Source organism: Paroedura picta, chromosome 5, assembly GCF_049243985.1.
Source record: "Paroedura picta isolate Pp20150507F chromosome 5, Ppicta_v3.0, whole genome shotgun sequence".
NCBI lineage: Eukaryota > Metazoa > Chordata > Lepidosauria > Squamata > Gekkonidae > Paroedura > Paroedura picta.
Genome location: NC_135373.1, coordinates 92169560 through 92313738, shown reverse-complemented (window position 1 = coordinate 92313738; position 144179 = coordinate 92169560). Strand labels below are relative to the sequence as shown.

General features: G+C 43.5%; 1 protein-coding gene and 2 long non-coding RNA genes across 3 annotated transcripts; 1 reads left to right on the top strand and 2 right to left on the bottom strand.

Moving 5' to 3' along the window:
- Positions 1-23527: 23527 nt before the first annotated feature.
- Positions 23528-105314, bottom strand: LOC143838144 (uncharacterized). The gene is made up of 3 exons (XR_013231245.1): positions 105168-105314; positions 25513-25655; positions 23528-23939 (listed from the first exon to the last, which is right to left on the bottom strand). It is a non-coding gene; the product is annotated as an uncharacterized LOC143838144 (long non-coding RNA).
- Positions 74568-102146, bottom strand: LOC143838818 (uncharacterized). The gene is made up of 4 exons (XM_077340728.1): positions 102138-102146; positions 92071-94627; positions 81054-81129; positions 74568-76109 (listed from the first exon to the last, which is right to left on the bottom strand). Exons 1-2 carry the CDS (start codon positions 102144-102146, stop codon positions 93743-93745), a joined length of 894 nt encoding a protein of 297 aa, XP_077196843.1. The 3' UTR covers positions 74568-76109; positions 81054-81129; positions 92071-93742.
- Positions 105315-120590: 15276 nt separating the features above from the next.
- Positions 120591-123444, top strand: LOC143839110 (uncharacterized). The gene is made up of 3 exons (XR_013231617.1): positions 120591-120627; positions 120748-120778; positions 123379-123444. It is a non-coding gene; the product is annotated as an uncharacterized LOC143839110 (long non-coding RNA).
- Positions 123445-144179: the final 20735 nt, after the last annotated feature.

The window sequence follows — 144179 nt, the reverse complement described above, 5'->3', positions numbered from 1 at the left end:
GCTCACCTCATGCAGAAGGCTCAGCATAATAAAATCACCCACTTTGCAAAGCAAAATAAAATGAATAAAGTTAAAATACATTGAAATTCCCCATTCTGTCTCTATTAAGAGCTCCAGGGAGCCAGCCCAAATAAGCGGATCTTATAATGCTTCCCAAAAGTGTTAGTGTTACGTGTAGGAGAGGCGAGACAGCTCTCTCTTCCTTCTCGAACAATGCAGTGGCTTTCTGTAGGCTAGTGTTCAGTCTCTTGTAAGCAGATAGAACTGAAGAGCTTATTTCATCAAATAGAAGATCTTCCTAATCTTTTAATACAGATGACTGTAAAACTGCATCAGGAAACCAGTACATCCCACCCTTGATGCAATGTGTTTGTCAAATCATTCACATCCTTTCATTTTATGTTTGTTTCCTTGTATTGTGCTACCACAGCCCATTGTCTTGACTCATTAACAGTTAGTACTGATAATGTTGTTATACCAGTGACCTTGTCTTTAACCGTGTTTTGTGCTTTTCTAGGAAGGTTAGGAATTCACCATGGCATTTAGTGAAGTGGAAAGTGTTCAGACCTGAAGGTGTTTTTTTTTTTTTACTTCATACTCCACCTGAAACAACATGGGTGAGTTGATAATTTGCTTTTCTTTCTCTGTCAAAGCATTTGAAATTCCAAGGTAATGTATAATTTGTAGGATACTGATTTTTTTTTTAATTGTGAAACCAAAATGGCATTGAGAGAAAGAAATAGCCTGTTAGCAAAGAGAACTCTACTGAGGAAACTGTTCTAACTGGGAAAACATGACAAGAAATGTCAGAAGCTCAAAACCATAGCTCAAGTCTCTACTTTGTAACTTAAGGGCTCAGCTTCAATCCCTGGAATCTCCATTCAAAGGATTTTGGATAGCAAGACCGAGATCAACCTTTTGTGCTAAACAGCTGCCCGTCAGACTAGACATTATAGAGTTGTATACATGTGGAGCCTGTTTCATTTAAACTTTTACGACAGTTTGATTTTTTTTTTATCCATTCAGACATTGTGGGAAATCATGACTGTTTAATGACGATTTGCTCAAGAAACTCTGTCTAGTCTATCTCATGATGGTAACAAAAATTTAATTAATGCATAAACTCCCACTTTCCCCCTGGCCTGTTCTCCTCCTAGAAGTGAAGCTGTCCTTCAGTGCCATCTTTGTTGGCTAAGTGGTTATGAAGGACAACTCCAGTCAACAAGTTGTGGCTTATGAATTCAGACAACAAATTGTAATTACAAGCACACACCCAAATCAGGACAGCAGACAAGGTTGTGGATTAAGCTGATGGTTTAGTAATAATTAAAGCTAAACTGCGGGTGCCCTAAATGGCTCCTCAGTGGGTGTGCCAGTGTTTGAGCAAACACACCCTGTCTTAAAACTTGCATTGGTAAAATTGTCATATCTTACTTTTCCTTGTTTGCACATTAAGGATATGCTGAGGGACATTGTTAACAGCATTCCCGTACACTAGTTGGCATGTGGGTTCTGATGCTGCTACCCAACCATGGGAGAAACTACAGCCAGTGCAAACTGCAAAGCCTAGTTTGATATTCTGGTTTAGTGTTAGTCAACAAATCTTGGTTTGCTGGACCATGTAGATATCATAAATCAACGGAAAATGATAAACCATGGTTTATCGCAGGGTCTGAGTTCATCCTAAGGCTTAATTGTAGATGACACATACATTTCTATAATATACTATGTGTTACAAGGTAGTTTAAAATGCTTTATTCTGAAGTTATGTTTTTCCTCTGCTTGTCCCTAAAGCAAACCATGAGGCCTTTCTTTGTGCAACAGCTATGTCCTGTGAATCCAGGAGGCTTGTGCATACTGGCCATTGTCCCCTCCTTTGTTCCAACAGCGACAGACTTTCTCTGTTGGGATAAGGATATATTTGATATATGCAAAAATCGTTCACAACTGTGTAAAACATGATTTGATTTTATTGCAACACAACAGGTCTTAGTAATTATTTCCACCCAGAAGTTAAAGCTAGGAGCAAAACCTATGCCAGATAGGCCTAAAAACCCCTCACTCTTTCTCCCAAGCATACATAACAGTCACTACTAGCCTGGACATGTATTGACAAGAGCTACATTTTAAATTTGACTGTTAATAACTGATGGACAAAAGCTACCTAAAAAGTAATTTAGTTGGTTCAATATAATTTCTTTCCATTATAATTTCAACCCCTTTACTATGCTAGTCCATTTCTACTTGTCCGGGAGGGAGATGTATGCAGATTAGCAAACATTTTTTTAGTACAATTGCTATTGGAGAAAAGTACAAGCAAAAGTTCATCAAGTTGTTTTGTTTTCTGCATTCATCAAAGAGCACTCGAAGGACATACCTGCGTGAAACTGTGTCTTCTGGAAATCTGTATACCTTTTATGCCAGGTAGAGTTTGTATGATCTGTCAACCCATCGTATCGATCTGCATCCTGGATATGTTCAAGACCTCATCTATTCTAATTTAATATTGAATGAATTTGCCTGAAGCATTTCTTGCCTTGAATCCTGTGCTGCGTGTTTAATACTTCAATACAAAGAAAGGACAATGAGGTCTACTGAAGTGTTTTCTTATCAGTTTCCCTCAATCCCAGCCTCTACTGAACCCGGTAGGGTTGTCAGTCCTTCCTGGATCTGGCTGTGGAAACTGGCCCTTCACCTGGAGCTACATAGATATGTTATGATCCTTTTTCTCTGCCTCTTTGACCTCTTGTCCAGAGGTTGGAATATTTGGCTCATTTTAGATGGTGTTCTATTATTGGGCACTGTATTAAATGCTTGATGTGGCTTTGATTGCTTGAATTTTCCAATCCACAAGGTTATATTATCCCTCTCAATGAATTTTGCTCCATCTGGATTTTCAGTATTTCTTCCAAGCTTGCTGAGATACCTCAGCACTTTGTTAGCAGATCCCTTATACCTGTTCAGTTAGGTTGCTGCCCAAACTGGGGGAAGTTCTTTTCAGGCAAAGTAGCAGCTCCTTTTGTTTAGGCTTTTTAGAACTGATTTGCACTGCACTGGAAAGTGGACCATATTTATACTGATGTTGTCTGGAGGTTTGTAACCCTAGTGACATGGTTCTAGGGTGACTCCATGGACACACAAAGTTCTGTTTGGCTTACCAAGCTATTTTCAAAACTGGTTGTCGAAGTCCTTGATCACCTGTCAAACTCCAGGAACTGAGAACAGTAAGAATTTGAAGTAAATATTTCATTTGATAATGGTGATTACTACAATCAGATAATTTCAGTATGGGGACACACCTTTTTGATACATGTAGCAAAATACATATTCTCTTCACTGATTCTGGTTTTAGGGCCATGTGAAAATGTGGTATGAAAGTATACTTGCCTGTGACCTTTAGCCAGTTTTATCTTCATTGCACCTTACCAAGTGTTTTTTATCCTTGTAGCTGAAAGCATGTCTGACTTTTCTTGTATTATCCTGTACCTTTGCCACAGCTCTTTGCAGAATTGCAGGAAACGACTATTGTTTTGAGGCTAATAGGGGCAAAGTTATGCATTTATTTTTAAAAGAAGCCTGATGATAGATGCTAGCAGCTTCTCTTTCCCTCTCTGAGGCTGGCTTCCAAATTCATTTGAGATAGAAATCTGGCTGTTAGGCTACAAGGTTTAATTTCAGCTACAGGTGTTCACTGCCTGAAGTAAATGCAAAACAGAGGGTGTTTCTGGAGTGCAACTGGGACCCATTAATGCTACAATGTGTATCATAATGAAGGCAGCAAGTTTTATCTGATTGAGAACTGGAAAGAAAAAAAATAAAAGAACAGGAACTAGAAACACAAAGCTTGTGTACAGTTAAATGCCTTTCAATTCACCTTGATGTATAAATGACGTAGTCATTTCTTAGAAGCTGGTAAACTTTCATGTTACAATTGTGTACATGGAAGTTCCACACATCATGTGGTAGTATTGAAACAGGAACAATGAATGACTCCTAAAAAAAGAAAAAAACAAAAACCAAATAAGCAAGCAAACAAACAAAACAGTCAGCTTTGGTTCTTATGTCATTTTCATAAATTTGAGATGGGTTGTTTTACTCCACCTGAAACAACTTGGTGAGCCAATAATTTGCTTTGCTGTCTCTGTTACAAACCATTTGGATTCCCAAGGGAATGTTTAGTTTTGTAGAAGGCTGATTTTGAAAAGTGGGGGAGATTGTTTGAAACTTGAATCAAAGCCAGACATCAGTTCAATGGTCATTCCCACTGGTTTCTCTTGGAAACAGAGATTTGAGTCTAATTTGTCTCCTCCCATCACCCAGTTTTGATAAAATTCTCATTCCTTAACCAAAGAAGCCACTTCCCCAAATTTCAGACAGAGGAAAGAGAGGGTCATTGCCAGATTTGATAAGTACAATGGAATCTGGTATAGACTAATGAGAATTGTAGCATAAATGGGATTTTTGTGGGCCCAGGGCTTAATAAGGAGAGAGTAACAAATTACAGAACACCAATTTTGGAATAAACTAGGCCACAGTTTTATTGATGACAGATGAAGAAGCTATGGCAAAGCATGGGAATAGATCCAAAAACCAAGCAATCCACCTGTTGCTTGATAACACACCTCACAGACCTCTTGCTTGAGGAAACTAGGATATAACAAATATATGTAGTATCACAGCAGTTGCTGAATGGCACCATGTCACTTGGGGTGAACTAATGCATAGCCCCTGAGCTGGGCATACTGTGTGGTCGCTCAAACCTCAAGACTCCATAAGGGAGTCCGCAACTGAGGTAGGTGGGCATGCAGGTCCATCTCCCCAAAAGGATCCACCCAGATGCACACAGCTGCCAAGCTATCACAATTAAAGCATATTTAAACTGCCTGCGGCGCCGTGGACTAAATAAAACAGTAAGGCCAGGCTCTGTCCAGGATAAAAACTCGGAGGAGCAAATCAGGAGCCGCAAAGCGGCTCCTGATTCGCACCTCCGAGTGGCACTCCAGGGCCAAGTGTCCAATTGGGAGGCGAGCTTCGCGTGCCTCCCTATTGGACACTTGGCCTGTCTCCCGAATGCCGCGCCTCCAACTGTGCAGTCCTTCCAAGCCGCCATCCTTGCCGGATGGCCGCCAGGGAGGAGGCTCGCCCCACACCGCTGGCCTCGGGGGAAACTGCTTCCCCTCCAGCCGCCGCCTGCACTAAACCTACGCCCTCTCCCACCAATCCGCCCATCCCATCCCTGCCCTTCCCACCCCCACCCAAACGCCCCTCGCACCCCGCCAGCGCTCGCCACCTTCCTACCCCCCCCACACTTCCCACTCACCAGTGTGCGGCTTCGCCGCCTCTCCGCCCACCTCCACATCGCCGCCGCGTCCACCACGCTTCCCCACCTGCCCATCGCCGCCAAGTGCACTTCCGGACCTCCTTGCACGCCGCCCTTGCAATGACGCCGCTGCGGCCTGGCCCACCGCTCCAAGACGGCCCTGGCCATACGCTTGCCGCCGCCCACGCGCTCCCCCGGCGATGCCCTGCAGACGCGGTCCCAGCGTGCTCAGAAGATGGCCCCCGACACAACAGCCCCCCCGTGCCCGCTGGGTGCTGCCGCCGCAAACTCCTGCCCTTGGCAGCCGCTCGGGAGCCGCCAGCGCCAGGTAGGCCACTTCCCCCCCATCTACCCCCCCCGACGATCAAGCCTCCTGGAGTCCCGAGGGCGGGGGGACCCGCACCACGTCGCCCGCGGCTATGCAGAACCCTTTGGAAGCCCCCCACCCAGCTAGCACCCATTTTATTTCATAGTAAAATGGACTTTAGATCTAGTACATATATAAAACCAAACAAAAAGAGGATGGGATGTTGAGGATCTGGAAAAAACTGCACTGCCAAACCACTAGGCAGCATGGCTTAAATTGGGCTGCATGAGTACTACATAATCCATATGTAGAGCCTAACAAAACATTTGCTGGACAAACAAACCCAGCCCCCCCCCCCCATTAGCCACTGTGGTTGCCTGAGGTTTCCGTTCTTGCCAACCATTCGGCTAAGACTGGGGAAAGCCTCCTCCAGACCTTGTGGCTGCAATCTGGTCATTTTAGGTGAGTCTTGGCTGCTTTACTGGAATTCTCAGTTGTGGTGTGGGAGTCAATCCACACAGAGAAGGTGGATACACCTCCCCCCCCCCACAACTTATTTCCCAGCATTCCAGTGTTTCTGCATTAATTTCCCAGCCCAGCTTTGGTAGTAGAAGTCAAGTAGGCTGGGGAGGGGGGTGGGTTGTTTTAAACACCACACTTAAGCTGTGCAACAGGCAGTTTCTCTCTCCTGAGCCATAATTTTGTCTATGAATAGAAAATCTTCTGCTTCCTTCACATAAGATGGTGTCTGTCTTTTCTCTCTGCAGTGGTGAGTGGGTGAATGCCCCAGGTAGGTTTGGACCACTACTCTTCCATGGGAGATGACTGGGTGACCTTAGACCTGCCACCCTCCCTGAACCTAGTGTACTTCACAGGGTTGCTGATGTGAAGATAAAATGGGGAGACTGACGGTATAAACTGCTTTGGATCTTCATTGGGGAGAAAAGTAGGATATAAATGTATGCATTAATAAATAAAATAAAATAAATGATGAAAAGTGAATGGGAATTCTTAAAAGCATAGATGCATCATTATCTAAAGAATGAAATATTCATCTGGACACCGCCTGCATGTTTTCAATAACAAGGGCTAAAAGCTTTCTTTCTTTTTACTTGTAAGTTTAGAGGTTTTATGCCTGTTGTCCAATCTTGTTGGATCTTACAGAAAATTTCTACCTGTGCCAATGTCTGCCAGTTGGCCAACTGCCAAACCTGGTACTCCAACCAGCTTCCGAAAATATTAGCCTGCATCATCTTTATGGTCATGAACCACCAACAGGAGTGAGGGGGGGATAGTGATTCTGAATTACTGGACTATGGATCAGAAACCGAATGGAACCAAGTAAAACATGAATAGTGGCTCTAGGCATTGTCATGCCAAGTATTTCAGCTACAGCAGCTTTAGAGAGGGGGTTTTGTGTGTGTTTTTAAATAGTGGGGTGAGGGGAGAGCTCCCTTTCTATTTTAGCTGAGCAAAAAAACCCAGTGGAAAGGCTGTTTTTCATGGTCTGCCTGTTTTGTTTTCACTCAAGGTCCTACCTCCCACCTTTGTCTCCTTCTGCCTTTTGGCAGTTTTGCTTATGGAAAACAATGGCTACGCATGATAACAGCAACTTGTGCCAAGGTCATGGTGCTGATCAGGATTAACTGTTTCAGCAATAAACAAAGCAGGGGGGCAGATAAGGGGTTTCAGCACCTGCCTGCCACTGCTCTGGGTATTTCTGGATTCCAGATGGCACCAAAAGAAAAAAGGAAATGATACAAGCTGAGGAATGTTGACCAGGCTGGATTGCTTCTATCCCACCACTCTGTTTGGAAATAGCTTCGCTGCCTAGCTTTCTTTCTCCCCTCCCTCTCCAGATAATGAAATGCAGCGGCAGCTGGCCGATGGCTGGGAAAGTGCAGACCTGACACTGAACTCTTCCCATTTGACTATTCAGCAGCACTGAGGCTATGTCAGTCTAAGGGAGAGGGCGAAAGAAAAGAGGCTGTGTGCCACGTAGCTTTGGGACAGGCAGGCTGCCGTGGGTGGGGCTTTCTTTCTGAATTCTATAGAGATGGGTTGGCAAAGGGAAAATGGGCCCTGGGACATATTCTCCTTTCACCTTCTGAGCACTTCGGGGCAAGCGAGGCAATAATTTTGAATAGGATGTGGTCTTTTTGGCAGGCTTGAAAATTATGCTTAACTGGGGGGGGGGGGGGAGTCCAGCCACCTGCATTTTCCTTGTTGGGAAGAAGGAGGCTTTACACGTCAGCTGAATATATACAGACCCAGCATGGCAGTTCCTGACTGGTGCAAATGTGCTCATGCTCACACTCTCCATCTGTTTTGTGTACACACTGCATGACAGAGATATAACAGTGACCCTAGTGGATATCCAGAGAGGTATTTGGGGACTGAAAAGATGACTTATTAACTGCTGCAGGAAAGTAAGCTTGCTGGAAGATAGTGAGAGTCTGACTGATACCTCTCATTTCTTTACTAAGTCCCATCTCCTGGCTAATGACACCCAGCTCTTCCTCCTGATGGATGACTGCCCTGACTCTCCCCCAGAATCCTTAGCCAGATGCTTGGAAGCAGTGACGAGGTGGCTCAAAAAGAGTCATCTGAAGCTCAGCCATGCAAAGATGGAGGTCCTGTGGTTGGATAGGAAGGGACCATGGGAGGAAGCACCCCTGACCACTCTGGACTGTGTGTAGCTTTTAGCGACTCAATCCACAAGGAACCTGGGCATGATCCTGGATGCTTCCCTTACAATGGAAGCCCAGGCCACAAAGGCTGGCATTTTACCACCTCCGCCAAGCCAAATTACTAGCGCTCTACCTGGACCCAGAGCATCTAGCCACAGTGATCCATGCGACGGTCACCTTTAGACTGGACTTCTGCAACTCGCTCTACGCAGGCCTACCCTTATCCTTGATCTGGAAACTACAGCTAGTGCAGAACATTGCGGCCAGGATTCTCACTAAGACATCATGGAGATCCCACATCCGGCCAGTACTCCAACAACTCGGCTGGCTCCCAGTTGAATTCTGGTGTTTGGGTTTCATACCCTGCTTTTCACTAGCCAAAGGAGTCTCAAAGTGACTTACAGTCACATTCCCTTCCTTTCCCTGTGAGGTAGGTAGGACTGAGAATTGTGACTTTGATGGACATCCCTAAGATACAGGTAATTCAGAACTCATTTTGGAGGGACAATGTCTCTCAGTGTGGGAAAGGGTGTAGAGATGCATCCATCATAGTGACTAACCCTAGGTCACCCAGATAGATTCATGTGAAAAAGGGGTATCAAACCCAGTCCTTCAGATCAGCTTCTGCTGCTCTTCACCACTAGACCAAGCTGGCCATCATTCAAAACAGTAATTTTATCTAAGAGAACTGATCTTTGACATAGGTATACCACTTGTAATATTTGAAGATCTCCAGGCCCTACCTGGAGGCTGGCAACCCTATATTCTATGGGTCCTAAATTTTGGACCAGATTATCACATCAGAAAACATATAGAATTGCTGAGCTTATTTTTACTAAGTGTATAGTTTACAATTACAATAATATGTAAAGAAAACTATTTTCATTAGACTGACTCATTAATGCTATTATTATTTGACTTTGGTTTTACATTGCTAGCGGTAGCAGTGACGGGACGTTTAAACCTTTAGGATTTCTTTAAGGCAATTTTATATAAAATGCCCTAAACACAAAAGGAATTGAAATATAACCTTTTCTGCAATGCATTAAATTCAGGTAATTTTCTTCTCTGTAATTTCAGGCTGTCTGCTCCCTGCTGGAAATGACACAGTTGCAAAGTACTAGCACATATTAAATAGTTTGTTTCCTGCCACAATAGTGAACTTTTAAAGAAGGACATAAATTGCATTTTTAGATGATTGTTCTTTAAAAGTGTACACTGACCATATTTGGTAGGCTTATTTGTGATTTAAAATTGAAGCATTTTCCTCCCCAGGCAAAAGACCCTGGGTTATTAAGAAAGGTTCTGAATTCTGTCTGTGCTGGCACATAGAACACAACTCTGTCAGATGACCTCACTGCCCGCCTTGCAGCAGATGGAGGGCAAGCCACACCTGATGGTTGAAGGAGGAGTTGGAAGTAGAAGCTCTTTCCACTGCTTGAACTTGGTGGATGGAGGCTGTAAATGGAAGGGGAGAGAAGGGGGCCAGGAGAGGGGTTGGGGCCATGGTGGCATACCTTGGGGGCAGGCTAGGAGGACTGGGAACTGCTGTCCCGCTGCTGAGCTGCAGAATAGATAAGGAGAGAAAGAAAGGCATTGGGGAACATCAAGAAAGAGAAAGGCAATGACCAATTATGCATGGCAGCAGCCATACTGGGCTGCTGCTGGGTCCTCATCCTGGGGTGGATTGCCGTGCCACTTCCTGCATATGCATGGGGGAAGAAGAAGAGTTGGTTCTTATATGCAGCTTTTCCCTACCCAAAGGAGGCTTACAGTCGCCTTCCCATTCCTCTCCCCACAACAGACACCCTGTGGGGTGGGTGAGGCTGAGAGAGTGCTGATATCACTGCCCGGTCAGAACAGTTTTATCAGTGCCGTGGCGAGCCCAAGGTCACCCAGCTGGTTGCATGTGGGGGAGCGCAGAATCGAACCTGGCATGCCAGTTTAGAAGTCTGCACTCCTAACCACTACACCAAACTGGCTCTCCACTCCTAACCACTACACCAAACTGGGAATCCCCTGGCATATGTGGACTGCCCTGGCGTAGTGCATGCGTGTGCATAATTCCAGAGCCAGTGCGCTACCCAGCGGTGGTAGTGGGGGGAGAGCAGGGGGCATGCCCCCCCCCACAATGGCAGGGAGCAGCATGCCACTCTCCCACCAAGGGGGGGGGAACACCCCAGCCAGCTCCGTGTCTCTGTGGGGCTGACAGAGGCATATAGTGTCCCTGCAGAGACTCTGTAGGTCAGGGGAGGAGCCAGGCCCAAAGGTCCAGCTTGTCTGATTATGCACACTTTTGGCCCCACCTAGCTGCTGATGGTGCCTGTGGCATCTCAAGGAACACGGAAGACTCTGCATTCCCTTACCACAGGCCATCCGAGGGCCTGAGTCGGGCCATGGCTGGGCGGCACCTGGGATGGCGGCGACATCAGGCATAATTGGGAATTAGCCACGCAGCCCTGTCACTACCAGCCCAGGCATTCTGCCCCGTGCATAATTGGTCAATGTGAGAGAAGGACAGGGTAGAAAGGGAAGAAACCAAAAGCAGAGGGAATGGGATGTCTGCTCCCCCAATTTCATTGTCGTTTCATGCATGTGTATATGTTTAGTTAGTTGTACAGTTGTTCCCTTATACTGATACAGACCATTGGTCCATTTAACCCAGTATTGTCTGTTCTGGCTGGCAGTAGTTCTCCATGGTCTTGAGAAGAAGACTTTTTGATATCAAAAAGTTTCATGGAACACACATTTGATTGACTGAAATATTTATACTCTATCTTCCATTTCCAAAAACGTATAATACAATGGTTAAAGCAGCGGTTCAAATGAACCTCAGCAGGTTATATGCCCTTCAGTTTTCTCCTTGTCACAAAAGGTTGGCAATGCAATGCCAGATTGCTCCTAAAGGTCTACACTTCCCATACCCTGATTGAGAAGATCCTGGCATGTTGCCACCTGCCGAACCCCGAAAGCAGTGAAACTCTCTCATGGTCAGGGCTTGTTTTGGAATGAGTGGCAGTGGCATGTGATGCATTTTCTCCCATAAACCAGTTGATCATTTTTAACTGGGCTCAGAAATAAATTGGGAACCACTAAAGGTGTAAAAGAATTGGTGCCCAATGTTCAAATTGACTAATGCTTCTCAACAATCAGATAAAGTTAAGATGAAGTTTTCAAAGGCAGCCCATTTCCAGGAAAGTTTCAGCTGAAGATATTAGCTTGTGAAAGTCACTACTTGCCACAATACCCCCAAGAAAGAACTTGTTCAGGAGCACTAAGATGCATAGTGGGTTCCAAAGGAAATGCATCCCAAATCTCTGGACAACCTCTTCTAGTGGTTTTCATGTAGCTGATTTAGGATTGAACCTTGTGGGAACAGTAACAGTTCCATAGGATCACTTTCTGGGACCCTTTCTTCAAAGAACTTCCATAGCATAGTACCTCCAAGTTAGTTAACAGAGATGCACTTCCTTGTCCCCTTGTTAATGAACACTGCTCACTGAAGTACCCATGCGAGTTTCATTGCCAAAACCACATTGGAATAAAGTGTCTCCAGCTAATCTGTACTATCCCCAAAAATCTACAGTTGTGAAGTTGCTACATGTTTTATCATCTTGCCCAAGTATGGAATATTCAAGCCAGGTATAATGTTGTTAAAATCAGGGGAGATTTTCACCAGGTGTGGTAACACTATTTATGCTTTAAAAGATATCATCTTCCACAGAAAGGCATTAATTATCTTTTCTATACCATTTTATCACTAATGCTCTTTAAGCTGTATGTAAATCTGCCTGGCTGAGATTATCAGGAGCTACAAAACAGGTTGTTATCAATAGGTTATCAGTGACAGGAAAAACATTCTGGATGAGATGGCTGACCTGGCACATAGCACTAAGACTTGGCTGGGACAGGAGGATTAACTTCTTGCAACAATTTCCCCCTTCCCTCTGATACTCAGTGATTTACCAACATAGGTCTGGTAGGCAGGGATATGATGCCATTGTGTGTTGGTAAAGACTCTGTCCCCCATCCAGTTCTGAAGATGTGTACCAAATGTTGGGATTGAGACAGAATTGAGATCCTGTTGGTATATCTCATCAACCCTGCTGCTTAGCAGATTCCCTCCCTGAGCTGATAGAAGTGGTCTTAGGGTAGTGTTGAGGATACCTAGGCTTATTTGTCCTGTATTGTCAGCTCATTGTTTGTTGTCATCCCTGAAAGCCATGCAACTGTCTCTGGTAATAAACTCGCCCTACACATTGTGCGGGTCACTTTTGCTCTGGTATATTCTTCTGGGTGGGATTAATATTATCTGAGGTTGGAGGAGTTGATGGTGGCTCCTTTGGCATGGATACTTCCCCAGTTGCTCAGGTTTAGTTTTACAGGGCACCAAGACATTGCAAGGATGGGGAATCTATTAAAATGGAGCCAGATGGATCCAAATGACTTTCTGATTGTTTGTGAGAATTTTCTTGTTGAGATTTTCTTGTTCATATGTTTCTTTCAATTCTTCCTTTTGGTGCTTCTTTCGATGCCCTAGTTGATCTCTGAAAAGAAGACCTGACCCAGGCATTTGACACAATTGATCCCAGGCATTAGAAGTTAGGTAGTCTCTTAGTTTTCTGATGGGTTGTGGGTGATGAAAAGATAACGGCATCCACTTCTAAAGAAGCCTGCTGTAGGCACAGGAGACCTCAATACCTGAAGGGTAGGTTTCAGAAAGTATTGCTAGGGGACTGCTGCTCAACCCCATTGACCTTTGGAGACCTGCAAGGTTCTATTTTGTCTCCTGTGTTGGTCAACATCCACACAAACCTCCTGAGTGATGTCCTCTGGAGATAGTTTTGGAGTGAGTGAGGGCTAATAAATGTCAACTGAATCCCAACAAGACAGAAGTGTTACTGGTAAGAGTAAGGACTGACCTGAATGGGATTGCATTCCCCTTGAATAAACAGATCTGTAATTTGGGGGCACTCTTATACTGCTGGATATAAAGGTAGCAGCTTTGGCCAGGAATGCCTCACACCAACTTCAACTGATTAATCAGTTGCAGCCTTTCCTGGAAAAGACAGAAAAGATCTGTCACTGCCCTGGGTACATGTAGGCAGGGCTGCCCTTGAAAACTGTTTGGAAACTTCTGCTGGTATGGAATATGTAAGCCTGGATGTTGACTGGAGTATGTTGTAGGAATCATATCACTCTGGTTTTAGCTGATCTACACCATTCTCAGTTTGTTTCTGGGCACAATTTAGGGTGCTGGAGTTGACTTTTAATGCTCTGTATGGTTTGAGGCCAACATATCTGGATGGCCTACCCCAAGCTGACCACTTCAGGCATCTTCTGAGGCCCTGCTTTAGGTGCTTCTACCTTCTGAGAATAGGTGGATGGAAACGATGAATAGGGGTTTCTTGGCTGTGTTATCTAAACTGTGGAATGTTCTCACCAGGAAGACTTGTCTTTCCAGTTTTGTTGCCATCTTTGCCCCTGATTAAGGATTCCCCCCCCCTTTCATTTGGCATTCCCTGAGTTATTTGTCTTTCTTTCCTAACATTTAAAGAAGAAGAGTTGGTTCTTATATGCTGTTTTTTTCTACCAGAAGGAGTCTCAAAGTGGCTTACAATTGCCTCCCCTGTCCTCTCCCCCCAACAGGCACTACAGCTGGCTGCATGTGGGTGAGTGGGAAATCAAACCTGGATTGCCAGATTAGAAATCCATACTCCTAACCACTACACTAATAGTTTTCTCATTATGCTCCCATATATCAGTTACATTCTTTGGGCAACCTTCTCCTAATAGTATCCTCATTTAGGGTGTTCAGTTTGACAACAGTCCAGTCGCAGGCATTCTTTGTGGTAGGTCCATTCTTTTGGAATGACTTACAGGAGTAGGTACAGAGGATCCCTCCGTGTGCCAAATTCTGTTCCAGAAGGCATTTGTTGGGGTACTTCAGCAGTATCACCATGGGTAAGTCTAGTGGTCTCATTCTGCTGCTGTGTTTTTTTCTGACATCTTGGGGTTTATTGGAGTCTTATTGTTTTATGGGATTTTATATTCATGTAAATTGCCACTAGCCAGTGTTTCCGGGAGTGGCGGTCTAAAAATTTGAAAATAAAATAAAAAAGATCATTTTTGCCATCTAAGACGGAGATACTGAACAGCAGATGGACAGTGCATCAATACAATCTCTAATCAGTACATTACTAGACACAAATACTTGAAATGTGGACTGTATGTCTGGTAAAGGAGATGGAAACATGTTACTTTGTTGCCCATTTAGCCTACTTCAAACATCAGTTCTAATGCAAACTCACCAGTCTTCAAAAGGCCTTCATTTCTTTCCAGGTTCCAAGCTTTAAATGTACACATAAAACTGCTGAATATGGCTATTCAATATATTCAGCTTAAGATCACCTCCTCATTTTCTGCCTCTGCTCTAAATGTAAGTGGTAACCATGTGATAGTTCTCATGGGGTTGTAAATAGTTGAGATCCCTGCCAAGGACAATGAACAGGACCTACAACATAATGAACATTAAGAGATTTTAATCATTATCTTGTGTGGGTGTAAAACTCGTCAGGAGTATTTTCAGCTGACTGCTTGTGGTAAACATTATATACTGCATGATGAGAACACAGAATTAAAAAGTATATGAGACAACAGGTATAACTTGTGGACATTTTTGCAGACCTCAAATACCATACATAGTGTGTGTGTTGCCCAGTGACAAATAGGGTCCAAAAAGCAGTCTTACTATAGTGCTTGGATAACCTTGCAGTCCCATTTGATTGGCTGTGATGTCTACAGAAACACTGCCTGCCAGAAAAATGTAATGCTGCCCAGGAAAACAGTCACCAGTGCTTAGTTGAGCTTTACAACATCAGGTTAATTTATCTTCTTTGATTTATGTACTATGCTCCTCCTTGATTTAATTAAAACTGCTTTCTGGGATGTGCAACACAAGAGCAGGAAAGTAAGTATATGGATTGCTTACATTCCATTTCATGTCCCAATCATGCTGAAAGAAAACAAACAGACAAATATGGAGCCTACAGTCAGCCATGAAGACGGCTGGGGGAAAAAAAGAGTGCTGAACACAAAATAGTGCTGGCACCTGACAACCTAGATCAGGTTTTCTCAATCAGGGTTTTGTGATGCCCAGGGGTTTCTTGATAGCCCTGGAAGAGTCTCCTGAATGGGTGGGAGTTAATTAATTTCATTATGTTTTTAAACTTGTTAAACTTTTATTGGGTATGACCATATATGATCATGTCAACCTGCCCCCACCCCCAATGGGCAATGATGGACTTGGAAGGGGTGGGAAGGGGAGAGGCCCCAGGTGGGCATGAACCCAACTATGCTTCCCAACCATATTCTGCAGGATTGTGCCACTTCTGGGGTTTCCCAAAGCTTGAAGATTTCAGGGGTTTCTCAATGGTAAAGGGGTTAAGAAAGGCTGGCCTTGATCAAAGAAATAATATTCTATGCCATATTCCTTATTTTCAGTTATAGAGTTTTGTCTCAGGGTCCTGGTACTAGAAATTATGGAAAGAAAATCTTTGAGGAAGTTGAACTAGAAGGCCTCAGAGCAGGATTGATAAACTGCTTGTAATCAATACTAAGTATTGTCAGTGAGGTTCATAATTATCCATACTTACTATGCTAAGTGGTTGTTCATTCATGACAGGTAAATCTATTTGACTGATAAGGATACTGAGCTTAGTGACCTTCACTAAGTTTCCATTGCCTAAGTTTGATTAGGTCATCTCAAAATTCCAAATATGCCAACAAAATGTTTGTAGGAAATTGATTTGAATCAGCTTTGTTGATGGGAGGAGAGAGAGCTTGTCTCTCCCCCAGCAAATTTTGGTGATTGACCCTCTTTCCCTTGCTGTTAAACTTCAAATAGAAAATCAGAATGCTCCTTTTTCCTTTTGAGTTCTAATAATAGTATATGCTGTTGTGATGGTTTTTATCATGGAAATGGAGTGGGAGGGGAAGAGTTATACAGAGTTATAGCCCCCATCTGCCATGGCCTGACACAGTTTGGATCTCCACACAGTTTCTGTTACCATGTTCCAAATATTGAAGTGATTAATTCACAGACGTCTTAGTGTCCTATTAGTTTTGACTGGGAGGTCTGTTCAAATGTTAATGTCCCAACTCATACCACAGCGACTCAGAGAACCGCTGAGTACGTATTGACCAATCAACCTCCTCAAAACCCTAAAAAGAATTCTACCTCAGTTTTTCGTGGGTGAGAGGGTGTACACATTGTGAACAAAAGCACACAAGAATGTTCAATCAAAAGGCTATCTGATGTGATCCAATGTCAGAACAACTTTATTAAAATAGTTCCCTGAGCAAAAAACAAAAACAAAACCCTCTTTGTATAAAATGTCTGATTCATAAAGTTTGTTTTCACAGGGAGGGAAAGAAAATGTTCTACTATTCTGGGCTGAGATCAAGGCCATACTTCCAACTACAGGAAAAAATAATAGAAATATTTATTCTAGTTAGCTGTAATCTGTGTTAAGTATTTGGAGGCCAAGTTCTACAACTGAATCAACATGTGCTAATCTTGTATGGATTTTATATCGTACATCCTAGCTACATTTCAGTCCAGTAGCACCTTAGAGACCTAGAAAAATTTAGGAGGTTTGAACTTTCAAGAGGCAAAGCTCGCTTCCTCCCTAACACAAATAGTTACAGTTTCCCTATAAACAGGCTCTATTAATGATTTGTGATCATTTCGTGAATTTATTTCCTACATGCCAGCAACTTGAGAGAGTGCATTGAATTTGCCCAGGAAAGTGGACAATGACAAGTTTTGTTGATGGCCGTTCTGAGAAATTTCACGTATGCCAAAAATATACATCAAGGTGGTCCATTCTAGAGGAGTTGCAGGAAAATGTCAACACACTGTGCATACGGTAGTTCAATATCATATCTTAGATAAACTTCAAAGGGAATACATATTTGCCAAACTACACTTATTTCAGCATTTAGCTTTTACCAATAAAGTTAAAAGAAGGGGTGTGGGGAAATATACTGGAGCTGAAAAATGCTTGATAGGTGACCAAATATGTGCACAGAAGTAATTTCTGTACTGGCTCCCCCTCCCCCCCAGTATTTTGTAGATCACAGTTGATGATCCTGCAGGGTAGTAGACTTCTGAATGGAATGATTTTAACTAGAGTCATCACAGGCTACAATCCTGACAATCCTGCTCAGTTGGTGGAATTGCCTACATCTTTGCCATAGTGTCTGCTGAGATATGCATGTTTTCAAGCTAATGATGATGTGGTCTTAGAAACACAATTCCTGCCATCTTCTAATATAGATGGGGTCTATGCTGGTTTTAGGTTATGTATGTAGTAGCAACAATCCCCAGTTCAGTTCTGCATATTGAACTGTATGATGCAGGCTGTTTTGTTTAATACTTCCCAACCCAGGGCTGGTAGCTCTCAGTTCTTCTGTGTATTCTTTTTAAACCTGATTTGTGAAAACAATGAATTATGGTTTAAAATTATGAAAAGATATAGAAAGGGATGTTATGGATTAAGTACAGAATAAGCTTTTGTAGTTCAAAATCTAGATGTCCTCTTGATTCCATGCTTTAGGGAGATTAACAAGCAGAATACCTGCAAGGATTTATGGGGAGTGTCTCATTTCCTCTACTCCACTATCTTCTCTTTTCATTTTCAGAAAGCTCCCATACTCTTTTCTCTGATCTTGCTTTCTTCCGACTTTTACACCTGCTGACCAACCTACCAACCTTTATTTGCCCCCATCTTCAGCTTTTCCTCCTTCCTGCCCCCTAGCAAAAACTCTGTGTGGTTCTAACCACCAGGCCAAGCCCACCACAGTCTGAATCCAGTTTCTCCCTCTCCACATTATTTCTTTTTGTCTTCCTTGCAATCCCACACATCCTCACCTTTCCTTATTTTCTTATCTCCTTCCAACCCCCAACCAACCAAAGTACTCTTTGTCTGCTCCCATCTACAGCTATATTTATTCTTTGTTTCATCTATACCTTGCCATTCTCCATAATGGGGACCCAAAGCAGCATTTTATCCTCACAACAAACCTGTGATGGAAGTTTGGGTGAGAGTGTGTGAGTGGTCCAAGGTCATTCAGTGAGCACCATAGCAGGTTTGGTACTTGAACCTGAGTCCCTAGAAACACTAATTACTACATCATGCTATCTTTTGAGGGTGGCTGCTATTGAACAGTAGCAAGCAGCCATACATGATTTACTAATACAAGTCATGTACTATCAAATTGCCCAGTGTTTTTTTTACTGATGGAAACCAAGGCATGAAAGCTAACAGTACTGTTCTGGTTGCCTAGCAACAGCCACTAAGGCAATTTGTTTCTTAAAGCTATAGGCATTGTTTCTATTTTTGGAGGGGGATTAATCACCCCATTTTTGCTTCAAGTTTTTTTCTTTGGAAACCTGGGCTTTCTTCTGGTATTATAATAGAAAGATCTGTCTTATGTCACCATATTTAAGTATGCACAAATGAGACCATGTTGAATGACAGAATTCTTAAAATTCACATTGTGTCCCTGATAGGATTGCCAGCTTTGTGTTGGGAAATTTCTGGCAATTTGGTGGAGGGACCTCAGCAGGATATACTTCTATAGAATGTATTTATTTATTTATATTTCATTTTTTTGTTTATATACCGCTATTCTCAGAAATTCCGCCTCATGGCGGTTTACAACATGTAAAATCGACAATAAAATCACCTCAATAAAATCCCCTAAAAAAATCAAAAAGATCTTATAAACCGCATACAAAAAATCCAAGATATACAGTGTAAACCAATCAACTCCTATCTAATAACATCCTTGGGGGTGAACAGAGGGGTTCCAAATCAATCAAATTCGCCTGTAGAGTAGCCCAGGAGGAATCTACCCTTCCTCCAGGGAATTGATCTCTGTCATTTGGAAAAAGCTGTAACTCAGATCTCTAGAATCTCTAGAACCTGCACGTTGGCAATCCTAGTGCCTAAACAGTTTGAGCTTTTTACCCAATGTTAAGAGGCTAGTCAATGCAGGGGTGAACATTTTTATCAATTTCAAATGAAAGCATCTCCATTCCTATCCATGGCTCCTCTATATATTTGTGAAACAGCCTGGGGGGGTGGAACGTGTCTGGCTGTCTGAGTTGGAATAGGGCCAATCAGGGTACAGCCAGCAAAGTCCTGCACCTGATTGACCCTGCAGCTCCTCCCCTCCATCCTTGGACTCTAGCCTCTTTGCTCTCAGATGCCTCAGTGTTTGGAGCCAGCAGCAGGTAAGGGGAGAGGGCTCTGGGCAAAGGGTCATGGTGGAGGATCTGCTAACGAGGGCTTCCCAGCTACTAGGCAGGGCCTGCTCACGAGGGCCTCTTGGCCTGCTAAGCAGGGCCTGCTCACAAGGGCCTCCAGGCCTGCTGACTGTCTGTTAACGAGCTCTGTCCCAGGCCTGCTAATGAGCTGGCAAGCCCCCGCCCACCCCACTTGATCTGGTGGCAAGCTGCTCTGGAGTCCTGGCAAGCTGGTGGCTTGATCTGGTGGCAAGCTGAATGGCCAGTGGGGGGCCCCTTTCAAGGCCCATTCTTAGGAACAGGCTTTGAAGCTAGTTATAAAATGAATATATAACATTCAATTGTAATTTTTCTTATATATAATGAATTTGCTTCTTTTCCTTCTAGTATTACTGGGTCCACAGCTATTTTGCCTGGAGAGGAGCCATTTCATCTTTCTCTGAAGCAATTGTAATTGGCTTCCCTAGAGCCATTTTCCATTGCAGGCCCCTGATAACTAAGATGGTTCTTCTTCTGTTTCCCCTTTATCGTTCCTTTTTATAGAGGCTTTTGTTGGCAAGTGGGAATTGTTGATTGTTGATATTAAACTGTAATACTCTTTTGCAAGAATTGTGTCTTTATGGTCCCTTTACATTCATTGCTTCAGTCATTGTAAAATGTTGTTATTGTTGTAACATTTAGAAAGAATGACTTATTTGCTTGTATGTCTTTTTCTTAGCCTTATGCTTTGAAATCTATCCTATGCTCTTAGGGAATGATTAATGTTTCTTTTTAATTGAAAATTCCCTCTCTCTGGCTTTTCTCATACTTCAGGCACGTGCTTGCCCTCTTTGGAAACTTGGTTGTATACTATAGCTAGCTGGTAATGGCTGCCTCTTATAATCTTCCACCAAATATGCTGGTTTTAGATCATGTTCTTTGGCTGTGGAAGAAAATTTGGGCGTAGGTAAGGAATATGAGAAAGACATTCTTTGTGTTACATTTATTTTTTCAGAATAAACCTTTTCATCCAAACTATATAATATGTCTATCAATTATCTGGGAAAAGCTTCCTAATGATGGTATTCTATCTTCAGAGCTGCATAGAATGTTATTTGTATTGAACCACATGGATTTCTCCACATACTGTAAAGGTCAAGTTTGACCTTTGTTCTCAGTTGAAAGGTTGGTGTTATTTTAGAAATTCTCTTTACCTATGATGATGCAATTATCATTTTATGTATAACTCAGCAGGTATTATAAGGGCATGGCAAATAATCAGAATGAGTATGGCTTAGGCATGTTCTTTCTAAATCATCCCCATATATTAAACTAACACTACAATCTCAGGCATACTTATCTGGAATTAAGTTAGACAGAATTCAATGACCAATACTACTGAGTAAGTGTGTCTAGGTTAGTAGCCAAGCAACCTGTGCCAATTCATATTTACATTAGTAAAAAATAGTGTTATTACCATCATTTATGTGGTCAGTTATACTGTAGGTTATAGACAACATTGTTATCAATTGTCAGCCCACTATTCTCCTTGTTTTGGTTCTGTTTTTCTAGGAACTAATTTCTGGTTCTTGAGTTTTAGTTTTCTTTCTTTAGGGGAGAATAGAAATGCAATCTCTGTGATGTATGCTACCATTTTAATGTTTTCAGGACAGCATTGTTGTTCAGGGGCTGAAAAACATAGTCCAGTTGTCAACCTCCAAACTACTTGTCATGAGTAGAAAATCTGATCACCCTCTCCACCTTGGTGCTAAGCAACGGTATTCCAGGGTCACCTATGGTAGGGTTATGGTTCCCCTCTTGCCATTTCCATATTGGATGATGTTTATGGGGGAGGGAGTTATGGATTTATACCACCATGTTCTTTATCTATGTGTTGTAAATTTTTATGTCCCTTTTAAATTTTAATGGGATTTTATTGGGGGTTTAATTAATTGTGGACGATTGTAGGCCACCACGAGCCGGTCTCGGGAGTGGCAGGAAATAAAAATTGAAATAATAATAATGAGTCCTCTGCCTTTTTTTCCCTTGAAACTGACACTGCTATACTTTTGTGAATTGGTGCCATTTCTATTACTACTACTATGTTCTGTTTTTGGTGTCATTATGTTATCATGCTAATCAACACAAATGAGAAAAAACTAAGATATACAACTGCCAGTTCAGTATACAGATTTATGGCCACGAGTGAAAAAAACCTGCTGCATGGATGAGGAAATCTAGGAAGTATTGATTTTAAACTCTTAATATGCACCAACATATGAGTCCTCCATTTTAATTCTGCATACAGTTAATGTCAGAATACTGACAACTTAGTTGTTAGGAATGGTCCCAGTGTGTAGTAGTAGTAGTAGTAGTAGTAGTAGTAGAAGACGAAGACGACGAGTTGGTTCTTATATGCCACTTTTCTCTACCTGAAGGAGGCTCAAAGTGGCTTACAACAGACACCCTGTGAGGTAGGTGAGGCTGAGAGAGCGCTGATATTACTGCTCAGTCAGAACAGTTTTATCAGTGCCATGGTGAGCCCAAGGTCACCCAGCTGGCTGCATGTGGGGGAGTGCAGAATCGAACCCGGCATGCCAGATTAGAAGTCCTCCTAACCACTACACAAAACTGGCCCTAGAGATAAATTCAATAATGTTAACTCAGGTTTATTCTCACATAAATGGATATAAGATTGGAGTCATATTCACATACAAATATATATGTTTGTTATTTAGAACATTTTTCTGTATCTGAAACCTTCCTTCCTAGACATGAATTCCCCTGTTGATAACATTTTTTGTTAAATGCTCATGTAATTCTCTGTGGCTTACGAGATCACTTTTCAGTTCAGCCTAAGGGAAAATCACTCTTGTTTTTTTTCTCGTGTATTGGTTTACTTAGCATAGCTCTCTCATCCTTACGTTGGCTAGTTATGTTACAGTTGTGAACACAACAAAGAACAGGCCTGACAAAGTAGTTTTCCATCCATGCTTTGAACATAATGACTGGAAACAAAAGGAAAGGCAATATGATTTCCTGTGTGGTTCCTGGCTGAAACTCAGCAGGATGCAGATACCTGTCCCTAGCATTTCCAGCTCAGAGTTAGGAAATAGCTGGAAAATTGGGAGGTGGATCCTTCATATTTCACTAAGGGGTAAGTGGGCGGAGAGTGGGCGGGGCCAGTATGGGTGAGAGGTCAATTGGAAGGCATGAAATGCCTTCCGATTGGCCCCTCACCAGGACAGAACAGCAGTTCTAGCCAATCAGGTAAGGCCACAATCTAGGCCCTCACCAGGACAGGCCAGATAGGCTTCTAGGCCCCCACCAGGACAGGCCAGATAGGCTTCTAGGCTCCCACTAGGACAGGCCAGAAAGTGACGGGAAGCGGCAGGACACCGTGAGTAAAGAAGGAGGCTTTCCCCTCGGACCTAGAAGCACACTTGGGGGCAATGCCGCCTCGATGTATCTGCTGGGCGGCCACGGCGGGGGGTGGGGTGGGGTGGGGTGGGGTGGGGTGGGGGTGGTTTCAAAGCCCGTTCTCATGAACGGGCTTTGAATCTAGTCAGAATATAATGTTATAGAATCCACCCTCCCATGAAGCCATTTTCTCCAGGGAGACTGATTTCTATTGCCTGGGGAGCAGCTGGTAACCCTATGTACCTTATGCATGGTCAGCTAGTTGTTTAGAAGTATATAGTTTCAAGACTGAATGTTGGGGGCATAAAATGTTCTTAGATGTTAGGTTCTGCTGGGGACAATGTCAAATTATTTCTACTATATATTGTTTTACCTTAGAAGGAAATGGATTGTATTTATGTATTTATTTATGTATTTATTTTGTACTTACTGTCCTCCCTTTCAACTCAGGATTAACAATGATAATGGTAAAGAAACAGTTCATGTTTGATCAGATATTTATTCAACTCGGAAAACAGTATATCCATTTCTAAAGAAAAATGCCATCTTCAAAGCTATCCTTCTGCTGGGCTTAATTTGTGCTTCACCAGTATGTGGGAAGGAACCCAAACTTTATCACTGGAATTCTGCTAACATTCATTTTCTGTTATGTAAGCTCAAGAGAATAGTAACACATTTTGCTACCAGCTGGAGGTGTGGAGTAATAATCTTGTGCTGATTTTCTCTGTGGAGAATGCTGAGGAACTCATTCTGTGTCAAAAGGAACTGCACTATCAGGTGCAGTTGAGCAACTGTTTTTGGGTTGCGACACTGCTGTGTCCCACTGCTTACCACAAATGTTGATATATAGATATATGCAAGTAAGAGTCAGTTCTGCTTTATAACGCCATCCAAACTGCCTGAAAAGACCTGTGTAAACAAGGGCAAAGAAACCGTTAGAGAGAGAAGAGCCACTAGTGTAGCTGTCCAGAAGCTGACCCTAACAATAAACAGCAATTCAGATGGTTGTACTCGGGATGGGCATTCAGATCTACCCAAGCCAAAAGTATACCTGAAACATACATTATCAGTATATTCGGGGTATATTTTGGCATCCCAGATGTATCCAGGGTTTATCAGAAAAACTGACAAAAATCCAAGCTATAGTAGGGAATGACAGTATCTAAAACTAGCAAGAGGCAGGAGCAGATTTCCCAGGCTGCTCAGCAATCTGTTGGGCTTCTGTGGTCCCTTTAAACTCTAAACAAAAATTGCAGAAGAGCCCCCACTGCCTTGGCTTGCAGGTGGCTGACTTTTCCTGCAACCCAGTTTGCAGGAGAAGTCAGCACAGGATCAGCCACAGCTGGGTCTGGCACTTCTTGCAGCTCAGTATAAAGCAAGCTGTAAGAGAAGGTAGCCCAGGATTGACTGTGCAGTCCATTCCCCACCGGCACAATTTATAGTGTGCTCCCTCCCCTCCTTTTTTCTTCTTGAATCTAAAAAAAAAGGGGTGGGTTAAAAAAAATACTGGTTTCAAATGCTACAGCAGTATTGGGATGTAGGATTTTTCAGGAAACCCTGTGTTTTTTCCTGCTTCAGTATACCCAAATAAGAAAAAAAACCCAGGGGCAGGGGATTGCATACCCCTAGTTTGTACAGGGAATAGTATCAAACAAAATACTAAACAATTAATCACCTTGGGGGCCTCTCTAGGTTGAAAGGCAGAATATAAATATTCCAAATATATACATGAATGTGAGGTCTGCATTTGACTTTATGTAATATGCTGTCCAGGCTGGAATTTATGCCAGAGGCAGCCTCCAGTTATTGCCAGTGGATCACTTTGGGTTTTTCCAATTCCAGCCATATTGCTTTCTGGTTGACTCAGATTGTCCTCAGTCCCCTACAGTCATGGAGGATAGACCCGTCAATGGTTGTTAGTCCTGATTGTGAAATGGAATGTCCGTGTTCAGAAAGAGACTATTACTGGAAACCTTACCCAGCCAAGATTCATAAGGGATTGATAAACTGATAGCTCTTTCTTGATCCCATGGATGGTGCTGCCTGACCTTTCTTAGTTGGTGATGGCACTTCTAAGTTGGTGGAGCAATCTGTCTAGTTAATTCTGAATACTGTATGAGATGCTATTGTACTAAAGTGGAGCTTTTGGCTTAATTTCACCTAACACCATCTGAAAGTGACAATAACAGGGGTAAGCTTTGATTTCTATAATTCTGCTTGCAGACCTTTCAGAGCAGGATCATGTGATTTTGGAGGGGTTGCCCATAGGACACATGTAAACTGCATGGTTTAGGGAGCAATGGGGGTGAGCAGGGTGGCAGGTGATACAGTTCAGTTTGCAATCCTTCTAATCTCTAGCCCATATGCAGCACTGGGAAGGGAGGATGCTCCCTTTAAACCCTCTATGGATATTGATGTAATACCATTTCTATTAAAATTAAGTTTCTGTTTTAGTGACCTTCTTCTGAAAGAGCAGTATTACCTGGCATGATTGACCAAGACATGGCTAGATGACTCTGACAATAGTATTTGGTCTCAGTGAGTCCCAGCATGGCATGTTGTCCTTCATCAAGCTTAGTCAGGGATGGCTAGAGTTGTTCTCCAAGAGTCTCCTTCCTCAGATGCCTGTGTAGAGTATTGCAGACATTGTGGGCCATTTCGCACAGAGCTCAAAGTTGCTATTTGGTTGCTGTTAGCGAAAGCGCTACTTCAACTAGCGAAATGTAACTAGCTGTGCCCGTAACGCACAGCTGCGGTTTTTGCGGAATTTAGCACTTTCACTTCTCGTCACTTTCGTAACCCACAGGCTTCCGGTTCTCCGTCTTTTCGCTACAAAGGAGGTCCCTTTTTAGCGCTTCTGGTCTCCCGTGCCCGTCAATCAAACTGCGGCCACACCTTTGACCTCGACCCTAAAGCCGGACTTGTCGGGGTCCCCTTTTTTTTAAAAAACCCAGGAAAACCCGTAGCAACGCGTTATCGTCATATCATTGGCGCCCTTGGAACGTGTTTTCTATTGTTTTCTATGAACCAGAGGTTGATGCATTGATATGTTTGAAAGGTTAATCCCCGCCCACAGTACACGCCCACAGGTTACCTGCTTATATGCACCTGGGCAGACACGCGGTCGGCCTCTCTTTGTTTGCGTAGCCTACTGCCCGCAGCACAGGTTAACGTTGAAATGGAGAGGATTATTGTTCAATTGTTGGCTCGGGTGATTGCCTTGGTCCAGCGTATCCGCACCAGTGTGCAGCATAGGAGGGCTGCTTCAGAGGAATACCGAGAACGTATTGCCAGAGCGATGACCAGCAGCACAAGACGTTCTCAACGGGAAACCATGGCGGCAAAGAGGCACTGGCAAGCTCTGGCAGAGGTCCGGTTCCCCCCCCGGTTCTGGGCGGACGAAAGATCCTCTGACTGGTGGGAAAATTTTGTGTGGGCTCGCTGGGATGATGACCACTGGATTGCCAACTTTAGAATGTCTAGGGGGACATTTTTTGAACTCGTGGAGGCTCTACGTGGACGCATGGAGAGGCAAGTCACTGGCATGCGGCGCCCCGTGCCAGTGGAAAAAAGGGTGGCGGTCGCATTGTGGTACTTGGCAACCCCTCAGTACTTCCGGACAGTAGCCCAGCAATTCGGACTCGGAGTCACTACGGTTGGCGATATCCTTAAGGAGTTCTGCCTCGCCATGGAGGCGGAATTGTTCAGCAAAGTCGTGTGCCTCGGAGACCGGCTTGGAGCGGTGAGTATCATTCGATCCCCTTTGCCCTTTAAATTTTTTTTCTTGTTTGACAGGTCAGCAACGAAGACGCGATACACCCCACGCTGACATGCCATGGCTTATATTCTTTTCTTTCCCTTATTCCAGAGTATGGACGGGTTTGCCAGGCTCGGATTCCCGCATTGTTTTGCGGCCGTCGATGGAAGCCACATCCCTATCCGTGCCCCCGGGGGAAGCATAAAGGAGTTCGGTAACAGGAAGGACTTTTGTTCTGTTCTCCTGCAAGGAACTGTGGACTTCTCCGGCCGGTTTATCGATGCCGAGGTGGGGTGGAGTGGCAGGAGGCATGATGCCCTTGTTTTCAGGGAATCCAACCTCAGGAAAGCCATGGACGAAGGGGTCTTTGTTCCAGGAAACCCCACCGCCACCATTGAGGGCGTGCGTGTGCCGCCGTTGGTGCTCGGGGACGGAGCCTACCCAATACGACGCTGGCTCATGACTCCCTACAAGCGGCCAAGGACAGACGTGCATAGCCACTACAACCTCACTCACTCCCGGGCAAGGAATGTAGTGGAGCGTGCCTTTGGACGTTTGAAGTCCCGGTTCCGTTGCCTGATGTCCCGACTACACGTGCATATAGACAATGTGACTCCGCTGATCATCGCGTGTGTCATTTTGCACAACATATGCGAGGACAAGGGACATAACATCCCCTTCCCTGTGGATGAACCTGATCCTGTTGTCCTTGAGGACACACAAGACATCCCTGAAGCAAGGAGAAGAAGAATCTATGCAGAGGGGTGCAAGGTTCGGGACGCCATAGCCACCCACATCTACAGAAACAGGAGGCGTGTTTAATTGTTTTTCCCACTCTCTTGTTGTTGAATAAAGTTTAGTGTTCTTTGTTTAACCTTGTCTTGTGCGGTTTGTGTACTTTGCCAGCAAAAAAACGGGGATTCTCTGGTCCAAAAGCACTTTGACAGCCCTAAACGCTAACTCCCACTGAAATTGACACACACAACACGGAAGCGCTGAGCGGGGAAAGTTCGGGGAGGCGGGTAGCCAGGAAGTATTGGCGACCCCTGTCAAACCGGAGGATCAATCCACTTATGTTCCAAGGAATAATTTTATTGGTGGGCAGCTTTGATACATTTAAAATAGGGGTGGTCGATCGGAGCAACGCACGTTCGTTCCCTAACCGTCATTCCGAAGATGCCGAAGCCACGGAAGGGCTCCTTCTGGCAGCGCGCCGAGGCTGAGGCACTTCTGGAGCTGGTGCTCCAATCGAAAAGTGTTGGCCGCCTTATGGCCAGCACCCACTGCCACACCAAGGGTGCTTACCTGGTGTTGGCATCAAAGCTGAGGGAGAGGGGCTATGTCCGGACCTGGGAGCAGGTCCGGACAAAATTTAAGCGAGTGAAGCTGGACTTCCTCAACAGTCTGGAGCAGTGGGGGGGGGGGGTCCCGCAGCCAAGCGGGAGGACGGTCTTTCACGACCAGATGGTTAAAATATGGGAGAAGGCTGGGAAGCCCCCCCTGGAAATGAGGAGGCATATGGGTAAGTATGCCCTCGTTGTTTTGCCCTTAAACATGCATGGCATGACTAGCTGCCTCTTTCCCCTACTGTCCCCAATGAAATTCGAAATAGTATTTATATGCTGTCAACCCCCTCTGACTTAGCCCGCCAGTACTGTGTGGAACCACTTTGGTTATGCGCTTTGACTCTAACTGTGGTGTGTCTACCAGCTGTGTTTCATCTCTGGTTTGTGTGCTTTTAATTATGATTTCTCTTTTTCTTTGCCCAGCCACACAATCACCATCCAAGATGGGAAAAGCACCTGAGCGTGAGGAGGAGGAAGAGGGGCCTTCCACCTCAGGACAGGCTGCAGGTGAGAGTTTTATGCCTGTGCGGGAGACCCATGTGTGTGTACCCCCATGGAGCCATATGGGAGCCTGCTGTGATGCTCCCATTTGAAGTGTTATTAAATTCTTTGTTTGATTTCTATAGCAGAAACTATGGAGGCAAGGCTGCGTGCCATGGAGGCAAGGGTGACTGCCTTAGAGGCCGAAGTGGCAGAGCTCAAAGGGGAGTTAGAGCAGCAAAGGCAGCAGAGGGAGGCGGAAGAACGTAGGTTATGTTCCCCACTGCCCAACTCTTCTCACACTGTGGCTAAGGCCACCAATAAGTGTATGCATGTAAACTACAAAAATAGGAAAATATGTGTGGCACTAATGTGTACTTTTTCTCCCTCCCCACACAGTTAAGAAGAAGGAGGACGAAGAGGTCTTCCAGCGCAAAGTTAGGGGGACCGTGGGACGGCTGTGCAGGAGAGTGAGGGCGCTGGAAGGGGCTGGGGAGGGGAGCGGTGGGACCTAAGTTTTTATTTCTTTTTGTGTTTTGGGGTGGGGGGTGTTGGGGGGTTTCCCAGTTACTTTGCCCATTTTTATATCCCTGTTAAATATTTGAATTTGTTAAAAAAAGTTGGCTTTCTTGGAGGGTGGGGGTGGTGGTGTGGGGGGGGTCCAAGTTAAATTCCCTTGTTTTTTTCCCCTGTTGAACTGTTTCTGAAAATAAAATTTTGTTGTAAATTTCCTGAAAAAGACTCCAGTGTGACTCCTTGCACTCGCACACCTTTCACCCCAAACTCCTAAAACACCTTTAACCTTTAAAACACCCTCCAACCTACAACCCACACAACGGTGCCAGAATAGGCACAATCACTAGAGAGGGTACACTGAGACAGAGTCAAAAACATAAACTTTATTGAACAGACAACAGCAAACACAGATAAACAGACAAAATGGCCCAAACTAGGAGGGGGAGAACTTGTCCGCGGGTTTCACGACTCTCTTCCCGAGAACAGTCCTCCTTCTAGTTTGTGTCGCGGCATTCTGAGAGGGGGTGGGTGGGGTGGGTGCTGGAGGTGGTGGGGGGGGTGGGGTGGGTGCTGGAGGTGGTGGGGGGGGGTGGGTTGGATGGGGGGGACGTTCACTATAATCTGAGGAGGGGGGGCCGCCTCCATAACCGCGACCGCCCTCTCCATCAGCCTCCTTATCATTCGAACTTCCTCCACGCTTTCGCGTAGCGAGTTGTTCGAATCTCTAAGGATGGCGCGGAATTTTTTGCCCTCCTGGGCCACGAGGGAGAGCATCGCCTGGTCTGCAGCAGCTGCACGCCTGGACTCCTCCTGGCAGTGCTCCAGGATCCTTTCTCCCACACTAGTGAGGACGGAGACGCGCCGCAGCCTGCCGCGTTCCCTGGCCAGCCTCTCCTCAGCCGGGAGAGCGCCCCTGGGTGGTGAGCCAGCTGGCTCTTCGTCTTCAGAAAGGACCTCTGTTGGCATAAAAAAGAGAAAAAGAACTGTTAGTAACAACGAGACAGTCAAAACCCACCCTGGTGCACATGGTGGCCTTTCTTGGTCACATATTGTTAAACCAAGACTCAGAACAATGCCAGGGGAGCACACGGTTATTGTTTGTTTGCCCATGGTGGCCTGTCTTGGTTACATGTTAAACCAAGACTCAGAACAATGCCAGGGGAGCACAAAAATGAAAAGGAAGCACACAGTTATTGCACACAGACATTGTCCTGCAGCCATGGCTCGAAAGGAACAGTTCATGCACGCTCACCATCTTGTATGTGTATCCGCCTGCGCAGGGCAGGAGGTCCAGCCACCCCACGCTCCTCCTCCTCCTGTGTCCCGGGTATGAAATCTGAAAAAAGGGAACAAAGAACATGATTAAGGACCAAAGTGTGGCAAAGCAAGCTTCAAACCCTAAAGCAGCAACGTTGAGGGACTATCTTCTGTCTCTTGGCAGTGCTGCTGCCCTGCACAAACAGAAAAGCACAAAGCAGTTAAACCCCCCCCCTTATTGCAACTGATACTTACCAACATTTGTGGACGCCCCAGAATCACTGTCCTCTGCTACTGCTGCAGGGGACTCTAGGACCACCGTCCCAGGCATCTGTGTCTCTGTGGACAAGAGCAGAAAATAGTGAAAAAGGAGCAAGCATACAACCTGAACCACACAGCAAGCTCCCAAAGAAGTGGCTAGAGCACTGCAGAAGGCCTATGGCTGAGGCATGCAACAAAACTGTTTGGGTTGTTGTTTAAACACAACCGTTTTAAAAAGCCACCCAAAGCAATCCACAAACATCCAAGCATAGCATGCGTTGCAACGAACACAAGGCATACAATGGTGAAAAAGGAGCAAGCACACAACCTGAACCACACATCAAGGTCCCAAAGTAGTGGCTAGAGCGCTGCAGAAGGCCTATGGCTGAGGCATGCTGCAAAACTGTTTGGGTAGTTGTTTAAACACAACCGTTTTAAAAAGCCACCCAAAGCAATCCACATCCTATCATATTATGCGTAGCAACGAACACACGAGAAAACGATCCCCAAACGTCAGAACACACATTTGCTCAATATAAAAACAATAAAATACAAAATAAAAAGAAAATTACTTACCGGAGGCAAGGGGCGTTTGGTCAGGAACCTCCTCCGGCTCCCCAGGAGCGATGGCCATCAGGTCCACCGTGACCAATTCCGCTGGTCGTTGCTGGACGGGGGGTGGAGGCCGAAAGCTGGACGAGGTTCCCTCGCCGGGATCCTCCTCAGCGGGTGGTTCCTCGACCGGGGCAGCCGGCTTCCGAACCACCTTAAGGCTCCTCCCGACGCGCTTCGGCCTGCCGGCTCCTTCCCCGTCTCCGTACAGCTGGCGCTGCTCCTCGAAGTAGGGGCAGGTAACCTTTTCGTTGCCGGAACCCTTATTATGGTTCACGGCACGCATGTACTCTGCCCTCATTGTTTTGGTCTTCGACCGGCATTCAAGGCCGGTCCTGTTGTGGCCCAGGGCACGCATCTTAATGGCCACTTGTTCGAAGACCTCCCTATTCCTGTGGGAGGACTGGAACGCGTCCTGGATTTTCTCCTCCGAGAAAATCCCGATCAGGTCCCTGATCTCCGCGTCCCTCCAAGTTGGGCCACGGCCGGTTGCAGGGACGGACGAGGCTTGAGAAGAGGATTCCATGTTGCTTTCGCTAGTAGCTGAGCAAAATGGTGGTGCGAGGTGCAGGGTGCAACGGATCATATACCTTCCCGCACACAAAGACAAAGGGACTAGCCGGCTCCTGATTGGTAGAGGGCAGTAGGGGACACGCGCATTGGCCACATCAGGTCACATGTCACGTTCAAAACTCCTCGCGCGGGAACAGGATCTGCTCCTAATGGCCAGATTAGCGCCTTTTGTTTGACTTCTCGCATGCGCTGATTCGTCCACACGCGGGAAGAGCAGTTTGAACATGCAGCGGGAGCCATTTTAGTGAGATGTCCGCCATTACAAAAACGCATGCCGGTGTAAAACCGAGAGCAATTGCAGTGGTACGCGACAGTTCCCCAATAATATTCACCAACCAAAGCATAAATCAATGACATGTAACTGGCGAACGTTCGTTGGCACGCTCAGCGGACAGTTTTTTAAAATGAACGGCGGACGGCGACTCCGCTTGCCGGAGGTCTAGCCGCCGATGGAAGGGGTTGTCCGCACCCAAGCACAACCACGCACCCGGAACCACACAAAGACCCACTACACATAAACCGCCCCTCATGCTAGAATCATTTCTATTGAACCCCTGTAAGCTAAACTGGAGACTGCGAGCGGCGAACGTTCGTTGGCACGCTCAGCTGAAAGTTTTTTTAAAATGAACGGCGGACGGCGACTCCGCTTGCCGGAGGTCTAGCCGCCGATGGAAGGGGTTGTCCGCACCCAAGCACAACCACGCACCCGGAACCACACAAAGACCCACTACACATAAACCGCCCCTCTTGAAATCACCTTGAATCATATCTATTGAACCCCAGTAATCTAAACAGGAGCCTGCGAGCGGCGAACGTTCGTTGGCACGCTCAGAGGAAAGTTTTTAAAAATGATCCCCGTACGTTGACTCCGCTAGTACTGGCCTACGGTAGACGGGGCTTTAAGCTATGGGGAAATGTTTGGAACGTGACGGTGTGTGCCACTGTGCTTTTGGAAAACTATTGTGGTGTCCGGGCAGAATTTAAGAAAGTGATCGTGCTTGAAAGCCAGTCGCTGTCTCGTTGCCTCGTAGATCCCCGCTCGCTCGGAGAAAAAAGATGGCGGACAGTTCGCCGGAAGTTAGGAGGAAAGGCTCGGGAGGAGGGACTTTGAAGAAACCGCAACAATGGTAACGCACAAGTCTGTGGCGCTACTGTTGCAGATTGGTTGCAGGAGTGTATCGCTATCCGGAGGGTGAATCCAGTTTTCTGGATTCCCCTAGAAGCGCTACAACGAAGCGCTTTTTGCGGGTCGGTTGCAGGACTGTTGCAGATTGTGTACGACGTCGTGGGTTATGGCAAATTTGTAGCGTTTCCAATTGGCAACCATCCTGCTACTTTGAAGCCGTGCGTAATGGCCCTGTTTGTTCCTGTACTTGACACCAGAAATCAGTTGTGTACCTTTTCATTTACCATCTACCCAATTTGCCCTTGACTATTGGCTCAAAGGGATTTTAATATTCATGCAGAGGCTGCTTTTCCAGAATCAGTCCAGGACTTCCTAGTCACCAGATTGTAATAAGTCCAATGCACAAAAAGGTCACACACTGGGTCTAATAACATTAACATAATAATAACGATAACATTAAGGAAAGGCGGAGACTGCAAAGAGCATCTGCTCAACTCATATTGAGGCCCAATGGGTTGGGCGGATTTGAAATAGTCATTGTAGAAGGGAGGCTTGGGGGCCAATGGGAAGCGGTGGTTTAGGTTGACCTCAATCAAATGCCTGGTGGTGGAGCTCCCTTTTGCAGGCCCTGCGGAACTGTTCAAATTGCGCAAGAGCCCTGATGTCCTCTGGGAACTCGTTCCCCCAGGTGGGGGCCAGGATGAAGAAAGCTCTGGCCCTGGTTGAGGTCAAGTGGGCTTCCTTGGGGCCAGGGACCACCAGGAGGTTGGAGGTGGTAAAGTGCAAGGCTCTTTGAGGGGTGTAGCTGGAGAGGCGATCTCTCAGATATACTGAAGGCAATTGGAAAGTACAGTTAGTGCAAATTATGGCAGCCTGTTTGTTATCTGGGGCTGGCTGGCGAGACCACATGACTCCCATTCAGAGGGTCCTTCACTGACAGCTGATTAGTTTCTTCAGGCCTAGGTTTTGGTGTTCACCTTTAGCCCTATAGGGCTCTGAAGCCTACATGCATGAAGAATTACTTTTCCCTTCACATTCCTATGAGAGTGTGCCCTGCCCCAGACAGCTTCCTTGGCATCAGTGGGGATTCAAACCTGGGACTCCCAGGGACTTGTCTGACCCTCTATGTCATGCTGGCTCTCGTACTGTTAGCAATGTCATTATTTCTGTTGGTTAAAGTAGAAATAACTAGGCAGTTTGGTTTTTAATCTGTGAAGGACAGGGCTATTGCAAAATAAGCAGCACAGCATGCGGCTAGTGCGGCTAGCAATGTGAAATATGGGGTTGGCAAAGAGATCTTTGCGATGAGAGTAGGGGATAACAGCACATGTTCCTCTTTTCATCTAAATATTGTGGTCCAAAAGCAAGATTGTAATCAGTTTATTCTGTAGTAGCTCTATTGCCTCTTTGCTTTCATAGCTCTTTAAGGCACTGATACCCCATAGATCTTCCCTGCCTATGTTGGGTATATATGAGAAAACTGCCTTTTCTCACTATTTAAGGCAGGGATTCCCAACCAGAGGTCCACAGGAGCTCTGGACAGGGTCCATGACCTTTCATTTCCTACCTTAATGGACATGGCCACAAGCTAGGAAACTTGCTACCTCCACCCGGAAGACTTGGTGGATAGGCCATGGGTGTAAAAATTCTCAGCTCTTCTCAGCTCTTGTCCTTCTTTCTGGCCTGCATGAGGCAGAGCCACCATAGTAGTAGCAAAGGCAGGGGGAAGGAATGAAATGAGGGTGAAGGGTGTGGGTGGGTACACCACTTCTGGGGGTCTGGCAGGGAGACATGGCAAGCTGATGTCACTTTCCAAGGTCCTTGAAGTCTGAAATTTTATTTCAGGGACTCCTCCATGGCCAAAATGTTAATAGGGATTGGTTTAAGGTGTCTCTGGAAGCCTTGCCAAAATCAGTCTCTGAAGGAAAATCTGCAAAACATCAGAGAGCAGGGTCTTTTTCTTTGCCCATGAACCCCTATCAATGTTCTACTTTGATGGATTTTAGGGAATGATGTAAACAATTTTTATTTAGAAAGATTTCTCAGAAGGATGGATGATGGGCTTCATAGGGGTTATTGCTTAAATGTCAGTGTTGTTACTGGGTGTTGTATTTTTTTATTCTTAAGTTGTGGTTTAATTGTAATGGATATATATTTCATGTTTTTTCATTATCTGTTACTTTGAATTTTATTAATACAAGTCAGGATATAAATATAAATGTTATATATAAAACAGGTTGGATTCAGGCTGCAATCTTGTATCAGTTTACTGGGGAGTAAACCACATTAACATCAATGGGATTTACTTCTGAGTAATTATCCTTAGCCATGAAACATAGTGACTAATTTGTTTTCCAGATTATGAAATAATGTCTCCATGAAAGGCTAATCAGAAACATGGTCTTTTATGTGAAAGACTGATGAAAATGTCTCTTCCTTGCAACAGCAGGGAGATTAAGCGTTCATATTAAATTTACATTTGAGGGGGGGCGAATAAAGGAATTGTGATCTCAGCGAAACAAGCTTGGTTGCTAGGAGTTTTATTGTCCAGTGAATGATTAAAAGCAGATTGTTCAGCATATGCAACACCTTTTCAGCAGCCCTCAATATCTGCTGTTATATTTATTTGTCATATTTATTTCTTCATTGCTTCTCATAAAAAATTACAACTTGTCCAATGTTCTAGTTTTGCTCTTCTATGTGTCATCCATTTGCCATCAGTCTCTATTTTGCCCCTCCTTTTGCCCCTGGAAGCAGGACCCCATCCTTTGGGCTACGTAAGCTTGACAAGAATAAGACCACTACTCAATCTCTTAGGCTTGGCAGAACAGAATACTGTGCTGGAATAACAGATGTTACAGTGGTGTAGCAAAACTCCTGTGGTAACAGAACACTAGGCTATTTTAACATTTATCTGGGTAGGATACCACCACCAGTGAAAGTGTTAAAATTGTGAGATGTTGTAGGAAGAACAGATTGTTAAGCATTCTATCCCTGTTCAAAGGTTGGTCACACATACATGTTGATGGTTTTGTGTGCAGTATTCTAAACATTTATTTATTTTTCAACGTATGCTGCTCTTATCATCAGTATCCATAAATTCAGATATGAACAACCCAGTGTGCTTATCCTGCTTTCAGTGTCTTCTTCAGTGATTGCCAGACAATATGAGAACAAAATATCCCAGGGTACATGAGGAGAAGCTGCCCCAGCGAAAAGCAGAGCTCTTGCCTAGGTGATTCGTATTACTGGCTCATATTCATGGTGAAATGTGATGTGATATTTTGTTCAGACATTGACTGATAATCACTGTAGAAGACACTGAAAGTGGGATAAGCACACCCGGGACCCTGTTCTGGTTTCTCATGTCTGGAATTTATGGATATTAATAAGTTGAAAATTAGAAATATATTCATTTAATAAGAAAAAAGATTTTATTACATTTGTGCCATTTTGATTTCCATTTGTACATTGTGGCAGAGGGAATTAGATGTGTTCTGTCTCTTCATCATGGCATTCCACTGTGGGCTTGATGGCATTTCACTCCACTGAGGTCCCTGTCTTCCCCAGGCTTCACCCCCAAATCTCCAGGAGTTTCCCAACCTGGAGATGGCAGCCCTCTCTGCCACCACCACCACACTACCAGTGGCCGGGGGGGGGACATGGCAACACTACTGTATGTTGACTTATGTTTTCTATGCAACCACCATGGATTGTAGTGGAGTTGGTGGATTAGATATTGGTGTTACCTCTTAATTCTACTGCTGATCTTGAGTATTTTACCCTACGGATGGGAGCGTTTTGCTGATGGGATTTATATTCTGCCCAGAATTTACAAAGAAGGGACATAATATCTATCCATCTATCCATCCATCCATCACCTCTCTATCAACCATCCATCTCTATCAACCATAGAAGGACTATTGGATGTGTCTGCCAGTAATCCAGGGGCCTATTGTCTGTGCAAAATAACTGCATATTTTTAAAATCTGAGCAGCTGGTAGTCCGTCAGTTACTAGTGTTTGTTTTTTTTCAGTCATGCGGATGTGGGGGCTGGTGATCAAGATGGTTCTGCTTTTCTATTTTTTAAGTACTGTTGTTATTTAACACATAGCTCAGCTATTTCACGTGTTCAGAGAAGACGTCCGTTGTTCCCTGAAGTAATTATCGCGGGGGGGGGGGGCAGGGGGCAGAACAGCTCTATTGACACTGACAGTCTTGGAAATATTACTTGGTACTTGTGTTCATATGTTTCCTTTTGAGAGGTTTTTTCAAAAAATGGCTATGTGAAAGCAATTATGTCTAGGATGTGCTGAATCTCAGTAGCACATTGAAGGCCGATTCTTAGTTCACCTGAATTTGGCAAGGAAACCTCCACTCATTTCTGTGTTTGTTCAGATGTCACTCACTGGTGTGTAATGTTATTCCAACCAAATAAGCAGCTTAAGTAAAAACATTTCTGCTGGTGTCAATAGAGAACCCTAGACAACTGTCTCCGTGCTCTCTGCTGCTTCATCTCTCTGCCGTACAAGAGGATAAGAGTGAAAGGACCACAAGGGGTCCCAGGAAGAGTTCCTATTGGCTATCCTCACACTCTCTAGATCCAAGTCAAACATCAAATGAAAGCAGAAACATGTGACTTGCCCAGCTATGGATTGATCAGAGCATTACACACAGCATGCTTGTATGGACATTAGCAGGAAGTTACTATGGGAGAAGGTTGGAGCTCATACAGACAAGACAGCAAAGGCAAGTGAATCAGCTGTGTTGATAAGCAAATAGCAAAGGAGTAAGAAACCAGAAACTTGGAGAGCAAACACTGATATGACCACCAAAAGATAAATCTTTATGTTTGGTTGTTCTGCTAGCAAAAATAAGTCCAAATGGAAAAGAGACATGTTGTGGGATTAGACTTCGGGACCCTTATCTGAGATAGCTCTGTACTCTCAAAGCATAGCCAAAAGAAGAAATTCTACCAAACAGATTTACACCTTTCTAAACCCACTGTCTTCAGTGTTACCTCCGGTTAGGACTGCACTATACGTCTCCTAGAAATTTAGCTCATGATCTATCACAGTTAACAACTAAACAGAATAAAAAATTTAAATTCACATCCAGGAATAGTCTAATATCTATATTTTCATTGGGACTGATTCAATCTCGCATTTACCTGCTTAAGAATATGTTTGTACTTGTGCATGCATGCATGCACACATGCATGCACATGCATGCACACACGCACACAGTATGAATGAAGCAGAGTGAACACTTTTAAATCCCATTTGTTTCAATAGGGGAGATTTAAGTGCTGTTTAAATTCTCCCATTTAACATCCGTATGACTTAAAAGCAGTTCACTTTGGCTAGAATGTGCCTGTATTGTATTATTCAGTGAGTGCTCTTTGATAAATATAATCTCATTTTACCTGATTCAGGTCAATTTTCTATACAGATGGCTGAGCTTAAAAGCTCTAGAGGGGCTTGCATGAACCACAAGAAGATGGTGCTAATCTCAGATTTCATGGCTCTTTTATAGTATGACTATTATCAGATCCTTTTTACCATCAGTGCACATGAATTCATAACTCAGAGGACTAGAAAATTATTTTGCCTGATTAATTTTAAGCTGGCATGTCAAAAAACATCAGGGAAGACCCCATCTGCTTCTCTGTTTCTAGTATTTTCATGGGAAAGGAGTCAATCTCATTCTAGATCATGATTTTGCTGATTTGGAAGAAGTGTATTTTCTGTGAAGTGTGGTAACAATATCTACCCACTCCAGAATGCTAGCAAGGTCTGCTTCTGGGAAATGTCTTGTAAAAATATTTACTGTTATTTGAAAAATGCTAATTCCATGTTAATTGAATAACCCTAGTTACTACTACCTAACTGTGTCACTAAACCTGGGCAAAGGAAATGTATAGCTCAAACAAACTTCTATTTCTTCTTCTCATTTCATCCAGAAGAATAGTCATATTATTTAGGCAGGGTTGTGGATGTCAGACAAGCACTCACAGTCCTAACCAAAATCCATGTTCTTTGGTAAAACCAGACAGACAGAGCTGGTTTATCCATGTAGCATGCAGCATGTGCTACAGGGGCTCCACAAGGTGCCTTCTCTCCCCCCCCCCCATGGATTAGGGCTGTAGCCTCTCTTTTCCAGCCTTTTCTCTCTTTAAGGACAGTTGGAATGACACCCCTTTCCAATGTGGGGGCCCTTCCACCTCCAATCTAGCAGCTCCCACCACAATTGTACTCTGCTAGGGCCCTGCAAATCTTTAAAGCACTCCTGCAGACAGGAAGATACAAAAATACCTCTTAGTCTCTGTTTTCTAATCAGGCTACCATTGAGCTACTTACCATTGGTATCAATAAGGAACATCAAATTATGTCTTAGCATACTGATACTAATGAATACTATCTGAGGGGCTGCTTTCTCTCTGAATATTTCTGTTTTTTTCCTCTCTAGCCTTCACATCTCTAGCCTTCATATAAGCCTGGCTTTCTATTTCCGTGTAAGTATATAAGATACAAAACCCCCACAGATAGCATGTCTTTACGCCTGGGCATTTCTGATGGACACAGGCATACCTATGAGCTTTATGACAGACAGCATTTGTTGCTACAACATCAAGGACTGGAGGAGCTGTTCAAAAATCACTGGAGATTTGGGGAGGGTCTGGGAGGGGAAATACCTCAGCAGGCTATAATGCCACAGAAGACTCCCTCCAAAGCAGATCCCCCCCCCAGAACCTTCTCTCTATAGTCTGGTGCCCATTTGTAATTCTGAGAGATCACCTGGAAGTTGGCAACTCTAGGTACAGAGCTAGACAGGGAGAGGAAGTCAGACCCTGTCATTGTTCTTGCACCTCCAACACTCTGTTTGTACTGCAAATGTAGCTGGTTGAACGCTGTGCTTCCATGGCATCATCGGAACAGCAAATACCACTTATGCTTGACCACAAGGGCCCATCCTTATTTAACAGCTTCCATAAAGTCCTAGCCTCAGTCCTAGCCTCAGTACCAGCACAAGTGACCACTTGGGTGAGGTCATTCATTGCTTAAAGTACCTGCTCCTTTTTCTGATCACTGCCTTGAGAAAGTGACCTCTACCTAATGCTGACTCTGCTCCTGTTTCTGACCCAGTTAAACTGACAGCAAGCTCCTCCTCTGGGTTTTAGACCTTGAGTGCCTGCAACCTGTGGCTCGATAGCAAGTCCCTATCAACTTGGTGCCAGCTTGCTGTAGTGGTTAGGAGTGCGGACTTCAAATCTGGTGAGCCGGGTTTGATTCTGCGCTTCCCCACATGTAGCCAGCTGGGTGACCTTGGGCTCACCACGGCACTGATAAAACTGTTCTGACCAGACAGTGATATCAGCGCTCTCTCAGCCTCACCCACCCCACAGGGTGTCTGTTGTGTGGAAAGGGAAGGTGAATGTAAGCCGCTTTGAGACTTCTTTGAGGAGAGAAAAGCAGCATATAAGAACCAACTCTTCTTCTTCTATTTTCATCTTGCTTGATTATGCATCTCAATTTGAATGATAGCTGACTATCGGGAGTAACTCCAATAAACTAGCATGTATCTAAAATTCTTTCTCCAATTTCTAGGCCATTTCCTTGGAAGAGTTGGGAAATAATTGAATTATCAACACTGTGAAAGTAAGAAACATTGATTTCTTGACAGTTTGTCACAAGCTTCAAAGCCACTGGTGGGACAACATGGATAGCATCAAGGCAAAAATACAGGGGAAATAACATCATGGTTTCTATTTGGGAAGTGAAATCAGGCCTTGATTGCCCTGACACCACCAGATTTTGAAAGCAACTTGAACAAGAAGCGAGAGGAATAGAGAAGCATAAGGGACAAAAGAGGATAAAAGCGTGGCAGAGAAAATGGAAAGGGTGAAGAGTGTGACCAACAATAAAAAACCCAACAACAACTCTATGTATAAGCCAGGGATTCCCAACAAGGGGTCAACAGACCCCCAGGGGTCCACAGGAGCTCCAGAGGGGGCTTTCCCTTCCTGCCTTAATTGGCCACAAGCTAGGGAACTGGCCACCTCTGCCTGGAGGGCTCAGTGTGTAGGCCCGTGGGTGTATGCTTGTGGTATAATATGGGGCGTCCAGGCTGTCTTCTCAGCAACTGCCCTTCTTCCTGGCCTACCTGAGGCAGAGCCACAGTAGTATTAGTAAAGGCAGGGGGAGGAAATGAAAGGAGGGTGAAGAGTGTGGGTATTCATGTCACTTCATGGCATGACCAGCTGACATCACTTTCGGAGGTCTTCAAAGCCTGAAAATTTATTTCAGGGGCTCCTACATGTTCAAAAGCAATCTACCTTCAGATTTTTTAGAGAAGGCAGAGTCTGAAGGGAAAGGGAAGTCTTCAGAAACTGACCCTCTTTTCCAGAGGAGCTCAAGGTCCAAATGAGAGGGCTGTTCAGACATGTTCATATCTCCCTCCTATTTCAGGAAGGCCCCCCTCCGCCCCAATTTGGAAGGAAGGAGAGAAGCAGGTGCAGCCTTCACAGTTTGACTGCTCTCCATGAACTACCTTTCAGTCTGCTTGCATATTATCCCAAAGGAAAAGAGAAGTTTAAGTAAGACCAGACTGAAAAAGAAGATGTGATTATGTAGGTCATAAACAACAATTTAGGGGAAGTATTTCTGCTGATTTGCTTCTTGAACAACAACAATAATGCTAAAAGTTGGTGTCAGACCTATAATTTAGCCCAGATAAGAAGTGAGTTTAGCACTCAATTGCTGTCTTTATAATTATCTGCTTCAATTTATATCTTGCTTTAAACTGCTTTTGAACCAACCCAGGCCAGCTATCAACAGATTACATCACACAAATAATCTCAGCAATGGTAAATTGTTCCCCCAAATGCATGTCAATGGAAAAAGCCTTAAACATTTATAAAATATTGGTGGTTTAAACATTCATGCCCCAATCTAACATCCTTAAAATCTAACTAACGTGACATGAAAATACAGTGGGACAGTGGTATAGTTATTTATTTATTTAATGTTATTTGTAATCCGCGTCCTCTGAGATTCAAGGTGGGTTACTTAGTGTATGTCAAGTATGCCGAACTTTTTCAGGGCCTGCAAGAACGAGCTCTTCCACCAGGCATTCGCTTGAGACCGACTGACTTAGAATACCTGCTGGGCCCCCAGACTGAAATGTTAGTTAATTGTTATTTATATATTATAAATTTGGTTTAGTAATCTTTTGATGCTTTATTTGAAAGTTGTTGATGTTACAGTCTATATATTGCTCCATGTAAGTTATATAATGTTCAATGTAAACCTCCCAGAGCTGCAAAGAAATGAGCGGTATAGAAATCTAAATAAATAAAAAAATATAGTCAATAGCCAGAACAGTGCAATGGGGCTTAGAGTGCAGAAAAATGAAAACAGAACTGAAACAAAACATACACTTAAAGGTGACACTTTAAATCAGCGTTTCTCAACTTTTTACTGCTTCCTACCTACATTTATCTCATCTTTTGGGTGAGAGTGCATTACAATGGGTTATCAGGCTATAGGTATAGAAAGTTTCCCATTATCCAAGATTCTACCCACAAATATGTCATTTTCCTTTCCTCAGCCCCTTGTAGTCACTAATTTCCTGCATGGTATGATTCACTTCCAGAAAAAAAACTGGAAATGACTCAGTCCTTTCTAGGAATTTCTGGATATTCTATGGTTTTCTGTGATTTCTAGAAAACTTTTGAGTTTTCCATGAAAGTTATGTCATAGCATTACTAACAATGCCCCACAGTGTCCCTGTCTCCCCAGACTGCCTGCAACCCTTCAATGGCAGACCACATACAGTGCATTAGTGAAAGTCCATTTTGGAGATTATTGATTGTATGCAAATTCAGAACATATAGATGGTATTTACTGCGGGTCAGAAACCAGAAGCAGCTTGTCTGAGGCTTCAAACAGTCATTGATCTGCCTATTAGAAGTTTGATTGTAGAATTTGGTGAGTTTCACATGCCTCAAGACTTCTTGGACATATAGATGCTTTGTCTATATTTGATCAATCAGATTGTTTTAGTGTTTGTGACTGCTTTTTAAAAAATAACCAGATTTATCTAAGAACACTAGAGTTTTGCAATGAATGCTTATATGTGGCTGGAATAATATGCTTCAAGGAGAAATTATTGTAATATCTATGAAGAGTTGATGCTTTTCAGACTCGTCTCACCAGCCCCTAAGCCTCTTTAGTTTTCACAAGTCAGTTTGTGAACCACTTTTAATTTTGCACAGACATGGAAGCCCCCATTTAGTAAGTAAAGGTTAATCTTCCTAGAATTCCACCATAGCTCTCCAGTAAATAATACATGATAAACAAAGCTGTGTGTAGCTGAGCATGAAGGATGTTGTTGATTAGTCATTAATCTTTTAAGACAGACCTTTCCTGCCAATTGGCATGTCCTTTCTTAGGCAGTTTGTCTTGTGAAGTTCCTTTGTTCAGGTGATGGTAAAAAACCTTGTTTTTTAAGAAGGACATCTATACTTGTATGGTAGGTCTGCACAACTTATGACTTACCGAGCCAGACTCTTCCTGCCAGCCATGGGTTGTGTACCATGATGCTTAGCAATCCCCCCTCCCACTTTTTTTTGAACATTTTAAACTAGATTGTGAATGCTGTGCACATTTATATTGTTACACTACTTTCCTGCCACTCTTGGCCAAGCTGGCTCCTAGTGAGTTACAGACTAAACCCCCTTCAAAGTTACAATAAAGCAAGGTAAAAGAGACCCTTTACAGTAATAAAAAAATACAAAATGGTGGCATATATGTAACCAATCAAATACCTTTTCCCAATTAATCCCCACTGAAATAAACCCTGCCCACATGTAACCCCACCCATATCATTACTACCCACAGTTTAATTACTCACTGAGTAAGGGAGTATTTCCTTTTTTCTGTTCTGAACCTATTTCCCAACAATTTAATTGGGTCATCCCAAGTCCTATATTACAAGAGAGGAATAAAAATCTCCCTCTATACCACTTTCCTTCACCTCATCAATATATTTAACTAAAGGCAAAGCCTGTTGCACCCAGGTGTGCACTAGGATGCACACCTGCACTGTGGCTTTCCTGAGGGCTGGCTAAATAGCAAAATCTCCTGCCCACCCCTGGACTCTTAAGGCCCCACCTCTAAATCTCAAGGAACATTCCTGACCCACAGGTCACCAACCTCCAGGTGCGGCCTGGAAATCTGGAATTCGAGGTCATCTGTAAACTATAGAGATCAGTTCCTCAGGGAAAAATGACTGTTTTGAGTCTGCAATGATGACTCATTGGAGACTGTTTTGGACTCTGCAATGATAACTCATCTCTAGGCTCCTGGAGATGAAAGGGCTTGCTTGAGAGGGGGTAACTCTGAGACACTGTGCCAATATCCAATTGGGACCTGGGGATTTATTGGAATTGCAGGTCATTTCCAGGCAACAGAGATTGGTCCCCGTGGAGAAAAGGGCTACTTGGGACGGGGGGAGGACTCTCTGGCTTTGGATCCCATGGAGGTACAGGGATTCCAGGCTCTAGGTGTGAAACAAAAAGAAGTGCTGTGTGGCAGTAATTGCCAATAACGATAAGCATCAAATAACTCATTAACTTGTCACAGTGTCTTCATCCAATGAAAATATTTAATTGATGGTAAAATTTGCTTGAAGAACTGAAAGCCTCTCAGTCTGTATGTTCTTCAGTTCAGTTCAATATCAAAGTAAATAAAAAAACAGTTGTATGTTACTATCAAACATGAAAACAATGGTTGGCAAAGAACTTACAGAGGGTTTCTCAATTACTGCCTCTGTCAGCTTTTCTCACCTTTTTTACCATTGAGAAACTCAGAGTTATGAAGGGCCCTATCTGCTAGAAAGATATGGGACAGCAGAGCTTCTTCAGTGATGGCATTGAGATTATGGATTTTTTTCCTTTGGAAGGGTTTTCTTTCTTTGTTTCCAGTAGCTTCTATGCAATAGGTGTCACCAGTTTGTTTTTCAGATGGTTTTGCTGGCTTAGTAGATTTATAGTGCTTTGGCTGCTGATTAATTCCATTTATTTTGACCCCCCCCCCACAAAAACATACACACTCCCTGAAATGTAGACATTCAGTGATTATTAATGATACATAGTGTCTGCAAACAATGTATGTTTCTCCACTGTTGCTTGGGATGGATGGGGAAGGCAGCACAAAGCCATGTTGCCTTTTCTTTTGTGTACAGCCCACTTCCACATTCTGTATTTCCCATGATGCATCCACTTGCAAAGGGCAAGCCGGAATTGGCAGCAGCTATGGTAGTTTTTAAAAATACATTTACAGAAGCTCAGTAATATTCAATAATCAGGACCATTTTGCTCTGGGTTGGGAAATACCTGGAGATTTGGGGGTGGAGTTGGGAGTTGGTGGGATTTGGGATGGGGAGGGATCTCAATAGAGTATAATGTTATGGAGTCCACCCTCCAAAACAGCCATTTTCTCCAGGGGAACAGATCTCTGGTGCCTGGGGATGAACTGTAATTCCAGAGGATTTTCTGGTGCCTCCTGAGGACTGGCATTCCTGCATTGAGACCAATTCAAGAGCTAAAGTAATTTGCTTCTTTGCTCTGTCAATAGTGACCACTGGATCCAGCTCTCTGGATAGTGATTGTTAACCAGGCAGATGCAAAAGTAGGATATCCATGGTTCCTCTATATATTTCTGAAACAGCCTGGGGGGTGGGACGCGTCCAGCTGTCCGAGTTGGAATAGGGCCCCTACAGCTCCCATCCTCTTTCCCTGGCCGCTAGCCACATTCCTCTCAGATGCGCCAGAGGCAGAGAGAGACACACAGAGCCCTGCCAGACTGAACACAAGCCCTCATTCTCTCCTATCGCTCCTACTGCGAGGAAGGCAGAGAGAGAGACACACAGAGAGAGCTGCCCCAAGCTGCTGACAGAGACACAGAGAGAGATGTCCCGGCTGTGATGGAGGGGGGGGGAGAGAGAGACATTGAGAGCTGCCCCAAACTGCACACCAGCCCTCCTTCCCTCCCACAAACCAGCCCTAATTACTGCTATGTCTCCTGCTGCGAGGCACACCAAGACAGGCAGCGAGAGGGAGAGAGAGAGACAGAGAGAGAGATCTGGACCTCCCGGTGTCCCCTGGGCTCTAGTGCCCATTGCATTCCTGGTTGCAATGGGCTTTCTTGCTAGTAAGTATATATATCCATTTCATTTTAAATTGTTTGAGGCTAAGAGAGACCAACTCATAATAATTAAACAAGTACTGTGATCAGGGGGAATTTGAGTATGAACCTGTTTTTTGGAACATTGCAGCAACCCTGATACTACTTACTGCTTCCCCCTTAGGGCTGCTTTGCATCCTTCATGACTGCAGTCTGGTCTCTGGTTAATGGCTAAAAATACTTGCCATAAATGTATTTCTTTATTTTTCTTAGAACTCAACAAAAGTGGTTTCAGAAATAGGGCTGCATTCTAAGCAGGGCAGTTGCTGTGGAAGATCAGGGACAGGCCTGAATGCAGTCTCCTTAGCAGGGGAGAAGGCTTCCCACCCTCTAGGGCAGTCTCTGTACCAATGTCTGCTAGAATGATTTTTTTAAAAACACACTTTGCTAGGAAGCACTTAGCAGGGCTTAAGGACAGCTGCATCAAGGTTCATCGTGTACTCACAACATCCTCTGCCTCTGTGGTCGTGATGTGGTGTACTCATGCACACACTCTTTTGTGTGTTTGCGCCAATAATATCTCATGTCATTTTCACAGTGGTTGAGTTTCCTACTGTTTCTCAAATGTGCCTTCCTGCATTTATTTGCGTTTGCTTTTTGTAAGAGAGAGAGAGACAGAGGGAGTGATTGAACGCAGTGTCCTTCGATCTGCTAAGAAAAGTGTGGTTTTTTAAAAAAAATAGCTTTATGAAAATATTAATTTGTTAGTTTAAAAATTGTGTATCTAATATATTTTATATAGCTATATCATGAAGCTGTTCTGGGCTAAAGCGCAGTAAATTATTTTGATTTGCCATTTTTACATGTCTGGAATTTGGCCTACTCAGATGTGGATCAGGTTGACCAAAGTTCCTACATCCATCTGACTTGATTCACGTGGAAGTATGGTAATCTATGTTTTAAAGCAAAGCTGTGTCCATTTTTGCAAATGAGACATTAAAAATCAACTGTACATTGTTCTTTGGAGTGGAATACTACTTGGGTTCACATTATTTGCATCTTAATATGAGCTGAATGTCAAAGGTTTGCTTGGGTTTTTTTGTCTGGGCACTGGTGACATTCCAAAATGGGTAATGACTTGCAGAGCCATATAAGTGAACTAGAAATGGTTGCCATACTTGAAGGAAATCTTCAAGATGAGCATGTTTTATTATATGAAATATTATGCACAAGAATGCCATGGTGAGTGCAGCCACTGTCAGACAGAATTCAGAAAGAGGGAGGAGAAAGTGAGGTGAAGGCAAAAGCAAAGGAAAACCAAACTGCATCTAGAAGACAAGATTTGGAGCCGGCCCTTGGGGCCTCTTTTGAGATTCAAATAACTGTTCTATGAAATCCATGTGGAAACTTCCCCAATCCCTGTGTTGATCCCTGCAAGTCCAGCTGGATCAGTGGGATTAATATGGTGACATTTCAAATGTGGTGCTCAGCAGCAATAGAAGCAGTGAGAGCAGATTCCTAATTGGAACCACCTTTTTGTGGTACTTTACCTCATTTTTTAAATGCTGTGTTGCGTTGGCTGATGGAAACTATATGCTGGAGAGAACCTTAGCAGCCGCATGGGATGTTCTAACTGCTTGCGGAAAATATTCATGTTCTGCCTCAGACCTCTCTGTCACATATTCCCACGGATTCCCCTTCATGCATCATTACTTCTATGATATATTCCTATGTGAAATGTTTTCAATGTAAAGTATTTCTGTGTTGCATCATTATGATGTATATGGAGGAGCTCTAGACCTTGCCTGGATTGTATATACAGCTGTGTTTTATTTATAGATGTTTTTGTGACCTAGAACTAGGATCCTGGTCGGGTAACTCATTCTGGCAGGTAACTGCTACAACAGATGACAAGTGAGCAGAAATGTAGGAGTGTCTCAGTGGAAATGTGTGAGAGAGCGACCTTTTATTTATCTGAAAGGAAAACTGTTCCTGACTTGAAAGGCTTTTTATGATTATCTAGTATCCTGCACTCCTATGTTTCTGTCAAGTAAAGCTGGTCAGATACTGTACAAAGAACCATGATTATGTTATGCAAATCTATACTATCCGCTCCCCCAGTTATTTACACTATATTGTTTAACTTTTTGAAAAGAGCCAGATGATGAAAAATAAGTGCTGTTTTTATACCTTTCTTTTCACTACCTGAAAGAGTCCCAAAGCATCTTACAAATACTTTCCCCTTCCTCTCCTCACAACAGACATCTTGTGAGGTAAGCGACGCTGAGAAAGCTCTAACAGAAATTCTCTGTGAGAACAGCTCTAAGGGAACTGTGACTAGCCCAAGATTACCCAGATGGCTGCATGTGGATGTGTGAGGAATTAGACCTAGTTCTCTAGATTAGAGACCACCACGCTTAACCACTATACTACACTGACTCTCAAGTGGTATAAATCATGTGGTATTGGCACGGAAACCAAACGGAAGACCATTTACAGAAGCAGAAGGAAAGAACTTGGCCAAATGGATACCATATTATTTAACAGTGAAGCTAGTATATATAATCCTTATCCATGGTTCCTCTATATATTTGTGAGACAGCTTGGGGGGGTGGAACGTGTCCGGCTGTCCGAGTTGGAATAGGGCCAATCAGGGTGCAGCTGGCAATGCTGGTTGCAGTCTGATTGGCCCTGCCCGTACAGCTCCCACCCTCCCTCCCTGGACACTAGCCACGTTCCTCTCAGATGCACCAGAGACAGAAAGCAAGACACACAGAGCCCTGCCAGACCAAACACAAGCCCTCATTCCCTCCTATCACTCCTGCTGAGAGGGAGGCAGAGAGAGACACAGAAAGACCTGCCCCAAACTGCTGACCAGCCCTGCTTCCCTCCTAAGAATGAGCCCTCATTACCTGCTATGGCTCCTGCTGCCATGGAGAGAGAGACACTGAGAGAGCTGCCCCTGCTGTGATGGAGACAGACAGACAGACAGAGTTGCCCCAAACTGCACACCAGCCCTGCTTCCCTCCTACACACCAGCCCTAATTACCTGCTATGGCTCCTGCTGTGAGGCACACTGAGAGACACGCAGCAAAAGGGAGATGGGGAGAGAGGGTGAGAGAGAGAGACAGATCTTCACTTACCGGTGTCCCCTGGGTCCTAGCACCCATTGCATTTCTGGTTGCAATGGGCTTTCTTGCTAGTATATATATATGTATAATAGAGAAATAAGGGAAAGTCATGAGGAAGTCATGAGGATGATGATTATGGCTGACATGTTGCATGGGATTGTGTGCTGATTTCTGGATTGAGCTTCTTTGAGAGCCAGCAGAGTATAGTGGTTAAGAGAGATAGCCTCTAATTTAGAGAACTGGGTTTGATTCCCCATTCCTCCACATGCATCCAGTTGGGTGATCTTGGGCCATAGTTCTCTCAGAGCTCTCTCAGCTCCACCTATCTCACCGGGAGTCTGTTGTTGGGAGAGAAAGGGTAGGTGATAATAATCCACTTTGATACTCCTTTGAGTAGCAAAAAGCAGGGTACAAAAAGACAGCTCTTCTTCTCAGCTCAGGAAAGCACATGTGCAGCACATATTTTAACGTTCTATTGTAATTATTTTCTTGAATCAGGGCTACTATTAGATTTGTGAATTTTTCTTTTTCTTTGATGTTTAAAATGTTTATTTCTATTTCATTAAATTATTTTTGTTATTTGTTTACAATTAGTGGTGTGATTGTTTTGTTTGCTTGGTTTTTGCTTTTGACACCAAAGATTGTGTTGGGGTATGTAAGATCTACTGTGAATCTAGACAGAGAAGTGAATGAAAATTCTGCAGTTGAGTCCTGCCCTCCACCTTTTCAAGTCAGCCTGGGAGGGGGCTAGTGAGCTGTTAGGGTGAGGTAGCCTGGTGACAGCCACCAACATGAGCATCAGGTAGGCCCCTGGGGACATTTCCTGCCTCTGGACAAAAGGAAAATGGATGAGAAAACTATTCTGAGCCTTTCCCTCAGGACACGCACAGGGACCAGAGGCATGTTCACTTGGGAAAATCCCCATCTTGATTCCTGCTTGTGTATGTATGAAGCATTGCCTCTCCTTGTTGCCTCTTTCTTCAAAACCATCTCCCCCTAAAATTGTTTCTCTCTCAAGGAAAACGATGTTGGTGCTTTGTTACAGTCATTCGTATTGCAACATGTAGCTGACCTCATTAAAGTCAGCCCCATTTCCTTTGAAGATTAAATTCTCCTCTTGTTAGAGCCAAAACCAGCTTAGTTTAGTGACAACAGGATGTGATATTGGTGTCATGAATTCAGCAGTAAGGACTCTCCCTTTTAATACAGAACTTTAGAGTTTCCATCTTGCTTCAGTAGACTTAAATACACTGGCTCTTCTCACATGAAACCCTGCTGGACAGTGTAATTAAGAGAGTTTCAGTGATAATCATAGCTTAGCTATGACTTCAATTTCTGTGGATTATGCAAGGATAGAAAGGATGAGAGCACCAATCAGTTTGGACAGTGCTTAGTGGTGCTTGCTTTATTGGATTCATGCACCCTGCGCTATCAGGCTGCACTAGGGGGTAAATTTGATACAGTTTATGATGCAAAATGTAGAGAAGGAAGGCTGTAACTTAAGCAAGATGGTATTTTGTCAGAATGGTGCAGATTTGTATGCTTGAATGATTGATTATTTTGCTGAGAGTTATCATGCAAAATGCCTTCTTTCCCCTTACTGATCTCTGTCAGTATATGAGCACACTGGAACTGGGTGGTAAGGCTGAGTAAAATGACAGAGAAGGCAGAGAGTAGGCAACCAGCCGGATCTTGGAGTAATGCAGGCTCAGTACAAAGGCTCAAAGAATGGAAGGATCATGCAAAGAGAAGGAAAACTAAAGCAATAATGTAAGCTGGATTGGGAGCCCAAAGCTCAAGGTGGGGCTCAGACAATGATCCTAGGGCAGGTTAGGGCCAGTTATCCCAGAAATTGTTTCAGCAGTCATCAGTTGATGTGCACATTTTTTTAAAGTCTTTCTTTTAATTAGGGATGCTGAAAGGCCTCCTGATTCATTTCATCTCCCATTAATTGGCTTCCATCTGATCATGGTATGTCAGACTGGTGAACACAATTGCTATGAAACTAGTAACACCCCCAGTTTTACTTATTACATCTGTTCATCCCTGTTCTTTGTTGCAAACGTACAAGCTGTTATGCCTAGTCCAATGACTGCTCCATCTAGCTCAGTGCTGTCTATTCTGTTTTCCAGGATTTCAGGCCAGAAAAAGAGTGTTTGTTACTGGATGTGCCAGGGACAGAACCTGGGTCCGTTTGCATTGCTAAGCACATGCACTACTACTTAGACCTTTTCCGCAGTTATGATTCGCTGGGGTCTTTTTCCTATATTGGATTTTGAATATAGACTCTGAATTTCTACCTGGCATTCTGCATCTGTGGTTTTCTCCCGTCAGTGGTCAGGACTCCAATCGCAGCATGTGTTTTGCATTTTCATTGAGAGACTGGACGGTCCCAACTTCCCCCCACCTTTTTCGGTCTGATCATGCGCAATGATGCACTTGCACTATAATATATGCACTTGCACTGTCAGCCAGATCAATTTTGCACATGGGCACTTGCAGGTTGTGAGTCCCTGTGCTTGAAGTGCAATTTTGAGGTTTAGTTGCTTTTTCTGTCTCTCTTGCATGACGGAAGACTTATTGCATGCCCCACATCCCTCAATCCTCATGGCATGTGAATTACCCAAGGCCGGGGGGGGGGAGAGGAGACAATTCTTGTGTTGATGTGCACTCAATCACCATGCATGCATGAAAACAAAGCATGTTAGTTGCCATTACAAACTGTTTATCTGCACAAAAGTTGTACCTTAAATCATGAAAGTGCATTTAGGTACTAGAGGGGGAGATGAGAGAGGCAGAGGGAGGAATAACCTAGTTTTTGACTTAAGGTTAACTTTCTCGATCATTCCCAGAAAGCAATAACATGAAAGTACTTTCATGTTTCAAATTTGCATTGTAACACAAACATGCTCAACATTAAAAAAAAAGGGGGGGGGTGGAATTGGTTCTGCTTGGCTTCTATTGCCCTTGCTTTTTTTGCTTCACCCCTCCATTGGAAAATGGACTATGGGCACACCTTCTTTGAGGGACCACAGAATTGGACCTCTAATCCAATCTTTTTGAAGTTTGGGGTTTCTTCTTAGGAGAAACACCAGCAGCTATACTGCAAATTTGGTGCTTCTATCTCAAAAAACAACAACCTAGAATAGATTCCCAATTGAGTATAATAGTCTCCATAGGGTATAATGGACCCCAAAACCAGTATTCCTGTAAAAAACTGAATCTGAATACCATAACGGAATTGGAATTTGGAGATATCAGGAATATTAATATTTTTGAAGTCCAGTATACCCCAATAAAAAAATGACAATTTTTATTGTGCACACCCATAAATGGGTGTGTAAGTCCTGCCCGGGCACTTGAGAATTACAGTTACCCTAGGAATTAATGACGTTCCAAAATCCTATTGTCGACAAAGTACAATAGCCTTGGTTTGATCATTTTAGATTCTTTTTGGTGGTTCATGCTATCCATAAAACTACATAAAATTTATATCCATAAACATTGTGCTTCATTTCATGCTCCTTGCTCAAATTTTCCAACAATATGTTCCAGTCACCTATAATGATCAGCACATCTTTTTAAGGTGTAAAGGTAAAGGTATCCCCTGTGCAAGCACCAGGTTATGTCTGACCCTTGGGTGACACCCTCTAGAGTTTTCATGGCAGACTCAATATGGGGTGATTTGCCAGTGCCTTCCCCAGTCATTACCGTTTACCCCCCAGCAATCTGGGTACTCATTCTGGGAAGGATGGAAGGCTGAGTCAACTTTGAGCCGGCTGCTGGGATTGAACTCCCAGCCTCATGGGCAGAGCTTCAGACTGCATGTCTGCTGCCTTACCACTCTGCGCCACAAGAGGTTCTTTTTAAAGGTGTATAATCAATATTTCCCTGGAAACTTGCATAAGAAGCTTTCCATTTTTTCCTCTTCAACATCTGTAGTTGGGGCACAACCTTAAATAATGGTTGTGTTCACTGACTTTCTGCAAGTCTGTCTGATATTATTTAGTCTGACTTTGCATTATATCCGCTAACTGCTTGTGCTACATCTCACCTCATTATTAGAACTACCCAGTTTCTTCTCTTTGTTATTTCCCGAGGAAAACACTTTGTAATCTCCTGACAGAATATGTTCTAATCCAATGCACTTTAATTCACTCACACCCAGGACTGTGATGTTTAAATGTTCCATTTCTTGTTTTATGATTTCAGGCTTACCTTGATTCATACCTCTCACATCCGATACTCCTTTTATATGTGTTGAACAACTTTGGACTTTCCTTTTGAATTTGTTCGTATCAGGAACTGAATGTCCTTTTGGCTTTCATCCAATTGCATCATTAAGAATAGCACTACTTGTACTTGTCTTCTGCTTATTAAGTGCTACCGAACCTGGGGTCCTGTCTTCCAGCACTATATCTTTTTTTCATTTTGTATGTCTCATCATAGGTTTTTCAAGGTAAGAGATTATCAGAGGTGGCTTACCATTGCCTTCTACCCAGTACTAACCAGGGTTAGCTGAAGTGGTACTACTGTTGTCTATGATAGACCCTTCACCACTGTCAACTTCCTCTACTGCTCCTGCCCAGTATCTACACTTTAAGGATTTCTCCACCCCCATCACCATTAGAACTGTCAATTCTGTTTCGCTGATATAACCATTCATTCCTGCAGGGAGTAGATACATCTTAGTCTGGTGTCTTCACTGTGACCATTCTGCCTTGCTAGGAGTTGTCTCTTTATGGTACTTCCCTCAGTTTCATTGACACACACAATCCCCCTCACCATCTTCAGTTTTGTGTGTCAAACATGGAATTCCAGAATACACATGGTCAACCAACAAATATAAGCATTGCATGACCATGTATTTACTTATTTATTTTACGTGATTTTATGCTTCCATGACACATAGAATAAAATAGCATGATAGAAGTCTATACAGTAAAAATTTAAAAGCTAAAGAAATGTATCCAAATATAGTAAATGTAACATAAATGAAAAAATTCTATCCATTTAACATGGTTTTCTAATCAGGATATGGATTTAGTGGCACTGTAATTTTGTTTAGTGAACAATAGGTAAACAGTAATTCTGCATTTCAATTATCTTTGATGATATGTTTACATATATGTTTAGGGTCAATTATTCTCCATGTGTCCATGAATGAATGCATTGACTAAATACCTGCAGGATGACAGGCGAAGGTATTTTCTTTTTCCATTTAACTCTTTATCTTTCAAATTGTGATATATAAGGAATCCAGAATTTTTCTGAGAACCTTCATATTGAGATATGTAATGAGACTGAATGTTTTTTCCAGCTTGAAGTGCCTACTAATAAGGCATGGATAGTCCAATCATAGATCATGATGAAGGCTTCAGGTAGTAAAAATGGTTTGCGGTATATATTTTAGAGACAACATATTATCTTCCAATTCTCTGGGGAAATGGCATTGGATCATTAATGCCCAATGCTGAAACTGCCTCATACTAAACCCATGAATAGACTGAAACATGTAGTTCAGTATTTTCTACTTCGACTGGCAGTAGCTCTTTAGAATCTTAGGTAGGGATGGGCGTAAAGTGAACCACAAATTGCCCTGTTCATGGCTTGTGAACTGAAGCTCATGATGGGTCTACTGAGTACCTTTAAATCCCTGCTTTATATTCCTCACAAAAGCTGCAAAAACATCTGAACAGTGGGGAGCAGACTGCCTCTGGCCACACAGCTGTTTTTCAGGTTTTCTTGTAAAGGTCAAAGGATCTGCGCAAAAAAGCTGGAAATGGCTGAGAGGCAGGGAGCAGCCTGCTTCTGCCACTTGTTGAAAGGATCATTGGTGGGGCCATGAACCACAACCATTTCGGTTCACAAAAAAACCTCCAAGTTAGATATGGTTTATGGATCTGTTTGTAGTTTGGATACAGCCTACAAACTGCATTTTCCTGGTTCATGCCCATCCCTAGTAGAATCTTTTCCCAGTGCTGTTAACTGAAATTCTTTATCTCAAGATCCCAGAAGGGCCCATTATGCATGGCCGCCGAAACAGCGATTTCGGGTCACATGGAAAATGCGGAGGGGGAAGAAGCGAAGCAAACCACTTATGCACGGGACGGGATACAACGCTGGCAATACCCAGAGTAACCGATTATGCACGCGGCGACCCCGGCGCCGCTTCTGGTTGCGCCCCGGTCACCCGGAAGCTGTGCTTTCTTCCGCGTTTCGCAGCATGCACCGAATCTGCGGCTGGTTGCAGCCGGCGCCGTGCGTTATCGGTGATTTTAGTCGCCGCTATTCCACCCCGAATGTGCGCTATTCCCTCCCCCCCCCGTGCATAATGGGCCTAAGTGAGTCTCAGACTTTCTGCCTGTGAAGTACAGATTCTACTGCTGAGCAATGGTTTCTCCTAATACTGCACCTCCAGGATAGTGCTCAGCAATTTACAAGCCTGGCACTGCTCTTCCCATCCAACAAGATGGGTGCAGAAATGCAGGACAGGGAATGAAGGAGGAGAAGAGTAGCAACCTAATCTTTTCATTGTTTGTGGTTAAATCTGGTCCTGAGATACAAAGTAATGATAAATGAAAAGCCCGTTCATGAATTTAATCCAAGCTGCCAGGGATAAAAATTTATTTTGTTTTGTTGGACCTCTATAATTAAGTCACAAGTTCTTCTGTGTTGTTTGTTGCAGTCTTTTTCACTAGAAACAAACCAAGCAACCGAACAGTAGGTACAGGACAAAGGTTTATATTATTTTATATATGTTGTGGAAAGTAGATAGAATTTTCCACCATTTTCCTTTAATGCAAGAATTTAGACAATTCAGGAGACAAGAAAGTGTTTCTTCACACAATTCTAATTGATAGAATATCCTGGTTTGATATGTGGTCATGACCACTTGCCTTAGTTGGCTTACAAAGGATAGGTCTAGCAACAGTTATTCGCTGAATTTTTTTTGTTCACAAGTATGTCTATGAATGCCAGTGGCCAGAAGCATGGATGAACATTGCCTTCTTGTCCAGATTGTGGGCTTTCTGGTCCATCTGGTTAGCCTCTGTAGAAAACCAAATGTTGGCCAGATCCAGCCAGCTCCTCTTACATCTTTAAGCGGAGGTCTTTTCCAGTTACATGAGATCTTTGTAACTGGAGATGTTGGGGGACAAGCCTGGAATCTTCTGCAAATGCCGCTTATGTGGTACCACTGAGTTATTATATGGCTTCTTCCCAGCTTTGAAGTAAAGAAGAAATTATTTTCTGTGGTGAATACTTGGTTTAGCTCTGCAAACTGGAGATAATGCTTGAGTGGAAAATATGATGTGGCATAGCAAAAGATTTTAAAACTATATAATTTTTTAAAGCTTGACTTATGTTCTAATATTCTTATGCCAAAATATAGTGATTCCGTTTGTGGCATACACTTGAACTATTGTTCCTGGGTATTTTTGGTAAATTTAGTTTTATTTAGGTCTGTGATAAGAAACATGGCAAATATAAACTTCTTGCCTTCACTAAAGTGCTTTTGCCTAATCCAAATGTTGTTTCTCCTTATGGAATCCATGGGATTCAACTGTAGGAATCTTCTGGACAAAATTGAATTCAACTAATGTCACAAGACATTTACTGATCTTCTGTTAACAGAAGGAATATTGAGTCTTTGGGCATGCAGTGCCAGTGACCGGTAAACTTTGCTGCCTTCCCCTTCTTCAGGAGCACCAGTGAATGGTAAAAAGTTGAAATTTGTTGGGTAAATAATAAAATAAATGCTATACAGGCTGTTGGTGTGAGGAGGCATTGCCTTTCTCTGTGGAGCTTCTGCTAGCAGAAAGGAGGTGTCCCATCCAACTGAATTCTTGACAATCATATATACTTTAGGTAATTTCAGTGTCATATTATTAACCATCAGGTAGAGGGACAATAGAAATGTGGTATTGTACCAAGCAGCTGGTGGTGGGTAGTGAGGGACAGTTTCACCACAATTCTCTTAGTCCATAGAGTTCCCGTGACTTCCCTCCCAGTTAATAATTATCTGCTACTACTGCTGCTGCTGCTATGTGGCCCCTGATTCAGTAAAGTAAGAGTGCATGAGCATACTGCTATGGGTACTGTCCAATTACCATTTATATGATAGTTACAATACCAATGAATAAAAATGAAGCAAGTTTATAGACCTGCCACAGTGGAAGAGAAATGGCAACAGAAAAATTTGGTCATTAAGTTGGTGGATAGTTTTGTATGATGAAAAACTAATTCAAATTGCCTATATATTTATAAAACCACAGATTACTACTAAGGAATCCTGCTGCTAACTTCAAGTGCAAACCAGAACCACCAAAAGTTAAAATAATAGGCAGAATAGACAGCATTCTAATTCTGGTACTTTTACAGGAACTAGCTCTATATGCATCTGTCACACCAGTTTGTCTAAGAGATTTAATTTATGCACGATGAATCCTTCTGGGTGAAACTATTTCAATTCAGAAATAAAGAGCATCCGAACTTACAAAACTATTTAAAAACATTTTCTTTTTGGATTTCAGGGAAAATTGTGTTCATTTGGTCCTGTGTTATAATGGAGGAATGGAGAAAATTCTGTGTGAGGAGTTGACTGGGTTACACATTAATGGGTTCTCTTATAGCGAGCTGCTTATTTTACTCTCCTCATTTTTCAGATCCCAGAAGTTTCATTTGTATGCTAAATATGAGGAGGGGAGTCAGAAGCAGATTTCTGCATATATAGAATCCCAAGAGAAGTCTACGGAATGTGTATTTATACTATCATTAGGCTTCTCTATTTTCCAGCTGAGCAGTCTCTAGTCTCATTTCTTACTGCCCTGCCCACTTAGGAGGAAATGGTAGCTCTATTAAAGCAAGTCAGTTCCTTGTTTATCTGGTTTCTTACTTTATCTGTTTGTTTGTTTTAAGTTGCAATTTATATATGCCTACTGCTTCTGAGTTGGCCTAGCAGGATAAATCAGTAGCCTTGCATTCTCATTTCTCTGCCCCTCCCTTAGCCACTCCCAGAAGACATTACAACAGCTGTTCTTTACATTAGGAGCAACCTATTCCTCTTCACTTCAAAGTGACAGTAAGAATTATAAATATTTGTTAGAGAGACATACCAAGCCATGTATTATTAGGGATATGGAATGAATATGCATACAAAAAAATACACAGTAAGGTGGTGACATCCTTGAAGTGTGATCACATTGGAGGGTAAAAAATCCGAATTGTTTCTTTCCAGTCTTAGCTATTTGCCCTTTGGCATGAGAATGCCCCTTCCCATTTTGCTGAAACAGTTTTTCAATGGCCAGCCCTGATTCCCACCCCCATTATCCTTTGTTAAAATCCTTTTGGCAAAGACCTTGACTGTTTTGCTGCTGATCTTGAACTATTCATTAATTTTAGTATGTTAGAGGTGATAAATATTCAAATGTATACTTCTTCCCACCCATTTATGTGCTATTTATATCATTTTTTCAAAACCTTCAATGACTTGCATGGAGACACTGGGAAGTTGGTTGCCATACTCAGAGTTTTACTTGCACTGTGTTCTTGATGACCTTAAAAGATTTACTGTTTAAAAAGGGTAAAAGTTTTCTGTTGCAGAATGATTGTAGTGTATTATGCCTGGCATTTTGAATTATGGAAGTATATACTATCTGGTTGCCTTCATACATCACAACAAGCTGGAATTAAATAGTAATCAGGCATGAGCACATCTTGTTGCTCTACCTTAGACTGCATTCTCTCATCCCACCTCCCTCTTCCTTTCAAAGGCAGTTCTTGATTGAGAACATATTTTCCCCCCAGTCTCTACTTTGCTGAGGTGTTGAATGTAGCCATTCCAGCAAAATGGAATTGTTTCCCATAAAAGCCAGAATTTAAAGCTCTGCTAAATCTCCATTTGGAATCCCAGTGTGTAGGGAGGAAACACTATCCAGAGGTACTTGGCTGTAGATATCTTGGAAAATTGATCTAACTGGGCTGTTGTTAATCAAGCACTGCACATAAGAAGAATATGCAAGTGTGGCAACAAGGAGTTGACATGACACCACATGCAGAAAGATAATTATTACAGTAGATTGCTTCAATAATGACATGGTTCAGAAATATGGGGTTCATTCCAGCAATGCATTTTCATCAGAAGGAGCTCTTCCACTAATATAAGACACATTTCATAAGAGAATGTCCTCTTGATTACTGGAAAGGCATCTTTGAATCCATACTCCAGTTGTTATTCAACCCTATAAACTTACTAAGACAATGAACTCAACATAAGAAATGCATTCAGGTTCTGACTGAGGACTGATTGAGTCCAGCATTCTAATAATGATTGACCACATCTGTTGTACACTTGCTCTGAACGGCTGAAGAGCCTTCATGTTAATCCAGCTTCAACACATGACACTCTAGGGCAACCTTGCTTTTTATTTTCCAGTATATATATTTGGCATATGATTAAAATGAATATAAATGTTACAGTATCCTGTTCTGACTTTCTTGGGGCTGTTGTTGTTTGTTGGCTCAAATATTGGGAACAAAGTATGGCAATTCGAAGTTTAGGGAGGGAACAATACCCTATTGGATCAGATCAGTGGTCCATCTAGTCTAGCATCCTGTCTCACAGAGTGGCCAATAAGTTACTGTATCTACTAGATCAGCGGTCCTCAACCCCCGGTCTGGGAACCGGTACCAGTCCATTGATCAGTCAGTACAGGGCTGTGGCTCGTTCTCGTTCTCCTCCCCAGCTGCTGCCCTGGGGGCTGCCCTACCACTCTGTCGCTGGCTCACCTTTGGTACTCTCCAGCGGCCGCCATGGCTGGGGCTCCCCCTTGGTGTGGCACTGCGCAGCTGCTGCTGGCAGCGCCCCCCAGTGGGTGGCGGGAAGTCAGGGGTGCTGGCAGGAAAGCAAGTGGAGCAGGGGCTCAGGCGGCGATGTCCCTCGGCAAAAGACTACCCCCCAGGCCTCAGTAAAATTGTCAAGTGTTGACCAGTCCCCGGTGATAAAAAGGTTGGGGACCACTGTACTAGATGGAGCAATGTCAGACTCATTGGTTAAAAGGGCCAGATCTGACACAAATGCCGTTTCGTTGGGCCAGGCCATGCCATAAAATGTAATGCCAGAAGTAGGAGTTATAAACTTTATAAAGGACACAGGCAAACCCAATTAACAATTTAAAAGAATATTGTCAAAATACAAACATGCTTAAAATATTAATACTGTTATAATATTTCCTTACATTCTTGCACTGATGCCTGGCATCCCACTTCCATTGCCTGTTACATATTAGCACTGGGACAGTATGCAAGGACATAAGGCACAGCGTCTGTCATTTGGCAATGAAAGTTGTTCATAGGCCAGTTAAGAGAAGAAGAGCTGTTTTTTGTACCTCACTTTCTAGTACCCGAAGGAGTCTCAAAGCAGCTTACAATTGCTTCCCCTTCCTCTCTCCACAACAGAAACCATGTGAGGTAGGTGAGGCTAAGAGGCTAGATGGGCTAATTCCAGCCCATGGATAATATTTTGGACACCCTGCATGAGAACAACCATGCAGAACATTCCATATGGTGACTGTGATGTTAGAAAATCACTAACCATGTAGATAAACCTAGTGGTATGGAGATTCTTTATGTGATGCTAGTTGTTGTGACTAGAATGATCCCCACCCCATTATTAGATTGATTCATATGGTGTGAAGCTGATGTCATGCAGAAGCAGATTTTAGTGACCTATATGTCACTTCCTTAGTATAAAAGATAGGGTGGAACTTCATTATAGAGGATAAAGACCTATTTGTCCATTTTCTTACTTCCTAAGTACAGCTGCGTTCCCTTGTCCTTTATCAGTTCACGGGCACATAGAATCATAGCACTGGAGGGGTCCATACAAGCCATCTAGTCCAATCCCCTGCTCAATGCAGGATCAGCCTAAAGCATCCTTGATAAATATCTGTCCAGCTACTGCTTAAAAAATGTCATTTAGGGGAAGCTCACCACCTCCCTAGGCAGTCGATTCCACTGCTCTGACTGAAATCCCCCCCCCCCCATATCTAGCCAGTACCATTCTACCATTCTCCTGCCTCCTTGTCCCAAGCCCTTTTCAGTGTGGAAACGGTGCTGGGATGGGGAGTGTTATCTCCCCCCCTTTTTTTGGTGCTACATGTGCATAGAATGTTCCATGGCCATCAATTTGACCCTTAAAAGCTATTGGATTGGATCCAGCTCAGGGTTTTCACAGACACAACATTTCCAGCTGTAGAGTGCTATTTTCTCAGCCTTCCCACTCACCTGCAGCCGCATCCCCCAAATGATGTTCTTCAGGAAGAAGGAAATGAGATTTGTAGAGGCAGAAGGCACATAAAAACAGTGTACTGGGTCCACTCCATTATCTATATGTAGATTTACAATTTAGACCTGGATCAGCCACATTAACATCTGGATCTATAAACCTGAGCAGCATACATAGCATCAGGCTGAAGCCTAGCTTCATTCAATTCAGGCTATTCTCAAGGATGTCAAAGCAGCCACAAGCACCTTAAGACTGGCACCCCCTCCCTTCTCTGTAATCCACACGCTCTCCGGAGGAAATCCATCCAAGGAGACAGAATTATGTGGGCAACAAACAGTTGTGAAAACTTAATCTAGTGGTATTTCATATGCAAATGCCCTGAGCATTTTAAACTCTTCTATCTGAGCTATCAGGTTTTCTGTTTGTTCCTATATCTGACAGTCACTGCATAATTCATAGAATCTCTTTGGAAATAAGAGGCTATTTAGGTATGTAAGTAGTCTTCTCAGAACAATGCAACAATTCTTCTTCCAAGGAAGAAAACCAAACTGTATTTCAGGAACAACCCTTTCTTTCTTTACATTTTCAGAATGAATGTCTTTTCATAATAAGGTGTTTTGACTTTCAGTTCCCACAGTGATTTGACACACACCCCACAGCACTAATGTATTTTTTCCCAGATAGGTAGCAGGGAGGTAATTTGTCCCTCTTTACAGGAATATACTTTTTCAGCCTATACCAATTTCTAGTTTGTTTGAATGGAGAAAGTACATCATCTCACACACCACAGGTAAAGTCAGAAACATTTGTTTAAGGATAGTTTTATAGACTATTAGGGCAATAATTCTGTTCCCATGCTGTGATGAAGTCATTTCCATGTAGTCTAGGAGTTGCTGAAGGATTTTGAAAATTTTAACTCTGCAATTTACATTTTCTTATTTGTGGTCATTATTTAATAATCATAAAAGTACCTGTTCTGAATTATTATGCTCCCTTAGAGAGGAGCATGAAAAGGGAAATAGAATGTGAAGCAGAAACGGAACGTATGAGAGAAAAAGGTCTGAAGAAAATACCATTGACAAAATGTTTTCAGATGGCATAAATCCCTATGTTTTAATATATCATAGCCCTCAAATACGATATTCCCTTAAGCATTTTACAAGAGCAGAGTGAAGTAAAAAGTGCATATAGTAGGAAAGGGCCATGAAATGGAACAAAAATGGATCTAGCTCCTAGTATAGTAAATCAATGAACATATTCTTTGGATGATTGTGTGCATGACAGCATTAACTGTTTCAAAAAATAAGTTCAAGTTGGGTTTAATAGTGACAGAGGCAGATAGAGGAATTTTGATCCAAAGAGAATCAAATTTTCTGCATTGTTACAATCCTCTTACTGATGTGACTCCACATAAGTTTCACAACACAGCCAAAAGTTACAGGTGGGTAGCCATGTTGGTCTGCAGTAGAACATCTAGATTCGAATCCAAGAACATTTTACAGACCAACAAGACTTTGGGGATATAGCCTTTCGAAAGTCAAAGCTCTCTGTTGATATGTGACAAAGGCAGCTTTGATTCTCAAAAGCCTAAATCCCCTAAGTGTTGTTAATCTCCAAGATACTACTGGACTCAAATATACCTGGTCTAACACTGTGGCTCCATGGGATAGTTTGAAAAAAAGAGCTCATGTGTGCAGTGTTCAAGAATCATCTCTTGTTTTATATTAATGCCAGGATCCTAGGCTTTACTCACATACAAGTTTTACTCACATCTCAGGATAAGCTGACTAGAGAAGATGTTATGAAGGACTCTGGTAGGCCTTTGTTTTTTAAATATTCTTTTATTGATTTTTTAAATATGATACAGAAATAATAACAGTATAACAAGGACAATGATCCCCCCCCCCAATCAGGACTCTGGCAATTTATGATTTCCTGACCCCCCACCATTAGTTCTGTTTACGAAGAATATCTGTGTAGTCATGCCATTGTTCTTGAAATTCTTGTGTTGGTCTCCCATTAACTTGACTTGTTAGTTTGGCCATTTTTGAAAGGTCTGCAAGTTTCCTATGAAACCTGAGTGTAAGTTTGTTAAATGTTAGTCTGGAGAAGCTACCTCATCAAGCAGAGGTCTGCTTGACTTTGGCCAGGGTGATCCTGGCAAGAGAATGGAAAGCGTCAACCCTACCTTCATTATTGGCTTGGTTTGGCCTTGTGTTTTTTCATCCATTTCTCCTGAATCAATTTATCATATGTTTATTAAAGACCATCTGTATCTTCCTGATGATTGTAGCATTTTACAGCATGGGACAAATTGGAGAACCTTGCTCAAGAAATGTTTACTGTGAATACATATGTATTCACACAAATTAGACAACACAAAAAGAGTTCTGTGTATTTAGCCCTTTGGGCTTTTTACTTTTAAGTAGCTGATGACAGGGTGTGGATTCCATTTAGGAGTTCAACAAGAGGGGGGAGGGGGGCAAGGTCATCACAATCAGTGGATCCTTGTAGTAAAGTGATTTCAGATCGGGGGACAGCATAGTGAAGATTCACTAAAGATGTAGTTCTAGTTGATGACATCATATACTGTACTAACATTTAATTAATTTGTAATGTGCCACAAGGCTCTTTTGGTCCTTAAACACAGTGGTCCGCAACCTTCCGGTTGCCGCGGACCGCTGCTCCGGAGTGGCGGGAGACGGCGGCCCGGGCCCCCGCGCATGCGCGGCAGCCCCAGCGCAAACGCGCATGCGCGGATTGCCACGCACGCGCGTTTGCGCCCGGCAGTCCGCGCATGCGCGTTTGCACCGCCGCCATGCCGGAGGCCATGGCTCCCTCTCCTCCGGGCTGCTAGCAAATCGGCTGCCAAAGCGGCTGATTAGCTTGTGGCTCGGCAAGCTTCTCTTCCTCCCCCCCGAAACAAGAAGCTTGCCGGGCTGCGAGCTAATCGGCCGCTTCGGCGGCCGATTTGCTCGTGGACTGGTGAAATTCTCGCTTCAGGGGGGGCGGGAAGAGGAAGCTGCTGCCCGGCGCCAAGGCCTTCACGGCCCGACACCGGGCCGCAGCCCGCGGGTTGGGGACCACAGCTTAAACAAATTAAAATGGCTCCCTCTCTAGAATTCATCCAGCAAGTTTTGATTTTAGGAGTAAATGCTGCATCAATAATTTTGCAAATCACTTCAAATAAGGGGTTGTTTTTATTTTGGATAAAGTGTCTTAGACATTTAAAAAACCTATATATATTGATGTGAGTGGTGGAGGTATGTGTCAGTCTCTTTAGCTGCTACAAGCCATAAGGTCTGCTGAATGCGGCAGCTGTAGCCAAAAGGAACTCTTTCTCCTTTGTCATCCCCCCTCCAGTCCTCATGAGTGGTATTTTCTTTGCATGACACAGACAGAGATAAACTGTTATCTTTCGCCAGAGCTCGAAGCCTAGTGTTGCAAGCTGCTCTATTCCATGGTTCTCAGGGTTGCACTGTACAGTTGGACTGGAGGATGATCCTTTTGTTATTTGCTTTGTATTTTAAAAAATACACCACCAGCTGATCCTCTTTTCAACAAACTGACAGTTATTACCTATACCTAGATGGCTTGGTGGGAATCATTTTCTCTATTCTGCCTGTCTTATCAAGTTCTGGTATATGCAGCACTGCTGATAAGGAATGAGAAATGTCACCCACGGGACCAACATGGATTATTTTTATTCACAGTTGTATAATGAGACAGCCAATTGCTTAGAATTGGAAAATATTCTATTGTTCTGGTTGGGCAGTTGCTTTTCTTTCTCTACTAGGACATCAGGGTGGGGGTGAAGGATGCATCTGGCATTATGTGACAGACTGAAGTTTCATTGTTCAAAGAAGTGCAACAGTGCTGCCCAAAGGAGGTCTCTTTATGTAATTTCTTTGAGGAGGCAACTGAAAGGAGGAAAGATATAGGGATAATGGACTGAATGAACTCAGAGATTCTAGACGTTTACTAAACATAGTGGTGCAAGATGGAAGGGGAAAAAGCAAGTTTTAAAAGCACAGTCTTTCATGAGTCAAAGAAATAGTGGTGCAAATATACTTTGATGGTTCTTTCTCTTGCTTTCTCTGAAAGACATTTCATATGGTTTGATCTTGTATAACTTTTTTCTGTATGCATCATGGAGAACTGAGGGTGGCTATCGTACATATAAGCTGCACATAGCATTCCACATTGATTGAATTTAGAAGGTTTGTGACAGGACTAATAATGTCTTTTTTCTTCTTAAAACCCAGATCTCTTGTGCATGACAAGAGTTAGAAAATCACCTATGGAAAGTGCGAGCCCCCCAAAAGCTAGCTATGCACACATGTCCTCATGTTGCAACCAGCTTATGGTGATGCCATCAAGGGTTTTAACGTGAGTGAGGAGCAGAGGTGGCTTGCCAGTGCCTCCCTCTGCATAGTCATTTGGGTGGTCTCCCATCCATTTACCAAACCTGCCTAGCTTTTGAAATCTGATGAGAATGGGCTATACTATGTTTCCTTCTTTCCCAGCCCAGAGCTAGCTAGCTCACTATTTCTAATCCCTTATCTGCTTGCCCTTTGAGGTCTGTTATGGTGAATAAAAGTTTATTGGATTTCAAGGTAACTAGAATCAAGGGATGTGAAACTATTAAAGTCTAATTTCCTGCCCTGTTCTGTATGTCCCTACTCTTCAAGTGAAGTAAGGAGTGATCACATTCATCTAACACCTGGATGATCAAGGAATGTTTGCTAAATAGTGTTCTTTGCAGCATCAAGCTTTATGCCAGTCCTTAGGGGTCCCCCCCCCCATTTTCTTTCCTGGCTCAATAAATTGTCATCATCAGATCTGTTGTGGCCAGCTTTTACGTTTCTACTCTGTAAACTACATGTACCTGAGAGGACCCCTCTAAAGTGCAATCAAGCCCTTTGCCCCTCCGTATCCTTACTGGCATTTGTTCAGGCATGATTACTGTCCAAATGCAACACAAGATGTTCAGTCATTACTTCTAGTGGAAACACTGTTTAAACTTTTCCTAGATAGATCAGCAGCCCAGTTCTTTCTCAGAGCCAGGTTTACAGCATAAGCTGCATGTGTATAGATGTGGAAGAAGCTAATTTGGAACTATGATGATTTCTGGGGATTAAATTGTTGAAGGGGAAGCATTTCTTTGGGTCACTAGAGACAAAAATGAACTAGGGTCCATTGTTTTAGCAAGAAGTTCTAAAAAGCTTCCTTTGTCTATCAGGACATTGAATGGGATTCCACAGTATTTCAGGTTGAGTTATTATTAGTATTAGGAAATCATTTATCATCAGGGTTCCACAGGATACAAACTTATCCTCAATGCTCTTTAATCTCTGTGCAAAGTCCTTGGGCTAAATAATTTGTAGTTGGGTGTTGGCTGTCATCAATATGCAGATGTCATACATGTCCTTATCCAAATCTCCCGATTATGCAGCAGAGGTCCTGAATCATTTTCTATCTGCTGTCATTAAATGGCTAAAAGTCAATAAATTGAAACTAAACCTTGAAAAAACAGAGGCAATGTGAGTTAGGAATGCAGAGGTCTTGAAGGACATTGTGCTCCCATGTGGGTTATGCTGACCCTTGCTGACCCAGTCAAAGACTTTGGGGTTATACTGGACCTAGCATCCCTGCTGGAGAAGCAAGTTAATGTGGCTGCAAGAAAAAAAACCCTTCCTTCAACTCAATCTAACCTAGAAGATAGCCTCATAATTTGACGATCTGGATCCATACCACAGTAAAATCAAGGCAAGACTACTACAATGTGTTCTCTATAGAGCTCCTTTCAAAGTCAGTTTGCCACCGCTCAGCTATTTTCAGAAGCCTTAATAAGGTAGGTAGGGAGGTAAATAAATAAAGTGTCTTTACTTTCAAGTAATATAAATTAAAGGGAGGCCATACAAGCAGATTTAATATATAAACAAAAGAATACAAAATGTTTATTTTCTAAATGTTCTTTATGCCATGACTAATAGTAAATTAAGCAAATATGTTCAGATTTCTTAGAAGGCTTCCACTTGATTTCTATTCTGATTTTATAGAATGAGCCTTCTAAACATAGCATGGATCTCATTAATACATACTGGGCAAAATTTTTTATCTAGTTCCTGTGTGGAAGCCTGCATTTGGTTCTATAATGACTGTCAATTAATTCTCTGTTCTTTTCCCCTGTTTTGGTTCACATAAGATAATGCTGTACAAGTGGTTGATTGAAAGGAATTCTCATCAGGAAATCTTTCTGCATAATCCTCTCTTGCTGGTTTCAAAACAGAAACATGAGGAATGGATCTGGATAAGGTATCTTATCTGAGCATTGCTTTTGTTATTGCATTTTGAAAAACAAAAGCGGAAGTGTAAAACAAAGAACACAGTACTATACTTTGTTGAGTTTGGGCAGAAGCTTTAAACCACATGTTGAATGCAAACCATGTTTTAACTGGTGGGTAGCTATTTCTGGCACAGTTTATCTAGATAATTATAAAATATGAATGCTTTGTGTAACAAAGAACTTTTTCCAAATTATTATGAGAAACCTTTTCTAATTATAAAACTACAATATGTAGTTGATGGCAGTGAATTTGTAAGTAAAGATGGAGAAGAATTGCTGTTAGCCTAATACAACTGCTTTGAACATCTGTTGTTGAAAAGTTCATTCATACATTTAACAATTGCATGCATCAAAAGCAGCTGTAAAGGCAAAAAGAAAACAATAGAAGACCTTGGCTACTTTCTTATGTGTTAACCAACATTTTAACGTTAGGGATAAAATGAAATGTAGAAAAATATAAACAATTTATAGAATCATAGAATCGTAGAATCATAGAGTTGGAAGGGGCCATACAGGCCATCTAGTCCAACCCCCTGCTCAACGCAGGATCAGCCCTAAGCATCCTAAAGCATCCAAGAAAAGTGTGTATCCAACCTTTGCTTGAAGACTGCCAGTGAGGGGGAGCTCACCACTTCCTTAGGCAGCCTATTCCACTGCTGAACTACTCTGACTGTGAAAATGTTTTTCCTGATATCTAGCCAATATCGTTGTAAAGGTAAAGGTAAAGGTATCCCCTGTGCAAGCACCGAGTCATGTCTGACCCTTGGGGTGACGCCCTCTAGCGTTTTCATGGCAGACTCAATACGGGGTGGTTTGCCAGTGCCTTCCCCAGTCATGACCGTTTACCCCCCAGCAAGCTGGGTATCGTTGTATTTGTAGTTTAATATATATTGAGTGGCAGGAGTGCATATTTAGCTGGAATAATACATGACCTACATGCTGGCATTAACATGGCCATAGCCTTTATTTACCCCGCACCAGAGGGTTAGCTAGAGCCTCTTGTGGCGCAGAGTGGTAAGGCAGCTGTCTGTAAGCTTTGCCCATGAGGCTGGGAGTTCAATCCCAGCAGCCGGCTCAAGGTTGACTCAGCCTTCCATCCTTCCGAGGTCGGTAAAATGAGTACCCAGCTTGCTGGGGGGTAAACGGTAATGACTGGGGAAGGCACTGGCAAACCACCCCATATTGAGTCTGCCATGAAAACGCTGGAGGGCGTCACCCCAAGGGTCAGACATGACTCGGTGCTTGCACAGGGGATACCTTTACCTTTACCTTTAGAGGGTTAGCACCACACGGGAGAGGGAGGCTGACCTAGCAGTGCATTGACTGCACAAAATCTCCAGGAGTTCAAAGGCACCTGGGGATCCACACCATTCCCAGCCAGGAACTGGAGCCCCTTGCTTCTGAAGTCCACCATTGAGAGAAGTGACTTTTGTGGAGGGCCAAAGGATGCCAACCTCATTTGGCTGACCCTAGTTCACCTGGCAAAACCAGGTGAACCTCCCAGCCAGCATGGCCATGCTTGTTTATGTGCTGTCCCTTATTTATGCTTCTGAATACCAGGGAGCCTGATATGCAGACTGGTCTCCCTGCCAACAGGCTCCATCCCATGCCCTGAACTGCAGCTGTGACAAAACTTTAACATTGAAATGTATTAACCAAACCACAGATCAACCATGCAACTAGTACAACCATTCTGATACAAAAATATCAGGGCAAGTGGGAGGAAAGCTGTTCCTGTGGCAGCCAAGGGACAAGGAGACTGAGACCACACACATGGTGCCTGTTAAAGGTGCCGTGGGCTTGCCTCACCTCCACACACAGTGCTGCCACCATTGCTGTGTTTGCTGCGCTTAGGCTGCTGAGGAGGTCGCATCTGCCTTCCAGCCAGCCTCTCTGCTGCATCAATAATGGCTGCAGTGAGTCATGGCTGTTCTTCATTATTAGAGCACAAAAATGTTTAAAAACATAAAATAATATATTTTTTATGCCAAAGAGATATTCTTTTATGGTTTTAAACATTTTTCCTCTTTGGTGAAAATTGTTTATATTTTTCTACATTTGGTTTTATCAGTAACCTTTTTGGTTTTCCCTTTTACCAGGTTGTGTGTTTGTTTCCCTTTATGTTATTTGTAACCAACAATTTTATGCATAGATCACCATTGCTTAAGCTTTTCTGAGTTACCATTAATGTTCTGTCTAGTCACCTTGTAGTGGTTGTAGGAAGAAGCTGAGTCAGATGAAGCTCTGAGACCACTGGACTCTAGAGTCCAGGTTTCATTATGTTTAGGATTATGCTGTATTAAATCCCTTCAGCAATCCTCTCAAGGACTCTCAACTACGGCCTGGAAATTTCAGCCTACTCCTCATGCAATTGAGTGCTTTGTAATTGGTCAAATGACTGAACTGAGCTACATTTCCCTATGGAAGTTATTCAGTTACTTAGAGTAACAGTAACGGTAATCTGTTCTCTACATAGGGCAAACAGGTTAAACCCTCCACCAAAGAATTAATGGACACAGCTCTGACATCAAAAACCCCAGAACTGAAAAACTTGTAGAGGAACACTTCAACCTTCCAGGATATTCAATAAGGGACCTGAAAGTAGCTGTTTTATTGCAAAGGAACTTCAAGAACAGGCTAGAAAGGGAGACTGCAGAAATGCAAGTTATTACAACATTCAAAACTATGACATACCCTGGACTCAACAAAGACATCGGGTTTTTTATGCTTGCTAATCTTGCTTAAATCGTTTATCCACATTCCTCACAATTTATTTTATTTAGGACAATGTGAATGAAAGGTGATGGTAGTGATATGTAATGGAATTTTGAGTTTAACTCCCTGATCCTCGGATGAGATAGTTGCCCGCTCAGCAATTCACTTGCAGGAATGTTTCATACTTGTATGGAGACAGATGGGGCCAGCAGCAAATGGTGGGATAGGAGCCGTTGATCACTGACATAGTTTTATTTCACCTATGTTTTGGTAAACTACAACTGAATTCGAGGGGATTGATTGGCTGGTTTAGCAAAGAATTATCACATGGCTGTATTTGGATGCTGTGACACAGTTTACTAATGTAACAGGATTAACTTTTGCTTTTATAGTCCCACTGTCATGATGGTCAGTTCATAGTCTGAGGAAGAGTTCTTGCACTCGAAAGCTCACCCCTTGAATAAATCTTTGTTGGTCAGACCAACACGGCTACCCATTTGAATCTACCAGAAGGAGTCACTCTACCAGAGTGAATCACATGGCTGCATTTTAAGTGTGGTCTGTAGAACACTAACTGATGTAATGCAGTGTAGAATACACTTTTTTCAGAATTCCAATATGCCCATTCATTAGTCATCCTGTTCTGACTACATAAAAAAAAAACATATTCATTAGTAAGATCCAATGTACAGCTTGCTGTACAAAAAATCAGGTCAGTTATCAGGAATGCCATCCCTATAGTAATCTTTACAAGCACTACATTCATTAAACTAGATTCTGAGCGCTGAAAATCTCCTCTTGATTTGAATGAGCTCAACTACACTACTGTACTTGAATAAAACAAACTGATTGAGAGCTTTTAGTGTACTTAATGGGGACATAATTAACTGATACATGTAGCTTGCAATGCGACTTTCATGTGGCCTAGACTCATGTAAAATTTGCATGATCCTATTAATGTTCTAATAAAGGTGCACCACTTCCTCATAGTAAGCAACAGTGGAACGAAAAAATTAGGATGTTATTACAGAGAAAAAATTAATTATACTGGGAGAAGTTTAGAAAGTAGAAAGGCTGGATTTTTATGATCTTTTATGATCCGTATATGTAATTAAAGTATCTTCTCTTCATCTAGATCTGATAAATATATTAAAAAAGATGGTGCTGTGGGTCTCCTTGTGAAGCCACTGGATATTGCAACTTTGATTTCAATGCCTGCTACTTCTACTACCAGCATCCATGGCTTCATTATGTAACAGCTATGGACATTGTACTTTTGCGAGCATATAAGACTCATGTAAACGTATCGGTTTCTTCTGAGAGTCAGCTGGGTGTAGTGGTTAAGAGTGACAGCCTCTAGTCTGGAGAACCGGGTTTAAATCCTCCACATGTAGACACCTGAGTAACCCTGATCCAGTCACTGTTCTCTCAGAGCTCTCTCAGCCTCACCTACTTCACAGGGTGCCTGTTGTGAGAAAAGGAAATGGAAAGCGATTGTAAGACACTTAGAGGTTTCTTTGGTTAACCAAAAGTGGGATACAAAAAACAGCTCCTCTTCTTTCTCAGCTGGCTATGGGAAGCCCCAAGTGCACATATGCAAGAGGTTTTCTTATTTATTTATAACATTTATGCCCCGCTCCCTCTCACTCTGATGGGACTCATGGAGGCTAATAGCAAATACAATATGCCTGATAAAATAATACAAAAGATACCAAAAATAAACTTAAAAATATAAAATGATTAAGAATTTATTGTCATTAAAATCTATCCACTATCAAGCAGGGTAAAATGTATGGATGGGGAAGACCCAGCTGAAAAATACCAGCTGCCTGGTGGATCACAGTCACCCAAAAGCCACCTAAAAAAGAGCAGCCATGCATGCCCAGAAGAATCTAGGTTTCCTGAAACCCCGGGGTTTCTTGACGACTCTGGAAGGGCTATCTGAATGGGTGAGATTTAATTAATTTTAATACATTTTTAAAATTTGTGAAATATTTATCAGGTGATATAACACATTATGGTCATTTCTACCCCCCTCCCAAAATGTTCAATAATGGGCCTGGAGGGGGTGGGAACTAGAGAGGTTCCTGGTGGGCATGTACGTAGCTATGCTTCGCAATTCTGCCGAATTACACCACTTCTGGGGTTTCTCAAAGCCTGAAGCATCCTTAATGGTAAAAAAGTTCTGAAAGGCTGCCCTAGTCTGACACTGTTACTACTGCATCATGCCAGTATTCATGATGATGATTGTGATAGTGACAGAACCTTCATTATACCTGGGGAAAGCTGCCATAGCAATGTCTCAGATAACAAGACTTGTAGTCCAAAAGAGTCTGGCAAATGTAATAACCCAGAATTCTTTCATCCCTCTCTAGGAATGCCGCTGTAGCAGCATTCTGGAAGGCCAGCATAAAAGGAAAAGTGGCAGCTATGGAGGTGGGAAGGGTTAGTGCTATAGTGAATGATGAATCCATTATGATTAAGGTCCAAACTTTGGAGAGGATTTGGACATGGCTCCCAAAGGTCTTAGAATTCTGAACTGAGAAAATTCTTGTCCTCCCAATTCTATAATTCACCACTAATAATAATGCTATAATATCCTTATCCATGGTTCCTCAATATATTTGTGAAACAGCCTGGGGGGTCCGGCTGTCCAAGTTGGAATAGGGTCAATCAGGGTGCAGCCAGCAATGCTGGTTGCACCCTGATTGGCCCTCCCCCAGCAGCTCCCGCCATCCATCCCTGGACTCTAGCCTCTTTGCTCTCAAACGTGCTTAAGCTGCCTGACTGGGTGCCTGGGGAGGGAACCCTTTCAAGGCCTATTCTTAGGAATGGGCTTTGAAGCTAGTAGGTATATAAACTGATGTTGTGCTGCCCTAGCCGGCCACACAGCTGAGTGCTGCTGGTGCAGAGGGCATGAAGACTGCCCAGCTGGGACTTGGTTGTGTGTCCCTATCGGGGCTTGCCTCTGTAACCGGCATCCTGCTGCTATGCCCCAGCTCCTTATCTTCCTCCTCCGAGGGATCTGGCAGAACAGGCTCTGGCATTGGTGCAGAGGCACCCTCCGGTAACGGGGGCATGACAGATGCTCACATTAGCTGCATTTTAATTTTATGCAAATAGATATATATTTTAAAATGTCAGTGTGGAAGCAAATGTTTCTGTCACGTGAAAGACAGTGATGTGCAAATAACAGTGCTGGGGAAGGTGATATGAAATCCCCTATCCCAGTCATTTAACCCTGTGGAAGTTTGCACCTGCCTAGTGAAGTGCATGAGAATCAAATCCAAGCAACATAAATCTGAGAGAGTCCCTGGCTCTGTAAAATGTTATTTAATTTGTATTAGTAACCGTGTCAATATCTGCTTCCGGTAGTTGTCCAAGTCTACTAGCTCCCTGGTCATTAATATTCCTTTTGACATTGAGATAAGGTTCCTAGAAGTGGCTAGAGAACTGAATCTTGTTGGGGTTGACTGGCATAAAATGCTCAATGACATGTTTGAAAATGTATTTTCTGTGGAACTAAGAAAAAACTACCTGCTCAGCACCTGGGAGGTTCCTCAGGGAGCAAAAGTATTTCTTGAGCACAGTCAGGATGAAGGTCCAGCTTTCACTGATATCAGAATGTTTCCAACTGACCTAAGTACTTGTCAGTTTAAAATGATGTTTCAGTGCAGAGCCTTTCAGTGGAGAGAAACGGTTAATGCACAACTACAACTGACCCTAGAAAAGAATACAGAATGCTATGCTGAATGTGAATTCCTCTTTGATGCACATAAACACTGAAAAGCTTTAACAGGAGAATTATAATAAAGCTGACCTTAATTATCAGGGCTTTTAAAGGCTAACATTATTTCTAACCCAAGAATGTTATTAAATGATGTGTAAAGGGCACTTTAACAATTTCAGTGAGGGTATAATAAATCCAGCATGACAGAAAGTTTGCTCTAGTATATTTGAAGGATGTTTATTTTAATGCAGAACAAAATATAAACAGAATGTCACAGTTATAAAAAGAACTTTTTCAATTAGTAATTAGTATTTCTGCTGCAAGAATAGGGTACAAGACCACATCTGTTTTTACTTTGCACATGACTCAGTCACAAGTCCAAATAGAATACAGGATTTTTAAGGCGTTGAAATTTTAACATTAATTTCTACAATGACTTTCCTAGAGCATTTTTTTTTAACTATTGGAAATTCCCAAGACATCTGCATATAGTCTGTGAACCTCAGACCATGCTGCAAGCTTTTTTGGAAAATTGTGAGGAAGCAATTATTCAGCTTTTGAGGGGGAAAGTGCCACAAACAGAATAATTTATGTTTAAAAACGTTTAATATTAGTGTAGTTTGCCAGCTCTATAACAAATAATGTCTTCCATTCTGCTTCCGAAAGTGTTTGTTTCAGGCCCCAGCATTTATGTAGATCAAATGTCCTTAACCGATAATTCAATAAACTCAAAATAGAACATTTTTAGCCCCACCTTGGTTCCACAATGTTAAATAAAACCTTCTCTAAATTTACATTTAAACATTTTTAATGGTTATACTTTGTAACAGCAAAAGTGGTATGTGATGCAGTGACTTGTATATTCTCGGTATATACAGACTTCTTTTTGCTATATTTAATTGCTGGGATTTTTTTATTCATGTGTATAGTAATGTAAACACCCCTCTCCGGTTTTAATGATTAGAAAAAGAGCTCTTAATATAAATTAGATTGTGCAAACCATCATATATCTAATTTTCAATATGTCCCCAGCGTGCAGATCAAAAACTCCATGTGATGGGGTCATATGGAAGGTATTTCCCCAAGGCCCTCATCTGGGCCCATATAATCTCTGAGAATAAAAGAATGCCAGGCAATGAAACTACAGTTTCAAAGTTCCTAGATCAGAATGTTTGCAAACACGGATGTCAAGAGATACTGTTAGTATTACATGGTTATTACATGAGACTGCCATAGCTTATCAAAAGTCCTCTTGGCTTGTAGAAACACAACTACTCAACTGACCTGAGCTAAAATTTTATCTTCCAAATACTGGCACTGTAGCTATTTAATTTAACTTTGTGTAACTTAAATGTATCTATTTACTTCATTTATATCTGAGCTGTCTCCCCAATTGGGATCTAAAGTGGTTTGCATCATTCTCCTTTCCTCCATTTTAAATCTTGATTAGGGTATTATTGCTGTAACCTTGGATTGCTGTCTGCATCCCTGACTAAGGTGTCCAGTAGAAAAAATATCAGCATCCAACACTAACAAGCTTTATTGATTCTTCTAAGAAGTCCAGGTGAGGTCTATCTGTTCTGTTTATAAAAAGGTACAACTGTGATGCTAAAGGGTTCTAATGAAATCCACATACATAGAAATTGTCAGTGGTTTTTAAGAGCAGTTGTCTTCACGCTGCCTATCTGTAGGTGGCCATAAAAATGCTGAAGTCCTCTTGATTCTTCAGGGCAGATTTAGCTCATCAGTGTACCTGGAACAGTGAGTCAATGAGAATTAAAAATATGCACATGCTCTTAGGGACATTTCTTCTTTTAGGGTTTGCGAGATCAAACTAAAAAACCCCAACAACAAAGTAGAATTTCAACTAACAAATGAATGTGTTAACATGCATACTTTTCTCCCTCCAGCAATTTGATGATACCTGCTACCTTTGCAATTCAGTTTTGACTACATTGCCAAATTTCCAAGTGAAGAACCCTCATGACAAGCATTCCCCTGAGGTGGGTCAGCTAAAATGTAAGCTTCTGATTATAGATGATATAGTGCTACCCTTGTATATCTCAAGGTTGCAGAGCTGCCAGAGTGGGTCTCCAGGCATTTTTATGACCTATTTATATTTCATATAACACAGTTGATTTTTTTCCAGTTGTGAGAAGTGAGCTCTACAGGTAGCAAAATTATGACTGTCAAACAGCCTATGAAATCATATTGGCAACAATAATAATTATTTTCCTCAAGAGCATCTTGTATCTTTTCTCATCCTCTCAGTCTCGTATGACCAATTCATACCTAGATTTTCATTTGATTTTTCTGCAGTGACTGTATACTTGGTCACTTATAACTAAATTGAACACATTTATTCCATCTGACAGCATTGTATGAAATGTTGTGAGATATGAACATTTACTTATATTTAGAACAGTCCATTTAAACAAGTAGATGACTACCTGACCTTGCAGACATGAAGCAAATATAGATATGCAAGCCAGTTGACTGTATTCGATGGTTGTGTGTGTTAAGCCAGTGGCAATGAGCGACCATATTTGACTGCCATTATTTTGGATATCTGAATGGATGAAGGATTTGCACTGGTGTAGTGGTTAGGAGGGTAGTGGTTAGGAGAGCCAGCTTGGTGTAGTAGCTAGGAGTGCGGACTTCTAATCTGGCAAGCCAGGTTTGATTCTGCGCTTCCCCACATGCTGGGTGACCTTGGGCTCACCACAGCACTGATAAAGCTGTTCTGACCAAGCAGTAATATCAGGGCTCTGTCAGCCTCACCTACCTCACAGGGTGTCTGTTGTGGGGAGAGGAAAGGGAAGGCGAATATAAGTCGCTTTGATACTCCTTCAGGTAGAGAAATGCGGCATATAAGACCCAACTCTTCTTCTTTTCTTTTTCATATGTAACAATGGATGTTATGTGGTTGGAGGAGTGGTGGGCCTTTCAGAAAGTCTAAATGCTATTATGTGGAGTTTGTGCTGTGATACAAATACATGATGAGGGATTGCGGAAGGCCCAGAGGACTAATGAAATGGTTCAGCAGCATATCCTCTGTACAGCCTTGTCTGTCTGACTCCACCTTACTCTCTCAATTATCACGGATGCGTGGTGGTAGGTGGTGATGAGTATGTGACTGCTCTTCCCTTATTTGCTGCTCAGTAAAAGCAAGGGAGTCATACAGCCTATCATTGCTGACCTTCTCAGACAGTGGATAGGAGAGCATGAAGAAATAGACTTTATCTTGAAACATCTGTACAAATCAAGCTCCTATGATATTGGTGGTTCTGCCCACCATGGTTATTACCAATACTCTCCTCCCATCCCTTAGACATTCTGATTGTTTCAGTGTGTGTTCTATTAACACAGATATGATCCCTAGAGAGGGAGACAGTGTGTGAATGCATATGAGATCATCACAGAGTTGTTCCATCATCTGTATAATTACAAATGAAGTGCCATAATTTTCTTGCTCCATGTTCCTGTGTGTGCTAATATCCATGGCTGTGTCTTTGCCAATTCAGAAGACTTGTCACACTCCTCATGTTCCTGGATTGTCATTGCCATCTCCTCTATCTTTTTAGCAATGTTGTTTCAGTGAATTCATGTTCAGTGTGTTGTGTTTGTGGTTCTGCCCTGGACTGAGCTTAAAGTCTGAGGCAGGTCGGAATGGGCAACGTAATTGATCAATGCACTGCTAGATCCCATCTGCAGGATTCAGTCAGCCTAAACCAGAACTGACCAATAGAGTGCACTGGTGGGAAGAGCCACTGTTTCTGATTGTCTATAAATTGAGGTTTTCCAGGGGGTTCTCAGTTCAGTTTTGCCTCTTGCACCACGATGCTGAGATCTTAATAAAGAGCTGATTGAACTCCCAGTTCCTTGAACCCACGGATTTAACACAGTGGTAGTGTAAAGCAGGGGTAGTCAACCTGTGGTCCTCTAGATGTTCATGGACTACAATTCCCATGAGCCCCTAACAGCAAACACTGGCAGGGGCTCATGGGAATTGTAGCCCATGGACATCTGGAAGACCACAGGTTGACTACCCCTGGTGTAAAGTGCAGAAAAGGCATGATGGCACTGAAATCTATGGCAACCTGTACATGTACAATTCTCTGCACGTTGTTAAATAAGAAAAAAAAAAGGACAGAAAATACCAATTGTTCCAATCCTATTTCAAAAATCAGAGTAGCATATTGAGCAGAAGTGATTTTGTAAGTATCCCTGGTGTACATTCAGACAATGACACAATTCACACAGATGCTGATTATCTTTTCAAAAGAACTTTTTAAAAGCCCAATATCCTCCCCAAACATTCAAACTGGCACTCTGGCATAAAGCCATTCCTGCTGCAACTCTTTTCTCAGCAAGGAAAAACAGCCATTTCTGCCTTTGCCCATGATAAGGACATATTGGGTCTCTTGTCACTTCATTCCAGTAATGGCAATGTGCTATGTAACAATGGAAACATTTTCCGTCACTGTTTTAAATTTCACAGTACTCTGCAGGGAGTGTGAGCATATTTCCTTACGCTAAATCCTGTTCAAATTGCATATAAACAGATCTCTAATTTGCAGGCCCCTTACTGCACTATTGCTTTGGTCTTTGGCTTGCTTGGCGCTAAGATTTAATATTCTCTATCTTTAAAAACAAACCTAGACAATGTTTTCCGTGACTTCGGACTGACCACCTTTTGCCCAATAAGATGGTCTATTTGAGGTGCATCATAATTGTGTCTTGATGCAAAACACATTCCCGTTTCATCCCTCCATGGCATGGAGACTCTTCCTTAAATAACACTGGCAACAGGAGAGCTGAAGCAGTGAGGATCCTTTTTGTGCCTATATTCTTAGTCATATTAAATTGAAACATGCCAGGCAGTGGCATTTTTACATTATCATGGTTTCTGTGAGTAATACAACAGCCAAAGATGGTATGTTTTACAGATAAAACCATATAGTGGGAAAGTGAAAACTGGTACTTTGAACCCAAAGAAGATATTATTTTTTCCCCATTTCTTTATAATGTAACTGTCTCAGAAGATTTTTAAGTGCTTTTAAAAAAACGCACACCCTGTTTTACAGACTTTTCTCTGAGCAGGATTTTACCCTAAATGTATCTGGGTGGTCTGGCTGAATTTGTTGTTTATCTTGTTTCCAAATATTTAATCTGGTATTGTTTCCACTTGGTTGCTGCTTCTTGTCATTTTATTCCAGCCATGCATCCCTGAGTATCTAGTAGTTGCCTTGAGGTCAAACATGGTTTCTTGTTGTTTGAGACATTATCACCTGCCTGCCCCACTTGATCCAGCTGTGAGCTGCGGCCCAAAGCCAACTTAAGCTGCCTGGCTGGGGGCAAAGGGAGGGGACCCTTTCAAGGCCCGTTCTTAGGAATGGGCTTTGAAGCTAGTCTATCATAATTTTGATGTAGTTGTGAAAATTTAGGTCAATAAGTTAGCCTATTATCCTTTTTCTTGCCAAATATTTTATGAGTAAAGTTTTTGCACGAAGAACAATGAATTTCAAGATGTATGGAAACCTGAAAGGGAGGGCAGGAAGGGCTGAGTCACTGCTTGGTTCTCATGGCCTTTTCTGCCCAAGGTAAGGCAAGTCACCACTATGTGGGTCAGGAAGTTTGGCCACTGATTCTGGAGGTATTTTGCCTTTCTCTGGACATAAAGCAGAAGTCACTGGGGGAATTGCGGGGGGGGGGGGGGGAGATAGTTGTGAATTTCTGTGATATGCAGGGGATGGATTAGACAAACCCTGAAGTCCCTTCTAATTTTATGTTTCTATATATTTAGGAATCTGACCCAAGAAAGACAGAAACTCTAATGTTGTCAGGAATGTGACTAGTCCAATAACATAAATTTAGACTCCTAGAATAAAACTCTCTAATATCAAAGTGAATCTGGAAGGGACACACCATTCATCATATTTAGCATACCAGGCTGGCTCCAGTAATCCATCAGTGGAATGTACTGGCAGATGAAGACTTTTGCCATACCCTCAGACAAATTGATTAATGGAGTCATGGGATCTGTGTAGCTAATGGCTACATGGGTTGGGGGAACTGTTCCACAAATTGGTACACGTGCTGGGCCCGTAATGTGCAGAGCATCCTCTGAGTTTGTAGGGCACGGCTGTCACCAGAGTAATTGTTTCAGAGTTGAACAGTCTAGGGTATACCCAGGACCCATTTGGCAAAGCACTCCAATTAGGAAGGAAAAATGAGATGGAGAGAGATAATTTCAAAAAGAAACAACCTTTAGTCTCCTAGCAAGATATAAGGCTAGAAAGATGAAATGTAAGGAACAGAAAAAACATGGAACAGTGTTGCAGGACAGTAACACAATCCTAGCCATGCTACCCTTGGTTGTTGTCAGGCAGGGTGACTGGGGATTCTGAAAAGTATGTTGGGGCTGTGTTCCAGAGCAGAAGAGGAGGGAAGGTGGTCTGGAATGAAGGAAAAATCCAAACTAAGCTAAGATGGTGAATATCCATATCGAGGGACTCAGTGATTCAACAGGCGGGTAAAGCTCTGCGAAGCAAGCAAAATGTAAAGTAGTGGGAGACAAAACCATCAACAGAAGTGGAGGGGCCTGGGAGGGCTCGTTTTATAGGTTTTGTTTGATTACAAGGACTGCAATTGTCAGCTAAATCATGACTCCCAACCAACAGATGAAGTTGAATACCTGTGTTTGAGATTGACCACTTCATACTGAAGGCAGGGACTCTCATACTTCAGTATTCTTCCATTAAATAAAGTTCCTTCAAAAAGAAAACCAGATGTCAGAAAGTATGGATCTAATCTCATTGTCTTTTTGATGGGGATGAAGTTGCTAGTGCAAATTAACCAGCTGCTGATGCTGAACTGGTTGGAATTTTAGGGGAAATCAGGTTATTGTATTGATTTCCCGAGTGACACATTATATGACACACCTTATCTTTTCACACTGCAGGTGCACTAAACTTGGTGACCTCCCAATGGGTTTTGCCAGTGTCAAACTAAGATCTGGGAAACCCAGTTTTGAATCTCTGCTCTGCCAGGGAAGCTTGTTGGGTGACTTTGGGTCAGTCATATAGAATCATAGAATTCTATGATTCCATCATTCTATATGACTGACCCAAGGTCACCCAACAAGCTTCCCTGGCAGAGCAGAGATTCAAAACTGGGTTTCCCAGTTCTTAGCCTGACCTAACATATATTCTTAGCCTGACCTACCTCACAAAACTGTTGAGAGGATAAAAACAAAGGAGAGAAGCCCCTCGCTCTACGCAGGCCTGCCCTTAATCTTGATCTGTAAACTACAGCTGGTCCAGAATGCAGTGGCCAGGGTCCTCACAGCAACACCTTGGAAATCCCACATTCAGCCCATTCTCTAATAACTGTGCTTGTTACCAGTCGATTTCCGGATCAGACTCAAGGTTCTGATAATCACCTTTAAGGCCATACCTGGTCTGGACCCAGGGTACCTGAGGGACTGCCTCCCTGCCTACTCCCTTCAAATAGTTTTATGCTCCGCTATCTCCAAATGCCTGGTGATCCCTGGCCCCAAGGAGGCTTATGTGACCTCAACCAGGACCAGAGCTTTCTCTGTCCTGGCTCCTACCTGCTGAAACAAGCTCCCAGAGGAGATCAGGGCCCTAATGGAGCTAAAATAATTCTGCAGGGCCTGCAAAAGGGAGCTCCTCTGCCAGACATTTGGCTGAGGTCCAATAGTTCCAGCATCTTCCACTGGGCCATTGAGCCTCCCTCCCATGAATCTAATGCCTTGTACCAACCATTCATGGGCTCATCAGTATGTTCCAGTTACAAATTTGCTGTTCTTACTGTTTATTATTCTATTGTTTTATGCTTAATGACTTTCTCTACATTGTTCCTTAAGTTCCATGTGAACCACCCTGAGCATCTGGGGAGGGTGATATATAAAGGTAATAAACAAATGGTAGACCATTCTACCAAGTGTGCTCTCACTTGCAATCTAGATACAGGGGTACCCAATTAAGTTTAAAAGGTCTAGGAACAATCCAATCTGTGAGCTAGCACTGCCAGGGCCATTCAGCTTAGACTTGGGCATTGGTTCATCCTCTGCCACTGGTAGAGTTGCGGGAGGAGACAGCTGCTGATCTGACACCAATCATTGGTGGTGCTGAAAGGTTTGAGCCAAGTGAGACCAGCAGTGCTAGTGAGACTACTGGGGCCTGGCTCTGTTTGCTGATGTGCCTCAGGAACTTACTGGGAACTTTTTGACAAGTTAAATGGCTATTCTGCCTGGGATTCTCCACCTCACCTGCTGTTTGTGAGAATGAGATCTAAGACTGATCTGACTTCCCACTACAAGATCTCACAGCTATATACATGTTTAGGATAGGAGTGCCCAAGGCTTTCAAATATGAATTCCAACTTGATTTATAATTATAGACTCAACCCCCAGCAGGAATGATGTTTAATCTTTTCAGTTACATTCCGGCCATATTAAATTGCATATTGCACAGCTACATTATAAACCTGTTGGAACCTGCATAAACAAAACCCAACCAGAATGTATTACTTGTGGTGTATGGTGGATGCGCTTCTGATCAGCCAATATCTCATTTGTGGGACAGGCTGCTTGGTAATAGACTTTGCATTTCTTTCCAAAGTTCACTTTGAAGTTTCAATCCTGTTCTCCCCTCCAGGTTTTCCCCGAGGCATTTATTTTGTCTGTATCCTGTGCACATCTCCTCTGTATGTATTCACACTCAATATTGTAACTGTCAGTTCAAACTCTAGCTCTCTTTCAAACTCTGTGTTTGCTTTAAGTAGACTTTTTGCCTTTTGTTTAACTGAAGGGATAGACTAATTTAACTGATACACCTTCAATCTAAAGAATATGCAGTTTTATCTTGAATTGTCATCATAGTCCTATTTTTTACATCATATATACATAGAACATAGCAAGGACAACATTAGGATACAGGGAAGTGGAAAACTACAGAAAGTGGGAGGTAAGGTTTTTGGGTATCATTTTTATAACCATTTCACCTTCTTTTATGACCCATACTCATCTTTGATACTCAACACTGATTGCATTCACATTGTCCAGAGGAGGGCAACAAAGATAGTGAGGGGTTTGGAGACCAAGACGTATGAAGAAAGATTGGGGGTAGGGATGGGCGATTTGGTTTCGGAAACGGCCGAATCGGCATTGATTTGGCTGCCAAAACAGTCCGAACTGCAGCCCCTTTAAATTTTAAATGGCCGAATCGCCTTGATTTGGCGATTCAGAGGCAGCCGCTTGGCTTCCTAGGTGTAAACTGCATGGAGCTTTTATTCCAACAACCAGGTCGATTCAGTCCCGGCCCTCTACACAGAATGCGATTTCCGTTTTGATTTGGAGCGATTTAAATTTTCCTTCTGCAGCAAGAAGGATTGATCTGGAGTGACCCTACCTTTATTGTGCGATATCTTGGAGTGCTTTTAATGCTCAATATATTTTAAAATTGCATTGTTTTGAATCTGGTCTCTCCTCCATGGTAGGGAACCCATGATTGGCCACAGGTGGTCATGTGATAAGCCTGCCTTAAAGGAGAAGCCCCTAATTTCTCTCAATTTCTGTTGGTCTTGGATTTTTTTTTCTGCCTTCTTCGATCCTCTTACACCCCCCCCCCTTTCAAGAAAAGAAAGGCTTTTTCCTCCCTCTTCTAACTTCTTGGATCCTCTTCCCCCTTCAAGAAAACAAAGAAAGAGTCTCCATTTGCCTTCCCCCATTTTCTGAGCCTCCCTAACCACGTGCAGAGCACTTTCCTGTTTCAATGGGGGGGGGGGGAGGAAGACTCAAGTTCAAAGCGATCTGAATTCAACAGGAGTGACAATGAAATAAACAAAGTAAGTGCAGACTCTGCCCTAGCCTCCTGCTGCCTCTTTGCTAATTTTTTTTACTTTCCCCCCCTGCAATGGAAATCTTTTCCCCAACTTGTCCTGGGGCTGGGGGGAGGGGTGTAAGTTGCAACCCTCAAACCTCTAGGGGAGCTCAGGGAGGGTCTTCCCTGACTCCCCTGCAAGTTTCAAGAAGATTGGACCAATGGGTCCAATCCTAGGGGCTCCCAAAGATGGGGCTTCCAAAGATGGTACCCCTAGCTGCTCCAATAGGATATAATGGAGAATCAGATTCTCTATTCTGAACTTGATTCTCCACAGACTTCTATGGGGAATAGTCTTTGAGAGGCCCTAGGATAGGACTCCCTGGTGCAATCTTCCTGGAACTTGTAGAGGACTCAGGGAAGACACTCCCCGAGCTCCCCTGCAAGTTTCAAGAAGATTGCACCAGGGGGTGCAATCCTATGTGCTCCCAAAGAGGGAATGGTGGGACCCTCTTTGGGAGCAGGACCCCCTGGTACAATGTTCCTGAAACTTGCAGGGGACTCAGGGAAGGCCCTCCCTGAGCTCCCCTGCAAGTTTCAAGAAGATTGGCCCAAGTGGTGCAATCCTATGGGTTCCCAAAGAGGGTGCCTAAATTCAGCTTTGACTCCAGTGATGGGAAAAAAAACAATTTCTGCAAGTTAATTGCCAATTTACTGGTTATTTAACCTGCTGAAATTATTTTCCCCCACCATTAAAGTCTATGGGGAATGGTGCCACCCTCTTTGGGAGTCCATAGGATTGCACCCTTGGATTCACAAATGTGCAGTCAGCAGGGGTGATACAAGGGGATTTACAGCCAGTGACCAGTAAGTGCACACTAGCCATAAAAGTTCATGTCAAGAAATCAGACTACTAAGAACCACAGAAAACTTTAAAAAAACTGCAGATCCAGTGTCCAATTCTATCTAATGCCTACAGCAAATAAGACTGGAAATGACACCTATAATGACTTGTGGTGCATCATTCTTAAACACCAGCTTGCCTACATGACTTCACTAATCTGAAAGCTTGAAACATTCAGACAATCGACATATTTTCCATTTGGCAATCCATAGATTGCCAAAAATCATAATAAGCCTTCAGGTTCATGGGTAGCACCAGTAGAATCCCTCCCCGAACACTCATAGGCTATTTTATTATGGTTCTATTTGCATTCTAAGCTGTTTAGTTTTCCTGCAGAACAGTTATTGTTTCTACTTGTGCAACAGTCTCAAATAATGAGGGCCTTCCAAGAGAGAAGCAGATAGTTGCATGGGGAATAGTTTCCAGGACGTGCTGTACCAGCAGCCAGATGTTCACCACCTGCCTGTATCCAAACAGCTTAAATGAATCTGATTAGGGACAACAAGATGACTGCTCAGGATTATACAACTTTGTCACAGCTGTTGCTGCCTTCTACTTAATGTTGTTTGTAAAAGTATCTGACATTTTGAATTGAGACTTACTACTTTTGTGTCTCTTTGTAGTTTACTACAGTACAATTTTTGTCTGGCAGTGTTTGGTTCTGGGTCAGCTGGCACATGAGTTTTCTCACACAGTCTCCTGGGGGTTGTAGTTTCTCTTTTCATATTCACAGTAAGTCTCCCCACCCCACTCCAATAACTTGTTTTTAGTATTTTTAGAGAATTAAAATAGATTTGTCATGGGCTTGTTAACACTCGCAAGAGCTGAGTGGTGGTACATTATTCTAACTTATTATTATGGGGGCCCCAGAACCCCTCACACAGATATGCCCATTAAGCAAACAAAAGGGCAATCTTGGATTGACCAACCCATGGGATTCAGTTAGCTGTTAATGTTACTGTTCAATTGTAAAAACTATCATTATCATTAGATGTTGTTTTTACTGTTAGTACTTGTTATTATTAGATGTTATTAACGAACCATATTGTAGCTGTACTATGATTTCCAAGTTCTCTGTAAACCACCTTGAGCCACAAGGGGAGGGCAGTATATAATAAGTAAGTAAATAAAGCAGTCAGAGACAGGGGCGCCTGGCGAAGACTTTCCTGTAGAATTGCCGAGGGTCGGACACGACTGAATTTATAACGTCATCATCATCAAATAAATACTAACAATATTTACAGGGTATAAACTTTTAAGAGTCAAAGTTCCTTAGCGGTGGGCATTAACTGGTTTATGAGCCAAAATTCATCATTAATTTAGCTGAGTTCATGACCCAGAACATTTTCTGGACTTCTGTCTGGTTTGGTTTGGGGCCTTGGGCCATTTAAATCTATTAGTTGAGCAGAGTGGTCCGCCCATCAGATTTAAATGGCTGTGGGAGTGCCGCAGTCTGCTCTGCAGAGGAGCCAAGAGGGATGCCATGTTGGGAGGTCTCTGGCCCTCTCCTGGAGGCTTGCAACCTACAGTGGGTTTCAGCCATGCTTAAAGGTAAAGGTAAAGGTATCCCCTGTGCAAACACCGGGTCATGTCTGACCCTTGGGGTGACGCCCTCTAGCGTTTTCATGGCAGACTCAATACGGGGTGGTTTCCCAGTGCCTTCCCCAGTCATCACCGTTTACCCCCCAGCAAGCTGGGTACTCATTTTACCAACCTCGGAAGGATGGAAGGCTGAGTCAACCTGGAGCCGGCTGCTGGGATCGAACTCCCAGCCTCATGGGCAGAGCTTTCAGACTGCTGCCTTACCACTCTGTGCCACAAGAGGCTCTTACAGCCATGCTTACTGCCCCCTTAACAAGAAATTTGGAGATTGGGAGCAAAGGAAGCCTTGTTGAGCCCACTTGGAGTAGTTGTGGATGAGTTGCTGAGAGATAGAAAGGGGAAAGAAAATCTCAGTGAGCCCACCTAGAACAGCTCTGGATGAGTTGCCTAGTGTGTGTGTGTGCGTGTGTGTCTATGGGGGGGGGGCAGAAGGTAGTGGCTCCTGTGGCTGCAGGGGAACCAGGGGGAAAAATAGGAGGGGATGAGATTTCCCCCTGCAGATATCATGGGCCTTCACTTGTCCACTTCAAAATGGAAAACACTAACACAATGCCACTGCCAAATAGATACAGTTATGTAACTAGGCTGCATTTCGTTCAAGGATGCCACTCACATTTGCCCCTTGTGGCTGAGCTCCCCATCTCTATAACTGTACTCAGAAGGTGGTTTCAGCAAGGGATTTGTATGGAGGAAAATAAAACAGCTGCTCTTGGGAAAGGCAAATGGAAGAAAGGGAGAGAGAATCATTTATTTATGCTGCTCATGTTAGAGCCATCATTTATTTATACTGTTGATGTAGTTCTTTCATTAGCTTCCTATCACAGCTGACCATGCTTCCAAATAGTGCCTGGATCCAAAGTAGGCAAACAAGGACCCCCAAATACTTTATACTACATATTGCACAATACACACCCATATGGCGGTATTTCAATACATTTCTCCTAAAAATAAGGCTGCATTTATAATTCAGCATTCTAGTCTCTCTACAGGCTATACATAATGGACAATTTCCAGTGAACTCAATGGGGACAAAGGGAAACTAATCACAATTGTGGGGTTTGACTGTCCCTTCACAAAGATATGCAATGTAACCTTCTGCACTAAGGCAGTAACTCACAATCTAACACCCCTGACCCCCAAATACAATTTGATTGTTGTGTATGGTAATCAATCAGGATACATCTTGCAAACTGTCTGCACCACAGGACTTCCCAGTTACATGCCATGCCCCTAGGATCTTGTTGCTTTCAGTGTTTACTTTAATCCTCCGTACTATCCCATATTTTGTGTGCCCAATCGTTGTTGTTGTATATGCATCTTATCCATATGATCCTGGGGTATTGTTACATTCCTGATGACTTTGTTTCTTGTTTTCTGGCAATCTATCATACAAAATGCAACCCTGAATAATGTTGTGCATTTATAACCATGCCACTGTTAACAATCTTCAAATTATTGCAGTGACTCATGCTGCACAAATATTCAGTTGAATAACCATCTAAAGAAAAATAACCAGGTAGAGGCTTTTGACTTTGTATTGGGGTGATATTTTGGAAAAAGGCATCTATGGGACACCCAAAGTATGATCAAAGGAGTAAAATTAAGTATGTATTAATGGACAATATAAGTTGCAAATCATGAGCATGCCACAATTTGTGGTGCACATATTATGCACGGCTGCCAAAACGGCGATTTCAGGTCACATGGAAAACGCGGAGGGGGCAGACGTGACGCACACCACTTATGCACGGGATGGGACGCAACGGCGGCAAAACCCAGAGTAACCGATTATGCACACGGCGACCCCGACGCCGTTTTTGGTTGCGCCCCGGTCACCCGGAAGCTGCACTTTCTTCTGCGTTTCGCTAACGCGGCTTTTTCGGCGGCATGCACCGAATCTGCGGCCGGTTGCAGCCGGCTCCATGTGTTATCGGTGATTTTAGTTGCCGCCATTCCACCCCGAATGTGCACTATCCCCCCCCCCCCCCGTGCATAATAGGTCATAGTGACACTACATATTGGGAAGGCTGGTGACTATCACAGTTTAGTCATTAGTACCATTTTCATGCATACAGGGTGGCTGCTGGGAAGGTAGGGTTGCCATTTGCCCACTTATGATGGGGGGCATCCAGGTATTTGTGCCTGCTGCCCACCAATACTTACTTGAAGAAGAAGAGGAGTTGGTTCTTATATGCTGCTTTCTCTATCCGAAGGAGTCTCAAAGCAGCTTACAGTCGCCTTTCCTTTCCTCTCCCCACAACAGACACTCGGTGAGGTAGGTGAGCCTGATAGAGGCCTAATATCACTACTAGGTCAGAACAGCTTTATCAGTGTTGTGACGAGGCCAAGTTCACCCAGCTGGCTGCATGTGGGAGAGTGGGGAATCATATCTGGCTCGCCAGATTAAAAGCCGCTGCTCTTCACCACTACACCAAGCTGGCTCTCTGATTGGCAGCCATAAACTGGCAAGCCCAATGTATGTGTGTGTGTGTTAATACCACAGAAGTTTCTTAAATCCTTTTGAGTTTTGCTTATGATAGAAACCTCAACTGTGTCTGGGTGGGTGGGTAGCTTAGGTGAGCTATGATCTCTTAGTCTATTATGCAATACTAGATCTAAAGCCCATTTCACTTGGAAATGAAATGGGCGCTAGATGGCCTGGGAGCAGGCCCACCCCCCACCCGAGGCTCTCTCGAGCCTTCTCCTGGCCGGCGGAGTGGAGCTCCGCCGGCCAGGAGAAGGCAGCGCGGCCCACCTCTCACCCATGGCTGTCTGGGTGGGTGAAGCAGCCAATGGGGAGCCGCACTTTGTGCGGCTCCCCATTGGCTGCTTGGGCCGAGATGGACACTCCGAGTTTTTATCCCGGACAGGGCCCGCCCTAACTCCTCCCACACTGCCCTTACTGCTTTATTCAGTCCGCGGCGCTCCGCGCCGCGGGGCTGTTTAAAGACGAGGGGGAATAATACAGATTTGATTTACAGACCTGTTGTAATGATTGCATGCCAAATGCTTTAAACATTAAGTTTTCTTAGTATGAAACTATTTCAATGATCTTTTTATGCTTTAGATTCCATATGGTGAGGGGGTTCTGTAATCTGATGTACTGTTTTTATTTTAAAATGTAGTTTTAGCAGTGTTTGGAGTACTAAATTGTGTGTGGGGGAATAGTTTTGTGTTTTAAACTCACTAGCCTATCCAGACTGCCAGGATTTTTCTTTGGTGCTAGTAGTTGTTACAGGGTTGCAAATCACAGCTTGTGTACTCTGAGAGAAAATAAGGGAAGAAATTTTCTCCAAAAAAGTCTTGAAAGTATGGATGTAGCCCTATATTTTATGCTGCCTACCTATTTATGGATGAAATTCTATTTGACTGTTTCCTGCTTATATACAGCTTTGTGAAATCAGATCTGTCCACCCCATCTGTATTATGAAATTTTTATGCCTGGGAAGAACTGAACTATGTCTACAGAACAAGACACAAGAATTTCTTGGAATGCTCATTCCTGTACACTTATTGGGCAGTGGCTGTTTCAAAGCCAGTCTTTAGTTTTGCACTGAAAGCAGATGCTAAGAATGGTAAGGAGAAAGCAATCACGACAGCACAGGACAGTATCCCGGATAACTCATTGTCTACTTGTTCTTAAAAGGTTTTTACTATGTGTCCTGAACATAAATGAGAAGGTACACTTTGTTGCTCACTCAGCCATGAGTCATTGATCAATAAAAGCCCCTGACTGATTTTATTGAGCAATGAAATGCTGTGGGGAGTCAACGGCACAGCCCTTGTTCTATTCAGCTGTAGTGACGTGAGCGTTCAAAGGCAACACGGATGCATTTTTGCCCCTAGTGCAGTCCCCACCTAAACTTCTGAACTGGTACTTAATGTAGAAACCTGACAGTCAGAATGCAAATCGTAGCTGATATTAATGAAGCTCTTCAGTGTCACTTAAGCAGCTGAATGGTTGCACACATGTCTAAAGCAGACACAGGTCAAGTCTGCACAGGGCTTTTTATCCACTCCAAGCCCAAATCAATCCCTCTCGTCTGCACTGAATTTGATTTCCATTTTGATTTTGGGTGCTTTAAATTTTCCCTCTGCAACATGTATGATTGATCCGTGGTGACCCTATCTTTCCCCCGTGATATCCAGGAGTGGATACAAGCCTTGAAATTTGAAAAACTGCCACCAGTACAAGGGTGGATTTCTGCTTTTTGCAAATTAACTTTCTGCTCTGGGCATGCAACACTGACATAGAGCAGTCATCCCTGATTGGCCAGGGCATCAGTTCAAAGATTTCCTGGTTCTCAGTTGCAAGGCTTCCCTTCCTGTTTTAAAGTGACTACACTCCAGAAGCCCACACTTCTCTTAGCAGAGATTTGCCTTGTTCTCTGAGAGGCTATTGCTGGCTTGGGAGTCAAAAGAGAAGAAATAAAACATTAATGCTGGCGGGACTTCACCCAACCCCCCCCCCTTCACTAGTTCAGGAAAGGTAGTTCAGTTTTGTGACCACTACTCCCCTCTCCCCTCTGAGCTTCTCCAATCAAGTGCAGAACACTTTCTGTTTCAATTCAGGGGGGGGGGGGGATGGAGGAAGCCCTGAGTTCAAATCGATCTGAATGCAGCAGGATCCACAATGAAAATAACGAAGTGCAGAATCAGCCATTTTTTTGTTCCTTGATTTCTATCAGAAAACAGTTGTCCTCTGAGCATGTGTTTATTCTTGAACTAGAACATGTTCTCAGTGGCAACATTAGGAACATCAAAACCACCTTCTTCCATGTGCACACACATTTTTGCTATGATATTTACATAGAAAAGTGGAAGATTTGTATTAGATTTAAGTGTCCCCTGGAGTGGGCCATATTTGGAATGTTATCGCATTCTAATCCCGTTCTCAATTTTCCTGACTACTTCAGTGGAAATATTTATTAAATGTTACACCATTGCCATTAGATAAGATAATGACTAAAGATCTTTTAAGGATAGAAATTACTGGATACAACACTGACCTAGGCTAGGGGTCCTCTAGCATCACTCTCTGGCCTGAACGAATGCTTGTAAGAAATAGATAACCAATTTTGGATAGGAATTGTGATTAAGTGAGATGAGTTTTTCTTTCTTTCTTATATATTTGTTGCCCTCGCTTGGATGGCCCAGGCTAGCCCAATCTCATCAGTTCTCAGAAGCTAAGTAGGGTTAGTCCTGGATGGCAGACCACCAAGGTCATGATGCAGAGGCAGACAATGGCAAACTACCTCTGAACACCTCTGGCCTTGGAAACCATAAGCTGGTTGTGACTTAACAGCACTTTCCACCACCACCATGCATGTATTATTGCTTATCATAATGGGGTACGATACCTGTAAAATAGGTAGAAAATGTTGAAGGAGGACATTCATTGACATTCGCAGAACTCCAGTGCCTACAATGGAATCTGGACATTCCAGATAAGATTTGGCTGATGCTTCCAGGTAATGAATCCTGTGAAGTGAGTTCCTAAGCATCTCTTCTTGGGATGCCTTCCCCCTCAGAGAAAAAAGAATTAATGTATGATACTCAAAGCATAATGAGCCTTCAAGACATTTCTGGCTTTCAAAATATGGGATTGGGGTAGAGGAAAGAAGCAGAGGTAGCGAATGGAAAGAGAACAAAGGGGAACAAAGTACATACCTGCTCTGGCTTACTATTAATGATGAGTCTCTTTCATTATCCTTTAACCCAGGCACCTTCTTGTTGTTCTAATGCATCGAGTTAATCCCTGTTTTGTTTTTCAGTCAGAAGAAATATTATGTCCTCTGACCTAGCTATGGGTCTCTGCTTTTCAAAGGAACTACTAAAATAAGCTCGCGGAGTACACCGTGTACTTGCAACTGGAACTGCTAGCAAAGAGAAAACTGTTGCCCAGAAAAAACTTGCTCCTGTCAGTAATGCTGTCCCCTCTGTATGTTCAGCTCTGCAGTTCTCTGTATAGTTGTTGTTTCTATTCAAAGCAAAAAATAAAAATATGTTTTGTAACCCCAAGGAACAAATGATCCCACATGCTTTTATGTACTGATCTCTTCAGTGGCCAGACACATAATTTGCCAGTATTGAATTGAGAAATATCTTCAATCTAAACATAATAACTGATTTTTTAAAAAAATGGGCATTGACCATGCTATATTTTAAGAATCAGTAGGGGGAGGAAGGATCTTTCTCTATGTAGAAGATAAGTGCAGGTAGTTTTCACAGTTTAGGGACTGGTTTCCCCCCAGACACATTTTCTGTGTAAGAAACAAGGCAGGGAGATTGGGCTGGGAAGTTCTGGTTCCCCGTGGCATACATTATTAGCATCATCATCCTGGATCTAGAGTAGCTTTGATCATTACCATGCAGGAATGGGATGTGCAATGTCTCTGAACTTTCTCTGTAATGCCATTAAGTATCCAGGAAGAAGAATTTCAGGTATGATGCTATGGGTTATCTGCTTCCTCTCTTTGCATCAGTCATTCTCAGCACTAAAGGTCTGACTGAGTGAAAAGCAGACAAAGACCTTGTATCCCTGTGACTGTGTGACTTTAATTCATTGTTGTACCAGAAACTGGGACAGATTCCACATGGAGGAATAAAACTCACACTGCCTCCTGTCAGGATTGTAGAATCCGTGTCATAAATTAGCCTGAGTTCCTCCATGTCAGTTATATTGTTTAATTGGACCTGGCGCCTGTTAGCCCCGGCCTTGTAGTTTGTAAGCAATAAAATAGAATAGTGATGTTATTTTAACCTTATCTTGTTATGGGCTCACAGGGTTGTTGTCACTTCTCTCAAGGATGGGAGTTTGGAATCCTGTTGTTGTTTCACATATGTCTTTCCTCACTAACCCCCCTCCTTGGGAACTGTCAAGTTTTGGGCGGGAGAAATGTATTGATAAGCTGAGGCAAATCTGGCTCGAGTCAGATTTGACTTTCAGTCCAATGCGTATAGTGCTAATCAATAAAACTATTTTCTTTTGAATAAGTTTTGTTGTGAGTTTCCTGTGCGTCTGACATCAAGTCAAATCTCACAACTCCTTTCACCTGCAAAATGCAGGGCGAGGGACATACTTTTTCTGAGCAGGGAGAGGGCCTGGATTGGGACCTCTCCCAGGGCGACGGCGCGGGTGCCGGCCCGCACAGCTCGGGCATGATGCGGGCAATCTCGGGGACAACCCCGGGGCCCGAGGAATTTTTGGAACGACACGTCACCCAGCGCAGGCGATTGTCTAGATACGACCGCCCCACTGGGGATGAGAGGTGGCCGGAGCACCTGGGACTGCCTAGCTACGCGCTGGAGCCTGTGGGTGAGACGCAGGACTTGCAGTACAAGCTGGACAGGGTGACTAACTGGCTGCAGGATCTTTCGGGTCGGCTGGATCCGGAGGAGAAGCGCCGAACGCAACGCCTGCTGAAGGAAGTGCTTGGTGGTGGTGCGCACGATACCAGCCTGCGAAGAGCGAGTGGTGGGCTTGCACTGCGGGAACACGGCATGGCGGACACGCAAGCAGCAGCGGATGCTGAGGCGTTGGCCAGGGCCAGGGCGCAGCTGGAGATCGAGGCGGAGGCAGAGGCTCGAGCGAGAGCGCAGAGGGAACGAGAAGGCGAGGACGAGGAGCGAGAGGACGAAGGCGGCGCGGGAGGTGATGGAGCCGGAGGGGACGGCGCGGACGGAGGCGAGGATGCAGCAGCGGCGGCGGCCGCGGCGGCGGCGGCGGACGTTGCGGGAGCCGAGGCGGCGGCGGCAGCAGCGGCGCGAGAAGCGGCGCGAGCGGCAGCGCGAGCAGCAGAGGCGGCACGGGCAGCGGAACGAGCAAGAGTGGCGGCGGGGAGAGGACGAGGCATCGGCCGTGGTGCAAGACCCCTCGTACCGGCCCCGGCACCGGCGGATTGGGGCCCGGGGCGCCTACCTGCCCACCTCCGGGGTGTGGAGATGCGGAGCACCTATAAATTCAAGGCTAAGTTTTCTGGGGACCCCTCCGATTTTCCTACGTTTCTGGTGCACCTCCAGGCCTACATGATGGAAATGGGGTTCACTTTCCAGGACGACGCTGAGAAAGTGCGTTTCGTGGGTCAAGCCCTAGAAGGCAAAGCAGCCAAATGGTTCGTGGACTTGTACCGTTATCACCCCCAAGCCATCCGTGACTACAACCATTTCATGAGAGCCCTGCGCCAGATGTACGTGGAACCGTTCGAACGAGAGACTGCGGAGAAAAAACTCAGGGCTCACCGGCAAGGGAAGTTGTCAGTGGTCGAGTACGCCAGGGAGTTTAAAGAGCTGGCTTCCTCGGTGCCGGACTGGACGGAACCCCAACGCGTGCTGTCGTTTGTGGGGGGCCTCAATCCTACTCTGGCTGACAAATGCCTCCTCCTGGAAGACCCGCTTACAGTTGAAGGGTGGGTCCAATTGGCTGGGGAGATGGAAAATCGATTGGAGCGAGCTTCAATGGTGCAGGTCCTGGCAGGCAAAACCGTGGCGAAAACTTCCACCCCGGCGAAAGTCAAGCCCCGAGCCAAGTTGGAGCCGTCGGAGCGCACCCGACGCATGGAAAAGGGGCTGTGCTTGGGTTGCGGCCAAGCGGGGCACTTTCTCGCACACTGCCCGACAAAAGCAACAGCGACCCCGAGGGCCGTGAGCAGCGCCCCACCGAAAGCCCAGCCCGCCAAGAAAACCACTCCAAAGAAAAGTGCCAAGTCTCTCCTGGTGCCAGTGGCTGCCGTACCAGCAGTGGACGACTCGGAGGAAGGAAGCGGGCTGGAGGACGAGGATCAAGCAGATGAGCAGTCGGGAAACGAGGACGGTCTGCTGTAAAGGCGCCCCGCCAGCAGGCCGCCAACAGGGGCAAACGCGTGGTGAGTGATTCCCCCTTGCTACTCCTACCTGCCAAGCTCTCCAACCCCAAGTCGGGGAAAACAGTGGGAGTCCGGTGTATCGTGGACTCGGGGTGCACCCAATCCCTAGTGAGCCCGGCACTGGCCGAGACTTTGGGGGTGGGAAAGGTGCCGCTAAGGGAACCCTTACCAATCACCCAATTAGATGGGAAATGTGCTCCCGGAGGGGAGGCCACGGCGAAAACGCGCCCAATGGACTTGGACATAAAAAAACATTGGGAGCAAATCCAGCCTTTGGTGGCCCCTCAGTCTGCCTTCCCTTGTGTGTTGGGGTTGGATTGGCTGAAGGAACATGACCCCCTAGTGAAGTGGAAAGAAGGGACTGTGGACTTTACCTCTCCCGCCTGCGAGCAGCACGCTCGACCGCGGGATCCCCCACGTACGGGGATTGTGGCCGCTCTGGGATCGGGGGGGACAGCGCTCCCTCCCGAGTATCGGGACTTTGCTGATGTGTTCGCGGAGGTAGAGTGCAACCAACTTCCTCCCCACCGTAAAACTGACTGTGCCATTGAATTGAAGAAAGGGGAACCACTCCCCAAAGCCAAACTTTATTCCATGAGCCCCCGGGAAATGGCGGAGCTTAGGGAATTTTTGGATAAGAACCTGGCGAGGGGTTTTATTAGACCGGCCACATCTTCATTAGCGGCCCCGGTCCTTTTTGTAAAAAAGAAGGACGGTTCGCTACGTTTGTGTACTGACTACCATGGGTTGAACGCGGTCTCCACCTGCAATGCCTACCCGCTCCCCCTGATAAAAGACTTGTTGGGCCACTTGGGGAAGGCACGAATTTTTACGAAATTGGATTTGAGGGAAGCCTATTACCGAGTTCGGATCAAGAAGGGGCACGAATATCTTACGGCTTTTAATACCCCCCTGGGGCAGTTTGAGTACACCGTAATGCCGTTCGGCCTCGCCGGCGCTCCGGGCGTGTTCATGAATATGATTAATGAAATTATGCATGATTTATTGTACCAGGGGGTGTTGGTTTACATTGATGATATTCTTGTGTATTCAGAGAATGTTGAGAGTCATGCTGAACTGGTACGCGAAGTGCTCAACCGCTTGCGGAAGCACCAATTGTTTGCTAAACTGTCTAAATGTGAGTTCCACCGCGATGCGGTGGAGTTTTTGGGGTTCCGTGTTTCCCAGGCTGGGATTGAGATGGACCCTGGCAAGGTGCGCGACTTGCTGGCTTGGGAACCTCCCCGCACCAGGAGGCAACTGCAAAGTTTCCTAGGATTCGCTAATTTCTACAGGACTTTCATTCCCAATTTTGCCAAAGTGGTGTTGCCCCTCACTGACTTGTTGAAAACCAAACAAGGGGGAAAAACGGCGAGCCGCCCGGGGACGCCCCTTCTGTGGACTCCCCCCTGTCAAGACGCATTTGCCAAACTTAAGTTGTTGTTTACGTCCGAACCAGTTTTGGCCCATGCTGACCCTTCTAAGCAATTCACTGTACAAGTAGACTCCTCGGACGTAGCAATGGGGGCCGTGATCCTCCAAGAGGGGGAGGACGGGAAATTACACCCGCTGGCCTATCTGTCAAAGAAATTCTCGGGGGCAGAGCGAAATTGGGCAATTTGGGAAAAAGAGGCGGCTGCAGTAAAATTGGCCCTTTCCACCTGGAGGCATTGGCTAGAGGGGTCCGCGATCCCATTTGTAGTCTGGACGGATCATAAAAACCTTCAGGCACTCAAGCAGCCCCGATCGCTTTCCGCCAAGCAAATGAGATGGGCAGAGTTTTTCGCCCGTTTCAACTTCTCCCTAAAACATCTGCCGGGTAAAATGAACTTTTTGGCAGATGCATTATCACGCCTGCCCCAGTACAACAGCAAACGAGACCCATTGGTGGACACCGTTTTCACCCCCGCCCAACTAGGGATGGCCGCCGTGACGCGCAGCCACGTAAAGACTGCTACGCCCATCCCAGGGGGCTGGGTCCAGAAGGAGATGTCACAAGATCCGGAGTTTAGCTCCCTCCGCCCTGATCTGACTGAGAAGGGGGGGCTCTTTTTTAAGGGCGAGAGACTCTTTGTTCCTGTTGCGGCCAGGGGAAAAGTTTTGAAACTTTGCCACGACGCAAAAACTGCTGGACACTTTGGTTTCGTGAAAACTCTGCACCTAGTCAGGAGACAGTATTGGTGGCCGTCCCTGCGCAAAGATGTGGAGAAGTATGTGCAGGGATGCCCTATTTGTATTGCCTCAAAACCGGTTGGGGGCAAGAAAAAAGGGCTATTGCAACCACAGCCCACCCCCTCTCGTCCATGGACAGATGTCACTATGGACTTTATTACGGACCTCCCTCCCAGCCACGGGAACACCGTTATATGGGTGGTAGTGGATGCTTTTTCTAAACAGGCTCACTTCATTCCCTGCACGGGAGTGCCTTCAGCACCAAAATTGGCTTCTCTTTTCATTGAACACGTGGTACGTCTGCACGGGATCCCGACACGTGTCCTGACGGATCGGGGCCCCCAGTTCGTTTCCAAATTTTGGAGGGAACTCCTGAAACTATTGGGGGTGGAGCAAGCCCTCACTTCGGGCTATCACCCTGAATCAAATGGCCAGACCGAAAGGGTAAACCAAATCCTGGAACAGTACTTGCGTTGTTTCATCAATCACCAGCAGGACAATTGGGTCTCCTTGTTACCGCTGGCTGAATTTGCCTACAACAATGGGGTTCATGCCTCAACAGGGGTATCACCCTTCAAAGTAGTGTATGGGACTGATTTGGCAACAGCCCCCACCTGGGAACTCAGCTCCACTGAAACTCCTGACATAAATAAATGGGCATCGACCATCAGTACAGGTTGGCCAGAAATTGTTGCTAGCCTCAAGGAGGCAAAACAAGCCTATAAAGCTCAGGCAGATAAGAAAAGAGTGCCTGCACCTGATTGGAAAGTGGGAGACCTGGCCTATTTGTCTACTAAGAACCTGAGGTGCCAGCAGAAATCAAAGAAACTTGGCCCTAAATACGTGGGGCCATTTAAAGTGGTAAAACTGATTAATACTGTGACTGTTGAGCTAGCTTTACCAAAGACTTATAGGAATGTGCATCCGGTTTTTCATTCCAGCCTGCTGCGAAGAGCTCCGGTCCCAGATGAGTGGCACCCTCCTCCAGACCAGCCTGTGCCAATTTACATCGACAAAGACACCCACTACGAAGTCAACCAAATTTTAGACTCTCGTTTGCACAAGGGTCGCCTTCAATATCTGGTCGATTGGAAAGATTTCCCCTCGGGGGACAAAGAGTGGGTGGAGGCAGGGAATGTGAAGGCACCCCGCCTTCTCCGGGCTTTCCATCGAGCATTTCCTGATTGTCCTCGCCCGGTAGATGCCGGCTAGGTGGGGGAGTGAAGTTTGTTTTAATGCGGAGGGATGTCAGGATTGTAGAATCCGTGTCATAAATTAGCCTGAGTTCCTCCATGTCAGTTATATTGTTTAATTGGACCTGGCGCCTGTTAGCCCCGGCCTTGTAGTTTGTAAGCAATAAAATAGAATAGTGATGTTATTTTAACCTTATCTTGTTATGGGCTCACAGGGTTGTTGTCACTTCTCTCAAGGATGGGAGTTTGGAATCCTGTTGTTGTTTCACATATGTCTTTCCTCACTAACCCCCCTCCTTGGGAACTGTCAAGTTTTGGGCGGGAGAAATGTATTGATAAGCTGAGGCAAATCTGGCTCGAGTCAGATTTGACTTTCAGTCCAATGCGTATAGTGCTAATCAATAAAACTATTTTCTTTTGAATAAGTTTTGTTGTGAGTTTCCTGTGCGTCTGACATCTCCTGCTTGTGTGGTTGGACCCCTCCCGGATTTTCCTGTCACTTTGTTGCAGCTTTTTGCCTCCCGATGAATCGGCAAGGGAAAACAATGCAAACTTCTCCCCCTGCTCCTTGGCTTGTCAATCACTGCAAGCCACCAATCCCTGCACAACAGTTGTATCAGGGACTCAAACTTCCTTCCTCCCTCCCCTCCTGAGCCCTTAAATTATTTTTTTAAGTGCACTTCCGCATTGCTATGGAGAAATACCACAACAATGAAACATTCTCTCCTCTTTTTGGGATGCTTTGTGTAATGGTCTCTATTTATATTGAAGTAGATTTCTGATAGGCTGGCCATGGTAATTGGACTCCGATGAGTGATTGTGTGTTCACAGTAAGGTTTAAAAACAAAGAGCAAAGACACCTAGCTTATTGGGAGAGGGCCGCTTCATCACATGCCCCCCCCCTTTCCTGTTCATACCCCACCACCAGAAAATGCAAACAGGAATCTGTTTTGGTTGCCCATTCCCAAAATGACTGTGCACAGTGTAGAGAACATTTTATTTTTACATGGGGAACATAGCTTTATGGTCCTGCAGCAATGCAGACTGGGGCATTTAAAAAAATCACAATCAAAAAATGGAGGGGAGGATGGGTGCAAAGGTGGGCAGAACACTGCTGAAACTATCATACATTTCTCCCTCCACACAGCCTCGCCCCTGTTTGCTCCCTGGATTGCTGGGCAGCAAGAAGTGGCAAATTGAGTTCAGGCAATTTCCCTCATCGCAGAGCAAATTAGACTAAAACTTGCACCAGCCACTTGAGAGCTCCAGGTTGCTGCCGATGTCATGTGGAAGCAGCACTAAAACCTGAGAGCAATGAGAGGCTGTCCTAGGGGCGAATTCCTCATGTGGAATCGGTCAGGGGACGACCCATAAATGGTGGGGTATTTCATATGTTGCCCCTGCAAAGAAATTCATGATTTACTCAACCATTTTTCATTCTTATGTACAATCTTACTTCCCTGAGAATGTCCCAAAAGTGTCCTTATTGGAGTTCTCTGGTGAAGCAAGTGTTCAGTCCCTTTAATATAGCCTTAAGGAGATATTTACCAGGTGACATTATTCAGCTCCAGATGTCCATTACTATGTATGAAGCCACTGTTAAAGGGATATTTTTCTCCAGGCCTGTTGATGACCCCTTTACTAATCATTATTGCTTCTTACTTCATTCAGTGCAGATATACAAATAATTAAGAAGTCATAGAAGCAACACTAATTCTATATGTATAGAAAAAAGGAAAAAGAGAAAGCAGCTATAGCTATCTCCACCTATGCTAGCCCAACTTCTCTAGCACTTACCTATGGCAACCTCCTCATCTTGACCTTAAAGGAGTATGGCCTGGTCTTGCAAAATTATCACCTTCATAGCACTCTGTAAAATCTATAGCTGACATGATGTGCTAATTGATCTCAAGTAGCTGTTTAAACATACAGAAGTTAAGTTTTGCAGCACAAGTATAACCTGATTTTTCATTTATATAAAACTCAAGATTTTTTTTTTTTGGGGGGGGGAGGGAGGGAGGAATCCTATCTCAACCAAACTGTTATTTTGCCAATCATTCTGGAGATGTATTCACATTCATAGCCAAGTTACACAGGTGGAGATTTTGCAATTACAATATATACAGGTTTATTAAAGCAATTTAACAACCCCTTGCTGCTGCCATGAAAACTGGGGTGTAGTTGGAAAAATTACGCAAAACTCCCTGTGGTACAGTTTGGGCTTCAGGCTGAACTAGGGTTGCCAGTTCCAGGTTGGGAAATACTGTAGATTCCAATGTCCAAAACAGCCATATTTTCCAGGTGAACTGATCCCATTTGCCTGGAGATCAGTTGTAATAGCAGGAGGTCTCCATCTGTCACGTAGAGGTTGACAACCCTAGGCTAGTTCCCAGTTGGAACCTGTCCCCCCCCTATTTTAGGGCTCTTAGAAACTGGGGGAACTTACCAGACATAGGGAGGGAAGTAAACACGATGTGCTGATGTCACCCAGAAGTGATGTAGGCACATTGGTGACATTGGGGCCATGCTGTGGTTTTTGGGGAAAAAACTCTATGATAAGAAGCTAATTCTACCATAGAGTTTTTGCCCAAAAGCCAGAGCCTCATCTCCTGATATTACTGATATCATGGGTGATGTCATTACATCAAGTTAATTTCTGAACTCTTCCCTGTTCCCGGAATGCACCCCCTCATGCCCCACTGGCAGCTACAAGGGACCAGGCAACCCTAAACTTGATATATAAAGGGAAATACAGAGAATGGAACAATCTGGCCCCAAAATCCTGTCAAAATAATGAACTGAGGACATGCCTATTACAGTGGTGTTTCCAGATCAAATACTTTTACAAAAGTACTTTTACTTTTGCTGGAAGATGGCAACAAAAGGTAACAGAAGAGTCTCCCTGGAGAAAAAGAGTTCAGTACTGAAGGCCTTCTCCTGGATTGCCACCTGCCTAATCTCAGAAGGCAAGGGCCAATCCAAGAAGCAGGGCCTTGGAAGATGACTAGTGGTTAGGTACATTCCAAAGATAGTAGGTCATCCCTATGTATTGCTCTCAAATGTGACCTGGAACAAACTGGGAGCCAGTGTAGATAGGCCTAAGATTGCACTGATGTGTTCTGGATGATCCATTCCAGTCTACATCGTAGCTGCATCATTCAGTTGCTTGAAGAAGGAGTGTTAAACCTCCTTGCATACCTTGTCCATGTTTTAGATAGCCCCTCTGATGCTACAGCTTGCTTTGCTGTAATAAAAAAAAAATCAGCCCAGCATCTATGCCTGCCCTTACCTTTTCAGAAACCTCACTGCAGGTAGGATGGATGTATACCTCTTTCCCTGCCAGCTGTTTTTCTGTTCAAAATCTTCACCTGCCTTCCCTAAAGGCTACGGATCCCTATACTTTTACTCACACGGGAAACAAAATAATTTGGAGAGGAATTATTCAGATGGAACAAATGAGGAGAGTTCAGCACTCCTTGAACACCTGTCCTTTTCCTGGCTGCAGCCTCCAGCAGCTACTTTTTGTTAAGTTCCTTGATGCTCTCTGCATCACAGATAGTGCCTGGGACTCTCCTTATGGTGACTAAGGTGACTGTTTCTCTGTTATTTAGCAACTAGGAACAGTTGGGAAATATTCTGGCATATTTATATTGCAATTGCTCAGCTGACATTTTTGAAAGAGAGCACTGCAGAACAAGCAGTTCTTGCAAACAAAGCCTACCAACTAGGGAATTTGTTCAGGCCAGGCAAGTGACAAAGTGTTACCTCTAGTATGATCTGGGGAAATCCTGCACAGCAGATGCCTTTGAGTGCCAGCTGTGGGGAAAGGTCACTTCAATGCTTTCAAGGGAAATTGGTGAGGACAGCACCTGCCATGAAGGCACACACTTAATTTGTTTCAATTATTTCTGCCATTTGTTTGAGTTCATAATGGCATTCCTATGCTGCGCTTTCTTGCCACCAAAACACCTCTTTAAATCTCATGGCCAATAAACAAGGAACTCTGTTTACTGGAGTGCCGTGAAGGGATTAGAGATCTTGAATGATAACTTTTCAATGTTTCCACAAAAAACAGAGAAGGAAGCCACAGCAATTAAACCCACAGTTACACTGATGGCTAGGGATGCCAGCCTCCAGGTGGGATCTGGGGATCCCCTGGAATTACAGCTCATCTCCAGACAACAGCGATCAGTTCTCTTACAAAACATGGACACTTTGGAGGGTAGCCTCTGTTGCATTGTACCCAACTAATGCTCATGTCCTCTTCATCCCCAAATGTCCAGGACTTTCCCAACCTGGGTCAGACTATCCCAGCCTCCCCCCCCCATTCCCCATCAGTGAGGAGGACCTGGCAACCCTCTTTGTGATATGGAGAAGCCTTTGTGCGGCCAAGCAGCATGCAAGCAAATCCTACCTTGGGCTTGCTGGGGAATATTCTTGCAAAAGGAACTCTTGTGGTGTTACTTGCTTAGCTGTAAAATGTGCATGAAAGCCCATTTAGGATGACCATTTCAAACCACTAAAAATCTCCTGATGTCTCTAGCTATGTCTTGATAAATGTGGCAGTGCGAAGCTGGCTGTAAAAGGAGGAAAAGGACTATTTGTTCTAGAAACGGAGCAATGAAAAGAGCTCGTGCTTTGCTTCAGACACTGGGGTTAGAAGACCAAATTCAGCCTCACTGTTTCCCAAGCCAGGGCTTTAAACGCATGGCCATCCTTTCTCTCTCTCTCTTTTCAAACAGTCTCAATAGAAGAAAGAGTCCTTTTCACTGACAAGGGAGAGGTCCTTGGATGCCTGGAGTATCACAGTTTCTATTATTGCACTGCGTTAAACATGTCATCTTACCAGGAGTGATGAACATTGTTTCCCTCCTGCTTTGTACTTCAACAGGTACATTGTTTTCCTTATTTCACTTCTCTTAACATTATCAATATATGACCATTCTTCTTAGCAATAGGGAAGGGCTAGAGAACACTGGGTTCTTACAAATGGCTAAATAAAACATGCCCCTGCTAGACCTTCAAAGAACATATTTGCAGGGGTAATCTGGGAAATGCAAAAGACGTCATTTTAATAATCACAATTTAAAATAACAAAGTGAAAATAGAATTGCTTGCATGCTTTAGTCCTTCCCTCCCAGTCCATCTCTTAGAGCAGAGAATGGGCTGGGGGAAGTTCTCCTTGGCCTTCTTCTCCCAGTCCTTTAAAGAGGATAGCAAATGCTGGCAGGGGCTCATGGGAATTGTAGTCCATGGACATCTGGAGGGACACAGTTTGCCCACCTCCCTGCTCTAAAGACACCACTGGATGTGGACAACTTAGGACAGCATTTCCAGTCATTCTTCTTGATAACAGTTTCTCAAAATAGCCATTTATTCATAGGTCACTAGACTTTTTCTTAAACTTGGAGTTAACATCTCATTAGTTAGATATTTCCAGGTCTCCATACAGTTATCAAGACAGATCGTGCCTTTATAGACATTGAAAGTATAACTTTTCCTGTTTTTTACATGAATAAACTCTTACCATGGTAAAATGCAACAGACTTATTTTAATCTCACTATTCAGTGATCAAAAATGTATAAAAATCATTAGCAGGACATAGTTTGTGATAAGACAGATGTACAACTTTTAAGCATTTGTTATTAAAAATAACCATCCTTATAACTGCTTTTTTAATTGAAATGTTGTCTAAAATGCAAATGTTTCAGTTATTCATATCTATACATTAAACTATATAGGTAACAAATAAACATTAAGCATAGCTTTACCAAGTTAGTAGAAGGGGGAAAATTACAATTTGGCTGTATTTCCCTTAGGTTATTTTCTCAGATTTTATTACATTTCTTGCAGGAGATCTAATACCTTTGGCAAACACAATGATGAAAGAAAACTATTACACAATACATAATGAATCTCCCAAATCAGAAATTATCTGTTGTCTGTTCTCATCCAATTTGTACACTAATATGTTTCCTAGTCCCTCAACTTCCCGTAAGAATACTGATCTTATATAAAAAGCAAAACTTTCACTGAGGCCCATTAGTAGTTAAAGGGTCCAGGTAGTTATTACACTCTGTGGAAATGACTGATATAATAGCGGCAGATTTTAAGAAGTGTGCATGCACACGAAAGCTTATACCCTGAATAAAACTTTATTGTTCTCAAAGGTGCCCCTGGACTCAAATGTTGTTCTGCTGCTTTGGACCAAAACAACTAGTTCCTACCTTACTCTTTATGTTCCTTCATTAAGCCACAGCTCCTGCCCACATAAATACCCATTCTAGTCAGCATGAAAAATGTTTGCATCATTTACCTGTCCATGTCTAGCACTCAAAGGAGATCGATTTATCTTGAACTGATTAACAGGATAGTTTTGTAAAGGGCTAATATTTGTTTTAGCTGCATGGCAAAATGCAAAAAGAGATGTGTGTTCAGCTGATACTGTGGAAGGAGGAGAACATGTCTCTTCCTTATGCTCGCTTGCAAACAAAAGAGCAGAAAACTGAAACACGTCTTGCAAATAACTTCAGAGGTTTTAACCATTAGGCCCTAATTATGCAGAAGAGGCAAGCTCTGGCAGGTAGTGGCAATAATTATAAGATGCAACTAATTTAAAATGCTGAATCCTCAGGGATATGGTTTTGTGATACAGCATAATTGCACTTCCCTCACATGAAAGTGCAGTATTCATTTCCCAGAGCATTCAGCCAAATCCAAATATCCTTAAAAGCTCTGATCCAGAGCCTGATGAAAGCCCACAAGACATATTATGGCTGAGTATGTGAATTTAGAATCTTAATGTCCAGTTATTTAATTCACATAATTGCTGCAAAATGTAGCCAAATTTAAGAAGAGCTCTGCTGAATTTGACCAAGGGGCACATCTAATCATACACGTAGTTTTCAGCAGTGATCAGCCAGAGACTTTATGGAAGCTATGAAGTCAACAGCCATCTACTGTTGCATGCCCACTTCTAGAAATGGATGTTTTTCACAGACCTGCAGTAAAGTACTGAGGGATCATGTTTCTTCACTGTGTCAAAAGACAAACAGTACATAGGATGTACAGGCACAAAAGAAAGCTTCAAACGCTGTATTTTGAGGGGGGGAAATACCCTACCCAAATTACCCTCCTGCAGGCATTCAGCTGGGTCCTGTTAAACAGATTTGTGCACGCAAAGGAGGGTAATTCTCTCTGATTTCCCTTTCCCACAGCAGTGCAACAAACAGTCCTTCATATCCTGCTCTGAGGGATGGGGACCCCCAGGAACGACATTGTGGGAGGCAGTTTGTGCTTCAATGGATGATGTGAGAAAGCCACTCACCCTGGGTGGGAATCCTGCAGCCCATGGCTCATGTTGATGTGATCTCTTCAGACTTCTTTCTAATGACAAGATGAATTTGTTACACCCAGACTTGGCCCCTATATTCTGAAGTCTCTAGTATAAATTGGTGATATTTAGCCTCTCCTTAGGGATATGTGATCTTCTGAGATGAAAGCTTAGTTCATAAGCCATAATGAAGCAAGGCCATTAAACCCATAATTTACTTTGACCACATTAGAAGTTCTTCTGATTTGTTTTCAGCTAAATTCACGTCAATCCTTTATGGGGATCAAGAATCTTAAACAGTATGTAAAGACTGACCATATAAGGAATAATGTGTGTGCTCGATTTAGAAAGCAGAAGGTTTAGATATTCTCTTGTGGGAAATACTGTCGAAAGCAAAAACAGCTTGGGTGCTACATTATTTAAAAGATTAGGGTTCGAAACAGGCACAGCTGGCCATCAATCAAGCTCTTTTTCTTTTTCTTTTACCTGCTGCTGTTTTGTGGTATAGAAATGGCACTCAACATATGGTGCTTGAAGTCTGTTCTGTTTTTCCAGAAGAAGCCATCCCAGTGGGGTTGGGTGTCTTTCACAAATAAGGATTTAAAGAAAGCATTCAATGAAAAACTACGCTGGTGGGTAACACCAAGGGTATGAGACAAACCTCAGGGTTCCTCTCTAAGTTTTTGTTTGGCAGCTCATAAACCAGCCTTCAATAGGATTTATTTTTTATTTATTTGATTTCTTACATTTACACTTTATTTCTTACATTGTGCAAGTTTTATCACCTTTCTCTCTTTTAGCCAGACATCCTCTTCACACTTAACTGGGTGAGAAGCTCTACTGAACTCCTTGTGGCCTATGGCCAGTTAAAAATGCAGAGGATGGGGTTGCATTAGGGATGCCAGCCTTCAGATGGGACCAGAGGATCCCCTAGAATTACAGCTCATCTCCACACTACAGAGGTCAGTTTCCATGGGGGAAAAGGATGCTTTGGAGATTGGACTCTATGATATTGTATCCAACTAGGGTCTGTGACCTCCCCAGACTTCACTCGCCCAAATCTCCAGGAGTTTCCCAACCTGGGTGTAAACTGCACGGAGCTTTTATTCCAACCCCAGATTGATTCAGTCCCTGCTCTCTACACAGAATGCGATTTCCGTTTGGATTTTGGGCGATTTAAATTTTCCTTCTGCAGCAAGAAGGATTGATCCGGAGTGAACCTACCTTTATTGTGGGATATCTCAGACTGCTGCTAATCCTGAATATATACAGAAAATCGCATTGTTTTGAATCTGGGCTCTCCTCCGTGGTAGAGGACCCGTGATTGGCTACAGGTGGTCACGTGACAAGCCTGCCTCAAAGGAGAAACCCCTAATTTCTCTCAACTTCTGTTGGCCTTGGATTTTTTTTTGTGCCTTCTTCGTCCCCCCCCCCTTCAAGAAAAGAAAGGATTTTTTCCCTCCCTCCTCTGACTTCTTGGATCCTCTCCCCCCCCTTCAAGAAAACAAAGAAAGAGTCTCCATTTGCCCCCCCCTCTTCTGAGCCTCCCTAGCCACGTGCAGAAGACTTTCCTGTTTCAATGGGGAGGGGGGGGAATAGGAAGACTCGAGTTCAAAGCGATCAGAATTCAACAAGATTGACAATGGAATAAAAAAAGTAAGTGCAGACTCTGCCCTGGATCTGGTGACCCTATCCCTGGTGGCCAGGGGGGACCTGGCAAGCCTAAATTGCATGTACCAACAGAATTCACCCAGTTTCACAGGATGATTTCAAGTTCAAGTATTATGCATCCTCTTGTACATCCTTAATGGGGTGTCTCTCCATCGTATCACTCCTCAGGTACTTTTTTCATAAATGAAAAACCTCCAGTCCTGTGATTATTTAGATTGCCTTCATTCTTTTTTGACTGCACTTCAGTATGCCATTGGAGGTACTGCCATTTGAACCATACAGGCTTTCCCAATTGAGACACTATAGGGCTTGTAGTAGGCACAACTAAATTGGACATTTTATTCACAATCCTGGGTGGGAAGTGGGAGACTCTAAATCTTGTTCACTCATATTCACCTTGCACTAGATTAATTAATGTCATCATTTCTCATCCAGGCTCTGTCTAACTTTCCTTACTTTCCACCTTTTATTCAGAAATCACTAGGCTTACATAGAGAAAATAGGTTCACATCTCTTTGCGGTGCTCATCACAGTGTAATAGAAGCACAGCATAGATTAAAATTCCCAGAGGATTTTTGTGTATAGCTGAGGATTTTTGTGTATAGCTGAATGAACACAGGACAGCATTTTAAACCATTGGCAAGGGATTCGACAGCTGAGCTCTTGGCATCTAAGCAATAAAAGTAAATGCAAATGGGACACATTTTCTTATTTCATGGGTAACATACAGAGAACTTGTTTCTGAACTTTATCAGGTCTTGAAGAATGTGCAGAGTATGCCTTCCCCATAGACCAGTGGTCCCCAACCTGCGGTCTGCGGCCCGGTGCCAGGCCACGAAGGCCTTGGCGCCGGGCCGCGGCTTCTTCTTCCCTCCCCCGCCCAAAGCGAGAAGCTCGCCAGGCCGCGAGCAAATCGGCCGTTGAAGCGGCCGATTAGCTTGCGGCCCGGCAAGCTTCTTGTTTCGGGAGGGGGGGGGAAGAAAAGCTTGCTGAGCCGCAAGCTAATCGGCTGCTTTGGCGGCCGATTTGCCAGCGGCCCAGAGGGGCCGGGAGGTGAAGCTGCGGCCGCTGGCATGGTGGCGGCGCAAATGCGCATGCGCGGACTGCCGCGCACGCGTGTTTGCACCCCTGCTGGGCGCAAACGCACGTGCGCAGCAGTCCGCGCATGCGCATTTGCGCTGGGGCTGCCACGCGTGCCGCCCTCTCCCCCCTCTCCCCCTCTCTGGAGCAGCAGTCCGTGGCAGCCGAAAGGTTGCGGACCGCTGCCATAGACTCTTCTATGACTACATTGAAGTATTATATTATTCTTTTAAATATTATGTCATGGTTTGTTTAATGTGTGTCTTGCACCATAACCTGAGTTTAATCTACTAGACTTGAGCAACAATTTCTAGTTTGCCTGCTTTTTGGCTTCTTGCCCATCATGGAGGACATCCCTGTTAAGTGCTAACTCAGTGACTGAGTGGCCCTGAGTGGCAGTAAAGGTAAAGGTATCCCCTGTGCAAGCATCGGGTCATGTCTGACCCTTGGGGTGACGCCCTCTAGCATTTTCATGGCAGACTCAATATGGGGCGGTTTGCCAGTGCCTTCCCCAGTCATTACCGTTTGAGAGAGAGGCGGTACTGATCCATAAACTGGCTTGTAGACAGCAAGACAACTGTAACTGAGGTTAACATACCAGCTAAAAACCATGCTTTGAAATCCCTGTTGGATGCCAGCCAAGAAATCCCAGTTTATCAGACTATCTATGTGTTGATATTACACAATGAACTATGGTTTGGTCAAACCATCGTTTCTAACCTCTTGGGTTATTGTCATGTCTGAATGCTGCATACTGCTATACCAAAAAAGAGTCATTATGGCAATGTTTTCAGGACATATCATTGCTGGTACTTGTGAAGTGAATTGAAAATCTTAAGGAATCTATTACATGTTCTTATATCATGTGTTCAGTATTTGGAGATTACGATACTATTTCCCCAATCTAGATAAGGACTTCCATAAAGAGACCTGATTTACATAAATTAACACTAAAAATAAAATGTAGACCAAATCCCATTTTAAAATTCAGATAGCAAAGTATATTACATGAGTAGAGTTTTTTAAAAATTGTGCTTTCATAGAATATTAGCCTTTTGTTATCAAGGGTAGTGGCATATATTCAATTTGCACATGACTGTGAACAAATGAAGACTGTTCTCATATCCTACAATATAAAATAGTGCAAAATATAACATTCTTGCTGAGGGTCGATGTTTAAAAATGTCTAGTAAGATAAAGGGGTTTTAAAACAATTATTGTTCAGGTCCAACGGAGAATAGAAATCCTGTATATTGGCTTTTAGGTGTGTGTTTGCTTTTCAGCAAGCAAGCTTGTTTCCCAGTTCAACAAAGTATATCCAGATAGCTTATTTCTGGCTATCTGCCATTTTGATCGAAACCAGCATGTACCTATTTTGGGGGTGGGAACTGTCATTGTTTGGATGCTATAATCAGTGGTTCAGCTAAAACAATACACCTAGGCAGGCATGGCAGGAAACTGTGTGTGTGTGTGTGGGGGGGGGGAATACCAATTACTGTCATCCTCTATTACATTGAGAGTTGGCAGCATTTTTCTCTTTCATGCAATTGGACTCCGATTCTTACAAAAATAGAAATGTTAAACTTAGTTAAGCTGTTTTGTGTATAACAGACACAATACATATTCACTTGCTATAAGTTGCATGTCAGCATCCATGTTTGCTAAAGACAAACAACTGGGGTGTACTAATCTTCAATCCCCCTTGTTCGGTGGAAAGTCTCTTTGTGGCATTGAGAAGAGTCCCAGTCTCTTCTCTTTGTGGCATTGAGAAGAGATAACTATCTGGCAAAGTCATGTCACACTTGGGAGCCACGGCAGAGAAGGTGGGAGATGCCTTTCCCCCCACAGAACAGGGTGAAGTGTGCAGTAGACAACATCTAGCATGCGAGGCAGGGACCAGGTGCAGAGTCAGGTCTAGTCATGCAAAGGGATGGTGATGTTTGGAAAGTATGGGGTACTCCTGGAAGATTTGAGAAGAGATGTTTGGACCTTATTGCACTACTATAATGGCACTAAGAACATGAAGGGTATAACTGGGATAAAAATTGAGGTATTTAAATGAAGAAGAGTTGATTCTTATATGCTGCTTTTCTCTACCTAAAGGAGTTTCAGAGTGTCTTACAATTGCCTTCCCTTTCCTCTCCCCACAACAGACACCCTGTGAGGGAGGTGAGGCTGAGAAGCCCTGATATTACTGCTCAGTCAGAACAGCTTTATCAGTGCGGTGGTGAGCCCAAGGTCACCAAGCTGGCTGCATGTGGGGGAGTGGGGAAGAGCTGAGAGGCCGGATGGAGCTGTCACAGTTCAGCAGCTAAATGGAGCTCTTCTACCAGGCCCCATTTGTCAGACATCTGGGCAGGGACTCTCTCTCCCGAGGGCAGTGGTTGTCAGGGTTCGAGGGGTCCGCTCCTCTTCTTTGCTCCGCCATGGTGTCAGCAGACGGGGAGGCAGGTCAGAATAGCACTTGAGGCAGATAGTCGACGTCTCAGAATGGAGTCCACCGGGAAACCCGGGCTGAAACTCCCGGGCTCGTGATAGTTTCTTGCACGATCCCGAACCCCCCCTCCTCACTGACGCCGACCTCTCCCATTAAGTAGCTTTCCTCCCTCGCATCCCCCACCCACCGAACCCTTAAAGGAGAAGCTCCGGCGTCTTGCATCCGTCGTTTCAATCTTGGCGGCTCCTTGCCCGGCCAAGACCGCTCCTCACTCGTCTCCGGTCCCCCAAGTGTAAACACTGCTCCTCGTTGGGGATTCCCCCCGCTGAGGACTCCCCTAGACCCGGCTCTGCAGGGTTGGATAAAGGTCCAGGTGATACGCCTCTCGTTGGTGAGTCCCCAGGTAGGAGCGGCGAAGTCGGAGAAACCCCGACAGTGGTGTGTTGCTGTCATCAGCATGGAGTGGGTGGGGGAGGTTAGAGAATTGGATTGTGCCATCATTATTGTTGTAATTTTATTTGTTTTATGGATTTTACTGTAAACCACCATGAGCTGGCAGGGTCTGGGAGCAGTACTTAATAAAAAGCTAATAAAACAAACAAATAAATAAATAAAACCTGGCTCACCAGATTAGAAGTCTGCACTCCTAACCACTACAGGAAGCTGGCTTTCCCCAGACTCCACCTCCAGGCTCTCCCCACCCCCAGGTTCCCTACTACACCAAGCTGGCTCTCCCCACCCCCAAGCTCTCCCCAGGCTCCACCACTACACCAAGCTGGCTTTAGGTGTGTGTTTGCTTTTTGGCAAGCAATGCTGCTTCCCAGCTCCACAAAATATATGCAGACCGTTCATGAGCCAGCAGGTTAGATCCAAGTCATAATTTCTGCTGATCCCCTCTTTCTCTTCCAAATCCAGGAGCAGCATGTTGTAAAGATCAATGGACTGCACTGAGGTGGCAAGAAAGTTTCATTCTTCCATTGGGAAATTTAGCCACAATCCAACCCAGGGTATTTTCTAAGCTATATTTAATTAATTTGCCAGAGGAGGGGGGGAATGTGAACAAGTTCCCCAAAGGGTCTGGATGATAGAATCCAGGCAAATATGAGGGCTATTCAGGACTGAACCCCCCCCCCCCCTTTTTTTTCTTTTTCGTTTTTTTTGCCAAGTATGGCAACGTAAGGTTTAAATGTATACTCCATAATAATGTTGTTGTAGGCTGGACCATTAAAATGATAAATAAGTGTAAAAACATTCAACACACGTACTCTTCTCAGAGTTTAATGAAATGCTAATGTAATGGTTATAAACATGTGGAATAATAAATGACAGATCTTAGATAATAGTTTCAACTGCCATAAACTGTCACATAAACTTTGATAAAGCACCTTAATAATAAGCCCGCCTGCCTATTACATTAGCAAGCCCCTTTTATAACTTATGTCACTTCAGCAATGTCCCCAAAGATCAATAAAGATTTTCTAATATAAACATAAGAATTTTATAAGGACAAAATATATTAGATCACATTTGAGTTCCACAGATACGTTACTGGATTTGGGGCAAAAATGGATGGGGATCACCTTCAAAGATCGCACTATTTCTCCACATTAAATAAAGACATTGTGACTAGGGTTGGGTAAGGACAGGGAAAATGTGGTTCATTTTGGTTCATGGTTTGTGGTATGCCCAGTTTGTGAGCCACAAAGTGTCAAGACTGTTAAGATCTAAAGGAACCTGTTTGGTTTGGGAGATTAGTGATGTGGTAGAACACCTCTCCCTCTGCTATATGCTAGAGCAGTGGTTCTCAACCTGGGGGTTGGGACCACTTTGCGGGTCGAACACCCTTTCAAAGGAGTTGCGGCAGGGCGAGCAGCTTGGCTGGAGGGGGGGTCACCACCACTGTTGCTGCTCCTCCTGAAGGTGCCCACCAATTTAGATACAATTCATAACCAATATATATACAATCATGAAAATTGATCTTCACGTCATTGGTCAGCTTCGGTTTAATTTCTGTGAAAGAACATTTGCATAATGTTACGGTTGGGGGTCACCACAACATGAGGAACTGGATTAAAGGGTCAGAGCATTAGGAAGGTTGAGAACCACTGCCCTAATTTAAATCCCTATATTTTTACATGTACAAGGCTGTCAGAAAATGTTTATACATACAATGGTATTACCGACCATGTCACAACTCTTCCCTAACCCTAACGATCCCAGAAAATCTCCAAACTCCCTAACCAGACCCAAGATTAAACTAATCCTAATACGAATTTGATATAATTATGATTTAATATAAAGCCCTATATTTCTACATTTACAATAATGTCAGAAAATATTTATACATCTAATGGTCTTTACAAAACAGACCACAAAGTCTTCCCCACCACTAACGATCCCAGTACAAACCCCCACCTACAAACTCCCCAATTGGACTCATGATTAAGCTAACCCTAACCCTAACTGCAGAATTTACCCCTATATATTTACATGTACAATAATGCCAACAAATATTTTGACATTTCATGGTCTTTCCAAACCATGCCACAAAGTCTTCCATAACCCTAATGATCTGAGTAAACCTACAAACTCTCCAACTGGTCACATGATTAAGTTAACCCTAACCCTGATTTGAGAAATTCCCTGAATTTTAAATCCCTATAATTTTATAGATATAATAATATCTGATATCTGAAAATGTTTATACATACAATGGTATTTACAAATCATGTCACAAATCTTCCCCAACCCTAACGATCCAAATAAACATCCAAACTCTCCAACTGGACCCATGATTAAGCTTACACTAACCCTAACCTGAGAATTTACACCAATATAAATCCCTAATAATTTACATGTACAATAATGAGAACAAATATTTTTACGTCACATGATCTTTCCAAACCGTGCCATAAAGTCTTCCCCACCCCTAACGATTCTAGTAAAGCCTCAAGCTCCCCAACAGGACACATGATTAAGCTAACATGCAGTCTGAAAGCTCTGCCCATGAGGCTGGGAGTTCAATCCCAACAGCCGGCTCAGGGTTGACTCAGCCTTCCATCCTTCCGAGGTTGGTAAAATGAGTACCCAGCTTGCTGGGGGGTAAACAGTAATGACTGGGGAAGGCACTGGAAAACCACCCCGTATTGAGTCTGCCATGAAAACACTAGAGGGTGTCACCCCAAGGGTCAGACATGACTCGGTGCTTGCACAGGGGATACCTTTACCTTTACCTTTTAACCCTAAAAATAAAAATATATATTTGTTGATGTTATTGAATATGTAAATGTATAGGGATTCATATTGGAATAAATTCTCAGATTAGGGTTAGGGTTAGTTTAAGCATTGGTCCTTTTGGGGAGTTTGTAGGTTTACTGAGATCATAAGGAGACGGGAAGATGTTTTGATATGGTTTGGAACTACCATTAGATGTATAAATATTTTCTGACATTATTGTACATGTGGCGCAGAGTGGTAAGGCAGCTGTAGAAAGCTTTGCCCATGAGGTTGGGAGTTCGATCCCAGCAGCCGGCTCAAGGTCGACTCAGCCTTCCATCCTTCCGAGGTCGGTAAAATGAGTACCCAGCTTGCTGGGGGGTAAACGGTAATGACTGGGGAAGGCACTGGCAAACCACCCCGTATTGAGTCTGCCATGAAAACGCTAGAGGGTGTCACCCCAAGGGTCAGACATGACTCGGTGCTTGCACAGGGGATACCTTTACCTTTAAAAACATAGGAATTTATATTAGGGTAAATTCTCAGGTTAGGGTTAGCTTAGGTATGGGTCTGGTTGGGGAGTTTGGAAGTTTACTAGGATTGTTAGAGTTGGCATGGTTTGGAAAGACCATGAGAAATAGAAATATTTTTTTTTACATCTTTGTACACACGACTTCGCACATAACAACAACAACAACACATGTAAATGTATAGGGATTTATATTTGGGTAAATTCTGAGGTTAGGGTTAGGGTTAGCTTAATCATGGGTCTGCTTGGAGAATTTGGAGGTTTACTGGGATGCTTAGTGGTGGGGAAGACTTTGTGGCATGGTTTGAAAAGATCATGAGATGTAAAAAATATCTGTTCTCATTATTGTACATGTAAATATATGTAAATATTAGGCAGAATCTTTTCAAAATCCTTACTGAAATTAAGGTAAACAATGTCCGCAGCATTCCCCTGATCTAGCAAGGTAGTAACTTTCTCAAAAAAAGAGGTAAGGTTAGTCTGACAAGGAAGATATATAAATGTTTAACAACCCTGCATCACGTTGTTTGTGTGTTCATTTGATTCACTGAATTATCTTTTCCTCAAACCTCCAGTCAAGTAGAAAGGAAGTGAACTCAGTTAAGTGAGTCAGGGATGGCTCAGGCTGCCTCCCTCCCTCGTCTGCTGGGAAATTAGCCAGGCCAGTCTCCCTTACCTAGTGAATTATTTTTCTCCCAGCTCACTTATTGCTGGAGTTAGGATTGTGGCTGGGGTTGCCCACCCTGCCAAGACAAACACAATAGCTCACTCGTGGTGCTGAGAAAAAAACAGACCCAAGGTGTACTTAGTGGAGTTGGAGGTAGGGATGTGTGGCCTGGCTAAAGTCCAAAGCAAGATGAGAAGCAGTCTGAATCACCAGATGGCTTACTTTTCTTTCCCCTTTCTAAGTTGGAGCTATATACACACAACGACCCCACCCTATACTTTCTGAACATGCAGACACCCATTGCCGCATGGGCAAAGATGACTGTGTCTGTTTTCCTCACTTAGTATTCTAACTTTTTGGTCTTTGTTATTTAAATGTGTTCTCTAGAGGGGGGTCTCCGCTTCTGCCAAGTTTCACACTAGGAGGTAATATCTTGCCTCGGTAATGATTTGCCAGTTTTCTTGGAACAAAAATTACATGTATGTACAACTCAGGCCATTATGCATGGTAAATCGTCTTGTGATTAATTTTCAACTGGATTTTTCTAGCTTCGGGGGCTTTTTGTGAGTTTGTTAGAAGGACTGGCATTTGTCCTCAGTGAATTTCTAAACTGAAATGTATGGAGTGTCAAGCTTGGGATGTCACAATGAGAGACTGCCATCTCGTGAGTTCTAGACAAATGATTGCTCAGTGATGAGAGGTACTCTGCATGTGGTCAGAGGTTATTCACAGGTATTGGGTGTTCTGCCCATTGGCTGATGAAACCCTTCCCCAACCCTGATGCTGGGGGTAAACATGGAGTGGCAAGTCACTGGACCTACACGGGCTCAAGCTTCTGCATGGTTCCCTTGTCACCCGGCAGTAGAGCTGAGTGCCTGCCCCCAAGCTGGACATGATATTTCAGGGCTCTACCCTCAAGAACCCTTAAGGAGGATCCTACTATGCATGTTAGTGCAGCCTCCCACTGAAATAAATCTGGCCCAATACTTGAAACTGCCCTAAAGCTGTGATGAGAAATAATCACCATCCAAGTCCAATATGCAACCGAGAGAATTAATGAGGGATGAAGGCTTGGCTGGTGCTGACAGAGTGATGGGCCTAGGCGGTGTGGCCCGCTATAGCTCTGCTTCCCCAAGTGACACATGCTGCCATATTGGTTGGCTTTCCAGGGACCAGGGAGGGGCACAAATCACATTGTAGCAGTTTGGTTCATAGTTTGCGGCTGAACCACAAAACAAACCACAAACCATTAGGCTGGTTCATGACCTAAACCATTTTGTATCGGTTTGTGAGCACGTTTGTTCAGGGAGCTAAGAAGCTGCAGGGCCTTAGCACTTGCTAAATGCATACTACTGGATGAGGTACCTCCTGTTCCAAGACGTGCTTAAACATTGCAGGACCATTTTGAGAGAGTGAGAGCTCAGGCATATTTTTAGAAGTCAACGAGCACAATCTAGCAAAAACTGAGTTCCAGATGAATTGGCCCTTATATGCAATAAACAACGAAGCTGCAAAAACAGGGAATTGACACAAGACGCCTGGTGAACATGTACTCCTGGATCATCAGCAAGTCTTGAAAATCATTAACAGAACAAATGCATTTTGGAATGCTAACTTCTGTTAAGCTTAGGGTAGCATAGTACTATAGGTGGAGGACATTGCAGTAGCCTCCTGTTCTCAGACTCTAGAGCTGCAGATTCCCTCCCAGAGTGGCCTCATCAGTGCAGCTTTTCCCATCCTGCATTGCCACCATGACAGGAGCACTACACTAGGAAGTTCTCCCTACTACTGACACCAGCTGTCTCATGGTTACTTTTTAAGCCTCTGTTCATGTGATGTGAGTGAATTTCACTGGACTTGGAGAGATTTGCCTGCCATGGATTCAAGTACATTTGAGCCAGCGGGGTGTAATGCTTAATGCTGTTGGCCTGTAATCTGGAAAACTTGATGTGATTCCCTGCTCCTTCACATGCAGCCAGCTGGGTGACCTGGGCCAGTCCCAGTTCTCTCAGAGCTGTTCTTGCATGCAATGCAGCCAGGACTCCTGGTGCTTGGAGGCTTCCTGCAGCCTTTGCCCATCAATCGATTTCACAGCACTTCTGACCTCCCATCTCAGTGGGAGCCTGGAGCCTTTTCCCAGGGTCCTGACAGCTCAGTGCTCCAAGACTAAAGGGCCCCGACACTTACTCCTCAGGCATTTTGGCCGGTGTTTCCTTCATGAGGGGTGGCATGCTAAGGCAACACCTGAGAACTCCTCAGCTACAGCAACTTGGGAAATTCTTTCTTGGTTATTTATTTTGAGAGAGCCAGCGTGGTCTATTCCTTAGTGATCCAAGCTCGAGAGCCCACAATGTCACAGAGGCTCATGGGGTGATCTTAGGTCAGACTCAGCATAGCCTACCTCACAGGTCTGTTGTGATGATGAAATGGAGGAGGGAGAATGACGTAAACCATTTTGGGTCCCATTGGGTATAACTATGTTTTAGAATGGATCTTCCAACTTGGCTGTAGGGTTAAATGTGTCGAGATACAAAGTATTACCCCTATGAGAACAACAGCATGTATTTAGAAGGGCTGGAGAAGGTAGGGAGACGAGTGGGTCTGTGTGTGTGCATATCTGCCTTGGCAATCACTTCAATGATTTTGCCTTCAGTTCTAGTTCTGCTTGTCAGGTGTCCACCTCACAAGGACACCTGAGCAACTTCCGTTTTCTGCGGCATGGTGCAAGACAGCCAGCAGCACAGGCCTCCATTAATTCAACTCACAGGACCTGGCTATTAATGCTGTCAACTGAGACAGCAAAAAGCCTTTTCTAACCAAACTGCATCAGCACATCACAATATAATACACAGGGACGACGGAGTGCGAGCACAAATGCACAAGGCTCCTCGGAGTCTGTCTGTTCAACAGCACATATGGCATGACTGTCACCATCCCCTGTTCTGTTGAACCACAAAACTGAACCTTTGTCCAATGTAAAAATAAAGAAAATGAAGTAAAAGAGAGCCATTAGAGCTTCAGGGTGTATGTGAGTGAAGCTCCGCGGGGAGGGGGGGGATGTCACCAGTCAAAGCCAAAGGTGACATCTGCCAGTGAAGCCAGCTTCTTCTAGGTAAGGTGAAGTGGAGCCTTGCTGAAGGGAGGGGAGAACGGCAGACTAGACAATGGTTCACTTTGATAAAGGCCAGCAGGCCATTGCAGGGCACCCTCGAGACAAGCAAGGGTTGTTTGCATCAGAGAAGGACTGGGAGGGAAAGGAGCGCTTAACCCTTCCCCTGCTAGTCACTCATCTACTGAAATTCTCCCCCCCCCCCCCCAGCCATAATTACTGCCAGGCAGTTTTTGACTTGAGTTTGTAAGATATTAACATGCTCCATATACCAGGTGTGGAGGTGTATAAAAGCAGCAAATGAAAAATTGTGGGGGGAAGCATGTCTCAGGGATACAATTAAGCACCATGTCCCTTACGTTCCCTTTTTCTGACAGGAATCACCCTCAATTGCATGCTAAGATGCTTGTCTGCAAACCAAGGAAACATCAATTGCCTGAGTGGAAAGATCTGTAGGATTTGGTGCCTTTTCTTGGGGTCACTTAGAAGAAGAGGCTCAAAATGGCTTACAGTCGCCTTCCCATTCCTCTCCCCACAACAGACCCCCTGTGAGGTGGGTGAGGCTGAGAGAGCCCTGATATTCCTGCTCGGTCAGAACAGTTTTATCAGTGCTGTGGCGAGCCCAAGGTCACCCACCTGGCTGCATGTGGGGGAGTGCAGAATTGAACCTGGCATGTAGGTTAGAAGTCTGGCCCTAATCAGAAATTGTTATTTGCACAACAAAATGAAGAGTAGCAGAAGAATCACCCAATTCATTATTTAATTCAGCTTAGGCTGATAAATACCAGCTGAAATAAAGCAAAATATGCTTGTAGAGGAGAGTCAGCTAGAGATCCACTTAGAGTTTGATGACCGCAGCTTGCACAGGATCCATTCTATACATTCCCAAACATGTACCTTTAATTTCCCCAGAAAGCACCTTTCTTGGGTGGGGGGGGGCTGCAATTCAGAATTCATAAATACAATCACCACTGAACTTTAAGGGCACATAGAGGGACGTCATCCAGAGCTCCCCTATGAGTTTGGTATATCTAGCATGCCGGAAAGAGGGGGCATTCTACTGCATCACAAACCCCGTAAACCAAACCATTTCATTTACCTCCACAAAGTTTGTGATCATCCATGGTTTGTGAACCGGGGAGGCCATGACCCATGACCCAAACCAACCTGTATTTTTCCTGATTCAAGTCCATCCCTAGCAAGGACCCCCAAGGTCCAAGGCAAAGAGAAATGGTCGTGGTCTGACTTGTTTTTCTCCCTCCTGTGTCATTTCTAGCAAGAACAGTGCATATAATCCATGTGGGAAGAAAATACAGAAGTGTAGATTCGATTGATTTTTTGGTGCTAATCATTCAGACACCTTGCTGTCAATAACACGTGGCTGTATTGGTTATTTGCTTGCCATTTACAATGAGCACATTTTGAGTATGTCTGCACTCTTAATGGCATTCAGTCTGACAGCTGGCCAATAGCAGTTGTCAATGCCTGCTTGCTATTTGCCAGCTTCTTCATGCCCCAGGGGCATCATAGACAGGTGATGCATTGTTTAAGTACAGCTACCACTTAAGTGCATATAATACTTTTGTGCCTGCACAATTGACAGCTTTCTGGATCCTCTACAGCCCCCAGACAGCTGTGTGACAAGGTACAAAGAATTCACCACTTCTGTTCATTCATATTTCTGTCTAAGAATTGTGAAACCTGTTTCTATTTTTATCAGCTATACACATGCTTCCTCCCAAAGTTGTTGATTGTTTGCTTCTAGGATCAAAGCACTAGGAAATAAAGATAAACAGGTAAGCAAGCTCCATTCCAGGTTATTATTCCTGCCATGAACCAGATGAATGCAACTTCCCAAAAGGTTCATCTCAATCTGTAAAGTGGTTGCTATGCATTTAGCAAAGTGTGAGTTTCTATGTTTGAATTTGCTCCCCCCCTCCCCCAGATTTCAGGCCTAAAAATGCAAATACCTTGTTAAGATGCTATTCAGTTTGGTTGTGTTTCAAATTTCATAGGGAGTTTTGATTTATCTAAGAAATTTGGAAGAGGCTTTTCTATTTCAAAAAACAAAAAACCATAGTACCTTTTTCCCTCTTAAGTAAGTACCAGCTGTGAGGTGACAAGTAGTTCTGAGTATATATTTTATTTTAGGATTTATCTACAGTGTGAAAAGGAAGTGTGGTGCAGTGGTTATAGAGTTCTACCTCACAGGGTTGTTATGAGGAAAGGAGAGGGAAAATATGTTGTTATGAGGAAAGGAGAGGCTCCCTGGACAGATAGAGGGAAAGAAATCAAGGCCTTTCTTTTGTTGACTCTAATCTGGGATCTCTTCATGAACATCTTCCTCACATATAACCACTAACAATAGCAAACTCATTTTGCAGATGTGCCAGTGAGCAGACAGGCTCACTTTACTGTGTCATCTATCATATTAAATACAAATAATAATCTTTATTTTTGTATCCTGCCCTTGCTATGCTCAGATTGGGTGACAACAATCAATTTTTGAGAAGGGATGTGTGTCGACAAAACCATATATAGTCAGATCATCCAACAAATGTTTAACAAATATATATATATATATATATATATATATATATATATATATATATATATATATATATATATATATATATATATATATATATATATATATATATACACACACACACACACACACACACACACCCCATATATACTCGCATATAAGCCGAGGCACCTAATTTCACTACAAAATGTTGGAAAACCTTATTGACTCGCATATAAGCCGAGGCTGGTGTTTGGATAGTGGCTTTCCCTTCCCTTCCCTTCCCTTCCCTTCCCTTCCCTTCTGGGCATGATCTTTTTTTCCCCTTTTCTTCCCACCCTCCTCCTCCTCCTATCCCCTCCTCCTCCCTCTTTCCCTCTGACCCCTCTTGCCTTTTTATATCCAATCCTTCTTCTTCTCCCATTCCCTTCTTCTTAGCCAGGTGTTCTGTTCCCTCCACTTTCCATTCCTTCCTCTAGGGGAGTTTCCTCCTTCTGCTCTCTGCACTCCCTCTGAGACAGAGACTTCAGAGCTTCCTGCAGCAGTACATGCTAGCCTCATGCTAGCCTCGTTAAGGCAGTGAGGGGGGGAGGCGGAGACTGCTCTCCCCTCCCTTCGCATTGTCCCTCCTGGGCTTGCTGTGTCTCTTCCTGCATCTGCTTCTTCAGTTAAGTATACTTGTCTCCCCCCACCCACCTGTCTTGTCTGGTAGCTTTTTCTTTTTTTACCAGCATATAAGCCAGGGGGGCTGAAAAACTCAGTTTATATGTGAATATATAGATACATAAATTAACTTTTCCTATTCAGGAAACCCTTCCAAGGCTGTCACAAATCCCTGATTGAGAAAGCCTGCAGCAATATGATACTTCCTCTTTCTAGGCAAAGCTCTGGATACAAGATAGGGAGGATCCTGCTTCCCATAGCATCATGTTTTGCCTCCATTAAAGTGAGTGGCGGGCCGAACTGAAACACAGTTTTCCACTGAATTGTCTTATACATGCAAATACTTCAGAACCATTCCTTTTCATTACTAAATGAGCATACTTGTATGACTGTGAAGCGTAGCCAGACACCGATTCCCATTTAATAATGAAAGGGAACATAAATGCATGCATTTGCAATACTTGATAGTTATAGTGGTGATATAATTACCAGGAGAACATGCTGGATCTCATTGCTGTATGCTCTTGAATCCTTTCATGATGATTCAGTGGCTGAAGGAGAAGGTCCTTTGATGCACATAAATATCATCTCCAACTGCTCCACTGAGCATTCAACTCCTATTCAACGAGCTGTGCCTTTGTAAAGACCTGCTTTCAGTCATAGTTGTTGTGTGCAGCATATTATAGCTCTAACAGGCACATCCCTCTTTCCCCCCATGAAAGTATGCATTAGAAATACATGTTGGCAAAACACGTTAGTATGAGGTTTTGTGGTACAGCAGTCTGATACAAAAGCCATTAGAGAATTCATTTGGGAAAGAGTTGTTTTTGAATAGATTTTTCGATTATGTTGCATATATGCATAATAGCATTTTGAAGTTCACTTTCAACAAGTATTACACAGAGCTGATTTTGGATTAAGTTATCTAAATCTTGAAATACTTCAAGAGGACCCTTTTAAGGGTAGTTCTTTCAAGACTTGTGTTTATTAATAATGATCTAAGCAATTAACAGTGGGCGTACAAAGGTGTAACTCTATTCAGGATTGCACTGTAAAGCAGTCAAAGACAAAACTTCCCCCCAACATTTGGGGTGGGGGAGAAATGTTTGTTCCTTCAAAAATCAAATTTGCTTTGAAGATGCAATATGACTGAAGGAGGGAAAGAATGGGAGGATATGGTATTCACATTTCTTAATCCTGTCACAGGAAAATACGCCAGAGGCAATCTTTGAAGTCCTGCAGTTTGTGTCATACTCCACCCTATTCTGAAGAACAAAAACTTTAGAACTTGGGTGAGTGTAGTAACCTTACCTACTTCAGACATGTCTTCTTAGAAAATGAGGCTTACTCCCACTTCCTCAATGCATATTTTCTTTCCAACATAACTCTGTGTGGTTTATGCTCGCCTATACAGAATTCTTCAGCATGAATTTCTATCTAGCAGGTGCTGCTTCAGGAGCAACCTTGTCATGATAACAAAAACATAATTATTCTAGAGACTGTCATGATCTATCTGTGTAAATCCTACTCCTGTGCTACTCTTCACTGAAGAGTATTTGAAGCCTTTCTTCCACCTGGCCTTCTTCCAATTTGATTAGTTCTTCCATTGGAGGAAGAGAGACTCGAGATGGAATAAAGCACCTTAGTCTTGAGAAAGGCTATTGGATGATGGTTGGATACGCCCAGATATCTACAGTTGAGTGGCTCTATATTTAACATTATGAATTATAACACAATATATTCTCTAGACAAAATTGCCTCATGTATACATTTTAATATCCTATCATAAGGAAAACTGGATTAGAGAGGAAAATGGAATGAAAATTGGTGGAAATAACATTCACAATTTAACATATGCAACGCATCACTGCCAGAAAATAGTGAAGATTGATGGTTAAAGCAGAAAGTGCCACGGCAGGAGTACAGCTGAACATCAAGAAGACAGAAGTTCACTTATCCCTGCAGTGTCATGACTGCATGTGTGTTTTCGACTGGCATAAGGCAGGGAATCTAAGAAAATCCCCTCCTTGGCCCAGTGGAAATTTACCCGTTCCACACACATTGGATAATACAATTTCAATGCACTTTAGAAGTAGATTTTCCTGTTTTGCACAGGAAAATCCAGCTGCAAAAGCACATTGGATGTGCAACATGTGTGGAATGTGTCTAGGACAGATTTCCAACCCAATAAAACACATAGCAGAACACGTTTAGCTACTGTTGGATTTGGACATCCCCCTCCTCCAACTTTTATGCATATTGTCCATGACCCAGAGCAATGACAGGTAAACAATTTGTAGCTTAATACATGTGATCTTTGGGGTGGAAAAGAGTGGGGCATTGTTCTAGAGGGGTAATGTAGAAACCCAAAGCACTCTTGTACTCTTAGTGCAATGATCTCTTAGTGCCACACTACATGATACATTTGTGTTGAGTTGGTCCAACTTGCTTTCCCTGCAGTCATATAGCAGTTGCAAGGGAAAGCACTTTTGAAACCCTTAGAAGACCAACTGGGCTCTGGGCAATCACACAGGTGAGGTGGTGGAATAAGACATGGGGCTCCTGCCTCCCCCTGCCCCCCAGACCATTTTCCTTATCCAGGTGGGAGTAATCTGCCCACAGTGTAATCCGAGTTCCACTTGGATTTCTGGAGTTTTCAAAAAATTCCTTTCCCTGCATCTGCTGTGTGATTGAAGAGGAAGTGTTCTAGTTGGATCCAGTATATCAAAAAAGGAACAAGTAGTTTGGCCTTTAGGAACATTGTTACACTCATGCCTATTACTGGGTGTGGATAAGAGCTCTTGTACTAATTCTTCTGTTTGAGCAAGGGTCACCAAAGACCATTGGTCTTCTAGAAACTTCTTAAGGTTGCGTATATTTATATTTTCCCCCTATTTTATTCTGGAAAGCACCAAAACATCAGACATATTGAGATGATACTATATAAAACAACAGTGATAATAATATTAACAACAACTTGGGCAATATGTACACTAGCTGTTTTATTGTGATTTTTTCTTACAGTTTATTTGCAAAAGGGCTATTTTCCTATGTACGACTGTAAAGTGGTTTTTGCATTCTTTATACTGTGAATCCTATTTTATATATTTGTACATTGCAAACTGTTCTTTAGTACTTGATCTTTGGGTATTAATGTAGAAAGGTTTGTCTGTACACTTAGAAATCCTTGCTGGATTACGGCGATTACCTCACTCAGATACACGCAGATTGTTCACAACAGTAATTGTCTGCACTGAATGTCATTCCACAAGGGCCTAGGGCAATTAAAATCCAATTTAATATCCATTATAAGATCTGTGATTTATTGAGTTACTGAGATAATTGTTCTAATTAATGTTTTTGGCCACAATCATGATGTGACTATGACTCTTGAATGAGAGAGGTTCTAATCCATGGTAGTTTTGGGGGAGGGGGGGGAGAGTCAAGCAATACAAAAACCATGAAGATTTGTGAAACTTTCTGTGCTCCATAGGAAGCCCTACCAACATTAGGTCATGCAGTGATGTCAGTCACTTCCTTTGGGGTATAATGGAACTTTACTTACAGTAATTACATTACGTACTTCCCATGAGTATTGGTTGGGAATAGGCACACAGTCACTGTGCCTGTCTCTATGGACTGCACTCATTCTAGCTAATATGTTGAATACAGGCTATAGACTCACATCCTCCCCTTCCCTGATACCATAGGAGGTTACCAGGAAATTGGTAGTGAATTTCAAAACAAATGTTATAGTGGCAACACCACATTTTGTGGTTCATTACTAGACAGGCAAACTGTTTTTGAAACATAGTCTAACCACTGATTCAGAAATGTTGGCATTAACTGGGTGAAACATTCGTAGGAGTGAAAGACCAATAAAGGCATTCATTGGCTCCGTCACATTAGCAAAAAGCAGTTTTCATAAATTCCATGAAGAGAAATGGGAAATGGAACATATTAGGACAAATACTACTCACATCTTACAGCCAAAACAAAAGGCTTATACTTGGAAATAAACCGTTCAATCTCTTCTAAAAAATTTGCCTGGAAAGAATTTGACACTCAGAAAAACTTGTTGCGCATCTTCCATTGTTAACCGCTTCATCCCTTTTTATTTTATTTTGTTGAGGATGACCACTTAGGAAACTTTTGTATATCAATGTACAGAAGACAGTTTATGTTGGTGTTTGATGCAGGATATATCTGCTTTAGGATGCTTTGGCTGACCCTGCACTGAGCAGGGGGTTGGACTAGATGGCCTGTATGGCCCCTTCCAACTCTATGATTCTATGATTTTAGGATGGAAATGTTTATTATTTAGATATTTCCCTTTCTTAGCCACATTGTTCTTCACATGTATCCCGTTCAACGTGGGAGCATGTTAAGCTTGATATAATCCTGTAAATTAATACTGTGGCCACATTGGAGTGGACAGGTGTGTGGGACAGTCCATAGAATTATATGATATTATAATCATATTATTCTTATCTCATATGATAATACTGTTTACATCTGGGCCCTTGGATTGTGGGAACACAGGATGCAAGATGCATGACTGAACAATGATTCTAGGTAGCTCACCATACATGAAGTCCTACAAGTATGGTTCAAGTTCAGCTTACCAGTTGTGAACAGACAGGTAATTCTTCTTCAAAAGTTCAGCTGGGAATGTTTGGTGGTTTACTTTCTGCATATTCAAATAGTACAGTACAATGTAGTCAGCAGTAGAGATCAGAATGAACAAGCTTACAAACTAAAGTTCATGACAGATAATGGTTAACCAGTTAATAGTTCACAAACTGATGTTTGTGGCAGGTCAACTGGCAAGAACTTTCCAGAAACTTTCAAGCAGTTCATGGTGGTTCATGATTATTCATGAGGGATATATTTCCAGACAGACTGTCTTTGCTCAATCAAAATGCTTACCAAACTTCAAAGAACCAGGGGGAGTCCTCAGCAAAGGCACACAGTAGCTAAACCCTTGTGCTTGGCATGAGAAGATCTCCCAAATCCCTTTCCATTACATTTGTAAAATTCACAACAGAATATACCTGCACAATATTCTCAGTTAATAGTGAATAACTAGAAATCTCACCTAGGGGTAGGCTGTGACCGGAGGATCTATGTGTTTGGGCCTAGAGAATGCTGTGGACATGTCTTACTTGGTTTTCACTGTTTGCTAGGGGTCTCTGCTAATTTGCCATGGGGTTACTTTGGGGAGCTGCTGTCAAAACTCTAAAAATGTCTGCTTTTCTGTCCTTCAGAACCTGCCTTTAGGGACTTGAGGCCACCTAATCAATTCAACATGTGCTTTCATTACTACACAGAAGAATAAACTATAGTTGATGGGTGTGTTCTGAACCTGTTTCAGCTTTGAGGGGGTTGTGAGAGTTGTGACCATGCTTCCCTTGCTTGTGTTGTGTGGGTAGATTGCCTACCAGGCTGCCATGGGGTTACCTTTTGAAACTCTGGGGATTTCTGCCTTTCTGTCCTTCAGAACCTGCCTTTGGAGATTTGGGAGGCAGCAAACATGGCACTTTTACTTTCAAAGTAAAACCGTAAAAAAAAGTAAAAAAAAAAGTAAAACCTGAGCCTTTGGGGAGGGCGGTATATAAATCTAAATAAATAAATAAATAAATAAATAAATAAAGTCATGTAATACAAATCAAGTGTTTTTGTGGCAAAATACTACATCTTCTGGTTTTTCCATAGGACCTTTTACAGCGTTCCTTGTTTCCAAGACTCTTGTTCCAATTTATTTATTGTGGCTGAAATACCTCCAGAGATTCAGCTTCTAGTCTTGAAATTTCATTTACATGTGGTTTATTGGGCATCAAACAGAAATAACTCCATCATTATTACTAATTAAACGTAACTAGCCTGTATCCAATGCAAATGGTTGTTCCTTTATCATAGGCAGGATGGCAGGCCATAATATTTCACAATTTTATGCTGCCTTGCAGTGAGTATTGGCTTTCTTGTAATGACTGTCAAAAGAATATTTTTCTCTTCCCACATCCTAGCTTTCTTTCTCTATAACAAATTTAGAGTGCTGTAGGATTCTTGAAGACATTTGGCATTTTAATATTTGTGTGATTGTTTCAGTAGGACAGTAGCATTCCATGGTTTCAAAGAGTGGCAGTGACAAGTAATCAAAAACACCAGAACTGCACACCCAGTTAATCATGACCAGCAACCCATATCTTTTCCTGCAGCATGAAGATCATAACTTACTAATTGGGAGGAGACAATAATATCGCTACCAAGAACATTAACATAAGAATAGTAAAGGATGGAAGAAGTATACAAAACCTCTCTAATTTATTTGAGGGCTCCTGGTTTGTATTAAGTTCCAAGATGCTTTATACTTCACAATAAACATTGCTGCAATACTGGAGTGTGGGTTCGAAGGCGGCAACACTGGTTACATCACCTGTAATTTAAGCTAATGCTCCATGAGGAGGAGACCTAATTAGAAGAGAACTGACCTGCAGAGGCTCAGTCATCTGGCAGGCAGTTTCTGTCCCAACTAACATTAAACAGTATCACTCTTAATTAGTCTAGACCATTGATGCAATCCGTAGGGCGCCACTGGTGCTCAAACATTATTGCCCTGCAAAGACTTCACTGCAGCGAACACAGATGAGCAACTTGTGTGCTTTGGGATTATTACCTGTAAAGGAATTTTGTGCATTCCAAGGGCAGACTGGTTCATTAAGACTTACAATAAATACATTAATGATATTAGATGGACAGAATATGTCAGCTTTCAGATCAGCAAAAACCCCACCCAGCTGTTCAAACTCTAAGCAGGGAGGTTGAAGTTAATCACTCTCTCATAGATTGTATGGATTAAACAATGGATCATATGAAAATACAGTTGATTGGCAACTTCCCCCAAACCTCCCTGGATCTGTCACTTCTTGATTGAGGAACAATAGTAGCCCATTCTTGTGAAGACTTTCACATTGTCATTCTAAATTGTATTTTATTCACTGTTGGCCCCATTTTGAGTAAAGTGACACAAGGGCAGAAGTTCCACTTTCTCCCTGTCCTTTTTTGCTGTGAGATCTTTCTTTGAGTTTTAAGTTGAATGCTATAGCGCTTAGCCAAAATAACACTTCAATGCTATAATGACACCATGAAGATACCTTGACTTCATTGATTGAGACATGAAGTGAGATCACAAGCCTCAGCCAATCAACACTGAAACAGGTAATGAGATCACAAGTCTCAGCCAATGAACACTGAGACAGGAAGTGAGATCACAAGCTTTAGCCAATCATCACTGAGACAGGAAATAATACCACAAACCTTAGCTAATGAACACTGAGATCACAAACCTCAGCCAATCAACACTGAACCAGGTAGTGTGACCACAAATCTCAGCCAATCAAAACTGAAACAGGAAGTGAGACCACAAGCCTCAGACAATCATCACTGAGACAGGAAGGAATACCACAACATCAGCCAATCAACACTGAGACAGGTAGTGAGACCAGAAACCTTAGCCAATCAACATAATCATGCTCAAAGTAAACAAAAAGACAGCAGGGAGGGGAGGAGGGTGGGCGGGCAGAGACAAGACCATTGGTCAGATTATTTGGGGGTAGGAAACCAATGTGACTTGTTTGAGTTTCCATTTTAGGCAATAGTGAATTCCCTCCCATGAGATGGGGTAGAAACCAGTTTTAGCAGCATTCCCAAACTGTGCTGCAAACAGGGAGAGCATTTGTTGTTGCACCTGAATCATGAGATTTTTGTGTGGGAAGCTTGTAATTCCATGGTTCATTAAGATGGCCATGGCACCATTTATTTCCAGGTGCAGAAATGATCTTTGTGTAAACATCAGACCTGAAAATCCTAGCTATGTTAATTCACTGTGATGAATCTGGGGTAGGGTAGGAATTTGCCATTTATTCCATATTAATAACTATCCAAATGAAACGATGTTGTATAAGTAAGGTCATACGTTAACCTTTCCCTCCAGGAAAGACTTTGTCAATCATTTGTGGTAATAGTAGTTCCCCCTGTCCCTTGAATATAATGACTGCATTACTTTTTTTAAAAGGCCATCTGATTTCAAATAGTTTTGGGGAGTTTGCGTTTTTATCTACCCCATAAGTTAACAATTGCCCTGTCTGTTTCAGGGATCGGTTAGCACCATTAGGTCAAAGGCACAACTGAACAACAGAAAATGTTGTCCTAAAGAATGTAAGATGCTTCCAATCAGGGCATAACTTCCATGCAAACATAGCACACGAATTCCCACTGAGCTGTAAATGTGCCATTTTTATCATTTGAGCAGTTAAGCATAATAAATGTGTCTTGCTCCGAGTGTTCCTCACAGATGAGGCTTTGAGTTTGTTGCTCCCAGAACTTGCAGTCTCTGAATGATTAATTAGGCATAAAAAGAGGATGCAACAACCACACATTCAAGGAGAATTTATTTGAAAGTATAAGAGGAAAAATACCCCAATTATTGAAATTCCAATCAGCAACAGCAGATGAAAGGAGGGAGATGAGAGAAGCATTGGAGAAGACAGAATCCCATCATTTGCAAGCGAATAGTGTTTTTTCCTTGTGGCCTAGAACTGCAGCCACACACATTCTCAGCTAGACATCCCAGCACATCATTATACACATGAGTCAGGAAACAACTACCACTCTTGTTAGTCAGATGAGTATTCTTCTAAAAATTGGTTATCTCAGACATTCAGACTCAATGTATTGGCTTGCTTACTGGCAGATGACAGGAATGAAAGAAACATGGGTGGTGAAGTCTACCTAGATGGCTTCCTCTGTTTTCCAGTGGATTGTCCTAGGGTATTGTGTCCCTCCTGCTTTCATTTGGAGCTTTCATTTCTGTGCTGTGCCAATTAATAGGACACATGGTAAACCGTTACCTTTCCCACTACCTTCTTCTGCAACCAGTCCCACACCTAAGTGCTGGCTAGAAATTTCACAGTGTTGCTTATTCCCAGCTAAGAATCCCCAGCATTTAGATCTCATAGGATTATGGTTCCTTGAGGTGGCAATTCTAATTATTATGATAATAGGTAAGATTCTGTATTTTGCTGCAAGTCTTACCATGTTACAGTGTGACTCAAAGCTCAGTTACGCTTAGGTGCTAGAACATTAATGAATTCCTTTTTACAACTCCATAATTTTTTGATGATACTATGCATTTACTGTACCCTTCCACTTGCATCACTGATGCTAAGCAGCAGCACATCTTCATGGATTCAATCAAAACTATTGGCTTTTATGGTTGTGGAGTTCATGGCTAATAGGACAATTCTTTGCTGTGTGAAAATCAACATTTTTGGTCTTCAATGATTCATCTCTTTTCACTGAGTGAGTTTAATTTCCTGTGTTTTGTGAGAAAAGCTTGTTTTCTATCTACAATCCTTGTTCTAATAATTTCTAGCATCTCTTTGCATGCCCCAGATCATGGTGGCCATATTTACAAGGCTTGTCTCCTTGCACCACAAGATTGCTTAAGGTATTGTTTTGGATTTTACTCTAATAAACTTGTCATCTGCGTGGTTGGGCATTTCAATTTTCATCAATCAGCTGCAGTTATTTATCATTCTGTTAAGACCCCCTATTTGAACAGCACCTGTTTTTTTGAGAAACTCTTTTGCTTTGAAATCTTCGGCAGCCAGCGTTGGTTGTCTATCGCTATTGAAATGCTAAAATCAGGTGGGTTTTTTCAATAGTAAATCTACAGCTGGAAATATTATATTAGCTCCTATTCTGTTCCAGTCAAAGGTATAGAACCAGTCTCTATCTTTGAACAGGTTGTGAGTTTAGAAAAAAAATAATAATACCTGGACCGGGTTGGGGACCTTTGAGCTAAGGCTATCTGCCGCTCTAGCATTGGAGTTTACATTGGGCAAAACTGCACACCTCCAGTTCAAGCAAACGCTGTTACACAATACACACAAATGATTAAAACATGGAGGGTCCTAAATAGGATGAATCCCTGCTGGACACAATTTTATTTTAAATAATTATATTCTTACATTTGTATGACTAAAGCCAAGTGTAATTATTCCAGGCATCTAGAGCCTGTGTTGATGCTGTTTTCTGGTGATGAAGAATTGTTTTTTTCCCATTTAGGAAGCTGTGATTGAACATCATGCCAGATGACTGAATAGGCTATCGACCCATTTAATTGATACAAGAAGCAATGTACTCATACAATAGAACCTATAGAAAACGAGAGGATGAGAGAACAAACAAGTGGGGGGAAATGAGACTTGAAAATATACATTTGAAATGTTATTTAAAATTTTATCTAAATGGAAATGTCTAATGTGCTTTGGCTGGGAGACAACACAATGTTCAGGACAATGTTATTCAATTACTCAAGAAAGCCTCCCCTCCCCAAACTGCTATATAATATAGTTATTGTTTTGTATGATCCCCAAAATGTATTAAGTAATAGCTTTGTCATGTTTCTGCATAAGAAGATTAACTGATGGTGAACATCAAGAGAAACTTCCTAATTGTAAGAATAGTTGCATAATGCCCCAGTTTGTGGTGGAGCATTCACAAAAGTGAGGACTTCAAGCAGAGGCCAATCAGCTGTTTGTTGGGGACGTTCTGAGTTTAGAATTTCTTCATGGGGCAGACAGGTAATCTTGGTGGGATAAAAGTTTCCTTATGAGATCTAAATTTGATTTACACAAATAATTTCAGATGGGCTCAGTAGATATACATGGTGTTATTGCTCAACATAAAAGAAAAAAAAAGAAAAACCTTGGCACCTAGGAATGCATGTCCTTGTTGAACTGGTCAAACAATTTTAAGTAGAGTATACAGTTCTAAACTGTATACTGGGACAGTTGAGTTCAATGGGACTTAGAGTGGCATTTTATCAGATGATTACTACCATGAAGTCAACCCTGAAAGCAATAGGTGAAAAGACTGTTTACTTTTGAAATAGTCTACCTTCCTTCCTTCCTTCCTTCCTTCCTTCCTTCCTTCCTACCTACCTACCTACCTACCTACCTACCTACCTACCTACCTACCTAACTTGGAAAGCTCAAGCTAGCCCAACCTCATCATATCTTGAAAGCTTAACTGGGATGGATGGAAGACTACCAGGGAAGTCCAGAGGCAAGCAATGACAAACTATCTTGGATTATCTCTTGCCTTGACAACTCTACAGGGTTGCCATGAGTTTGACAGCACTTTCTACCATCACCAAGGTACTTATTCACATTTATTGTGCAATGCATCTTTACTTTTTTGTCCCTCAACACAATCCTTGCCATTTCAATTTTTGTTAAGAACTCCTTACAATTCTAAACCAACCATATAAAAAGGAACTCCTGTCTTCCTAGAAAGCCTCTTGATACATTATATCTTTGACTGATGATGCCTAAAATAAAGTAGAAGAAATTAGTTATACTAAGATAACATAAATCATAATATTTCCATTGGCTTTTCCACACTACATTTGTTGAAATCCCCAATATCAATTTCTCACTGTTGGTAGATATACAAGCTATCAAAGGAGGGAAATGGGAAGAAAGGGAAGATCCAGCAACATATTTGAAGTTTCAGCTCCTCCTAAACACACTCATGTGCAAGTGAGTTATAGAAGTGTAACTTGTCAGTACTTGTCAGTTTGTAATTATTCAAAGTAGTCCAAGCTTGTGAATTTGCAAAGATAAAATCAACATTCAACCCTACATTCCCAATATTTCATGGATTACTATAATCTTAAAGCGTCTGAAGCTTTTCAACCTTGAAATTAAGCAAGGTATTGATTTCTCTCATTATTTTGAGTGATAATGAATCTGCAATTTATCAGACTGAGGCATAAGTTAAAAAAAGGGGGGGTGGAAATCAATGTTCTTATTTCGATGGTCTGAATGCTTTACAGATCAGTACTAGTTTGTAGAGCTGCATGGCTGGTTTCACATTATACTGATTCTGAGCATAATTTTATGAGCTAGTGCTAGGCCTGTCTGGAAGCTATTTTCATTTTGTCCTTCAAATTTACACTGTTCTCATTAACCCACATGACAGAGAAAAGAAGAAGGCGGAATATGATTAACTTCCAGGGCTGTCGTCTTCTCATACTCCAGATATAGTCCTCTAATGACTTATCAATGCATTGCAGTATAATAGCTGGTTCAGCATTCAGCCAATAAACTATGCTTGGCTACTGTTCCTTCCTGGTGCAAAAATTTAGGGTAGAATGGGGGGACAAACCCACTGATTTTTTAGTGAATGCTTTTTGCAGAGTTAAAAGAAACTCTTCTACTTCTTCCACCTTTCTATGGTTATTTGTAAGGGATCTGAAAATATTTACCAGCTCAGGAAATACTGCTGTTATCTTCTGTTGACTTCATCTCACCTTAATAATATCAGGTAGCCAAACCTAACTAAGAATGCAGTCATGGGTGTACTGTGCAAAGGCTCTTCCCGCCCCCTGTAGCTGTTCAAGCAGCAAAGATGCTAGCAGCACCGCCTCAGAACTGCTCAAGTAACAGAAGCCATGGTTTGAGTTGACAACCTAACCTGAGGCAGTGTATGGGAAGAGGAGAAAGGCTTGTTTTGCCACCCAGATCCTACAGCTACCAGGTCCAAAATGGACTGCAGGAAGTCTCTGCCCCCAGCCTGGATGCTGCAACACACTTCCCATGCGCTCATGTTGCCACTATCTAGTTGCACTTCTCTAATCTGCCTTAAACTGGGGGGGGGGGGGAGGCAAGCACAGAAGGGATAGAGTTGCCAACCTCTACGTGGTAGCTGGAGATTTCCTGAAATTACAACTGGTCGCCAGACAACGGAGATCTGTTTTCGTGTAGCAAATGGCTTCTTTTGAAAGCATATGGGATTTGAAGGACTGTATGGGATTTCACCTTGCTGAAGCCCCTCCCCTAGTCCCAGCCTCCCCAGACCTGCAATGTATGTTATGGAACCCCTAGGAATGGGAAAAGAGAAAGCTGTTGAAGTGTCAATATCATTCCTAACTAAAACCCAGAAGTGGTATTACATGACATTGAAGATTTCACCAATCTCTAAGGTAAAATTGGATTTTAGCTGGAAGTGAATTCAACAATCATTACCTCATTTTCTGATGCCAATCTGCCTGCTTAACCATTGTACCTACTTGGCTACATATTTTATATGATGTGCTTCCTGTATGTAACTCTGCCATAGGATAAATCAACAAATAAATGCAGCCTCTCATTTGATTGCTGGCAGGAAACAGAGATGCTTCAACAGGAGGTAACATGCACACAATGGGCAAATGGTACCCCAGACTATCCCCCTAGCACTCATAGCATTGTAGCCTTTGGAGTGAGAAGGAATGGCAACGGAGGAGAATACTTGGGGCAGCAACATTTGTTGCACTGGCCAGGTCCGAGAGTGACTGTTGTTCTAGTTCCAGTGAACCATGTCCAGGAGCACTGATTTTATACCAGGTCACAATCATAGCCAGCCTTCCACACTAGATGGTGCGGCCACATTCCTAAGAGGGACTTCAGTGGATCAATACTTTTCTCCTGTTCTGAGTGATGGGGTCTGTCAGCAGACTCAGTCCGGTTCTCTCTCTACAAACATGCATTCTTCCTATTTGTTTGTTTGTTTATAGCCCACTTTCCTCCTTGGACTGAAGATGGGTTGCATGTAAAAAGAAAATCCCCCTAAAAACCAACCCTGAAATAGTATAAGTCCAAAAATTACTGAGATGGCAAGATCCCTCCTATCTCCCACAGTCCACTAACAAGGGTATACTATATATTATAGGGACCTGGGAGGGGCCCACTGGTCTTACTAACCTGGCCTCAGACAAGAGACCTGGTGGAAGAGCTCCATTTTACGGGCCCTGTGGAACTTTGCCAGCTCTGTCAGGGCCCTCAGTTCTCCTGAGAGCTCATTCCACCAGGTTGGGGCCACGACCAAAAGAGGAGCCAGGGACCACTAACTGATTAGTACCCACAGAGTGAAGTTTCCTGTGGGGGGGGGCACAAGCAGATAAGCTGTCCCTGAGGCTGGGCCCAAGCTGCAGATGGCCTTTATGGTCAAAACCAAAATCTGGGCCAGAACTGGTAACCAATGCAGCTGCTGTAGCACTGGCTGGATATGGGTCCTCCAAAATGAACCAGTGAGGATTCTAGCAGCTCCATTCTGCGCCAGCTAGAGTTTCCGGGTCAAGGACAAGGGCAGGCCAGCAAAGAGCGAGTTACAGAAGTCCACTCTAGAGCTGATCATCACATAGATCACTGTGGCCAGAAAATCCAGAGGCAGGTAGGGCGCTTTGTTGTTATTGTTAGGTGCAAAGTCATGTCCGACCCATCTCGACCCCATGGACAATGATCCTCCAGGCCCTCCTGTCCTCTACCATTCCCCGGAGTCCGTTTAGGTTTGCACCTACTACTTCAGTTACAGGTGGGGCGCTAGTAGCCTAGATATGTGTCCTGAAGCACAAACATGTTACCATGATACAACAGCCAGTCTTGTAGTGGCTAATCATGCATAAATACAGCCATTCACTGAGGGAAAATGCAACTTCTGCCCTCTCGTTACTTATAACAAATTCTTGGGGAAGGGCAGTATAGAAATGTAATAAATAAATGATTAAAGTTATCCTGTAGTTTGAAGCATTTAATTTCTCTGTGTAAGCTAGCTCCTTGGTGATCCCTGGGGAGTCAGTTAAGTTAGGGCCAAAACAAACAAGGCATGAAAGAGTTGCGATTAGGATCTTCCATAGTTTATTAAAGGGGAACCAGCCAGGTGCTTTGAAGATGGGTTATTGACTGACGTTGTTTATGCATAAAGACATACAAACACATTTTCTCTCTCCAGTTCCATGTAAACCACCTGGAGCCTCAGGGGAGGGCAGTATATAAATATAATAAATAAATAATAAACATGCACACAAGCAGAGAGGAGGACCAATAGGACTCTATTGGGGTTATGTCAAATGAAACAAAATTTTCCCGGGCTGGTGGAAGAATGTTTCTGTTCTAAGGGGCTGATTTTTAAAAACATGACTTCAGTCTGGAAACTGTTATTTCAGGCCATCCGTGGTCTGTTTTTATGAACTATTTATTTGGAGTCCTTTAATGTAGGATTTTAATTATTATCATTTAATGTCTTGTTTAGTAGTAGCAGTAGTAGTAGTAGCAGTAGGCAGGTTCCTGGACAGGCAGCCTAAATAAAGATTTTGTGCATTTCCCACAAATCTAAGATCAAATGGTTTTCTTGGTCCAGAAGTGGGCTTCCCATAATTACATCCCTACCTCTTTGGGGTTCTTCTCTTTGGAGCAAAACTGAAAATCTTCTGCATTTCCCAACCCCCCAACCTCCCCCCCACACACTATATTTTTCTTTACAAATAAAATCTCATTGCTTATCCTGTTATCCTGGTTTTAGAGGTTAGCATGTATACGCAGATGCCAGGGCCCGCAGCCATTGCTGCAGGCTTGGGAAAGTGGCAGACACAGTAGGTTAAGCACCCATCACTTCAGCCCAAGGATGGGCTGCCTGGCTCAGATCTAGTCAGGGCACTGCAGGAAGAGGCATCAGGCAGCACCACCAGATGGGTCAAAACCAAACAGGCTCCATGGCAGAGGGGGAGACCAGTGCCTCTTCCTGTGCTGCTGCCACTTGGATGAGAGCTGAGTGTCTCCTGTTCAGCTCAGCTTCCTCTTGAACAGCATCTGACTGGCAACTTTCTTAGTGATTTAAATTAGCAGTCCACTGCATACCCTGTCCAGTCTTCCCAGGTCCTTGATCAGCCTTGAGCACCTCATGTTGCAAAAAGTCTCTTGAGTAGTTCAGTTACCTGCCACTTTTTGCCACTATGACTCTGCTTCTTCTGTCTTCAGAAAGTTAAGGCCCTCTAGCTTGGCCAAATGCTGGATCAGACCTTGAACCCCCATCAAATGCCACTATCTCATTGTAGCAACTGTTTGGCTCACATATAAACAATGACATCTGAAAGAGCAAGGGGCAGGAACCAAAGAGAATGATGGGAAGTGAGATGATAATAAAGCATTTCTTTTATCCTGTTGACGGGACAAGGCAGCGAGAAGAAATTGGGAACAAAGGTGCAGGTGACTGAAAAGAATCAGACATTATGGGAAGAAAACACAAAAGCGAGTGCTTTTTCTCCAAAGCTTTTATTGTTATTATTAAACAGAACTCTTATCTGATTAGTGATGCTTGTAGTGTTTTTATGACCCAGTTTTATGATCACAAAGCATCCCTGATAGTAACAAGAGATTGGACTTGATGCCATATGCGGAAGCTAATTTAGTGAGAAATGGCATGCTGACAGGCCGATGATGTTTTATTTTAAATGGCAGCTGCCTCATTAGTGATGATTTATTTAGATGACCTTCTCGGAGTGATGCCAGATCTTTCCTGCCTCCCCCATTCTCCAAGCTTGCACCCCCTTCTCTTGAAGCTCAGTCGTGAAACCCCCCTGAGGAAGCAGAAGCAAATAGTGTTCATTCAAAGGCCAGTCTTGCAAAGCCTTTTCTATTCCCAAATGGCTTGGGAGCACACTGGTTTACAGACTTTTGCTTTCAACGACAGGATTAAATGTGCATGCAATTAAGTTTTATCATTACAGAAATATGGTTACGTTGACTATCCCAACTGAATGGTTCTGATGCTGCAACTGGGTACTTGTTTCTTACTGGATCTCTTCTTACTTAAATTCTTAAGAATCTTAATCCAATGGTTACCATAGCTTTCTGGCCCAGGTCTTGATTTTGGAGGGCTCCAGTTTAGAGGCCCTTCAGTAGGCCCCCAATAAGCTTATTGCTTCAATGTGAAAGTGTGCATGCACATAACTTCCTGGAACAGGGAACAGAGTCTCTTTTGTGTTCCTTTTAGCCTTGCCAACACTGAAAAGAACTTGAATGATTGTGAAAAAATCTTTCTCAGTCTTCTCCAGTATTCGTCTTGAAGAAAGCACCATTTTAATCCTCTATTACCTTTTTCTTACACTACTCTCAGAAGCAAATGGGAGAGGTTAATTGAACATTGAAAAGACACCAGAGAGTTCACTCTTCTGCCGTTCAGGCACCTCTGATTGCAGTAATTGGAAGATTTTCCAAGTAGGTCTGTAGGATAACCCTCCTATCTTGATGGAGGAAGATGGATTGCTGATTTATAGTTTGCAGTGCTAGGTGGTATGTCTCTGAAGATGCTGACTGAAAAGCTAATGTTTGATGTTCCCTTCTGGATCTTTCCTTCCTTTCCACTGTTTTAATTGTAGTTTATGGTTTTGCATATATATGTGGTCTTAATTGTTTTAACGATGTGTTTCTTGTTTGGTTAAGGGTTTGCAATATTCCCATTTGATGGCAATGCAGAATGCAGGAAGCCATATAGGGAGGACTGGTAGAGATAGACATGGACATAGAAATCTACCTGAGCTTTAAGGCTAGAGGCTCTAAAGCAGTGGTCCCCAACCCCCGGTCCGGAGACCAGTACCGGTCTTTGGATCAGTTGGTACCGGGCCACAGCTCCTCCTCATCCTCCTCCCCGGCTGCTGCCTTGGGGGATGCCCCACCACTCTGCCGCTAGCTCATCTTTGGTGCTCTGCAGCAGCCACCATGGCTGGGGCTCCCCCTCGGCGTGGCACTGCGCAGCTGCTGCTGGCAGCACCCCCCCCAGCGGGCGGCGGGAAGTCAGGGGCACCGGCGGGAAAGCAAGTGGAGCAGGGGCTCAGGTGGTGGCAGTGTCGGCCCTCGGCAAAAGACTACCACAACCTGGGCCTCAGTAAAATTGTCAAGCGTTGACTGGTCTCTAGTGATAAAAAGGTTGAGGACCACTGCTCTAAAGGACTGCACTTTAGTAAACAAGCAGCAAACAGGTTGTGTCTTCCGGACATTTTTGTATATGCTCATTGCAACATTTATGTTAACTATTATGAAGGCCAAATAATGAGGTTGCAAAGGCCACCCATCTAATCATTTTCTCATAATTAAAATATTTATGTGGAGGGATTTATTTCTTTTGACAGTTCCTTACTTTGGATTGGCTTTATTTTCAGCATAAAATGCTGTCAAAATACTTACCTTGCTGGTTAATATGTTTGGTTTCACATGGGACCCATCCCTTCACCATATATTTCATTCCATTCAGAAGTTCTTTGAATTGAATGAAAACAAACAAATATATAAACTGACTGGACTCATGTTTTCCACTCTAATGCGTCACTGCCATTGTGGCAGTGCAAACCCAACAGGATTAAGGTTAAACCAGACAATTTTTGCAGTAGAAACTGAAGGGGAGGGGTGTATTTTTGCAAGGCCAGCAGAACCAGTGAAATGTACAGAGTGTCCAGCAGTGTCAGAGTGATCAAAGAGTGCCAAGCAGAAGCCAGGGTCATTGTAGCAATGCCAGCTCAACAGGACTGATGTGAAGTAAAGAAACAACATCCAAGCAAGAGAGGGTTGGAAACTCAGCACACGTTCATGGTGCCCGAACTTCCACAGTTCCGCAGGGCCTGCAAGAGGGAGCTCTTCCACCAGGCATTTGCTTGAGGCCGACCGACTTAGAACACCTGCTGGACACAAAAAGTGATGGAGCATGCAGCTCTGCCACAATGCATAGCTGCCAGCACAGCTGCCACAGTATGCAATCAGCCTCAGAGATACTGGCTAAGGGTAGCATAATATGCAAGCAGTAAGGAAAGTCTGAAACTTCTCTTTGCCAGAAGAATGAGATTTAGGCTGAACTTATTTATAGGCAGTTAGCCTGGTTGTGGCCAGAGGAAAAGAATCCAAAATACTCTGGTCTGTCGCCTGTAGTGCACAAACTGAGGCCCTGGGTGAGCTGGCACTATGAAATCTATTTTCTCTTGGATTTGCTTCTTTAAATTATATTTGTGTGTTTCTTTATAAGCCTCTTTGAGCCCCCAGTAGAAAGAGAAATAGGACAGAAATAAACAAAGAAATATGATGTTTAGACTGTTACGCATGGCAGGATCCCTGCCTTATGCCTTGGCACACTGTACTCCTTAACCAATAGCGCAGCGCAACAGTCTAGACTTGGGAGCAAGCTAGACACAGGACAGACCAAGTCACTTTGGCAGGGCAATGTCAGGCCAGACTCCATCTTAGAAATCTTGCTCTCTGCCTCAGGTTTGGAAATCCAGGTGCCTCCATGCCCTACTCTCGAACCCCCCCCCCCCATTGTATTTCTAAGTGAGTGGACTGGCTTCTTCCAGTTTGCCTAAGGGCTCCTAGGAAAATCCTTTGTCTTGCAACATTTTTCACACTTGGCCCCTCTGCCAGGGGGTATTTCCACCCCACACCCTGCCAGCTAGACCTGATGGCTCTCTTCCTCAGAGCCATTAATACCTTTACGGCCATCCCCCCCACTTGGCCAGGTATTGTCCTAATCTCTGGGGACCCTGGAAACTTCCAGCACATGCTTACCTGAGCCTTGTCACATAGCCCCCTTCCCAAAATCCTATAAAAACTGTGGCTTCACACAGACACTCTGAGTGTCTTCCAACCCGGGACCTCCCACGCTGGTTCGTGCTTCTTCCTCTGACCCACCACTTCCCGGACAGGTAACTATCAAGCCTTCCACTCTTCCTCCCCCTTCTCTATATGTCTGCTTGTATGTGAGCTATTTGTGTGTACTTTTGTTATTTTCCTTTCAATAAAAGCTTATATTAATATTTTACCATTTAAATCTGTGTTTGCCTTGAGTTCCTACAGGTGCAATAAGCCTCGTATACAAAGGTAACGATCCGATAACGCTAAGTTACCCCCCTCTCGCAGCATTTGAGCTAATATTCCCCACAAGCTCAAAGATACGTGTTTTAGGACACGTGTTCAGCAATTTGGGTAACAGATTATGGTGGATCTCGCGGGCAGTTGCCCCAGGCTTACTCGGGAGTAAAGTGGACCCACGGCACTCTCCAGTAACCCGGACGTAAGGGGAAAAGCCCGTTTGAACTCTTGGCATAAGTGTGTGAATGTGCTCTTGGAAGTGTGCTTACTAAAAGGGTTGGCCTCTCTCTCTCTTTTCTACCCTTTTTCTATTGTTTTGCTCCTGCTGGAGATTAGTTTCCTTTAAGGCTAGGAACACCAAGGCAAGGTTTTCTTAGGCTTAGACGGGCGGGTGGACGAAACGCACCCAACAACAGTTTTCTTAAGGCTAGGAACACCGAGGCAAGGTTTTCTTAGGCTTAGACGGGCGGGTGGACGACACGCACCCAACAACTAGGGATTAGCCAAGCGTAGGAAGGCGTTAGGCAAAATTCCTCTTAGCTGTAGGAAGGACCAGGAAGATCCCCCTACTGCTAAAATCTGTGCAAGCAGAGTCGCTCTCTGTAGCACAAAACTGCCCTGCGGCCGCAGGAGTTGGAGTTTCGAGTGTCGGGAGTGGCACGAGAACTCAAGCGGGCTTTGCGAAGCTCAGATGATCCAGGTTTTGGTAATTTTCCCCGTGTTCAGGAAAGCCAGGGCGATCCTAACCAAATAAATTAGCCGGTACCCTCAGGTTTTCTTGGTAGTTTTGTCCCTGAATCGAGAGAGCCCCGGCCATCTCGGTATAAAATAAGAAAACTAGCCAAACCCCGTAAGGACGTGCCTTGACGGGAGCCCTTCCCCCCTTTCCCCTTGCCGCTTTGAAGGATATAGAAGCCGCAAGAAAATCCCCCAGTGATTTCTTCCCTAAAAATACCTTCAGGTTTTCGGTGGTTTTCCCGAGGATCAAGTGCGCTCCGGCAACCTTGATTGGAAAAATCAGCCATCTGCTTGGTTTTTGGTAGTTTTTGCCCTGAACTGAGAAGCGCCCCGGCCATTCTCAGCCAAAAACAAACTAGCCACACCCGTGAGAGGTTAAACTCCATGGGATCCTTTTCCCTCTCTCCCCTGCTGTTCAAGAGACGAGCAGCGGCTGCCCCTAAACTCATCCCCTCTGTGCTTGCTTGCCCAGCGACAAGAAGCCAGAAAACCAAGCCCCGTCCCCTTTAACATCTTGGAAATTAATAGGAAGAAATGGCATCCAGATTCAATCTGACTAGCCTGATTGCCCGTAAGGAACCGGCAGACAGATTGACACTCTGGGTGACCAAGAAGGGCGGCCAGAACCCCTGGCGCCCGGGAGCTTTTAAAAGCTCCAACCCCCTGGAAACCCTTACCGAAGCTTTCCAAGAATGGTGTAACACCAGGAAGCTCGGGGGTGGCAGTAAGGACTCTTATGCCACTTGGGGTATGTTTGTTGCCCTTCAGGACAGTGTAGCCCAGATTGCTGAGCTGCAACATGCCCTAGAAGAGAAGGATGCCCTATTGAAGGAGCAGGTAGCTCAGCTCGAACAGCGTGAGGCTCATATCATCCACCTCTCCGACGAGATGGAGGACATGAGAACTGAGCGCTTGAGTGCACGGGTGGAGAAGGCTTATCAGCTTCAGACCATCCAGGAACTAGAAAGTCAGCTCCAAGCCACAAGGCAAAGAGCTGAGGTAGCAGAGGCTCGCATTATCGAGCTAGAAACCGAGCAAGTGAAGATCCGAGGAGCAGCTAAGTTCCTCATGGAGAACAACCAGGCTAAACACGCAAGTGTAACCCACGACGCGTGTAAACATAAGATTGCTGCCTTGGAGGAAAGGTTAGGAATCCAAACAGCCCTAATCTCAGCGGTGCATCCCCACGGCCTCCCTGATGTGCCCAATCTGATCTCCTTTGATCCAATATTGGCACCCGCAGAGACCGTCAAGAGTCCACCGGTGAATCCCGACTGGGTTGCTCCAGCCCCCGTAAACCCAGTCCAGACGGAAGCAGTCCAACGTACCACCCAGGGTGGGCGCGTGGAGAGATCTGAAATACAGAGAGCCCTAGCCTGGAAACCGCATGAGGCTAAAATAGTAGCAGACTGGCTTGGACCTCTAGACAAGGACACCGGAGTACAGTGGCTTTCGGTGGTTTATTACCAGCACACTGATGCCACTGCGGAGGACTTGTGCCAGCTAGCACGACTTTGCATGTCAAGGTCTGAC